This window comes from Lytechinus pictus, chromosome 6 (genome assembly GCF_037042905.1).
Source record: "Lytechinus pictus isolate F3 Inbred chromosome 6, Lp3.0, whole genome shotgun sequence".
NCBI lineage: Eukaryota > Metazoa > Echinodermata > Echinoidea > Temnopleuroida > Toxopneustidae > Lytechinus > Lytechinus pictus.
Genome location: NC_087250.1, coordinates 6,841,432 through 6,952,983, shown reverse-complemented (window position 1 = coordinate 6,952,983; position 111,552 = coordinate 6,841,432). Strand labels below are relative to the sequence as shown.

The window sequence follows — 111,552 nt, the reverse complement described above, 5'->3', positions numbered from 1 at the left end:
CATCTTCAATTTTGTTCTCTATAATATTTCCTAACATTTGTACTAAACATTTATGAAACTTCGCTTGTAAATTTTTCCAAATGACTTTCTAAAACTGATCGTCCGGACACACAACCTGTCCGGACACACAACAACTGGGTATACACCACGACATCTCCTTATGCCTTTATTAAAGAGCAATTATTTTCTAAATTGCTTACAAAGTGAAATTATCCCTTTAAGGCATAAGGAGGTATCGTGGTTCAGTCACTTGACTCTTAAACCAAGGGTCGAGGGTTCGAATCCCACCCGGCGCTAAAGTGTTAAATGGGTACCCGGTAGGATTGTGAACGTCAATGTGATTGATTGTCACGTATAGGCCCGAATTCACAAAGGTGGTTTTGAAAACCCACGGTTGAGTCCATGGTTTATGCAGATGTCCTGTATAAATTACGCTTAATTTAGCGCGTATCGGACATGTATAAAACATTTCCAATGCTGATGCGCGCATTTGTCACAAATTGACGCCTGTTATCATGGTTAGATACGCTATTTTATTCATGAGTCCACTCTTCAAACAGTGGACTCATGAATAAAATAGCGTATCTAACCATGGTAACAGGCGTCAATTTGGCGAACTGTGACAAATGCGCGCATCAGCATTGGACATGTTTTATACTCGCGCCCGATACGCGCTATATTTAGCGTAATTTATACAGGAAATCTGCATAAACCATGGACTCAACCGTGGGTTTTCAAAACCACCTTTGTGAATTCGAGCCGTAGAGTTTTGGCATTGGATTCTAAAGTTAGCGGTCGGGAGGAGACCCATGCTTCCTTATTCTTGGAAACACAGGACAATTAAGTATACAGTATACAAAAAATAAGTATCTTTAAATATGATTGACATGATTATAAATGGATGATAAAAAATGTCCAATAATGATGGTGATGGCTACATCACTCATATTACTGTTTTATTGCAGTAATCACATAAGTTTTTTTCCCATTTGTGGCTACTTAATTGCATCGGTAATGTATATATATATATATATATGTATATGTAGGGTAAATATTCCTTGCCACATTCATTCTGTACAAATTATTTCTGACTTGTGTGGTCCGTTTAGGTCTTTTAAAGTGGAACTCCAGGCTGAAAACTGAAAATAACAATAGGCCTATCTGAATGAAATGAATAATATTCAACAAGCAGAAAAAAGAAAAAGGAGAAAAGGCAAAAGCGAAGGGATAAAAGGGAAGAAGGGTATAGCTTCATTGTTTTTCCTTATTTTTCCCATACGAATAAATCTCAATGAGAGGTTTTTCTATCTCTTCGTACAAAATTTGGCTTTTGCGCTCTGATCGGGAAAAATATTGAAATAGCCTTTTCCCTTTTGTTTTTCACATGTTTTTTTCTACTTCGTTTTCCCCCTACATAGCCATGGGACTCGTGTATTTCTTGCCAGAAGTTTTAAAGTTTACGTTAGTGAAAAATATGAAATGTATTTTTTTTAAAAATTGCATTGACACACAACATTCTGCTCTTCTGGTCAGAGCGGGTAAACAGCGAAATTTTGGCAAGCTTCTGCTCAAGGGGGCGGGCATTGAATTCGTGCCGTGCTATATGCAAACGTATATACAGATAAAACTCTATATTAGATAGCCAATAAGACAGATAGCCAAGCGCGATTGGTCAACTGCACGTCACGTGATTTGATCGAAATCAGTGTATTTTTCCAGCCGGTCCACCTTCGATTAATGTATTGACCAGCTTGTCCATGAATATATTTTTCTACGTGTCTGGTGCCCTCCCTTGGATTAGATGTTACCAAAGTGACGGAAAAAACATATGTGGGACTAAAGTAGCGATTGTTTGCAATCGATCAACACTCGATATTAATATTGCAATAAATCTTCGGGCCGAGTACCGCGTAATTTAAAAGCGGTGTAGTACTTAGTGCAGTGAGTCCGGTCCAGGTCCAGTCCTAGTTTGATTCAACAATACGTCAAAATGGAGCCTAGATTTGTGCTAATGAGCAATGGTGAAATTTGGATCAGCTTTGGGCAATAAGGATTCTAAATCTACGAAAAATGTTGTAAAACAGGCGATAGATATATGCCATTGCTATTGTAGGGCAAAGTCTCTTGACTTTGGAAAAGTGGAGAAGGAATATTCGGAGTAAGAGTTTTATGCGAGTGCATTCGATCATTCTACGCAGAGGTGCGGAGGGGAAATGGCCAATGTTACGCAAAGAGATTCATTATCCCAACACGCTATGCCGGTCTCCTGAGGCACTTTCTAAAAACAAATTAAGGCAATGGACATTGTGAGCAGCGTTGAATTTTGACGTGCAAACGAAATGTTTGCTGCAGTCCTCCACAAAACGAAAGCTGAAGGAAAAGGTTCAATAACACACAAGGATCCTATAAATACGACTTAAAAAATAATGACTTCGCGAGCCTTAGACCGTTCTACTCCTAGAGATCTCCAGAATGCTGTGCTTGTTAATCTAATGTTACACCTGTGTAACAGAAGCAGGGAGAATCTTAGGGATCTATATAAGGACAGACGACTTGCTACAGATTCGAGCAACAGGAGACCTGTTTATCTCGCGAAGGATAAGCTTACTATAAATTACAAAGGAGACAAAGATGATGACTCAAGGAGCCAACATGGTCGGATGTATGAGACGAAGGATGAAAATTGTCCCGTCAAGTCGTTTTATGAATAGGTTTTGCATCTTAATCGTGATTTTCCGTATTTTTGGCAACGACCAAATTCAAGTGCGCCCCAAGAAAATGTCAAACTTGGAAGCGGTCCAGGGCCAGTACATCCAAGACCAACAAAATGTGCCATGGTATGATCATCAGGTTGTTGGTAAGAATGCTTGGGGAACAAAATGAAAAGCATTAGCATGAAGCTAACACGTCAAGGCCTACACGAACCACTGCATTTGAGCCACAACTAAAAAGTATCACTACGTTAGATGAAAAAGGATTTGAGTCCAGGCGTATCATGACGGTTTTAGGACATAAAAGTGAGAGCAGACATTACTCTCGAGTCGACGAAGGACACAAACAACAAATGAGCTTATGCTTGTCACGGAAATGTCAGTCGAAGGTTTATGCTTTCTAGTCAAAATAGTACAAAGTCTAAAGTTAGTGCTAGATTTGGTCCTGCATCTGGATCTGGTTCAGAAAAAGAAAGATCAGGACCACCATGTACGGTCAGCAGGCCATTACCTAGTCGTCCTGTTTCATCTCATCCACAACCAGAATCTGCATCTTATGTTATGGCTCAGCCTCAGGATCTAAGGAGATCCACATTGGGCCCTGGACCAAGTCCTGGTTCGACAACTGAGAGATCAGCCTCAGGAAAACCTTTTAGAATTAGTAGGCCGCCATCTAGTCCTGTTGCATTTTATCCCCAATTTTGCGCATCTGATGTTACGGCTCAGAATCAATATGGATCTCGGTCTGCCCCGTGTCCTGGACCTGAACCGGACTCACAGTCCTCACCTCTCAAATTGTATCAAAGAAATTGGATGTGGACCAGAAAAGGGTCGTACAGGACCACTTCCATCAGTGTACTGTAACATGATAAACAAGTAGAATATTGCATCGTACCCATGCAATGTAGATATGTTGCGTTCGTGTTTGTTGTTTACGTTGAACAGTTGGAACAGTTGGAATTTTATTGGAATGTATAGACTACCACTAGGACTGTTTTCCTCATTTTTGCAAGGAATGGATCTGGTAAGTACATTTTATATTTTGTTAGTTCTAATACCTATGTAGGTCTAGATCTAGTTTAATCTATAGGCCTAGGTCTACTTTCTCTACAAATTAGAGTCTAGATAAATCATTTCAGGCATTAACTGATTGGGTGTGTAAAATAAACTTTCTTTGGAACGCCTAAAGGATTTATATTTTCCCTTAGCGCTGCGCGCTTCGGGAATCCCATCGGAAAAATATAAATCCGGCGGTCCAAAGAATGTTTAGACTACACACCCCATCAGTCAATATCTGTATAATTCTATATCGCTGCACATCCATCTGCTGTCTTGTTTTGTGCCATTAATTTGAAATTATGAATATCACTGAAGTTTCTTATAGGAGAATGAAACTCTTGGAGCAAGTTAGCTTTTGTGAAAGCAGAAAAATCAAAGAATAAGATCAACAAAAGTTTGAGTAAAATAGGACTAGTAATAGAAGAGTTATGAGCATTTGAATGTCGAGATCACTAATGCTATGGAGATCCTCCTGTTGGCAATGCGACCAAGATCTATGATGTCACAGAGGAACAACTCTCCCCTTTTGGACACTGAAAATATACCCCAAAATATTTCTTTTTGCTCATTCTAATCATATGACAAACGATGTTCATCAATGATATAATGTTGTGAACCCTCTGTACTTGTCCTCTCATTAAGAGAACACCTCACCTTGTGATAAACTCTGTAAAAGTGAAAATTTAAGTAAAATAAGTACTAAAGTAATGAGGGAGTTGTACGTGTGTGACATCACAGATCTTGGTCGCATTGTCAATGGGAGGATCTACATGGCATTAATGATCTCAATTTTCAAATGCTCATAACTTTCTTATTATTTATTCAATCTTCCTCAAATTTTCAACAATATGTTTCTTTGATTTTTCTCTTTGATATGGATTCAGCTGGTTTCAAGGGTTTTATTCTCCTTTAATCATAGAAAAGGAAGCGCTTAATATGTGTAAAATTATTTTCTTCCAAAATAAACCAACGAGTTTTCCCTGAATGGCGTAAATGAGAACGGAAAAAAAATCAACTTTCTAGCTTGCATCATTTTGAGCTCTTTTTTCTTCATAATCATGGTAATCGAGGTATGTATAATTTAGAAAATATTAAAATTAGAGCAGGTTAAGGTTTCCTATTAGAAATTTCGAAATTTTAGAGCTTCAGCTTTATTTGCGGGAAGGAATGTTTTTTCCTTGCATACCCGTCTTCTACTTTGTTTTGGTGGTTAAAGGAACGCTTTTGCCATCAAATCTGATCTGACCAATGTAGACCACTTCTGTTCTCAATTTTTATAAAACGTTTTAGCTTCCGCGCTTTGCGCGGGAACAGGATTTTTTTCTTCATATTGCTCAATCTTTTCCCCCTTTTTGGACGTTCATAATTTCTTCTTTCATAACTGTTTTTTTATCATAGCAAGTCGATTTAAGGCGAGTTTATAAGGGTATACTAGAGACGCAAGAGACGTCTTCTTTTGATTTGAATTTGATTAGATATCGCACTTCGCAAAGGGAGAGGATGCAAGACGACTTCCCCCTCCCTGCACCCTCTCCCCTATAGGGAGCGCGCTTCTCTGTAAGTGTTCACTGCCCCCTCCAAAATTAAATCCTTGCTACGCGGTTGATTTAGATGTGATACCCTCATTTTCCATCATATGAAACTTTAATTATGGCTTATTCCCACACCAAAAGTCTCCCATGTTACAAAACAGGTTTCAGCTTCGATGATCTTGAACACATTAAATGAAGCAGTAGTTGATTTTGTTTTTACACTTTTTGAGGAAAGAAATTGGTCAAACATTATGTCAAATTATAAAATACGAAAGAATAAAGGGGATATGACAACATGGGCTTCCTCAATGCACAATCATGAAGACAGTGGCGTAGTGAGCCAACGATCTGGAGAGGGTCAGATATGGCATATCGGGCAAAATTGATAAAATGCTTCACGCAAGCTAAGCGATCAAGAATTTGTTTTCAAAATTCTTATTACAAAAATCCAATTTCGTGATAGATTTTTACATAATATTCATAAAATAATATCATACAAGCCTCTTCTCCATCTGCATGAAGATCTGCACACAAAATCATCAAAAGTAATTAAAATATTTTAGAAAGTCATAACTTTGTAATTCAAAGTCTGATTTCGATGAATTTCAGAGTTTGGTTTGTATGATTCTAATCAATCTGTTCAAATCTTATTGTATTCATCCTAAAGTATTCCATGATAATATCTTTTGCATAATTCTTCTGAACTATACACTCTAAAAAATATTGAGTAAAAGTGCTCCATGAGGGTAATTATGTGTCCACCGAACATTGGGCATTTTTTTTGAGCATTTTCATTCATCCAGTGTGATGAAAATTTTGCCCATTCTAAAGTAATAGCTGTTTATTCTTTCAACATTACTGGACAATATGCTATCCGCATAGGGTAAAATACTGCCAGAAATTGGTTGGACACATAATTACCCCAGTGGTGGTAAAAAATTGATCCAATAGGCCCCCTATTTTTATTTTAAAAAAAATATTTTAGAGTGTATGCATTTAAAATCAACATGTTTTGATATATCATTGCCATTAATTATCTTGTTTGACCCATCACATAGGGCTTTTCAGTAGGATGCATTTGTTTATGTCTTACGAGTTCAGGCGAGCGTTTCCTAAACATTTTTGTCCGACAAGTTGTCTGATCTGACCCTTTTTCTTGACGTTTTAATTGGCTGAGGGGCGCAGTTCCTGTGGTAACTGTCGAATACGGTCAAGGTTGTATCATAACCCTGTACCTTGACCCGATGGCCCTCATCCTACATACAATGATTGTCGTCTGTTAAAACTGTCTCTATGTTTGGTGAAATGGGGTAGGCTACTTCGGCATATTTCCGGTCCTTGGGGATAAATGCTTGATTTTTGACACTGTCAAGTTTCAGGGGCGGATCCAGGATTTTTTTTCAAAAGGGGGAGACACATTTTCCGGAGGAAAATTTGACAAGCAAAAAAAAAAAGAGAAAGAGGGAAAGAAAAAAAAATTCCTCGCTTTCAGGGTTGGCACGTTGTAAACGGTGTTTTTTAAACATGTTTTAAAACGTGTTTTAAAACACCCATTAAAAAAAAAAAAAAAAAACCTGTTTCAAAACACCGCATGGGATTGTGTGTTGTAAATTTGCATGGATGTGTTTAATTGATAAATGTTTTTTTTCCATACTTTTATTTTTAAAGTGGTATACTATTTTTTTCTAACTAATGAAAACTCTTTTTCAACACCACTCTTTTTCTCTTCCCCCCTTTATTCTCCCTTTCTCCATTGCTTTGTCATGTTCCTTTTCTCCCTGTTCAATTGTGTACATCAATCCATATTAAGAATATTCTCATTTCAACAAACATATCTAAGAGTTGTCCTCACTTTAATATGGACAGGGAAAGAAACACTATCTAAAATAAGCTTAAATACATAATAGTACTTGAATAAAATGACATTGTTGCACAAGCATATTAATATTCTACAAACCGCCACCTTCCTGCATGAGGGCCGTTAGCGCGGAATGCGCGCCGCCTTCCCGCACAAAGACCGTTAACGCGCACTGTTAAATGCACTCGCCTTTCTGCAGGAAGGCGACGTGCAGTGTGCGCTAAAGGCCTTTGTGCGGGCAGGCGACGATTAATAGATTGTAAAACTGACATCGTACTCTTGAGGTACACACAAAAGCAGGTGACTTTGCGCTTTGTAAAGATAAAGAAAAGTACTTTAAACAGTATTAGATAATCAGCTAGCAAACCTAAACCCCAACAGTCCCAGGGGACCTTAATTGCCCTCTCAAAAATTTATATGATAAATCTATAAACATGACAGGGCCACGCCATACCATTCAGACTATATTGGGATACATGCATGGGTATGCGGTTAAGGTACACAACAAGCAAGTGCATGTCAGACCCCAAATTGCTCAAAAACGTAATTCATGTACAAAGCCAATTGTAAATTATTGCCAAAATTTGTATCATTTTTTGTACTTTTTGTTAATTAAAATCATTGCCAATAATTTCCATTTAAAAAAAAAGACTGAAATAAAAAAGATTTTATACTGTTTTTTTATTGTATGCTCTAAATTCCTCAATCGAAAAAAAAAACAGTTTTAAGGGCTTTATTAATAGATTTATTTAAAATTGGCATAATTGATTCAAATGAAATAAAGCATTTTTTAATTTTATGAAATTATGCTTTGAAACGCCATAGATTACAGTATGTCATATTGTTCAATTGTGCAAACTCTTTTCGACCCCCCCCCCTAGATTGGCAAGACTCAAAATGCCCCTGGACTACATATGTACATGTATGAGGGATAAAGTTATAAAATGTCAACTTGAGTGTGGTTTTTTGGCATTCAATTTTCATTATTTATTTATTTTTGGGGAAATATGAACTTTCTGTGGGAAATTCAGTACCAAAAATTATAGTTTTCTCTTACTTACTCCAAAAATGTATTTAACACATCAAGAGCTTAAATCAAACTGTATAATTTAATTGATTTACGGAAAAAATTGCATCATTCGTTGTAAAAAGACGTTTAAAAACGATTTAAACCGTTTTAAAACAATAAAAAACGTTTTGTTTCTTTTGATAAAAAAGTTTTTTATTACAACCCTGCTCGCTTTTAAAGGGGGCGGGACACATTAGCTTAGAAAGGCATATTAACATTACAATTTTTAAATGTGCTCTCAAAGGGGGTTCGGGCCCTGGCCGGCTGTGCCCCCTGGATCTGCTAGTGCTCAGTTTCTACTACAGCTCTTCTTGATATAACTTGGCTCTAAAATAAAGTGAATTCTGTGAACCATTTTTTTCTGAATTAAATATAGAGATTGTTGTGTGACAATCCATACCAACTTTAATTTTCTTTATTAGAGCGCCCCCACAAAAAATATGTTCGAAATTAATGTTTTTTTCTCCTCAATAAATTGTGAATGAACGTAACGGGTCTGCGGTGAAATGAAATTACCAGCAATTATCTCCGATGGTTTTCATAAATCAATAAAAGGCAAATTAGTAATTGCTGATGATTTCTAATGGGGAAAATGGAAGGTGATCCCGACTGAGTCGAGTTGGATGTTATACTTTCTAGGTTTGTGTTATCAAGGAGCTCCTTGGTGTTATGTATCACACGGTAACGATGTTATGGAAAGCATATGAAACGAAAATTTGACCAGCGCAAATCACGGGCGCTTTTTTTAGACGGACAATCAAGGCGAACGTATCATACATTACATGTATCTTCTCGTTCATATACCTTTGTAAATTTCATGTTTTTGACACATATTTTTAAGCGTACGGACGTTTCGTGTTTTGCATTACTTAAACATGTACGCGCATTCTAAAGCTTTCACGCCTTATCGATTTTCGGACCAACCAATCAAGTTTTGTTATCAAACTGCGGACGAATGGCAGCTTGTGTTTATGGTCAACATATTTTAGTTCAACCAATTATTTTATTTCGATGCCTGGCTTGATCGGAACTTTTTCTGTGGAAATATTTTTGTCTTCACTTCTTTTTGTCATCTCGAGGAGCTAATTTCGTGATTAGCTGAATGCACGTGAGATAGTAGCGCATCCTCGTGGTGTTACTCGTGATGTAAACTTCATGGATTTATCCATTTCTGGGATCATTTTATTCGTTCAATGTCATTCGCTTGTTATTTTCAAGTAGAAATTATTTTATGTTTTTTTCGGGATTTGTGCAATAACCTTGGACTTCACATTAGCCTACTAGTAAAGTTCAACTGCGACTTCATTACAGATCGAATTTATTCAAGCTTCGTGTGCGATCCGTATAGCGCCCTCAACAACTCTTCGCTACGTTTGATATTGTGGAATATTTCTCTGATCTGAACTGCAGTGGAGTTTTGTCTTTTGTGAACACATTGTGGACAAAGTTGAAGCCTGGTCGCGGCACCTGTGTCGGTGAGTAAATCAATTAGAAAATTAATTTTCATCTAAGAATACAATAGTATTTCATATCCCAAGGACCTATTTCTATATAGAACTGCATTTTTCTTATCACATTGCACTCTCATCTCATGTCCGAATGTATTCAGTCCGCAGCCTGTGACGACGCCACAAATTTTTCGGGATGCCGTCGTTAATGGTGATAATCCGAACTTTTCGCATTTACATCGTGTAAACTCTATACAACGCACCGATTCCTTTGAAAATGCAAGTAAACGATGGAGAGCTGAGAGGCTTTTGTCGAAAGTTGATTGACCGGGACACAGTGGCGTACCTAGGATTTTCCACAGGGGGAGGGGGGGGGGGGGAGGGCCGTACGCCAAAAAATCGACAAGCACAAAAAGGTCTTCAATCACAAATAAATGATTTCGTACCAGAAAAAAAAAATTGACCAGCAAAAAAAGGTCTTCAAGCTCGTCAGCTAGAGGGGGGGGGGGGGGGGGGGGGGGGGAGGGGGGGGGGGGGCAATAAAGGTCTTCAAGCTCGTCAGGGGGCAGGGATACGTTCTTTGCATGGGTTGTGGCTCGTCAGGGGGGGCAGACTAACCCCCCCCTTCCACCCGTAGGTACGTACGCTAGTGCCGGGACAGCATCGGAATCTCCTGACTCTGGACAACGACATATTTCCAATTTTACAACCGGTGAAATCTTGGGATGATCTGCTGTCTCAGTCATCTGACTTTCGACAAAAGCCCCTCAGCTCTCCTTTGTCATTTAATTTGCATTTTCAAAGGAATCAATGCGTTGTAAAGATTTTCCCAGTAGTAAAAGCGAAGACTCTCCATTCAGGCCCAGTGGCGTAAATCCGTGATGTCATCTCATTCAAATAAGGGGGGGGGGGGTGGAACAGTATTGTTGCTGCAATGCAGGGTAGCAATGGTGTCTGCCAACGTCGTGAAAAACTTTGCCTTTTATTTGCAAAGTCGATCTTAACGTTTGTTGGTCCATCGAAGAATGTTGACCACCAACGATGAGACAACGGAAAAACTTGCCATTGGTTTGACGTTTGTTGGTCTAACGCTTCATTGTCAACCATTTCTTTGACAACCTTAAATTCCTCTAGTCTATGGATCTCCCTGCCTCATATATATGTTACATTTTAATCTCCACACCCTATCTCTCCTAATACCCCAGTCACACTTATTCGGAATCAGCAGGAATCGAGCAGAACCAGCCGGAATGAAGAACTTTCAAAATTCGTGCCACATTTGGGAGGGAATTTGAAATTTTCACTACTTTTACAAAAATGTCGTTCCAATACTTAAAACGTCCTTTGATCCCGCCTTGAATGATTCTTGCACATTACGGGTGTATTGACTGTCGAATGCAGCTCGAATACAGTCGGAACACAGGAAGAATATTAAGAATGCTGTTAGAATGCAGCAAGAATATTTAGAATGCAGTCAGAGAGCAGTCAGAATGCACTTCGAAAGTTCGAATGTCGTTCGATATTTCTCTACATCGAATGCACTTCGAAAGTTTTGAACTTGAGCAAAACATTCGGGCCGGTCACAAGAATGGACCCGAATGTCTGGAATGCACTCAGAATGCAGTCAGAATTTTTAGAATGCGCTTCGAATATCCAGGAATGTACCAAGAATTGTCATTCCGACGGCATTCCGGGTCATTCCGCCTCTAGTGTGACGGGGGTTTTACCTCTTGCCGTCAACTTCATCGCGCTCAAATATGTATCATCTCCCCTTACCTCTCTCACACTCCCTTTTTTTTTATTTATTTCTTATGACTTATCCTTGTCTCTCTCCCTATAGCCCTCTCTTTCATTGACGCCAGATGGCGGCAATTACTGTTCCAAACTTATATTCCGTCATCTCCTTTTTGCTTTCCCCACTCTCATTCTATTTATTTGTGTATACAGATAGGACCCATTCCTCCCTATCTTTATTTTTGTCTCCCATCTTCTTTAGTCATCTCCATCTTTCTCTAGCTTGCTATGTCCTGTTTTTGTCTTTTCTATTTTGTTTCCGATTGCTTTTCGATCTCTATCCATTATATTTTTTGTTTCTTATACCTTGGTCACATTTGATCTACGGCGGCCATACGGCAAGTCGATAACAGCCGTTTTATTTATTTTTATTCAAACCACCTATACATATAGCTGGTACAAAAAAAAATTAAAACGGCTGTTTTCGACTCGCCGTACGGCCGCCGTAGAGCAAATGTGACCAAGCTATTATCTATTTCTTCCCCTCTCTCTTTTTGTCTCTTATATCTTTCCTCCCCTATCTCTCTGTCTCTTATCTCCATCTTCCCTAACTCTCTGTCTTTATTACTGTATCTCTCTACCCTTATCTACCCTCTTTCTCTCTCAAGCTCCTCTATCCTTTTTTCGGGGGGGGGGGGGGGGGGGGGGCTCACTCAGTTTTTCTAGTATCCACTTTCTCTTAATCTTTCTAATCTCCCTCCTCTCGCTCATTTACCTTCTTTTTTCTCCCCTTTATATATTCACATTTTCCTCTTCTGAAGTTAAATGAAGACTAAAGAAAAAACGCCGTAATGAAACATAATCTTCCAACTTCCATTCAACTGATTATAAGACGACAGGTAATGTTAAAATAGATGTCCTGGGCCTAAACATAATAGATGCAAATAAATATATGATTTTTGTATCGAACTGAACAAGCTTCTTCGGATAAGGATTCGCAACAAACAAATAAAATTAATGAATAATAAAATAAATAAATGAAAATTAAATATCTAAATAAAATGAACGAATCTGACTAAACGTAGTAAGTTCAACACTCTTCATTTGAACAATACAGCTTCTCAGGTTTAGATGACAACGCCTCCTTTTTTAGACACATTGTCGTTTTATTCATCATGATTGTTCGCAATCACATAAAGGAATATGATTACAATCATTTATTGATGTTCTGAGGAAATCTGGTATTATTAATGTTATTAGTCTCTACTCGATTCATTCGTACCTCAACAATTCTGTTACCAAGTAACAAAACAAATATTGTTTTTTTTTATCTGACTTGATTTGTTTGACTTCATTTCCATATTTAAATTAACAAAAGTATACACATGAGCATGTAGGCCTATAGCCAGGTTTTATTACATTACTTAACAATAAGCACACATTTTATGACAATGATTAAATTAATATAGCTTCCGATGATGACGCCATTACGATTTGGATTTTTTTTTTCAACAAGGCTCGAAATAGACTGGAATTTCGATTTTGATATATTCAGTTCAGTTTTCACTTTGGTTCATTTTTATATCAACTCAAGTCAATTTAACAGTAAACGAAATCATTACAAAGAAATAAAAGGAATATACAAATATATACAGTATGACAATAAGACATAGATAAATACATATTTGCATTATACACTAAACAATATGATATTAATATTAATCAAGATATTTACAATGAAATAGATAATCATAATAATAACTGTAGACTATTCATGACAAATCATTTTGCATATAATTTCCTTTATTCATCTTTACTAGTTAAATACATGTTGAAGAAATGGAGGGATTCACTAAAAAGCAGGGCTGGTTGAGCGTGGGTCCCTCAAAGAATAACATAAAAGACAGATTTAAAGGTATAAGTATAAATGCAAGAACGAGAAAAAAAAATCCTAGAATGCTATTGTGATGGATGGAGTACGGAAATGATGGATGGAAAGTCAATTTTCGCACCTTTGATCGTTCAGACTTTATAGCTTGAATGGTTTATATAAAATGCATTTATAATTTACTGATCGAAACGGATCGCAAAACTGGATGCAAGACCACTCGGCATTCGGCCACGGCGCCTACATTTAGCACGTATTAACCCACGAAAAACTATTTAAGAAATAGCTAAGAAAATGTAATTTGATGGGGTGTGGTCCATATTTAGCCATTCTGATCAAATTAAAGTATTGCTTTTTAATTCATTTTAGATAATGAACTTTACATAGTTCCTCACCGTGGAAATTGAAAAACACATTTAGAAAAAAAAAATCTGGTTTACTTTTATTAAAGGCAACAATATCAGCATTACATACAGCTGAAATTGAAATTTCATTTGGAAGGATGTAGACATAATCGTGAGCGAGAAAATGATCGCTATCATAAATCAATTCTTTACACAAAAGACAATTCAGCATTAAGTGTATGTTATGAAGAGAAGAGGTATCATTTTTAGGAAACATTTACGTTATTTTACGAAGCACATTCTATTATCATATTTATTCAACATTTTACTCTTATATATTATTCTATATTATATATCTTAGTTTCTATACGAGCATACTATAATACATTGATACATTCAAATATTCATTCAATTTTTAACATTCACGTCCTAATTGGATACATCATGTAAAAACTTGAAATTATGTCTAAATATACATGTATTTGACAGTTTAACTTGTTGCAATAGCCATGTTTATGATCATGACGACCTACACACAATATGTTACAACTTACGATCTGACGTCATTGTAAATAATAGCAAAAAATATACGATAAGATTCATTAACTCTATCGACCAGTCTCGATTTATGAGAGTTTAATTGTTGAAATTACTTTATTGGCGTAAAACATACGGATAAATAGTGCATAAATATAATACTTCTTTACAAAACCTGGCATATCTGACAGCTTATCTATTCTAATTTTTAGCCACTACACATGCATGTAATTTCATCTCTACACTTTTATACATTGGTAGTCGCCACGATAAAACGTATTTACAAATTGCACCATGATAGTTTTAGGAAGTTATTTTCCTTGTTTGGCAAGAAGCATGAGCAGAATGAGCAAGAATAGGCAACATAATAATTGCGATAAAATAAATATTGAGTGGATGACGTGATCGGTTCATTCAGTATGGAACAGGATATTTACATGCCTGTTCCGCGATCACTATCGTAAATGTATAGTAGTTAGTTATGTATTCTGTTAATCATGTTTATTAAGGCCTATACATGTACCATCGATTGCTATTTATTATGTACCTTGTGCACTCTCTAACAACCATATACTGTAGATTGAAAGTCAATCTAACAGATTGTGGTCATTGACCAATCCAATGTTCCTTTTTCTCTACTGATATTCTTTGTATGATGTATTCAACACTAATTCTCCCGTATCTCAATTACGGTGTTCTTGCATGGGGTAATTCTCTTAAAACCAATCTAGAAAGGGTGTACTTGATTCAAAAAAGAGTTTTAAGAATTGTTTGTAATGTTAACTATCGCTCGCATACTACCCCACTTTTTTATGAGCATAGAATTCTAAAATTACAAGATATCTATGATTTTCAACTTGGTACTCTAATGTATGCATACAATGCAGGCATCATGCCACCAGCTCTGGTCACAATGTTCATGAAAAATAGTGACATACATAACTATTATACACGAAATGCTTCTGCATTCCACTTACCCAAGTTACATACAAGTTCTGCTTTTAGGACAGTTGTAAATACAGGACCCAGGTTCTGGAACTCTCTCAATTCAAATATAAAAAAATCGGTAAGCATTTATACTTTTCAGCGTGTACTTAAAGGTTATCTTCTTAATTGTTATTTGTGAGTTGCTCTAGGTTAAGATATGCTTTTATATACTATGTTATTTTTAATTTTGGAGCCTAAAAAACTGTATATAAGACTGGAGAATGTTATGTTATATCAATATATATTTATCTTGTATCTTGTCTAACTGGATTCTTCTGCAGAGGGTCAGCCCATGTTTTTTTCCTTTTGTATTCTTTTCTTGTGTTTCTTTTACCTTTGTCATGTTATGTTTTTTTACTTTACTATTATTATTTATACATACGATCGTCCTCTTTTTTTCATGCCATGTTATCCATACTCATTTCCTCTTCCATCATATATCACTTAATTATATCATATTGTTGTTAGTTTATTAGACTTCATAACTGTACATTCAAGCAATGTATTCTATTAGTGTGTGTTTTTTGTCATTGATTAGTTTTAGTTTGTCTTTTTTGTTTTATTGTTGCATTTTTTTTTCTTTTGTATTTTAAAGATATTACATGTCAACACTGAATACTATTCAGTCATGTACTTGAAACAAAGGAGACCCTAGCCTTACAAGCCTTCCTTTTTCAGGGGTTCTCCTTGTCTTTCTCTCAATACGTTTAGTTATTTTGCAATGTTTCTTTTTTTTCTACTGTAACAATGATTTATGGTTAATTGATTTTTTTCATTTGTAGAATGTGAAATCATACTTGTAAGATAAAATGTATGTGCAGAAAGAAAGACGAATAAATATCTTATCTTATCTTATCTTATCTTATCTATCTATGTTGGATCAAACGTTTCCATCGAATAAGATTGAATTCTAAATCAGATTGGAAACTTCAATTCAACTTTGGATTGTTCCCTGATCGAAATTCCTGTGCACTCTCTAACTTTCGTAGATTGAAAGTCAATCTAACAGTTTGTGGTCAGGGACCAATCCAATGTTGGATGGAACATTTCAATCGAATAAGACTGAATTCTTATTCCACAAGATTGAAAACGTGAATGCAACATTGGATTCGTCCCTGATCCCAATCATTTTATTGTAAGAAAATTAGAGAGTGAAATAAATGCTTTTTAGCCTACAGGCAGCTATGACCACTATTGTGAAACACTATTACAATAACCAATGCTGATATTGCAATCATTACGACATCCATTGCTACTACAAGTACTACTATTACTACCACTGTCATTACTACTACTTCTATACGTTTACTTTGTGTGTTTTGGATTATAATAATGAATATGACAACCCGCTGAATTTGTTTGTAAAATGAACAAACGTTACTTCGAATGAAATGTCTGAAATGTTGCTGTCAGAATTTAAGAGGAAAGTTCAACAAATGAGAAGGCTTAGTTCGCATGAATAATTGTAAAAAAAAACAACAACGAAACATACACACTTCTGGTTGGCGAACACAATTTGACCATGAAAGTAGTCGTATGGGGGCTTTTGGGGGCAACATTACGTTCGACCCCAGACTAGCCAGTGATTTGGGTCACATCTGATCTTATTCATGATCATTTTTTACCCAAAATGGCGTTGCCCTAATAATAAGCGTGGCTTTCTGTCAAGATGCAATGGGAATCACGTGTTTTAATATCATGACATTGCATCCGAGAGGCTGAAGCAAAGTAGCCCTGCTCCTACCATCCATCATTTAGATCCGGGATGAAAACAAAAACAGAATGTAGATTCCACCATAGCGTTTTCATGTTAATTTCAATCCGCTGTAGTGATATTGATGAGTTGTACACATAACGACCTGTAAGATGAGGACTCGCTGTTCTGGCAATTGCTCAATCGACAGTGCGGGGGATGTAATAATGAATTTTGCCACCATCGTCCTAAAATAAAACAATAAATATAAATATAGTCGGATTTTATGAATTGCCTCGATTTCCATGACTACAGTTTTCAACGAATGTGTTTTCATTGGCTACATTTGTTTCGTCTTGTTTACATTTTCTCCAATCATCGTTGATGGATACTAGTTTATCACTTTAAGAAACATTTTTGATGGGTACGTGCTACGATTTAAAGGAGAAATATATTGACTTTGAAAATGGCCTTATTATATATCAGTGGAAAAGTAATGATGTGGGGATTATCATTTGGTCATTCAACAAATATCGAAAATAATACATAATGTGGAAATCGCCAATTAAAATGCCTCTCCGAAATATGCATCGCATCGGTCTCTGAATTGACTAAATTTGATGACGTGCATGAGTGTACGAGAGACGTGGTTGGCTATCCCACGTCAAGCTCCACTTGTATGCAAAACCTGTTGCGAGGGTACTTTTTCTCCACACTGTCACTGAATACTTCGATCAGGAAATAAAGGGAATCCCAGCAGTTTATCTAAATATGGATTTTGAAACTGACGATTTTGAAGACGAAGAGATTGATGAGGAAGTTTCTAGCTCATGTAGCTGGTAACTACACAAAATCCAAATTTACAAGTAAAGCTTAACGTGGGATAGCCATCCACGTCTCTCGTACACTCATGCACGTTATCAAAAATCCCCCATTTCGCGGACGTAATTCAGCGTTTTTGAGAGAGATTTTTAAACTATCAATGAAATGTCTTTTATCGGTCTCCATGATAAATGATGTACACCATCGTGTTCTTCTTATTTTCTCCTTAATCTTGATATGTAATTCTCCATTTGCATTTTATTTCTACTTTAATGTTCACATATTATTTACAGCTATCGAACAACTTACAGTGCATATGAATAAAAGGTTTGCAATTTGAAAACTGTCCCTAGCAGTAAAATGGGAATTATATTTCTACATATTAGTGGGTTACTGTCTCTTTAATGAGATGGCATTTCTTATCATTTACCAAATTTTGCACTTGAGTGAGAACTGCCAACTTTTGGAAAGCTAGCAGAAATTGGTTATCAAGGGAACACTAATTTTTTTGCGTTTTGTAAAGGAAGCAGAAAAACCCCGCATCCACCGTGAAACATTTTTTTTTATAGTTTAGTTGACTTTCTTAGTTCGTGTAAATCAAACAGAGTCATTAAAAGTAGCTGAACTCTTTTGCTACAAAAATCAAACATTATAATTCTAGGTAAACATTCATTTTTATGCCAGCTTGATTTAAGGATATAAACAAAACAATTTTCAATTTCTGATATATCCTGCCTTTGTCATTACCATATTCTGTCCTTTGATGATGGGTAATGTACATTATTTTTATCATTCATTTCATTTTCCCCACAAGTACCTGTTCTAAATCATGACTTCAAAGAAAAACATGCAGAATAAAGTTCCATGCCTTTCACAACTACAGTCATGTGAATACGATTCATCGTCATGGTCTATACAAGCTTATACTAATCACCCGGGTCGCGTGTGAGTGCAAGATCACTCGGGTTTGCGTTGTTTGAAAAACTAAATATAGACAATGGTTAGTGTCTTGGTCGGTGGAAGGAGTATCTTGAACACAGTCATGTTAAGTCATCTAGACGTGGCCTGTCTGTCTATGATGGTTTATATATAAGAAAGGGGGAGGGGCATAAGCTTGTGAGAATGGTAGAAGGGGGAAATGTATGATTAAATTAATCACTTAAAGTGCGTGTGCTCTTCATCATTTACGTCCAATTTCATCTATATTACTATTAATTTTTGAGCAAGACCCTTTTACGAACTTTACCAATGGTGCTCACCCAGGCGAAATTTATGTCGACATTCCCTTAACATGCTAAATGAGACTTGTACCAATACATAATATCTGGAATACCTCTAACAATATTACAGATATTACTGTACAGATATTACTTTATTTCATCGGATTTTACGCAAAGTGTGAACTTTTTTTTAAAAATATGCACTTTATGCATCGTGTATATTTTTACTTTTTAAATATAATTGAGGTAAATAAAGGAGAGATGATAAGCAATAATTCACTGATAAAACACATGGATATCATTTTCGGTACCAAAATTTTCATTTTTTTTCTTCATTAGATTGGAGTTGGGATGTACATTGCTGCAGATTGAATAATAATAATACACTAAAAACCGGCTGTGTTGCTTTAAAAACTGGATAGGATGGTTGCAGTAACACTGTCCAGACGGACACTCCTCCGACCAACTACGTCTGGGTAGTGATGACATATATATATATTTTTTAAATTTTGATCAATGCACAATACAGTTTTACTCCGACTAGGAGCAATCCACATCTGAACAAGGCGTCTATTGCATGTACGAAGTACGTCTTTCAATGAAATCACTGAACGGGGAAGATTTGACTGGAAAGCTGAGCGATATAAAACTTTATTCAACAAATAGCCAACCAATTCGTTTTATTTTTTTATTTTATTTATTTATTCATTATTTTTTTTTTTTTGGGGGGGGGGGGGTTGCTTGACTTGGGGCTCTCATTGGGCCTTAATTGCTATGTTAGGAAAATTTGATTTATATAATTTGAATGCATATAAAATAGTAAAGCTACGCCAAACCAAATAGGCGGGAAATAAAATTTGGCAAAAGCTGTAGAGTGCATCAATGCAAGCTTTTAGAAAATATATGTTTGATATATCCAAGTGAAGAAATTGAAATATATATGTTTGATATATCCAAGTGAAGAAATTGAAATGTGTAATTGGAAGAGAGGAAAAACAAAATCGACCGTGACGTCACCGGACTCAAGACGGTGACGTCATGATTGAATTTGTATCTGCTCCCTCCCCCCTAATTTCGAAGCCCGACAACAGGAGCTATATTTAAGCAAAACAAAACAAAAAACGCATTTACTTTTAGTGCACTTTAAATAAATATAAATTGCACACTAGAAATTCAACCACGTCCCCTTTTCCCCTTTTTTAGCACTTGCTGTTTTTTTTTTTTGGTTGTTCGTCTGCATTGATCTAAGTGTGTGCTGCAGTTCTACGTTGTCATATTATTCAATATCACAAAATCTATGGGAAAATTTATGTATACTAAAGTTAAAAGTGAATAATGTGGATTTATTTCAAAGATGTAGAAATTTACTATAAAACGTATTGGGATCCATTTTCTATATTGTATTGTTAAATTTTAAACTAAATACAATTATACATAGGCCTATAATGTTTTATATTGCATCCTTGTGTTTTCTTTCAATATGAATGACAAACAATAATCTTTCAATAGACTCATACGTCATACGTCTTTTTAAACCCTAAATTCTAGTGTTGGTATGCATTTATGTGACATTGAAAGTAGACAGTGTAGAAGCAGAGCAGTATATCTTACATGGTAAACATACACATCGAAACCGTCGGAAGATCCACAGTGAAGGTGAACGAGGTGAGAATGCAGCCTGCCATTCTTCGTCGTCCCACAGTAAACGAACCTGTAATCATGACAAAACGGAGGCGTGTAAGAAATCATGAGAAGATGGGGAATTTGTATCCAAGTGTTTGCGTGTCTGTATGTTTTGGGTTTAAATGCTAGTAGTATGTAACGCTGTCGTTATGATTGAATACATTTTTGTTTACTCTCCCGAAATGAAAATTTATCTATCATAATATTAAAAACTTTTACAATATCTTTGCTTTGACTTTGAGTATGAAAAATGCAGGATGATAGGTGAGAGTATCAAATAAGTTTGGCTTATCTTCCCCAAAATGTCAGTTATTTTTGCAATTCATTATTACAATAATGTATCTGTGATATATATTGCGGTGGGGATGATTTAAAATTTGAATCAAATTGAAATGCAGGATACATTTTGGGATTTATGATGACCGGGAACGTAATCTTTATAACAAAATATATGACTGAAGTGACATCTATTCAAGTAATAAAAGACAATTAGTACATACGAAATATTGAGAAATATTGAAAAGGACATTTTTAATACAATAGACAAATCGATTATTTCACATCGAGTACGAGTTAGGTATGAAATACTATTGAGAGTAGGCTATTGGAGCTTATACAAGAGTTACAATCGAACTAGCAGTAAAATTCAAATGTGCATGCTGGTGCTATTTTCTAACAGTAACATTTAATGACAGGGTAATGCTATCAAATTTTTAAGTACAAAAAAATGTATTTGAGGACCTGACATATTCATGGCAATTCTAAGAGTACATGTACCTGACACTATTAATGGCTAAAAAAGAATGGAACCGTTTCTTCTCTGGATGTATCCAAATATTTACAGCAAAATATTTTGCATGTAATATGAAAACTGTAGGATTTGAGCCACTGCATTGGAATGATATTTGAAATTGTATCAATGAAATAGTTTTTTTTGATAAGCAAAAACTTACGAAACGTATTGCATCGTCTTCACACGTCTGCAGCAGTCGATAAGGTAAACTAAGTCATTCTCGTCTGTCCACGTCACCCATTTCAGATAGAGCGACACCAGGTTCTGTGTATGTTCTTTGATGACCTGACCCAGTCCTCTCATTGTCTCTCTCGATACACGGCTCCTCTCTGATGAAGGTGATGGCGGACCACATAGATATATGTGTTTGAGTTTCTGCCCTGCTGTCAGACGAAGAACAGCGGAGTAACGAGCAATGTCTCCCTCCGCGTCATCCATCGTGATATCAATACCTTCCAGACCAGGGAGCGATGAGATTAGACCATTATAGCTTTGCGACGTCACTCTCTCGGGTGATAGTTTTGTGACCGATGGTAGCTCAGGAAGTGATGGAGGGAAACTGAGAGATGAGTCTAAGATGGTAAGATGCTTCAGTGAGGTGACAGATCTGAGACATGGCCACATTCTAGAAGTCATCTCAGAAGACAGACAACATTTGATTATCTGAATGAAAATATAAATAGAAAAGACGGATAATTTTGGGACAAGATTATTCTTCACATCTTTCATGCATGTCGTGAAAACATAAATATCCCCCCCCGAAAAAACGCGATAATACATAAATCAAAGGTGATTTTTGTCTCACCTGCATAGCAGAGTGAGACTATAGGCGCCGCTTTTCCGACGGCGGCGGCGACGGCGACGGCGGCGGCGGTGGCGGCGGCGACGGCGGCGGCGGCGTCAACACCAAATCTTAACCTGAGGTTAAGTTTTTGAAATGACAGCATAACTTAGAAAGTATATGGACCTAGTTCATGAAACTTGGCCATAAGGTTAATCAAGTATTACTGAACATCCTGCCTGTGTTTCATGTCACATGACCAAGGTCAAAGGTCATTTAGGGTCAATGAACTTAGACCATGTTGGGGGAATCAACATCAAAATCTTAACCTAAGGTTAAGTTTTTGAAATGTCATCATAACTTAGAAAATATATGGACCTAGTTCATGAAACTTATACATAAGGTTAATCAAGTATCACTGAACATCCTGCATGAGTTTCACGTCACATGACCAAGGTCAAAGGTCATTTAGGGTCAATGAACTTTGGCCGAATTGGGGGTATCTGTTGAATTACCATCATAACTTTGAAAGTTTATGGATCTGATTCATGAAACTTGGACATAATAGTAATCAAGTATTACTGAACATCCTGTGCAAGTTTCAGGTCACATGATCAAGGTCAAAGGTCATTTAGGGTCAATGAACTTTGGCCAAATTGGGGTATTTGTTGAATTACAGCCATAAATTTGAAAGTGTGTTGGTCTAGTTCATAAAACTTGGACATAATAGTAATCAAGTATCACTGAACATCCTGTGCGAGTTTCAGGTCACATGATCAAGGTCAAAGGTCATGTAAGGTCAAAGAACTTTGGCCACGTTGGGGGTATTTGTTGAATTGCCATCATATCTCTATAAGTGTATTGGTCTAGTTCATAAAACGTGGAAATAAGAGTAACCAAGTATCACTGAACATCTTGTGCGAGTTATAGTAGTTTTCAAAATCAGCACTGCTGCTATATTGAATCGCGTGATGCAGGTGAGACGGCCAGAGGCATTCCACTTGTTAATATTAGATATTATTTAGACATTTAAAGAAAATGTATTAATTCAGAGGATTAGTTTTGAACAAATACCGAGTGATAATTTTTTTAAATAAAAGAAACAATTAAAATGGAAGCGTATCTCTAGTTTAGCTAAATCCCCCTCCCCCCAAATAGCATTTCTCCGGCCTCGCCCCCTATTTGTTGGCAACCAAAAAAAGGTGTGCTTTTTAATTTGAGAGAAACGCTGAAAAAAAAACAGAGAAAAAAATACGAAAATGACGAAAGGGGTATTATATCTATGTTTAATTTACGGCCATGTAATGACCGGCCTGACCCCCATAGACTTGCAGTGGCACCGCATTCTGTTAGTTCATCTATACGCAAACCACGCTACCGCAACTGAGTGCGCATCAACAAAGGCATTCTACTGCACATGGGTTTCTTGCACTCAGGGTCCATCAACGGCCGAGTAGCTCTGCACATGTTGCTTACCATATGTGCATAAATAGGCCTTAAAAACAATATTTAAAAAAGTAATGCTTAAAATATCCGATCTTCAGGACTTAATATCAACAGATAAGAAACATGAGAAAGATAACAGTTTCATGAATTACTAATAATGAAATTGTCTCTCTTTGCAGAATGGAATATCGACAAGTTTCATCTCTCGGTTAGGAAGAGTAATAAGGAAGATAGTCATATTCATACGATAGCAAAATGTCCTTACAATTTCCCAGGAGGATAATTAAAAATATCGGCTAGCATTTCGCTCTTGTATCGTTTGTTAAGTATGATCCATATCCACTTCACAATTCTCCTACGATGCTTGAAATAGTGCTTAATTTGGCCCTTTTTCAGATCGTGATATCATTTTTTATCAGCTCGCGCTCGTGCATTATTGAATTTCATATTAAAAGAAATGTATTTAGAATGCCCAGATTTAACCCCCCCACCCCTCAAAAAAGCGCGCACACTTGTTTATTGAGATATGTAGTTTGTTCTTTATTCAAAACATGCTTAAATTATCCAGATTCATATCAGAATATACAAACAATCTCGCGCTTCCCGTTCGCATTATTCATGTAGGAAGACACCCAAATAGTTATCCTTTTCCTGGTTTACAAAGCATGAATAGCGTGTCCCTTTTCTAGGTCTAAAAATCTCTTTATGTGGCTACCGGTTCGCGCTCGCATTATTTATTCATATATTTTATTCATGATTAGATAAAAGTGCTTTAGAATGTCATTTTTTTTAATATCAGAATGCATTTCTTTATTGTTGAAATGTGTATCGTTTTCATGGGTAACTGCAAGCAGTCAATAACTTGTCCCTTTCCAATAAAAAGAAATCTGCTCGGAGTGATTATTTAGTTAAATACACATCTTGTTCACGATCACAATCATTGTTCAGAATGTTCAATTTTCAGGATCATAGTTCCTTAAAAAAATCAGATCGTTCTTCGCCCTCGTACTTTTCAATTAGGGCTTTTACGAGATTATTATTTATCTATTTTTGTGAGAATAAATGTAAGAAGTGACTGTTAGGACTACCCCTTCAATTAAACAAATGCAAGTCATTTTTGAGAGGCCAATCGGGGAAAACATGGGTATTTTTTTCGACCCCCCCCCCATTTTGGCGAATACTGGATCCACCCCTGGTCACTGTCCCAATTGATTACGATATCTTATCAATCGAAGTGCCCCCAACATGCTAGTGGTGTGAAGTTTTTAAGATGATAATTTGTTTTAATGAAAAAAAAATTACCCATTTTACATCACACTTTAATGCAAACGGATTCATCCCTTTGTCAAAGTGTATTTTTGTCTTCTTTATATTAAACACATTCTCAAGCATGGGGTTGGCTGAAAATCTTACGATATGATGTTTATAAGTTGTTTTCCAATATCCAATTATGAAATATATAAAGAAGGTACTCTAAAGGCTAATTTTGAATAAACATTAGAACATTACCTAAACTGGGCGCTAGATCTAAATATGGTGATCACAAAAAATGAAAAATTTAAATTCTACCGGGTAAAAATGCATTGAATACCTATTGTGTCTCGTTTTTCAATATATTGTTACGAAACTAGATTAATACAGTTAGTAATCATTCAAAATAATTATAAATGAAATTTTTCTGCCACAGCTTAGTGCACTCAAATATTATTTAGTTAGATACACCTTGATCATGATTAAAAAATTGTTCAGAATATTCAATTACCAGGTCTAAATGCATGAAAAAATGAGTTGACTCCTCGCGCTCGCATTAATAAAGTTAAGATGTACTTAAAAAATCAGTCTTTAGCTATGAATACCCATAAAAGAAACATCAACTTTTAGGGACCGATCGACGAACATGTGGAAGATATCCCCTCCCCCTTGTTTTACCAAATTAACACACAGCGACGTACATGTGTAGTATATATATGCTTACCCTAGCACCTGAGCTGGTATCAAAGTCGAATTGCCATTTATCAAGAGATCTGTGTTGTATAGAAAAGATGCATTCATAATGGAAATGATAATCAATCATGAAACACCTTTAAGATGTGAACTTGGTGCCACGAAAATTATTATAAGCTTTAAAGTTATTTTAATCATAATTATAGGTAACAACAATGTTATTGTGACAAACACTGCAACCAGATGCTCTTGTAATGTTCTAGAATTAAAATTATGACTAAGTAAAAAAGGGAAGAAGAAGAAGAAAAAAATGTGTTGGTTTGGGCGGGTGTCTATCGGCATTTTTTCCCATATATTCGATGATATTGTTTTAGCTCCAGCGCAGTAAAAATAGAAGTTTCTGATACATACACAGTAAAAAAAAATATACAACGCTGTTTACTATATAAACCTTACAGTAATTGTTTAAACAGATTAAACAACTGTTTAAATCTTAAGCAACAAAGTTTAATTTTCAATATCTAATTGTCAATAAATTAAACATGATGTTTTAACGGTTAAACAAATACTGTAAGGTTCATGTACATGTAGTAAACAGCGTTGTGTAATATCTTAAACACCGTTTTTACTGTGTACAGTGTGATGCTTCAGAAAAGATGTATTTGGCGATCAAAATATATTACATCACTGATAGAGTTATCATCGTGATCATAATGATCAGAAATATAATTCGAATCACATTACAAGCAATATGTAACTCGTATCATTATTATAACCATTAACTATAAACCATAAGAGAACAGATATATCTTGAAGAAAGAAAAATCGCCGTTGCCATGGAGGCAATAAACAAAGCAACGTTAGACTTCATTCGAATTGCCCCCCCCCAAAAAAAAAAAAAATAATAATAATAATAGATAAATAAAAAATAAAAATCTGGAAGAATATGGTTCGTTTTTAGTTTAATATCAAATACCATAATTAAATAGTGTTGGGAATAGTCATCTGCAATAATGTGTCATCACGTCATTGCGATATGAATTTAGAATAAGAGAATTAAAGAGAATGTACATACATTGGACTAATGATGATAGAAAACCATTCTGAAAGCATCATCGAATTAACTACTGTTGAACTTAAAATAACGTAAAACAGGCTAATCATTTATTGAGCCCTTGAAGGGTGTTTATATTAAGTTTGGTGTAATAGTAGAGCGGATAAGCCGAACAATTGTGCAAATTATGACTAAAGCCTGAAACTTTCACAAGTGTTAGTATGCTGCAATATTTATTTTAAAGATGGGAGGTAAATTTATAAATGCCATTTTCGGCCGTTGCCATGGTAACGGATTAATTTCTCCAAAATAAAATACATTCCGATGTAAATGGTAAATAAACGTGATATAGACGACGAAAATGATAATTTTCAGGTTCCCAATTGAATTTATATGAAATTAAGAAATATTCAAGATCACCAAGATAGTTCCAATTGGTCCGTTGCCATGACAACGGCTTGTTTTACCCCAGAAAAATAAAAAATATAAAAAAAGAATATGATTTAGCTTTGATTTCCCCTAATTTTCAAGTTCGTAAACAAATGTATTGTGGTTGCTAAAAGTGTAAATAACATCTACAGACATTACCATGGCAACCAAATAACTTCTAATTTACAAAAATAGCATGGTTGACAAGACAATGAACAGGTGGAAAATACAATTGGAATTGACTTAATCCGTATGCTTAAGTTTCGACCCCCTCATTTGAACTAAAATACAGAAAGTGTTCTGCAGGAATATCTTATGAAGATAAAAATTATGTTGCCATGGTAATGCTTGAATTAAATTTAATAACAAACAATGTTGGAAAGCATCATTTTTTATGGTACGCCTTTCAATTCATGCATATAATTATCAGAAAATTGTTACTTTTTTGTAAATAACCATCATTTCTTGAAATTTCCTGAAAATTTCCAAAAATTCAAGAAATTCCCACAAAATTCCCGTTTATTCCCATGGAAAATTCCCGGGAAATTGTGCAACCCTACTCCCCCCTAAATAAATCATTACCAATAAAGAGAAAGTGAAAGAGAGATTGATGAAATATGATTATTTTACGAATATTATACCCAAACTCTTTTACCAAATTTTATTGTTGCATTGAAAAATTTCGAAAGTTGTGCTCTCTCGCTGGACTCGCTGACAACTGTTTCAAAGGATTTTTTCTCGATATCTGGCTCTCATACATGTATCTGGCCCCCTCAAAACGGGTGTCTGGAAAACGAAGACCGAAGACCGAAGACCGGGGACTCATATCACACTCGTGTGAAAGCGTTTGTAGTTCACGCCCGAAGTGTGTACAAAGCATGCAGTGCAAAGTGTGTACAAAACACGTGCGCGGGTTAGAATGGACTTTGGACCTTACCCCGACAAATGTTCTCCCATTGACAATGCACGGGTCCCCGGTCTTCGATCTTCGTTTTCCAAACCCGCTGTTGGGTGTCTGGAAAACGAAGACCGAAGACCGGGGATCGCATTCGTTTAGCTAAGATACCACTTATAAATGTCATTATGAAGGCCTCTATTATTCAGCTCAAATTCAAGAATATTCTGATCTAGAATACATTAATGTCATTAATTGGCTGATAATGAAGTCATGTTAATTGCTTGTGTCAATAATTAGTATAGTTAGACCAGTTGAAGCGGGATAGGTCTCCCAGTTTACACCACTATTCCACTGAGACACGGTAACAAACTCCAGTAATCAATCAGACCAGTTTCAAATTTCCAGATAGGTTAACTCTAGACCAGTAATTTCAGACCAGTTTAATTCTTAACTGGTCCAGTAAAGTGAACTCGACCAGTTAGACCAGTATGCCGTTTTTCCATTTTCCAGAATTACATTCTGTGAACTGGTTTTTCCTTCTTAATTGGCTGACATTAATTTGCAATTTTACTACCATTGACATAACGCATGTCCCCGGTCTTCGGTCTTCGTTTTCCAAACCTGTTGTTGGGTGTCTGGAAAACGAAGACAGAAGACCGGGGATCGCGTCAATTCGTCTAGCTAAGATAGGCCTATAATATTCAGCACCAGTTCAAGAATATTCTGATCTTGGATACGTCATCAGCTATGATTGGCTGCGGATAAGTTATTGTTATTTGTGTGAATATCGTTATCAGCTAGGGCATGATATTAGGGATAACGTACATATTTCACCCAAGGAATTCAGCCATTGCAATTCCGAAAACTGTCATAAAACTGAAAACTTGCATACAATACACCTCATACTGCGCAATCACGTACAGGCAGACTCAACTCAACTGGCGTTTGCAACTATTTTACTACCATTGACATTGTGCATGTCCCCGGTCTTCGGTCTTCGTTTTCCAAACCTGTTGTTGGGTGTCTGGAAAACGAAGACCGGGGATCGCATTCGTTTAGCTAAGATACCACTTATAAATGTCATTATGAAGGCCTCTATTATTCAGCTCAAATTCAAGAATATTCTGATCTAGAATACATTAGTGTCATTAATTGGCTGATAATGAAGTCATGTTAATTGCTTGTGTCAATAATTAGTATAGTTAGACCAGTTGAAGCGGGATAGGTCTCCCAGTTTACACCACTATTCCACTGAGACAAGTAACAAACTCCAGTAATCAATCAGACCAGTTTCAAATTTCCAGATAGGTTAACTCTAGACCAGTAATTTCAGACCAGTTTAATTCTTAACTGGTCCAGTAAAGTGAACTCGACCAGTTAGACCAGTATGCCGTTTTTCCATTTTCCAGAATTACATTCTGTGAACTGGTTTTTCCTTCTTAATTGGCTGACATTAATTTGCAATTTTACTACCATTGACATAACGCATGTCCCCGGTCTTCGGTCTTCGTTTTCCAAACCTGTTGTTGGGTGTCTGGAAAACGAAGACAGAAGACCGGGGATCGCGTCAATTCGTCTAGCTAAGATAGGCCTATAATATTCAGCACCAGTTCAAGAATATTCTGATCTTGGATACGTCATCAGCTATGATTGGCTGCGGATAAGTTATTGTTATTTGTGTGAATATCGTTATCAGCTAGGGCATGATATTAAGGATAACGTAAATATTTCACCCAAGGAATTCAGCCATTGCAATTCCGAAAACTGTCATAAAACTGAAAACTTGCATACAATACACCTCATACTGCGCAATCACGTACAGGCAGACTCAACTCAACTGGCGTTTGCAACTATACTACCTTTGACATTATGCATGTCCCCGGTCTTCGGTCTTCGTTTTCCAAACCTGTTGTTGGGTGTCTGGAAAACGAAGACAGAAGACCGGGGATTGTGTATTCGTCTAGCTAAGATAGGCCTATAATATTCAACTCCAGTTTAAGAATATTCTGATCTTGGATACGTCATCAGCTATGATTGGCTGCGGATAAGTTACGGTTATTTGTGTGAATATCGTTATCAGCTAGGGCATGATATTAAGGATAACGTACATATTTCACCCACGGAATTCAGCCATTGCAATTCTGAAAACTGTCATAAAACTGAAAACTTGCATACAATACACCTCATACTGCGCAATCACGTACAAGCAGACTCAACTCAACTGGCGTTTGCAACTATTTTACTACCATTGACATTACGCATGTCCCCGGTCTTCGGTCTTCGTTTTCCAAACCTGTTGTTGGGTGTCTGGAAAACGAAGACAGAAGACCGGGGATTTCATTCGTCAAGCTAATTACCACATATAGCGTGCTATGGACACGTTTCCGTGCAATTGTACTTCGTTTTCTTCATGCTGGCTGATAAACAGACCTTAAAACAACCGATATACGTGGATACAATATTTCATGAAATTGTCATATCGTTTTTAAAGAAAACAAATTTTCAAACTGAAAAAATGCATGCAATTAATAGATGCTTACATAGAATCAGGGACGTAGCAGCGCTCGGTGGCCAGGGGAGGGGGGGGGGACGAGAGCCAGAAAATTCCCGGTCATTATCATCAGTGGCGTAATTAAGAAAAACGGGAAAAAGAAAAAAGGGAGGGAGAAAGAAAGAAAGGGAAATGGGGAAGGAAATGGGAAAAGGAAAGGAGGAAAAGGAAAGGGAAAATTAAAAAGAAAACGAAGAAAAAAACTTTTTTTTTGAATGGAAAAGAAAGGAAAGCGGGAAAATATACGAAAGAAGAACATTTGAGAAAGAACACATCATTCCGAAATAGGCCTATGTAATGCAATAGCACGGTGGGAAATAATTTAAAAGATAACAAAATGGTATGAAGAGCGGGAAACGAAGGTAGAACGTAATTAATCAAAAGCTAAATTGGAAAAAAATACAAGGGAAAAAGGACAAGAAAAAAATAATAACACGACCGGGCTGCCGATGATTGAAAAGAGCGGGAAGAAAGATGGTCTGCATACAACATTGTGTTATAAGCTTGCTAGATTTTGCTAGGGGGGGGGGGGGTGTTCCACACCCAAGAGGGAAAAAAAGAAATTATAGGAGACAAAGTATAATGAAATGAATGGACAATGAAATGTGTTATTTGCTGAATATAATGGAAAATATATCACATAATTAGAATTTAATTTCAATAGGCAATTTTTTTCCAGCTCACTTTGCACGCTAGCGACTTTTTACAATTTTTTTCCCACGTTGGTATGCTTTGCCCTATAAATATTTGGTTCGTTACGCAACTGGGTTGAATAAATGTGTTGTGTAAAAGCTATAGTCTATGTAGAATGCGATTTGATTAAAATAGCGGCAATCTGCGAGGTTTAAATGGCTTTGATATCAAGAAGTTTTCAGGGGGCTCCGCCCCGGACCCCAACCGCACATCACTGCGTATGGAAGTGTTGGGCCATGGGCCCAAAAAGTTGTACAAACAAAAACGCAAAAAAAGCAGAGGAAAAGTGTAGGATATGATTTTATTTACTGAATATAATGTCAAAAAATAGCTCAAAGTTAGATTCTCATGAAAAGGTGATTTTTTTCTCGCTCGCTTCGCTCGGGACTGATATAAAACAGCTTTCTTTAGCACATGTGGTATACTCCACCCCTGTTTTTTTTTTTTTTTTTACTCTTCACGTTACAGCCGCAAAGAATCCTGTTCACAGTGCGCGTACAGACGACAAAAAAGGAATCCAAAGAGAGAAGAGTGAAATATCATTCTCTGGACATCATGTCAAAATCTATCACAAAATTGTATTTTTGTATTAAAAAGGTCAAAAATTTTGCTCGCTCGCATTTTTTTAAAGATAAATTCTGTCCGATGCACAATATCTGGCCTTCTCAAAATAGTGTCGGCTCATTACGCCTGTTTATACCATATAATGTGACCAGGAAATATTTGGCTCTTGCCCGCCCCCCCCCCGCCCCTGGCCACCGACCCCTGTTACGCCGCTTCATATCATGGTGTGAAGAGCGGTCTGTCCCCTGGATAGGATCATCGGCAGTGGTTGGGCGATATCTTGAAGTTCACTAATTTGTGTCCCCTTATGATTGCGGCTAGTTGCGTGAAATCAAAATAGGCTATTATATACACGTCATACCCACACACCAGCCGAGTCTTTCTTACCGTTCTTTATTTTCAACCTCGGTATCCCGGTTGTGTTCCAGTGGCGTAGCTAGGATTTTTTTCCTGGGGGGCACTGGGGGTCCTTGCTTTGAGTCAGGGGGGCACCATTTTTATCCGGTGTGTACTTGTCACAAGGGCCCGAAATTATCTTCACCTATATTTTTCCCGATCAGTCACTTCTTCGTTATATTCTTATAAAACAGCATAAACATGAAATAATCTCATAAGCATTATAAAAAGTGCGAGCGCGAAGCGCGAGCGATTTTTTTTATTTGTTACTTTCATGTAATATTCTGGGCAATGTTATGTGTGATCCCGATCAAGATTCGTAAGTAACTAGATGGTTACTGCGAACGCCAAGCGCGAGCAGAAATTTTTATTAACTGTTCTAGCATTATCGAAAAGGGACCTGTTAAGTGCACTTATATAGGTACCCACGAAGATGGTAAATATTTCAATAATGCAATTTTTTTGACATTCCGACCTAAAAGAATGGTAATTCTAAGCACTTTTTGTATCAATAAATGGGATAGGTATGTAACGAAACAATGGATGCGAGCGCGAAGCGCGAGAGGAAAAAAATTGAGATTTTAGACCTAAAAGCGGGACACTATTCATATTTTGTAAATCATAAATAGGATATAGTTAATTGGGTATCATTAATTATGCTATCGTAAAGCGCGAGCAGACAATTATTTATATTCTGATGTGAAACTGGATAATTCAAGTAGATTTTAAATAAAGAACATGCATGCTATCGCGCATGTTTTAGATTTAGACCTAGAATCTGGGCATTCTGAATATATTTCTTTAATGGAACATTATGGAATACATGTAGACAATAGGAACTTGGCAAATCAAACAATGTGACCACGCAGCGTGAGCTTTAAAAAAAAATGCTGATATGTGGACAATAAAACGGACATTTTACAGAGCACTTAAATTTGTAAATGAAAAAAATATTGAAAGCTCGATGTCCGAGCTAATTATGTTTTGTATAATGACTTCAAAACTTGCTCCATATCAGCCTATTGAGCAAGATATGAATCTCATCGAACAGTCAATTCTGGCGCGAAGCGCAAGCAAAGATTTTTTATAGTAACATGAAAGAATTGTTTCTTTTTTGGCAAGTCTTCCCCTCACATTATTTCATTCATTCGTCTCCCTCCTCTTATTTTCTTCTTCTTTTTTCTTCTGTCTTTCTTCTTCTTTTTTCTTCTGTCTTTCTTCTTCTTTTTCTTTTCTTCTTTCTCCCTTTTTTTCTGCTCTACCAATTTTTTTCCAGGCGGGGCACCTGATGGGGGCACACCAAATCCCAGCCCCCCCCCCGTAGCTACGCCACTAGCTGTTGTGTTCTTAATTTCTTTCTTTTCCCCTCTTGTTTTTTCTGTTTTCTATTCCGATTTCATGTTAGCATTTTCGCATCCCGTTTATTTTGGCCTCTCTTCCTTCCCTTTCCCGCCTAAAATTTCCGTTCCACTTTGCCATCTCTTTATTTCTAACCCCTTTCTCACTTGTTTATTAGTAGGCCCAATTTCAGGATGATTAGATTTGTTTGATCATTCCAATTATTGGCCCTTTTCCTTTCTCCTTTCTTCCTTCTCTTTCTCATTGTTTGTCTCGCCCGCAAGAGGTGAAGGCGAGACTAAGAGATCCAAATGTCGTCCGCCCGTCGATTCCCAAAGAGGTACGTAAGCCGATTCTGCGGTGCAAGATAGACCAAAAGCCAATTCTTCATCGGCTTTTGGTTCTGAACCAAAAGCCGATGCACGTGCAAACAGGGTAATTTTCTTCCAAACGCGTACTGAATTGTTGCTCTCGAAATGTACGCGTGGGAACGTCTCGGGTTTAACCGCAAAGTAGTATACAAGCGACGCACTTGTGTTTCATGTGCGCCGACCGTATAGAAAACATCGCATACCGGCAACAGCATTCTACAAAGGCACGCTTGCCACCTGTCTTAGGTCGATGACATTGCTTTCTATTACAATTAGGTTTATTTTATACGGAGCCTTTAAAGGGATGGTCCGGGCTGAAAGCATGTATAGCTTAATGAATAGAGTAAAATTCACTGAGCAAAATACCGAAAATTTCATCAAAATCGGATAACAAAGTTATTGAATTTTAAAATTTAGCAATATTTTGTGAATACAGTCGTCATAAATATTCATTAGGTTGGCTGATGATGTCACATCTCCACTTGTTCTTTTGTATTTTATTATATGAAATTAGGTTTATTCAAATGTTTTCATCCAAGAACAAAAATGTAGAAAAATTGGATTGGCAACTGATTTAGTGCATTAAATATTTATTTGCTGCAACTTATTTCATTATAAGGGAGACATATTATTAGCACAAATATGAAATAATGTAAAAATTATGATTATATAAAATAACATAGGGAAACGGAGAGTGGAGATGTGACATCATCAGCCCACCTAATGAATATTCACGACGACTGTTTTAACAATATATTGCTAAACTTTAAACTTCAATAACTGTTTACTTGTTATACGATTGATGAAATTTTCGGCACATTGCTCAGTGAATTCTTCTCTATGTATTAAGGTATAAATATTTTCAGCGAGGACCATCCATTTTACATGTTTTAATTGCCATCGACTTGGCGAGAAACTTAATTATGCCATGTCGACATAATGTCGACATGGCGAGATACGTTATCTCGCCATGTCGACATATATGACCTTTTATAAGTCGACTTGGCGAGATATCGTATCTCGTCATCTTGGATGTGAACGATATTCACACAAATAACCATAACTTTTCGGCAGCCAATCATAGCTGATGACGTATCCAAGATCAGAATATTCTTGAACTGGTGCTGAATATTATAGGCCTATCTTAGCTAGACGAATACGCAATCCCCGGTCTTCTGTCTTCGTTTTCCAGACACCCAACAACAGGTTTGGAAAACGAAGACCGGGGACATGCGTAATGTCAATGGTAGTAAAATAGTTGCAAACGCCAGTTGAGTTGAGTCTGCTTGTACGTGATTGCACAGTATGGGGTGTATTGTATGCAAGTTTTCAGATTTAATGACAGTTTTCAGAATTGCAATGGCTGAATTCCGTGGGTGAAATATGTACATTATAATTGTCTATCCTTATTAATCATGCCCTAGCTAATAACGATATTCACACAAATAACCATAACTTATCCGCAGCCAATCATAGCTGATGACGTATCCAAGATCGGAATATCCTTGTACTGGTGCTGAATATTATAGGCCTATCTTAGCTAGACGAATACGCAATCCCCGGTCTTCTGTCTTCGTTTTCCAGACACCCAACAACAGGTTTGGAAAACGAAGACCGAAGACCGGGGACATGCGTAATGTCAATGGTAGTAAAATAGTTGCAAACGCCAGTTGAGTTGAGTCTGCTTGTACGTGATTGCACAGTATGGGGTGTATTGTATGCAAGTTTTCAGTTTTATGACAGTTTTCAGAATTGCAATGGCTGAAATCCGTGGGTGAAATATGTACATTATAATTGTCTATCCTTATTAATCATGCCCTAGCTGATAACGATATTCACACAAATAACCATAACTTATCCGCAGCCAATCATAGCTGATGACGTATCCAAGATCAGAATATTCTTAAACTGGAGCTGAATATTATAGGCCTATCTTAGCTAGACGAATACGCAATCCCCGGTCTTCTGTCTTCGTTTTCCAGACACCCAACAACAGGTTTGGAAAACGAAGACCGAAGACCGGGGACATGCATAATGTCAATGGTAGTAAAATAATTGCAAACGCCAGTTGAGTTGAGTCTGCTTGTACGTGATTGCGCAGTATGAGGTGTATTGTATGCAGGTTTTCAGTTTTATGACAGTTTTCAGAATTGCAATGGCTGAATTCCGTGGGTGAAATATGTACGTTATCCTTAATATCATGCCCTAGCTGATAACGATAATCACACAAATAACCATAACTTATCCGCAGCCAATCATAGCTGATGACGTATCCAAGATCAGAATATTCTTAAACTGGAGCTGAATATTATAGGCCTATCTTAGCTAGACGAATACGCAATCCCCGGTCTTCTGTCTTCGTTTTCCAGACACCCAACAACAGGTTTGGAAAACGAAGACCGAAGACCGGGGACATGCATAATGTCAATGGTAGTAAAATAATTGCAAACGCCAGTTGAGTTGAGTCTGCTTGTACGTGATTGCGCAGTATGGGGTGTATTGTATGCAAGTTTTCAGTTTTATGACAGTTTTCAGAATTGCAATGGCTGAATTCCTTGGGTGAAATATGTACGTTATCCTTAATATCATGCCCTAGCTGATAACGATATTCACACAAATAACCATAACTTATCCACAGCCAATCATAGCTGATGACGTATCCAAGATCAGAATATTCTTAAACTGGAGCTGAATATTATAGGCCTATCTTAGCTAGACGAATACGCAATCCCCGGTCTTCTGTCTTCGTTTTCCAGACACCCAACAACAGGTTTGGAAAACGAAGACCGAAGACCGGGGACATGCATAATGTCAATGGTAGTAAAATAATTGCAAACGCGAGTTGAGTTGAGTCTGCTTGTACGTGATTGCACAGTATGGGGTGTATTGTATGCAAGTTTTCAGTTTTATGACAGTTTTCAGAATTGCAATGGCTGAATTCCGTGGGTGAAATATGTACGTTATCCTTAATATCATGCCCTAGCTGATAACGATATTCACACAAATAACCATAACTTATCCACAGCCAATCATAGCTGATGACGTATCCAAGATCAGAATATTCTTGAACTGGTGCTGAATATTATAGGCCTATCTTAGCTAGACGAATACGCAATCCCCGGTCTTCTGTCTTCGTTTTCCAGACACCCAACAACAGGTTTGGAAAACGAAGACCGAAGACCGGGGACATGCGTAATGTCAATGGTAGTATAAAATAGTTGCAAACGCCAGTTGAGTTGAGTCTGCTTTACGTGATTGCGCAGTATGAGGTGTATTGTATGCAAGTTTTCAGTTTTATGACAGTTTTCAGAATTGCAATGGCTGAATTCCGTGGGTGAAATATGTACGTTATCCTTAGTAATATCATGCCCTAGCTGATAACGATATTCACACAAATAACCATAACTTATCCGCAGCCAATCATAGCTGATGACGTATCCAAGATCAGAATATTCTTAAACTGGAGCTGAATATTATATAGGCCTATCTTAGCTAGACGAATACGCAATCCCCGGTCTTCTGTCTTCGTTTTCCAGACACCCAACAACAGGTTTGGAAAACGAAGACCGAAGACCGGGGACATGCATAATGTCAATGGTAGTAAAATAATTGCAAACGCGAGTTGAGTTGAGTCTGCTTGTACGTGATTGCGCAGTATGGGGTGTATTGTATGCAAGTTTTCAGTTTTATGACAGTTTTCAGAATTGCAATGGCTGAATTCCGTGGGTGAAATATGTACATTATAATTGTCTATCCTTATTAATCATGCCCTAGCTGATAACGATATTCACACAAATAACCATAACTTATCCGCAGCCAATCATAGCTGATGACGTATCCAAGATCGGAATATCCTTGTACTGGTGCTGAATATTATAGGCCTATCTTAGCTAGACGAATACGCAATCCCCGGTCTTCTGTCTTCGTTTTCCAGACACCAACAACAGGTTTGGAAAACGAAGACCGAAGACCGGGGACATGCGTAATGTCAATGGTAGTAAAATAGTTGCAAACGCCAGTTGAGTTGAGTCTGCTTGTACGTGATTGCACAGTATGGGGTGTATTGTATGCAAGTTTTCAGTTTTATGACAGTTTTCAGAATTGCAATGGCTGAAATCCGTGGGTGAAATATGTACATTATAATTGTCTATCCTTATTAATCATGCCCTAGCTGATAACGATATTCACACAAATAACCATAACTTATCCGCAGCCAATCATAGCTGATGACGTATCCAAGATCAGAATATTCTTAAACTGGAGCTGAATATTATAGGCCTATCTTAGCTAGACGAATACGCAATCCCCGGTCTTCTGTCTTCGTTTTCCAGACACCCAACAACAGGTTTGGAAAACGAAGACCGAAGACCGGGGACATGCATAATGTCAATGGTAGTAAAATAATTGCAAACGCCAGTTGAGTTGAGTCTGCTTGTACGTGATTGCGCAGTATGAGGTGTATTGTATGCAGGTTTTCAGTTTTATGACAGTTTTCAGAATTGCAATGGCTGAATTCCGTGGGTGAAATATGTACGTTATCCTTAATATCATGCCCTAGCTGATAACGATAATCACACAAATAACCATAACTTATCCGCAGCCAATCATAGCTGATGACGTATCCAAGATCAGAATATTCTTAAACTGGAGCTGAATATTATAGGCCTATCTTAGCTAGACGAATACGCAATCCCCGGTCTTCTGTCTTCGTTTTCCAGACACCCAACAACAGGTTTGGAAAACGAAGACCGAAGACCGGGGACATGCATAATGTCAATGGTAGTAAAATAATTGCAAACGCCAGTTGAGTTGAGTCTGCTTGTACGTGATTGCGCAGTATGGGGTGTATTGTATGCAAGTTTTCAGTTTTATGACAGTTTTCAGAATTGCAATGGCTGAATTCCTTGGGTGAAATATGTACGTTATCCTTAATATCATGCCCTAGCTGATAACGATATTCACACAAATAACCATAACTTATCCACAGCCAATCATAGCTGATGACGTATCCAAGATCAGAATATTCTTAAACTGGAGCTGAATATTATAGGCCTATCTTAGCTAGACGAATACGCAATCCCCGGTCTTCTGTCTTCGTTTTCCAGACACCCAACAACAGGTTTGGAAAACGAAGACCGAAGACCGGGGACATGCATAATGTCAATGGTAGTAAAATAATTGCAAACGCGAGTTGAGTTGAGTCTGCTTGTACGTGATTGCGCAGTATGAGGTGTATTGTATGCAAGTTTTCAGTTTTATGACAGTTTTCAGAATTGCAATGGCTGAATTCCGTGGGTGAAATATGTACGTTATCCTTAATATCATGCCCTAGCTGATAACGATATTCACACAAATAACCATAACTTATCCACAGCCAATCATAGCTGATGACGTATCCAAGATCAGAATATTCTTGAACTGGTGCTGAATATTATAGGCCTATCTTAGCTAGACGAATACGCAATCCCCGGTCTTCTGTCTTCGTTTTCCAGACACCCAACAACAGGTTTGGAAAACGAAGACCGAAGACCGGGGACATGCGTAATGTCAATGGTAGTATAAAATAGTTGCAAACGCCAGTTGAGTTGAGTCTGCTTTACGTGATTGCGCAGTATGAGGTGTATTGTATGCAAGTTTTCAGTTTTATGACAGTTTTCAGAATTGCAATGGCTGAATTCCGTGGGTGAAATATGTACGTTATCCTTAGTAATATCATGCCCTAGCTGATAACGATATTCACACAAATAACCATAACTTATCCGCAGCCAATCATAGCTGATGACGTATCCAAGATCAGAATATTCTTAAACTGGAGCTGAATATTATATAGGCCTATCTTAGCTAGACGAATACGCAATCCCCGGTCTTCTGTCTTCGTTTTCCAGACACCCAACAACAGGTTTGGAAAACGAAGACCGAAGACCGGGGACATGCATAATGTCAATGGTAGTAAAATAATTGCAAACGCGAGTTGAGTTGAGTCTGCTTGTACGTGATTGCGCAGTATGGGGTGTATTGTATGCAAGTTTTCAGTTTTATGACAGTTTTCAGAATTGCAATGGCTGAATTCCGTGGGTGAAATATGTACGTTATCCTTAATATCATGCCCTAGCTGATAACGATATTCACACAAATAACCATAACTTATCCACAGCCAATCATAGCTGATGACGTATCCAAGATCAGAATATTCTTGAACTGGTGCTGAATATTATAGGCCTATCTTAGCTAGACGAATACGCAATCCCCGGTCTTCTGTCTTCGTTTTCCAGACACCCAACAACAGGTTTGGAAAACGAAGACCGAAGACCGGGGACATGCGTAATGTCAATGGTAGTATAAAATAGTTGCAAACGCCAGTTGAGTTGAGTCTGCTTTACGTGATTGCGCAGAATGAGGTGTATTGTATGCAAGTTTTCAGTTTTATGACAGTTTTCAGAATTGCAATGGCTGAATTCCATGGGTGAAATATGTACGCTATCCTTAATATCATGCCCTAGCTGATAACGATATTCACACAAATAACAATAACTTATCCGCAGCCAATCATAGCTGATGACGTATCCAAGATCAGAATATTCTTGAACTGGTGCTGAATATTATAGGCCTATCTTAGCTAGACGAATACGCAATCCCCGGTCTTCTGTCTTCGTTTTCCAGACACCCAACAACAGGTTTGGAAAACGAAGACCGAAGACCGGGGACATGCGTAATGTCAATGGTAGTATAAAATAGTTGCAAACGCCAGTTGAGTTGAGTCTGCTTTACGTGATTGCGCAGAATGAGGTGTATTGTATGCAAGTTTTCAGTTTTATGACAGTTTTCAGAATTGCAATGGCTGAATTCCATGGGTGAAATATGTACGCTATCCTTAATATCATGCCCTAGCTGATAACGATATTCACACAAATAACAATAACTTATCCGCAGCCAATCATAGCTGATGACGTATCCAAGATCAGAATATTCTTGAACTGGTGCTGAATATTATAGGCCTATCTTAGCTAGACGAATTGACGCGATCCCCGGTCTTCTGTCTTCGTTTTCCAGACACCCAACAACAGGTTTGGAAAACGAAGACCGAAGACCGGGGACATGTGTTATGTCAATGGTAGTAAAATTGCAAATTAATGTCAGCCAATTAAGAATTAAGGAAAAACCAGTTCACAGAATGTAATTCTGGAAAATGGAAAAACGGCATACTGGTCTAACTGGTCGAGTTCACTTTACTGGACCAGTTAAGAATTAAACTGGTCTGAAATTACTGGTCTAGAGTTAACCTTTAACTGGAAATTTGAAACTGGTCTGATTGATTACTGGAGTTTGTTACTTGTCTCAGTGGAATAGTGGTGAAAACTGGGAGACCTATCCCGCTTCAACTGGTCTAACTATACTAATTATTGACACAATTAGCAATTAACATGACTTCATTATCAGCTAATTAATGACATTAATGTATTCTAGATCAGAATATTCTTGAATTTGAGCTGAATAATAGAGGCCTTCATAATGACATTTATAAGTGGTATCTTAGCTAAACGAATGCGATCCCCGGTCTTCGGTCTTCGTTTTCCAGACACCCAACAGCGGGTTTGGAAAACGAAGATCGAAGACCGGGGACCCGTGCATTGTCAATGGGAGAACATGTGTCGGGTAAGGTCCAAAGTCCATTCTAACCCGCGCACGTGTTTTGTACACACTTTGCACTGCTTTGTACACACTTCGGGCGTGAACTACAAACGCTTTCACACGAGTGTGATATGAGTCCCCGGTCTTCGGTCTTCGGTCTTCGTTTTCCAGACACCCCCCTCAAAACTACACTACTGATTTTGACGAAGAAAATGTTGAAATACCCTGATAATTTTTAAAGTAACATATGAATCTATTCAACATGAAGTGTAATTTATTCACTGGTTATTGTACATGATATGTAGGCCTGTCAATATACGATCGAAAATACCCTTACTGGTTGAAAGGTTAAAAAGAATTTAAGCACTCCAGGGTAACAGGAAAATCAAAGATGGCTGCCGTAGGTTAAAAATCCACAATTCATCCATTACTTGATAAAGTGGCTTTAATTTGGTTTCTATTCATTGGTTTTAAGGAGTAGTACATTAGGCCAAGTTACAGGGATAGCCAGTGGTCTGGAATGTCCAAAAAACCAAGATGGCTTCAAAAAATTGAATCAAAGATGGTTGCTGATACCTAAAGCGGACGTAGCTCATTTCATATTAGCCTGGGGGATGTGATTTTAGTGTCAAAATCATTGGTTTCAAGAGTCTAATAATATTAGGACATTAGGACAAGTTACAACGACAAGTATGTCCGAAAATCCAATATGGTATTCAAAAATGACTCTAAAAATGGGTGCTGATACTTAAAAGTGGAATAGCTCATTTTATAATCTTCTGTGAGATATGATTTTGGTTCTAAACTATGATTTCAAAGACCAATAATACATTAGGACATGCTACACCATATACACGGACAGTCAGTGGTCTAGTATGTCCAAAATTTCAAGATTGCTTCCAAAAAAAGGTGTAAAACAATCTCTAATGTTGCTTGATCAATATCTGTCAGGGGAATATTACTTCAGTGTCTAAACCATAGTTTAAAGGGTGAAGTAATGTATTAGGAAAAGTAACAAGGACAATCAGTGGTCTGGTATGTTAAAAAAACGCAAGATGGCTTACAAAAATTGGGTCTAAAATTGACTGTTGTTACTTAAAAATTTACATAGCTCATTCTATATCCGCCTGTGAGATGTGATTCTGATATTTAAACCATGGTTTCAAGGGTCAAATAATAGATTAGGACATATTTTGTTCAATATCTGTCTGGGAAATATGATTTTGATGCCTAAACCTATGAGGCGCCGAATGTACCAATATTATATAGAACAATTATTTGTTATATAATCATTATTTATTAAATAATAACTATTATTTATATATAATTTACATTTTATTTGTAAATAACTACTATTATATAAAATATCATTTCTAATTATTTATATATAATTCCAAGTAATACTTCATTATTTGTAAATAATAATAGTTCGACATTCCATTATTTATAAATAATGATTATTTGTTTTTCATTATTTATAAATAATGATTATTTGTTTTTCATTATTTATAAATAATGATTATTTGTTTTTCATTATTTACAAATAATGATTATTTGTTTTTCATTATTTATAAATAATGATTATTTGTTTTTCATTATTTATAAATAATGATTATTTGTTTTTCATTATTTACAAATAATGATTATTTGTTTTTCATTATTTATAAATAATGATTATTTGTTTTTCATTATTTATAAATAATGATAATTGGTTTTTCATTATTTATAAATAATGATTATTTGTTTTTCATTATTTACAAATAATGATTATTTGTTTTTCATTATTTATAAATAATGATTATTTGTTTTTCATTATTTATAAATAATTTGTTGAGTTTTCCATTATTTATAAATAATGATTATTTGTTAAATAATGAAAACGTCTACTTCATTATTTATAAATAATTTTTTCGAGTGCACCATTATTCTCATTATTTATAAATAATCATTATTTAATGTTCGAGTTTTCCATTATTTATAAATAAAGATTATTTGTTAAATAATGAAATATCTACTTCATTATTTATAAATAATAATTTTGTTTCAATATCCCATTAATCATTATTTATAAACAATTTTTACAGTTTGCCATTATATACAAATAATCATTATTTATATACAAATAACCATTATTTATTAAATAATGCCATTATTTATTAAATAATGCCATTATTTATTAAATAATGGAAAACTCGCTATAACATGCAAATGTGGGACCGCCCATGATATGAATATTCATGATGCGATTTCCTTTTTCGTAATTTTTCTTCACAAATTTTTGTCCATTTCCTCTTCATAATGACATTTCTTGAAGCAATTTTCTAGGGATATGGTCTGATTGTAATATTCTTCATTTTCTATATAACTTCGTCTTCGTAGAAATATCAAAAAGTGTAATTTTATACGATTTTTCCTACAGTTCACAATCCCCATAGGCGCGCGTGTACGGTAGGGACAACCGGTGAATCGACGGAGTGCTCTTCATCGAAATACTACGTTGGTTGGTCCCCGGAAGTGGCGGGCGGAATTTAGCCCGAATCCTCGATGGAAGTCGATCAAGTGCATATGAGCTGAGAGAGTGAAATATCAGTGTACTTGTACAGGCCCTTCTACTTTTTATAAATATTTCTTGTTGCTTTTTTTGTTAAGTTAATTTTTCCTGGTGTAGAGATAAGTTTCAATTCTAATAATGCACTTCAAATACATTTTGGAGTGTCTGTTTGAGGCGTTTGGGGCGATTTCACCCTGGCCCCAAAATGCTCGCAACGACAATACGCGGGGCATGATGACCCCTAAATTTTTAAAATTCACCAAAAGTGTGCACGAAAGCCTTCGTATTTCACTTTTAAAACTCCAAAAAGTGCCCAAATGACAAGCTTGGTCGCTTCGCTGTGTCGCATTCAACTTGAGAACGTTTACGCGTCTGCTTCGATATATCCCCCCCCCCCTCCTCCGAAAGAAATTCTGTATACGGCCATGCTCTAAAGAGCCCGGCACATGGATTTATGTATACTTTCATTTTCATTATTTTTATCTCATTATCAACATGGCCTTACGCAGAATTTTTTCCAGGGGGGCCGGAGCATGACGCGCGTAAACTTTCTCAAAAAAATCTTGAAAGCGAGACAGCCACGGGACCAAGCCCAAATGACAAGCTTGGTCGCTTCGCTGTCTCGCTTTCAACTTGAGAACGTTTACGCGCGTCTGCCCCCACCCCCCGAAAGAAATTCTGTGAACGGCCATGCTCAAAAGAGCATATGGCACATTGATTTATATGTACTTTTCATTTTCATTATTTTTATCACATTATCATCATGGCCTTACACAGAATTTTTACCGGGGGGGGGGGGGGAGCAGCTAGGACGCGCGTAAAGTTTCTCAAAAAAATCTTGAAAGCGAGACAGCGACGCGACCAAGCTCAAATGACAAGCTTGGTCGCTTCGCTTTTTCAAGATTTTTATAAGAAAGTTTACGCGCGTCCTGCTCCCCCCACCCCCCCCCCCCCGGAAAAAATTCTGCGTAAGGCCATGATGATAATGAGATAAAAATAATGAAAATGAAGTATACATAAATCAATGTGCCAGGCTCTTTAGAGCATGGCCGTATACATAATTTCTTTCGGAGGAGGGGGGGGGAAGCAGACGCGTAAACTTTCTCAAGTTGAAAGCGACACAGCGAAGCGACCAAGCTTGTCATTTGGGCACTTTTTGGAGTTTTAAAAGTGAAATACGAAGGCTTTCGTGCACACTTTTGGTGAATTTTGTGATAATTTTCAATAGAAAAATAAGTTTTTAAAAATTTAGGGGTCATCATGCCCCCGTATTGTCGTTGCGAGCATTTTGGGGCCAGGGTGAAATCGCCCCAAACGCCTCAAACAGACACTCCAAAATGTATTTGAAGTGCATTATTAGAACTGAAACTTATCTCTACACCAGGAAAAATTAACTTAACAAAAAAAGCAACAAGAAATATTTATAAAAAGTAGAAGGGCCTGTACAAGTACACTGATATTTCACTCTCTCAGCTCATATGCACTTGATCGACTTCCATCGAGGATTCGGGCTAAATTCCGCCCGCCACTTCCGGGGACCAACCAACGTAGTATTTCGATGAAGAGCACTCCGTCGATTCACCGGTTGTCCCTACCGTACACGCGCGCCTATGGGGATTGTGAACTGTAGGAAAAATCGTATAAAATTACACTTTTTGATATTTCTACGAAGACGAAGTTATATAGAAAATGAAGAATATTACAATCAGACCATATCCCTAGAAAATTGCTTCAAGAAATGTCATTATGAAGAGGAAATGGACAAAAATTTGTGAAGAAAAATTACGAAAAAGGAAATCGCATCATGAATATTCATATCATGGGCGGTCCCACATTTGCATGTTATAGCGAGTTTTCCATTATTTAATAAATAATGGCATTATTTAATAAATAATGGCATTATTTAATAAATAATGGTTATTTGTATATAAATAATGATTATTTGTATATAATGGCAAACTGTAAAAATTGTTTATAAATAATGATTAATGGGATATTGAAACAAAATTATTATTTATAAATAATGAAGTAGATATTTCATTATTTAACAAATAATCTTTATTTATAAATAATGGAAAACTCGAACATTAAATAATGATTATTTATAAATAATGAGAATAATGGTGCACTCGAAAAAATTATTTATAAATAATGAAGTAGACGTTTTCATTATTTAACAAATAATCATTATTTATAAATAATGGAAAACTCAACAAATTATTTATAAATAATGAAAAACAAATAATCATTATTTATAAATAATGAAAAACAAATAATCATTATTTGTAAATAATGAAAAACAAATAATCATTATTTATAAATAATGAAAAACCAATTATCATTATTTATAAATAATGAAAAACAAATAATCATTATTTATAAATAATGAAAAACAAATAATCATTATTTGTAAATAATGAAAAACAAATAATCATTATTTATAAATAATGAAAAACAAATAATCATTATTTATAAATAATGAAAAACAAATAATCATTATTTGTAAATAATGAAAAACAAATAATCATTATTTATAAATAATGAAAAACAAATAATCATTATTTATAAATAATGAAAAACAAATAATCATTATTTATAAATAATGGAATGTCGAACTATTATTATTTACAAATAATGAAGTATTACTTGGAATTATATATAAATAATTAGAAATGATATTTTATATAATAGTAGTTATTTACAAATAAAATGTAAATTATATATAAATAATAGTTATTATTTAATAAATAATGATTATATAACAAATAATTGTTCTATATAATATTGGTACATTCGGCGCCTCATATAAACCACAATCATAAAACCATGGTTTAATGCATAAGAACAAGTTACAAGGACAGTCAGTGGACTGGTATGTTAAAACATCCAAGATGGCTTCCAAAAAGGGGTCTAAATTGACTGTTGTTACTTCAATATGGACATATAGTTCACTGATAATATACTATTGGGATATGATTGGTGTCTACACTAGTATTCAAAGGGTCAAGTAATATAAACTGTACATTTGGTCAATTTGAAAGGACAGTCAGGTGTCAATTGTGTCGAAAAATTCAAAGATGGCTTGAAAAATGGGTTTTTATAATGTTACTTAAAAGTGGACCTAGTACATTAAAAATAAACCTGGGGATGTTATTTTGGTGTCTACACTAGGATTTCAAGGATCAAATTATACTTTAGGACTGGTTACAATTGTCCATTTTTCCTGAAAATCTAAGATGGCTTCCATAAATGGGTTCTGAAAATGAAGACCATTACTTTGAAGTGGATATAATATCCACCTGTGAGAGATAATTTTGGTGCCTACATTCAAAATGCAAGCAGATAAGAGTTGGTAACAGCACCCATTAGTATGTAATTTTAAAACCTACCTTAGATTTTCGACAAAACTGAAAACTAACCATCATTGTTACTTGTCCTAATGAAAGTGATAGTGATAGAAGTCATTGTACATGCCATTTTGAAAACCCTTTTTGATTTTTAGGCAAAATGGACAACTGGATATCATTGTAACCAGTCTCAACTAATTTTTTTATATTTGAAACCAAAGTGTGAACACCAACATCGTTTTTCCTTGGTGGATTTTAAATAAATTATGTCAATTTTTAAGTAACAGACTCCGATTAGACTGCAATTGTTGGAAGCCATCTTGGATGTTTAGACACACTGGATTACTGACTGTCCATGTAACTTGTTCCAATGTACATGATGTATTTAATGACTTTTAAAACCATGGTTTAGATTCAAAATGATATACCCTTGGCAGATATTACACGAAATATGTCCATTTGTTAGTAACAGGGGCCATTTTATATTCCATATTTGGAGGCCACCTTGGATTTTTGGACATATTTGACCACTGACTGTCTTTGTAATTTGTCCTAATGTATTGTTTGACCCATTTAACCATGGCATAAACATATTCCAGGATATTAATCAAACTACGTGTTTTTTAATGTAGCAACAGCTATTTTTTACTCCATTTTTGGAAGCCATCTTGGATTTTTTGAACAACTGGACAACTGACTGTCCGTTTAATTTGTCATATTGTATTATTTGACTATTGAAACCATGGTCTAAACACCAAAATCATATATCCGAGACGGATATGAAATGAGCTATGTCCATTTATAAACAGTGCGTCCCACAAAAACGAAACCTAGATTTATCGGTGATTTATCATAAATTAATCACAAATACAATCTGACAATAGATAAATGACCTACCATTGTAAGGCTTAGAATATCCTCTATAATCTGATATTACTTAAATTATTCCTCTTTCACGCATGAGTGAGCAAAAAAAAAATTAAGAGGGGATGCCAAACATTTTTTTAACAGGCTGTATCTGGATTTCAAAAATAAAACCACATGTTTCAAAAGTTCAACATCTGCTCTTTTATTTGATACTTTAATCACACAAAAAAATGGTCAAGGAGTAAAAAAGTTATGTTCCAAATTAACGTGTTTTCATGCTATCGCATGGTTAACAAAATATTTAATGCATGGCTGATCATCAACAAAACGGAGTGTCGAGTGAGTTTGAACGCTAGCCTATAAAACCTCTTCATTTTATGAAATTATTGAAATTCAAGCCTTATTTCAAATAACCAGAACCTATTTCTTGACCATTTCTGTCAATTGAGGTATCAGTTTAAAGAACAGATATTGAACTTTTTAGAAATGTGGTTTTCTTTTTGACACCCAGATACAGCCCGCAAAATGAGGGAACATAACTGTTTTACTCGACCATTTTTTTTTAATTAAAGTATCAAATAAAAGAGCAGATATTGAACTTAAACTTTTTGGTATCCCCTCTTCATTTTTTTTTGCTCACTCATGCGCGAAAGAGGAATAATTTAAGTAATATCAGATAAAAGAGGAGACTCCAAGCTTTACATTGGTAGGTCATTTGTCTATTGCATTGTGATTAAGTTATGATGAATCATCGCTTAATCTCGGTTTCGTTTTTTCTGGGACGCACTGTATATCAACAGCCATTTCAAACTTCATTTTTTTGAAGCCGTCTTATAGTAGGGTGGCTAAGGGTCAATTTTTTGGATTACCGTTACAGAGCGGATAAAAGCACCATTTTTGGCACAGAGCTTCCTAATGGACTAACTTTTGATTTTAGAAGGGGAGCCACCCAAACCGGGTTCGTCTTCGACCGTTGCCATGGCAACGGATTAATTTCTCAAAAACCACATATATACCCCTGTAAATGGTAAATAAACATGGTATAAATCATTCAATTTATCAATTTCAAGCTTCCAATTAATTACAAGTGAAATTTACAAATATTTGAGGTCATCAAAACAGTTCCAATTACCCCGTTGCCATGGCAACCACTCATTATTCACCTAGAAAAGACCAAATTTTTATAATAAAATTGTAGATTTTGACTTTTCTTTCATTTACCCTAACTTACCCTAACTTATGGTGCTTAACATATTATAGCAGTGCTCATTTCTATGTATATATATCATCTTAGGCCATTGCCATAGCAACCAAATATCACCTAAATTGCTTTAAAATAACATGATGAAAGAATATGATGACGTAAAATACAAACAAAAATTACCTCATCTACATGCGTAAGGTTTGAAACAGTCATTTAATGTTTGACACATTCTACGTACAGTAAGCATTCCACATGTGTTCATTAGAATGGCAAAACTTGATGTAACCTTGGTAATGCTAGAGTTCAATATTAAATATTTGTGTCAAATTCCCCGTTGCCATGGTAACAGCAATTTTTTTCTCCAGAAAGGTAAAAAATTCTTCAAAAACATGCAAAATCTGATCTTTCTCTCATTTCTGCTAATTTTAGAGTACTATAGTACTTAACAGAGGAGTGGTTGTTTCTTAATATTTAGATATCATCTCAAGCCATTGCCATGGCAACGAAATAACCCCTAATTTGCCTAAAAATATGACACAGTGAGAAAGATGATAGTTGGGGAAAAATGGCCTCATCTACATGTACATACCTCGTTTGACCCACTCATATAATATCTTATGCAAATAACAGTACATGAAAGTTTTCTGCATCGAGTTCATTGGAATGATAAAACTTGATGTTGCATTGGCAACGTTATAGTTAAATAATAAATACTTATGTTTTAAATGCCTCGTTACCATAGTAATGGATCAATTTTCCAAAAAAGTACAAATTTCGATTAAAAAACATGTAGAATCTGCATTTTCTTTCATTTCAACTAATTTTAGGGTGCTTAACAATAGAGTTGCTTGTTGCTACATGTGTAAATTTCGATCATCTTCAGCCATAGCTGTGACAACCAAATAACACCTTACCCCTAAAATAAAATACCAAGGTGAAAAAGTTAATGGTGGAAAAGCAACAAAATTACCGACACTGTAATCTACATGCCTAAAGTTTGAGACACTGATTTAAGATGACTAAATAAACACTCACCGAATACTCTTGGCATTTTGATTCAGGTATTCCTGAAAATAACTTCATTTGCAGAGGGGAGAGCAATTCAAATTTGCACGGGTAAATGTGCAGTTAGAGCAGTTTCCTCTGCATGAACACTTTATCAGTTCCCTGCATGCTTTGGAGACCTCTGGAATTGTCATCCATACTGGAGTCCAAGACCCTGCATTCATGGTCCACCCATAGTCTTCTGGAGATGGTATCGCTTGTTGAGACTGAGTACTTGTTGTCCAGACTCCTGCTTGATATACAGCTCTCCGAATATGCTGAAGGAGTGCATTCTGAGTAGGAGGCAGTTTGTCTATCGTACGATTCATGTGACAGAAGAGATGTTTCCTCACATCATTGACTTGACTCAGACGACTAGACTTGTCATACATAACTACCGTTAGTCTCTCCAGCATTTGGAAAGTCTCAGACTGAGGATCCAGCATTTGGAAAGGATGTTTGGCTAGGAAGGTGAATGCCTCTGTTACCTCTTCAAAGTTCTGCCAAGCTTGCCAAGCTAACTTCTTCCCCTTTCCACGAAATGCCGATGTTGTGTCACATCCTGAATAAGCATGGAATACAGGGAGTCCTTGGCATTTTGATGGACCAAGATTTTGGCAGATGGAATTTATAGTGTAATACCTGTACTTCTTTCCCATTCCAAAAGCCACCCATATTTCTGCTATAGGTCGAATTTTCAGAAGCTCATGGAATTTACCAATAATTATTACCATGACATCAGTGTCTACTGTTCTCACCATTAGTTTCTCTGCTCCTTGTTGAAGTGCGTGAACCATGTGGACGATTATCCTGGTGTCTGCCTCTTCATGGTTGCATTGATCCATTCTATATGAGCCTGAAGATGATACATTTTCCTTTGAAGTTACATTGACACTCTTTTGCTGGCCAGTTGAACCCCTCGATCTTTGCTGTGAGGAAGTCAAACAGCTCTTGCTTGTTTCGTTCATCTCGTAGAAACCCCATCCAGTTACTTGGTAATTTACTTTGCCCAGACACTTTCCTCCGAACATCAGTCCCCCTCTTATCTCGGGTACTCTCTTTCAAACTGCCTGCAATGTACGAGTCCCATACCAGATCTAACCTCTCTGTGTTTCTTAGCTGTTTCTCAAGATATGGCAGGAAGACATCTTCTGCATAGTTGTCAAATGTACAGACACCCATCACAGGAAGAGAATGTGCAAGAACAGCTCCATCCAATATCTTGCAGCAGAATTTTGAAGGTGGATCCTGTTGCTCTGGCTGCTCAATACATTGCAACAAATCTGACTTGGTACCAGGAAGGTAGAGTTTGCCGAATTCGGAAAGGGAAGGAGGGAATGGCTGCACTTCATGAGCGAAGAATTCGTCTAAGTCACCTTGGCGACTCTGCATAGAAATGTACAGTTGACCAAAGAGGGACACATTGTTCTGAAGAACTTTGATTTTCTTCTCCTTCTTCTGGGTTGTCTTCTGTCGACCTTTTCTAAAGAGTGCTAGTGAATTCCTCTTGATTGGGTCATGGATGGATTGAGTCCCCTCAACAAGCACTTTCGTGACAAACTCTTCGTACTGTTTCTTTCCAGTGTCTTCCCACCTTTGCACAGTATTCACAACTGAGTCATCTGCACATATTCGTGTGTCAAGAGTAATGAGGTCATCAAATTCATCCAGAAATTGATTTCCCATGTTTTGGACCGTGTTAGTCAAGTTGGTGACGTTTGGAGTATGTCTTGTTAGCTGAGGGACTTTGATCATGGTGCTTGTGTCCGTTTGGTTGATTGTCTCCTTCTGGTGCGTAATCTTCTTGAAACTCCATGATCATCCTTGCTAGCTCTGGTCCTGAAAACATCCATCTCCTCAAGGCTGCAGGGTTTTCGAAGATCCCTACTGCCCCACCCGAACCTTTCACAGTTTTGTTCTCCTGCTCATGAGCCTGGTCGAATGGAATTGCAGAAAACTTGTTGGATGTCTTGGAAAGAACCCAGTTACCCGCATTCTCAAACTCCTCCTTGATTCCATCTGGCAGTGATTTCATGTCACGTATGTGTACTGGTGTCCATCTGGCGTAATTGGTATGGTCAAAGGCAAAGAAGAGTGGAGTGAGTTCTTCTAAAACTCTGACATACATTTGGAAGTTCCTTTCTCTGTGTGCCCGGATGAAGATGAGAATGAGAATTTCATATCTCCTTATTTGCTCCCAGTACTTGAATGTAGGACTTTGCTTCATCATTTGATCCTTCCAAACTGCAAATGGAGTGTCATCACTTTGGCCTGATCTGAACTGAAAAGCCTCCTCTTGCAACTTATTCAATGCAATGAGAGTGACTTGATGTGCATTGATGTGATCTTGTCTTCATGAGATGTGAAGCTTTCAGACAAGAATCTGCTACTCCAGGAGATGCCACTTGGGCATCGGCTAAAGCTGTTGTCCACCCAGAGCATTCGAGGATATCACCAAGTGTGCTCCAAAGAGCCATCTCTGTGTGCAGCCCACCAAGCATAACCACATGTTTATTTTCACCATGGGTCTCTGGCCATTTCCATTGCACACATTTTGCCAAGGCGAAGAGAGGCTGATCAAATGTAGTCACAGGAATTTGTCCTGGATTGAGATATTCAATAGCATGTTTCTGGACGTCCATTCCATGCTTTATCATAGCTGGTGTTGTAGACTTCTCACAAAACAAAGGGAGAACTGCATGTCTGGCTGGCAGGTTTTCTTTTTGTGACTGCTTTGATGAGTGATAACTAGCCCATGTGATGGTATCATCATGGTCGATTTCATCCTTCTCTAAAAGAGACTCTGCATGCTTTATCCATTCATTTTCTTCTTCAAATGCATCACCTAACGTGGCATCAATGGAATACATGTCGCGTTTTGGTACACTCACTGAGCTTGTCTTGTCTTCAAAGCCACTGCTGGAACAGATGCGTAACTGTCTGGAATATGAGATCTTTTTTTTCCAGTAGGTGGTATCTTGATTGGTGGTCTTCTTTCCCCAGGTTTATCTTCAGATGGCAACTGGAACAAGCTTATTCCTGTCCCATGAAATGAAGTTACAGCAGTGGTTGAACTAGGATTGTGGTCCAGATTGTCTAAGGCCCCAACTGTAAAAATGCCTTTCCGGAGGGATGCAGGAACAACAACACCATCTTCTTCAAAGCGTTCAGAAGCTGCTGTTGCGATCCAGTCTTCGATTTGCAGAACACGCTCATATGAAATGCTGATACCCATGTTGTAAAGCTGTTGGATAAGCTTCTTGCTTCTAGTCTGTGCATGCAAATTGATGCCAATGTAGATGGGGAGTGGCGGCTCACAGTCAGTATCATGTCTCGTATTCTGTGAAGAGGATGTAGGCTACACTATCCTTTCCATCATGTAGCAAAATGAGGTCATCATGATTAGAGGTCAAGCTTAAAACTCCTCATTTCTTTATATATACTTCAGCAAATAAATGTGGTTTGAAAACTCATCAAAGTTCTATATTCTATCTCAACTTTCTTTTTGATAGGCTTTGATATATTTTTGATAGATTTTGATGGTGAAATTTTAATACCAATGGGCATATAGAAAAAAAAGGATTAGGGGGCATGGGCAGGGCCCCTCCCCTAAAATAAGTAATGCAGTCCTAATGTCTAATGATGTGCAGTAATTTATGTATAATAAATGCCTTAGTAACTGAAATGGATAGAGAAGTTATTCAGATGGGCATGAAATGTATTTCCGTACTGTGGATGGGTCACCCCCTCCATGCATGTCTACCCCATTTCCAGTTTTGGTGGCTCCCCTTCTAAATCAAAAGTTAGTCAATTGAGGAAGCTCATTTATTTTTTATTTGTCATGGCAATTCCTACATTCAACAATAAGCATATATGTTTCCACCCTTAATTCAATGGAAATGAAAAAAAAATCAGATTCTACATGCTTATTTTTTTCTTCAAAAATTGAACTTTTCTAGGGAAAAATGAGCCATTGCCATGGCAATGGGACATTTGAAACATTATTAGGGTATTTGTTACTTAACTTTAACAGATGATATATATACATTTAGAAACAAGCACTGCATGTTACCAAGGCAACATGCATGCAGTATTATCATTCTCGTAAAATCAATGAAAAACACTACCATGTACTATTTACATTATAAATTATATGAGGGGGTCAAATGAGGTATGTAGATGAGGCCATTTTTTCCCCAACTATCATCTTTCTCACTGTGTCATATTTTTAGGCAAATTAGGGGTTATTTCGTTGCCATGGCAATGGCTTGAGATGATATCTAAATATTAAGAAACAACCACTCCTCTGTTAAGTACTATAGTACTCTAAAATTAGCAGAAATGAGAGAAAGATCAGATTTTGCATGTTTTTGAAGAATTTTTTACCTTTCTGGAGAAAAAAATAGCTGTTACCATGGCAACGGGGAATTTGACACAAATATTTAATATTGAACTCTAGCATTACCAAGGTTACATCAAGTTTTGCCATTCTAATGAACACATGTGGAATGCTTACTGTACGTAGAATGTGTCAAAAATTAAATGACTGTTTCAAACCTTACGCATGTAGATGAGGTAATTTTTGTTTGCATTTTACGTCATCATATTCTTTCATCATGTTATTTTAAAGCAAATTAGGTGATATTTGGTTGCTATGGCAATGGCCTAAGATGATATATATACATAGAAATGAGCACTGCTATAATATGTTAAGCACCATAAGTTAGGGAAATGAAAGTAAATGAAAGAAAAGTCAAAATCTACAATTTTATTATAAAAATTTGGTCTTTTCTAGGTGAATAATGAGTGGTTGCCATGGCAACGGGGTAATTGGAACTGTTTTGATGACCTCAAATATTTGTAAATTTCACTTGTAATTAATTGGAAGCTTGAAATTGATAAATTGAATGATTTATACCATGTTTATTTACCATTTACAGGGGTATATATGTGGTTTTTGAGAAATTAATCCGTTGCCATGGCAACGGTCGAAGACGAACCCGATTTGGGTGGCTCCCCTTCTAAAATCAAAAGTTAGTCCATAAGGAAGCTCTGTGCCAAAAATGGTGCTTTTATCCGCTCTGTAACGGTAAAACCCCTTAGCCACCCCACTATTAGGGTTCTGGACCCATCAGACCACTGGCTGTCCTTGTAACTAGTCCTAATGTACTACTTCACCCTTAAAACCATTGCATAGAAACCAAATTAGAAAATAAATGGAAAAAATAGAAAATAAATTATCTTGAATTAAGCCACTGAAATGAGTTGTTATTTGGTTGTCATGGCAATGTCTTTAAGTCTTAAGTTATGTGTATATCAACAGCAAACATATATATGCTTTGCCTCCTAAAATTAGTGGAAATTTATGACAAAATGCAGATTCTAAACTGTTTTTCGATCATATTTTGTACCTTTCTTGGGGAAAAAAGGATTCATTGCCATGGCAACGGGCAATATGCTACATTGATATTTATCATTAAATTCAAGCATCACCAAGGCAACCTCAAATTTCATCATTCTAATAAACTAATGGGAAACACTGTATTTTTTTCCAAAATTAAATGACGGGTCAAACCTTGTGTTAACTATTATGAATTGCATTTCCACCTGTCCATTAACGTGTCAACCATATTATTTTTTTGTCAAATTATATAGTATTTGGTTGCCATGACAATGGCTTTAGATGTTATTTGAATGTTAACAGCAAAGCTATACATTCTTACCCTAATAATAGGAGAAATGAAAGAAAAATCAGATTATACAGTCTCTTTTTATCAAAACTGGTACTTTTCTTGGGTAAATGAGCCGTTGCTATGGCAACAGGCGATTTGGAACATTGATATTTATCGTTGAATTCAAATATTACCAAGGCAAAATCAATGTCTCTCATTATATTTAGTTCATGCAGAACACTCACTGTATTAAATTTCCTCTATATTAATTGAGAAAGTTTAACCTTATGCATGTACATTAAGATATTTTCATTGTATTTTTCACCTGTCCATAACCTTGTCATTCATGCTGTTTTTTTAAATAGATGTTATCTGGTTGTCATGGCAATGGCTTAAGATGTTATATTTATAAATTTAGTCACATACATATCTCGATTAGTACCTTAAAATTAGGGAAAATGGAATGATGATCATACATGTATTCTACATTTCTATAAATATTTTTACCTTTCTAGAGGAAAACAAGCTGTTGCCATGGCAACAGGACCTTTGCATGATTGTTGCTTTGTAAATTTAATTCAAGCATTACCAAGGCAACATAATTTTTATCTTCATAAAATATTCCTGCAGAACACTTTCTGTATTTTTTTGTTCAAATGAGGGGGTCAAAACTTAAGCATACAGTTTAAGTCAATTCCAATTGTATTTTCCACCTGTCCATTGTCTTGTCAACCATGCTATTTTTGTAAATTAGAAGTTATTTGGTTGCAATGGCAATTGCTTCAGGTGTAATTTACACATTTGGCAAAGAAAATATATTTGTTTTGCACTGTAACATTAGGGGAAATTAAAGATAAATCATATTCTACAACTTTTTAATCAATTTTTTTTATTTTTCTGGTGAAAAACAAGCCGTTGCCATGCCATGGGTGATCTTGAATATTTCTAAATTTTATGTTTATTCAATTGGGAGCCTGAAAAATTATAATTTTGGTAGTTTATATCATGTTTATTTACCGCTTACATGGGAATGTATGTTATTTTGGAGAAAGTATTTCATTGCCATGGCAACGGCCGAAAATGGCATTTATAAATTCACCTCCCATCTTTAAAATAATTTCTACGGCATATATACTAATATTTGTGAAAGTTTCATGCTTTAGTCAAAATTTGTACAATTGTTGTGTTTTTTGGAGCTTATCCGCTTTACTACATGTATAAGGAGATAAGGGAATATCCCCCGATTTTCTCCATTAAAATTCTCAAAGGATCGTAATTACCTAATTGCTAATTTTATCCAACTTGCTATTATGAACAATGGTATTTTATGTTACAACCGAGTAAAGCGAGAAGGTAAAAAAAAAAGAATATCCACATTATGAGGTCACTATACCTTAAGAAAGATCATTATTACAAACGATCAATATTTGGAATAACATACAAAAATTATTCGTGAAATTGCCAATACCCCTACGTTTAAGAATACCTGAAGTCATATTTCTTTAATGCATGCTTTATTTTGTTTGTATGGTTTATGATTATGTTGTCTTATTATTGTATTCAATGCAAATTCTTGTAAAGCGCTATGGTACAATCGTAAATAGCGTTTCTTAGATACAAGTATTATTATTATTATCATAAATTTGTCAGGCTACCGGCAAAAACGGAATATGACTCTTTTTGGCACTTGACTTTGTAACTCTCCGAACAACCAACATAGTCTCAGGTTTTTACTTTCCACATATACGTATGTGCTGTCATCGGATACAGCTTACGCTGGTACAAATTAAATTTATACATTCGACCATCTCGTTCATTACAATGACGGAATAAATACCTCTACAAATCTGGGCTATATTGAAAAACTCAAAATACATTTTGAACTATAATATAATTCCGTATCTTGATGTACGAGAAAGGGCTGAGCGGGTAAGAAGGACTTTGTGATGTAATAGACGTATAACTTTGCATTAATATACCTTATGGCTCCTATTTCAATTAATAATTTTCAAATAACCAGCTGTCCAGGTGAATTTTAACTATGAGCGAGGAAAATTCTTAAAAGTACCTCAACCACTTTGCTTAACATGTTTGCCGAATATATTTTGCCTCCAGTCTGCACATCCTGTATCGTTATAAATGCGAGCGATGAAAAACGGAATTAGGTTTAATTTGAAATACTTTATACATATTATACTACGTGTAACCTACTACATATTGGGGTCTCATTACAGTTGACTTAAACGTTTTTTTTTTCATCAGTTTGGGATGTTATAATAGGTCAACATATTATATTCAGTGTGATATCCGATTATAAACGACCGTTATAAGGGAATTCAGGGCGGGGCGCTTGACAGTATCGAATTAATATAAGAGCGCTTTGAACACATAATCGGGAGGGGGATTGCATCTGGGCATGGTAAAAATGAAGATCCTCGGCAAATAATGAGTTAAGAACATAGACACTCACTTTATCTGAAGTCGTTGCAATGATGTCAAACGTGTTGAAGACTCGACAAATTCAACAAAGTCATCTGTAGCTGCATTTTGGACATCAATATCTCGCAACCCAGGTAATGACGAGATCAACCCTTGGTAGCATTGTGACGTCAGTTTATTAGCTAGTAGCTTTGTGACGGACGGTAGGTCAGGAGGTGATAGAGAGAAACTGAGCGATGAGTCTGAAATGGTGAGATGGTTCAGTGAGGTGAGGGGTCTCAGACAAGACCACATTCTAGCAGTCATCTCAGAAGACAGATGGCATTTGGTTATCTGAAGGAAAATAGAATAGAAAAGCTGGATAAGAATTACAGCGCAAATAAATGATACATGAACTAATTCTGGGTTCTGACTTTTCTTCACACCTTTCATGCATTTCGTTAAAAGAAACTATATAGTTATTTTAGAAAAAAAAACGATATCCTAGAATTAAACGTGATTTATTTTATTTATTATTTAGACGCTTGAAAATATACGCTAATTTGAAAAAGAAAAACCAAGTAATACACTGTATATACATTTTTTTATAAAATAGATTAAAAAATGGAAGTGTTTAGTTTGGGTAAACTTCCCATCCCCAAATGACATGTCATTATTCCATTTTATTGCCATATCTTTTTAATGCATTTGCACCAAAACGGTTGTGGTGTGAAGTATTAAAGATTAAAAAATTGTTTGATCGACAAATTTACCCATTTTACATCAAACTTTAATACAAAAAAAAAAAGGATGCATAAAATCCCTGCGTAATCTTGTCTTGTCTTTTAAAAGGGTTTCTCAATCATTGGATTAAATTAAAATCTCAGTATTTGATCTATAGGCCTATAAGTTGTCTTCTAATATAGAATTTCTAAATACTTTTTGTCAATAAACATAAGAAAAATACCGAATCTGGGAGCCAGATCTAAATTTGAATCCTAAGTGCCCCAAAATGAAAAAAAAAATTCACGGCGCAAAATTGCTTGAATCAATACAATGAGTATTCAAATTAATTTCATATACCTTTTTTGTATTACTAATGAATAAATATGATATCCTGTTTACTCTTACAAATTATGTTTAGACATTCAATATTCATGACATTGTTTTTCTTTAATACTTGCGCTTCACGCTCGAATGATTTGTTTAGTGAGATCTTCATCCTCTTCGTTGTTTCATTCTGTGCTTAGAATATCCTTTTTGAAGTCAGCTATAGGTCCTCACCGTTTGTGGTTAAGGCCAAAAAAGCGGCAAAAAGAAGGCAAAAAAGAAGGGCGGCGGAGCAAAGAAAAGGAAAGTAGAGCAAAGCCTTTTTGAAGTGATTTCTGATTATGGTAAGATATATTTAGACTTTATTTTTCGCGAGAAAGTGTAACGAGTGAGCGGTTTGGAAAAAAATTAAAAGCTGATGTTGTAAAACTCTTCTTTTTTTTTGGGGGGGGGGGAGGTGGGTCAATTAATGCTAAAAGGGCATCCATGGGAGGTGTTGCGAGCGTGAATTGCATGCTCAAATTCTTGGAAAATTTCAATAAAAAATGAAAATAAAACATGTTGAGTTGTTTTTACAATAATTAAAAAGATGTGCATCTAACTAAATGGTTATGACGAGCGCAAAGCGCGAGCTGAAATATACTGACAAGAAAAGGTTCCTAATTAGGACTGCGTTTAGTTACTTATAACTAAATAGAATGCATCGAATAATGCAAGAGCGAAGCGCGAGCTAAAAAGATATTCCTGCATAAAAGCAAAACACTCTTAGTGTATTTTTTTTCAGATCCTTTCATTGTGTTCGACAAAGATTATTGTGCCTTTTAAACAGTGCCATACAGATGAGCGGAGGCTCGGGAATGATACCCCTCTCCCGCCCCCCCCCCCCCTTCATGAAAAAAAATCATGACCAAGACAAAAGTGGTAAAAATAAAAAGAAAGATAAAATGTAAAATATGATATTATTTTTGAATATTATGTTTAAAATCTACCACAACATTTGATATTGTAATGAAAAAGTGGGAATATTTGCGTGCTCGCTTTGTTCGCTCACAACTTTTTAATACGTTTTTTTCCGATCTACCATATCTAGCTCCTTAAAAAATGACCTAATACACCAATGCCATTGAAATAAATTAATTCCTTCCCGTTTGTCCTGTCGAGCATATAATTGAATTTGGTCAAGGAATCGATAACCTCTTGATTGAAAAATGGATTTCATGTCTTAAAACGATTTGAATAATTACAAGTTTTTTTTATTTATTTATTTATTTGGTATTATTTATACAGGGTAACCCCATCAGTAGTCAAATACTGTTGTACCTGGGGCCCTGTATAACATGATAAAAAAAATACAAGCATATATACAATACAAATGAAAAATACAAATCCTGAACATAAGCAGATGGAAATTTTAAGTATAAATCTAATAACAAAAAATTGTGTGTGAAATTGAGAACAATAATTTAACCCAAAGCTACAAGTAAAAAGTAATAGGGGAACGAAAGATAGAAAGTATGGATGAGTTGAGGTTAAAAAAGAACACAGGAGAGAGCTAAAGCGGGAGAAGAAGGCACATCACCATTTACACTATAATGAAATAATAGTATAGTCTGAAAATATAATTCTTGCTTATATATTAAAATGGGGGTATCTATACCTCCAGTATGACGATGTAAAGGAAGATTTCGACGTGGATTTTTTAACTTCATTAGGAAGTTGGCTCCGCAGGCACGCACCGTGATGGGAGAAGGCTCTTTTACCAGCTTTGGTGCGTGCCCGTGGAACCAAGATTCCACGGTTCAATGCATTTCTTGTATGATGGGAATGGACAGAACTAAATCTCGGGAACAATTCTAAGAGGTAACCTGGGGCTTCGCCCTGCATAGAATTAAACATAGTTGAAACACATTTGAAATCGCCATCGTTCTTCAAGTGGTACCCAATTTAATCTTCCAAACACTACTGCAGTAGGCAGGGGCGGAAATCTCTTCCAAAAAGTAGGGGAAACACAGGGGCGGATCCAGCCTTCGCCGATCTCAATTTTTTTTCAGCCATATTTCCCCCGATCGGCAGCTCGATGAGGATTTTTGTTTGTTTATTTGAAGGGGTAGTCCTCATTAGTCACTTCTTACCTTTATTCTTATAAATTAATATATAATATCATAATCCTTATTTATATGATGCGAGAGCGAAGCGCGAGCAATTTTTTTTTGAAATTTAATGTATTTTTTCCTAAAAATTAAACTGACTCTGGGCAATGTTTGTTATCCTGAAAAAGATGTGTATCCAACTTAATAATTACCATGTTCGCAAAGCGCGAGCAGAATTGAACTCATGGAAAAGATACCTGTTAAAGTAGCATTTAACAATCAAATAATGCGAGTGCGAACTGATTTTTTTTTACAGTTTCTCCTAAAGAATGGAAATCTTAAGCACTTTTTGTAACTCAAACAGAATAGGTATATAAGTATAAGTAAACAATTAATGCGAGCGCGAAGCGCAAGCGGAAAATTTCGAGATTTAGTCCTATAATATTCACTGAACGAGACACTTTATTCATGTTTTGTAAATCCTGAAAAGGATGACTATTAATAATGCAAGCGCAAAGCGCGAGCAGAAATTTTTTATATATGTTTTGAACTAGTACCTTTTGAAAAGGTAGTTGTTAAAGGAAACCAAAACCCAAGAAGAGAAGCAATCTTTTTTGGAAAGAGTAAAATGAGAGGAACAATTTTAAAAAAAGTTTCATCAAAATTGGCTATGAAATAGGCAGGTTATGGACGATCAAAAAGTCTTGTTGTACTTACTATGGGCATCCTCAAATTGGCAAACGTGCTTCAAAATGGCTGATTTTGTGGACAACTCTCCATTTGTTTTGTACACATATTTTCAGATTTCCCCCCTTTATTTTACATATTTCACATTATCTCCGCCTGACCTTGACATATATGGTGTGGATTATATTTTTCCATGACATATGTTGTGCTCAGAAGGAGGAAAGATGCAATTGAAAGATAATGAGGAAAATCTGAAAATTTGTGTACAAAACAAATGGAGAGTTGTCCACAAAATCAGCCATTTTGAAGCACGTTTGCCAATTTGAGGATGCCCATAGAAAGTACAACAAGAGTTTTCAAACTCCCATAACTTGCTTATTTCATAACCGATTTTTATGAAACTTTTTTTGAATTGACCCTCTCATTTTACTCTTTCCAATAATATTACTTCTCTTCTTGGGTTTTGGTTTCCTTTAAGTACTGCGTGCACTTAGCCATGACGGCGTTACATATTTCAGCTATCAAAAAAATGCGAGTGCAAAATTTTTTGAACTTTCTAAAGAAAGAATGGAACATTTTAATCAGTTTTTGTAATCGTGAACAGGATAGCTGTATAAGTCAACGATTGATGCGAGCACGAAACGCAAGCAGAAAAAAAAATCGAGATTTAGACCTAAAAATGGGCCACTCTGTTCATGTTTTGTAAATCATCAAAAGGATGAGTAATATGGGTCTTCCTATATTAATAATGCGAGCACAAAGCGCGAGCAGAAATTTTTTGATATTGTGACCTGAAACTGGAGAATTTATTTAAATTAGAGAACAAGTTGAGTATCTGAATAAACATGCGCGAGCGTGTTTCATATTTAGACCTAGAATCTAGGTATTTTAGGACCGGGACATCTTTACGACATGTCATCATATGAAAATGATGACTATCTTCCTATTCCTCTTGCTAAGCGCGATATGAAACAAAAGGGACAATTTAATTATTAAATTGATATATTTATTAAAGGAAACCAAAACCCAAGAAGAGAAGTAATATTATTGGAAAGAGTAAAATGAGAGGAACAATTCCAAAAAAAGCTTCATTAAAATCGGTTTTGAAATAAGCAAGTTATGGGAGTTTGAAAACTCTTGTTGTACTTTCTATGGGCATCCTCAAATTGGCAAACGTGCTTCAAAATGGCTGATTTTGTGGACAACTCTCCATTTGTTTTGTACACATATTTTCAGATTTTCCCCCTTTATCTTTCAAATTGCATCTTTCCTCCTTCTGAGCACAACATATGTCATGGGAAAATATAATCCACACCATATATGTCAAGGTCAGGCGGAGATAATGTGAAATATGTAAAATAAAGGGGGAAAATCTGAAAATATGTGTACAAAACAAATGGAGAGTTGTCCACAAAATCAGCCATTTTGAAGCACGTTTGTCAATTTGAGGATGCCCATAGTAAGTACAACAAGACTTTTTGATCGTCCATAACTTGCCTATTTCATAGCCGATTTTGATGAAACTTTTTTAAAATTGTTCCTCTCGTTTTACTCTTTCCAATAAGATTGCTTCTCTTCTTGGGTTTTGGTTTCATTTAATGCCTAATGAGGGCGCGAAATCTGATGATATCATGGCATTAAAATTGAACATTTCATTTTTTGTGATTATAAATAGGATGCATCAATTAATTTTTTTTTAACCATCAATACGAGCGCAAATCGCGAGCTAAATTATTTTATTAACTGTCATAAAAAATTATTTATTATTTATTAAAATATCTTTATACAGGATAACAGGCTCAGAATGACTGTTTTTCAGCCTGATCCTGTTAACATAAAAAAACAATATATACATAATAGATAAAAGAGTAACTTCGGTTCTGTACAGCAATGAGTGAATTCAATAACATTTAAAATCAGAATTATCACTAATACCAAATTGTTTAAAGATAAAATACACTACCAGTCACAAATTCCCAGACTCAGCACTACCTGCCTCAGCCAGAGAACAATAGAATCAGTGGACCAAATCCATTGCTCTCCGGCCGAAACAGGCAATAGTGATTCAAAGACCTGTGACTGGTACTGTATTCATTTTTTTTTAATTGACGAAATGGGAAAACTATCCTGTAGACGAAACAATAACTGTGAAAAAGGAGATTTTAAGTAATTTGTTGTATAATTAATATTGAAACATTTATATAACTCGCCAATCAAAATGCGAGCGTGCAGCGCGCTACCCGATACGTCTTGACAATCAGACCTAAAAAGGGATATTTTGAAAACTTTATGGAATACACGAAAATAATTGGTACCTGATAAACCAAAATTTGCGAGCGCGCAGCACAACCAGCAAATGTTAACATTCAGACCATATATCTGACATTTCTACAGAGCACTTTTTAAAAACCATTTTTTAAATTGCACAAAATAATGAAAGTTCGATTTCCGAGGTGAAATATGTTTTGTATGTTGACTTCCAAACTTGATATTAGAACTCCATATCTTGAACAAGATATGTAAATCACCTTAGAGGCAATGCGAGCGCGAAGAGCAAGCGAAAATTTTATATAGTGGCACGAAAGATTCTTTTTATTTTCCAAGACTTCCCCTCATCTTATTTTATGCATTGTCGTCCTTCTCTTCTTTTTTCTTCTCTTTTCCCTCCTTTTTCCTTCTTTCTTTCTCTTTTTTCTTTTTTCGCTCCGCCAAGAGGGGGGAGATGGCGGGTCCCTCGGCCCCCTGGATCCGCCTATGGGAACAAGGGGCGGGAAAATTTGACAAGCAAAAAAAAAGGTTATCATCGCCAAAGTAAGGTAATCTCGTCCGAAAATACTACATGTTTTTATTTCGATTTAGAATGATGTATTTCTTACCATCATAAAAGACCAGAAATAGTAGGGGGGACATTTGATATTGTGTCCCCCTACTATTTTGAGTAGGGGGGGGGGGGACACGTCCCCCTGGGATTTCCGCCCATGGCAGTAGGTGTAATAAAGTCTACCTGCAAGACCAGTCGAACCATTCGTTTGTGCTGTTTTATCAAAGTGTCCTTTAAGTTTTGGTTACAGTTGGTCCAGGCGTTGCAACAGTATTCGAGATGCGGTAAAACTAATGAATTTGCCAATAGTTTAGCACTTGAAACTCTCATGTACTTCCGTAATCTAGCAAAAAGTGCAAGTCTAGACGCAACTTTTTTACTGGTATCGTTTATATGACTTCGCCACGTGAGTTGTTCATCAAAATGTACTCCGAGATATTTAAAATTAGACACTCTTTCAATTCTATGTTGTTCAATGACGATGTTTAGATCACAATTCTTGAGTCTTTGTTGGGTTCCAAAAAGCATGTACTGGGTTTTTGTTAAATTGAGTACCAAATGATTATGCATTAACCAACGATTCACTTTGTGTAGATCTTCATTCATGACAGATTCAATTTCTTGAGTATGTGTACCACTATATATAAGAGCTGCATCATCTGCGTACAACACGATTTCACACTTATCTACAACCTTGGTAATATCGTTTACCATGATTGAGAATAAGAGTGGCCCCAAGATAGACCCTTGGGGAACCCCACTACTCACTTCTATAATTTCAGATTATACCCATTTTACACATGTTCGTTGAGTTCTGCCTTTCAGGTATGAACTGAACCACTCAAGTTCCTTTCCTTAAATACCATGAACAGAAAGTTTATGGTAGGGAATGGAGGATGTGCACACATTGTGTGCGGGAATGACTGATTGAATCCGACGATCGGGGTAATAATATATCTGTAAAGCGCTCAGACACGTCGTTCCGATTGATTAAGCGCTATGTAAAAGCGGATTATTATTATTATTAAAGTTTATCGAGTAATAGATCGTGGTCGACGAAATCAAATGCTTTCCTGAGATTCAGGAAAACTACACCAGTCAGTCGACCACGATCCATCTCTTTGTACAGGCGATCCGTAACATAGGTAAGCACAGTGTGGGTCGAATGATGCTTCCGAAAGCCAGACTGCTCCTTTACTAGTATGTTATTTTCAGTACAGAAATCGTGGAACTGTGTATGGATTACCCTTTCGAACACTTTCATGACTATAGGTAAGACTGATATTGGCCTAAAATTGTTAGGGTCGTGCGTGTCTCCACCTTTGTGTAAGGCAGTAACTTTGGCTTCTTTCCATTCATTTGGTATACAACCAGATTCAATTGAGCTGTTATATATTCTTGCCAAATGAACGTAAATGACTGGTGCAGCCGATTTTTCCAATTAATAACGCAAATCTCCTTGCTTGGATTAACAAAAAGTCTTATTTTCTTACTCATGAAGGAAAATTAAAAGGTAAAAGAGGTTTAAGTGAAAGAAATAATAAGTAAAGTAAATAAATAAATATGTAAATTAAAATGACAGCATAATTCTAAAATTATGGCACAGATAATGAAAAGGTTAAGAGAAAGTCAGCTGATTAGGAAGATGTCTGGTCATTGTTATCATTATATGCCATTTGACGCAAGCCTTCTTTTTAATCCCAGACAAAAACATTCCGTGTTCCCTCAAGCATGAACAAAACTAAATTTTGTTAATGGCATTCGAATGATAAGACCCTAGAGCACATATTAACATCAAAATATAGACATTATAATTGGAAACATTTTTTTATTTTTTATTATTATTATTTTTTTTTTTTGGGGGGGACTTTTCAAATCTGTCCCGGTTTTTGTATACGCGCTTTAGTGCAACAAATGCAATACTAATGCAACCAGTAAGCGTTCAAAATAAATTTCCGTTTTGGTATAGCCTGCCTAGAAGCGAGAGACTATACACTCTTGCTTTAATGAAATAGAGCAATTGAGTATCCCTGAACTTCCTGTGCGAGTTTAAGGTCACATTACCAAGGTCAAATGTCATTTAGGGTAAACGTACTTTGATAATATTGGCGATATTTGTGGAATTGTCATAACTTTAAAAGTTTATGGATCTAGTTCATGAAACTTGAACATAAGAGTAACCATCCATCCATTAAAATCATGTGTATGTTTCAGGTCACATGATTAAGACCAAAGGTAATTTAGGGTCAATAAGCTTAGGCCGTGTTGGGGGTATTTTATGATTGGCATCATAACTTTGAACAACTATGGATCTACACATTAAACATATATATAAGGGTTATCAAGTATGTTTTGAACACGTCTTAGGTCACATGATTTTGGTCAAAGATCATGTTGGGTCAATGGAAATATTAATTTATTATCATACGAAAGCTTTCTTTTGTGAATAATTTTTCAACAGCTGTTTTCAAAGTCAGCACTGTTACAATATCGCAAAATGCATGCCAGACAGCCAAATGCATTCGACTTGTTATTACTTTCTGTTAAAAAAATGCTTAAATATTTAATATTCATAACATATTTTTTATTTACTCATGCTTCACGCTATAATTATTTGTTAAGTGGGATTTTTATCCTCTTTGTGATTTCAAACGGTGCTTTGAATGTCCGATTTTCAAATCAGCTAAAAAAGTGAATAATTATATTGGTGAACATTTCAAAGTAACCACAAATTTCTGGCTGTTTTAAAATTGAGATAGGTGAGGCCATTTAAATTTCGAATCGGCAACTTAGTAAATAAAGTATGACATTTAGAAGGGACAATTTTATGCTTTGCATATCAATGTCACGGATTTTCTTTTCTAAGTACCGATTCCCCCTGGGAAAGTAATGAATATATGAGAAGCAAACGTTGTTTTATTTCATTAAGGAGGAAAACCAAATGATTAAGCTTTTTTTAATAATCACAAATATCCCCCCTTCTATTTGTGAAAGCTAGATCCGCCCCTGATAATGTTACAGTTATATAGCAACAAGCAAGTTACACAAATATTATCCAACCACTTAATACACCTATGCTTACCTGAACACCTTTCGCGGTATCAAAGTCGAATTGCGATCTATCAAGAGTTCTGAATTGTAGAAAAAATAGAAATTCATAACTGGAATGATAGTAAACCATAAAACATCATTCAGATGTGAACTAAGTGCCTTGAAAATTGTTATAAGCTTCAAAGTTATTTGGATAATCATAATGATATTTTCATGATTATAGGTAACGACAATATTATTGTGACAAACATTGTAGAGTTGCTCTTGCGATGTACTAATATTAAAATCATGACCAGTTAAAGAGAGAGAGAGAGAGAGAGAGAGAGAGAGAGAGGGGAGACTTTGTGATGTAATAGACGTATACATTTGTAATGATATACTTTATTGTTCCCTTTTTATATATAATATCCAGCCAAACAGCTGTCCAGATGAATTTTGACTACGATGAATTTTGACTACGAGCGAGGAAAATCCGTTTAAGTACCTCGACCACTTTGCTCAATATATTTGCCGAATAATTCTGTCTCCTGCCAGCACATCCTGTATCGGTATAAATGTGAGCGATGGAAAAAGAATTCAGTTTAAGTGGATCTACTTTTTTTACTACGTGTTGTGATCTCATTACAGTTTACCTAAAATGTTTTTTCAGCAATTTGGGATATTATAATAGGCCGACATACTACATTCAGCGTGATATCCGATTATAAATGACCGTTATAAGGGAAGGGCGCCTGGGAAGCGGGGGTGCTGGGGGTGCTGAAGCACCCCCAGAAATTATCCTGGGGGTGCTGCGTGTATTATTTTCCATAGACAGCACCCCCACGAAATCAGGTTCCCCCTGTATTTTTTTTTAAATATGTTATAATGTACATATTAATTATCACATCCGACAATCGCAAATCATTTACATAGATATTCCAATAACATCCCTCCTATAACGCGACTCAATTAAGCTCCAGCGGGGCAGCACTCCGATACAGACGTGGTCGCACGCAATACATGATAACCATACACACTCTTCAATAGCAGGGAGGGACATGGGGTGCACTTGAAACTTCCAGGTTTTATGTCGAATCAAGTGAGCGCGCGCCCGACCGCCCGTGTATTGTATACAAAAATTACAAGTCAGACAATAGAAATCAAATGTCACAGTCTTTTTCGCCATGGCCCTACGGGCTGGGAAGCGGGGGCCCTGGGGATGAAGTACCCCAAAATTTTTTGGGGTGCTGCGTTTGTTATTTTCCATAGGCAGCGCACCTCCTGGAAATCTAGTGGTAGGTATGATAAATGACAGAAATGTAATGAAAATGAACGACCTTTTGTAGAACCTCCCCCCCCCATTTCAGAATTTTCCGACACATTACTTGAAATAGTGTTTAAATTCACCCTCTTTCAGATCGGAATATCAAATATTTTCTGCTCGCGCTTCGCGCTCGCATTATTGATTTTAATAAAAAATGTATTTAGAATGCCCAGAAACTAGGTCTAACTCTAAACACGCGCACGCATGTGTATTCAGAAACGCAGCTTGATTGGGGGGGGGGGGGGGGGGGGGTACTCCGGGCTGAAAATATTTATTTCAAATACATTTTATAAAAATGAATAAATTTCATCAAAATCTGATAATTCTAAAGTTTAGCAATATTTTATGAAAATGGTGGTATGCATGTCGTCATGGATATTTAATAGGTGGGCTGATGCTGTCACATCCCCACTATCCTAGCTGTTCCTTGTGGAATCAAAATTGTTTCATTTGTTTATACCAGAATGAACGACATGTCTCCCTTATAATGAAATAAGTTGCAGCAAAGAATATCTAATGGACTAAATCAGTTTTAGTCCATTGTTTTGGGTCTTGAAATGAAAATATTGAATAAACCTAATTTTATATAATAAAATACAAAAGAACAAGTGGGGAATAATGCTAATCTTTAAAATGCAATAACTGTGATATTCCTTGTCTGATTTTGATCAAATCTTTATTCTTATGTTCGTCTGAGTTTTCTCAAACCATTTTACATTCAGTGTGGAGTTTCAGATCAGAATATCAAAATTTTTCTGCTCGCGCTTCGCGCTCACATTATTAATTTAAGAATATATCCAATTACCCATCAATTTCTTGATTTACAAAACATGAATAGAATGTCCCGTTTTCAGGTCTGAAATCTCAATTTTGTTTCCGCTCGCATCAATTGTATAGTTATATACCTATATTAGAAAAGTGCATAAGATGTCTCGTTTTTAGGTGTGAAATCTCATTTTTATTTCCGCTCGCGCTTCGCGCTCGCATCAATTGTATAGTTTATACCTATCCTCATCATGATTAGAAAAGTACTTAGAATCTCTCGTTTTTTGGGTCTGAAATCTCAATTTTGTTTCCGTTCGCGCTTTGCGCTCGCATCAATTGTATATATACCTATCCTGTTCATAATTTTAAAACGTGCTTAGAATGTCCAGTATTTAGGTCGGAATGTCAAATTTTCAGCTCGCGCTTCGCGCTCGCATTATTTGATTGTTGATATATGTATCGTCTTCATGGGTAACTGCAAACAGTCCTTATAACACGTCCCTTTCGATCAGGCCAGAGCGTATATAAAAAAAATATCTGCTCGCGCTGATCGCGCTCACAATTATTATTATTTGTTACATACGCATCTTGGACCACAAACATTGCTCATAATGTTCAATTTTCAGGACAAAATACATGAAATTTCTACAAAAAAATAGCTCGCGCTTCGCGCTCGAATTACCTAATTATATATCTATGTTCTTTTATAAGAAGAAAGCTAAGAAGTGACTGTCATATATATGTATATATATATATATATATGTATGTGTGTGTGTGTGAGGGTGGGTGTGTGTGTGTGTGTGGTATGTGTGGTATGTGTGTGTGTGTAATTATGGAAAATTCAATTGTGTCTGTCCCCCCCCCCCCACCTCTGAGGAGAGATTTCAGCACCCCCACTGAAAACATCGTTCCCAGGTCCCTGAAGGGCGGGGCGCTTGACAGTATCGAATTAATATAAGAGCGCTTTGAACACATAATCGGGAGGGGGATTGCATCCGGGCATGGTAAAAATGAACATCCTCGGCAAATAATGAGTTAAGAACATAGACACTCACTTTATCTTAAGTCGTTGCAATGATGTCAAACGTGTTGAAGACTCGACAAATTCAACAAAGTCATCTGTAGCTGCATTTTGGACATCAATATCTCGCAACCCAGGTAATAACGAGATCAACCCTTGGTAGCATTGTGACGTCAGTTTATTAGCTAGTAGCTTTGTGACGGACGGTAGTTCAGGAGGTGATAGAGAGAAACTGAGCGATGAGTCTGAAATGGTGAGATGGTTCAGTGAGGTGAGGGGTCTCAGACAAGACCACATTCTAGCAGTCATCTCAGAAGACAGATGGCATTTGGTTATCTGAAGGAAAATAGAATAGAAAAGCTGGATAAGAATTACAGCGCAAATAAATGATACATGAACTAATTCTGGGTTCTGACTTTTCTTCACACCTTTCATGCATTTCGTCAAAAGAAACTATATAGTTATTTTAGAAAAAAAAACGATATCCTAGAATTAAACGTGATTTCTTTTATTTATTATTTAGACGCTTGAAAATATACGCTAATTTGAAAAAAATCTGAAAGAAAAACCAAGTAATACACTGTATATACATTTTTTTAAAAATAAAATAGATTAAAAAATGGAAGCGTTTAGTTTGGGTAAACTTCCCATCCCCGAATACATGTCACTATTCCATTTGATTGTCTTATTTTTTTAATGCATGTGCACCAAAACGGTTGTCGTGTGAAGTTTTAAAGCTTAAAAAATGTTTGATCGACAAATTTACCCATTTTACATCAAACTTTAATACAAAAAAAAAAACGGATGCATAAAATTCCTGCGTAATCTTGTCTTGTCTTTTAAAAGAGTTTCTCAATTATTGGATTAACTTAAAATCTCAGGATTTGATCTATAGGCCTATACGTTGTCTTCTAATATAAAATTTCTAAATACGTCAAGTAGGTACTCTAACGCGTTTTTTGTCAATAAACATAAGAAAAATAACGAATCTGGGAGCCAGATCTAAATTTGAATCCCAAGTGCCCCAAAATGAAAAAGAAATCACAGCGCAAAATTGCTTGAATAACTATTATGTTTCGTCAGAATATTGTTACGAAACTAGCAAACATCAGCTTTTAGCGGCCGGGGGTGGGGGACACGTGGAAAATATTCCCCTTTCAATTGGTGAAAGCTGGATCTGCCCCTGATATCATTACAGCTATACAGTGCGTCCCAGAAAAAAAAGAAACCGAGATTTAGCGATGATTTATCATAACTTAATCATAAATAACATAGGCAGATGACCTACCAATGTAAAGCTTAGAATCTCTTCTTTCATCTGGTATTACCTAGATTATTCCTCATTCGCGCATGAGTGAGCAAAAACAATTCGAAGCCAAAAACTCATTTGGCGGGGCGTATCTCAATTTAAAAAAAGAAAATCATATAAATAATAAGTTCAATATCCGCTCTTTTATTTGATACCTTAATCACAGAAAATGGTCAAGAAGTAAAAAAGTTATGATCCCTCGAAACAACGCTTGTATTTCCATAACTTCATTAAATAAACGGGTTTTTCACCGTTCTCCCACGCACGGTAACAAAAGACTTAATGCATTGCTGATCGTCAACAAAACGGAGTGTCGATTGAGTTTGAACGCTAGCCTGTAAAACTTCCTCAGTTTATGAAATTATTGAAATTAAAGCCTTTTTTTAAAATAACCAGAACTTTGTTATTTCTTGACCATTTTCTGTAATTGAGGTATCAGATTAAAGAGCAGATATTGAACTTTTTAAAAATGTGGTTTTCTTTTTAAAACCCAAATACGGCAGGCCAAGTGACTTTTTGATATCCCATTTTCAAATTGATTTGCTCACTCATGCGTGAATGAGAAATAATCTAAGTAATTTCAGATGAAAGAAGAGATTCTAAGCTTTAAAATGGTAGGTCATTTGTCTATTGTATTTGTGATTAAGTTATGATAAATCATCGAAAAATATCGGTTTCCTTTTTTCTGGGATGCACTGTATAGTAACCACCAAGTTACACAAATAATATACATCCACCTATGCTCACCTGAACACCTTCCGCGATATCAAAGTCGAAATGCCATTTATCAAGAGTTCTAAATTGTATAGAAAATAGAAATTCATAACGGGAATGAAAATAAACCATAAAACATCATTCAATTGTGAACTAATTGTGAACATTGGAATTGTGACCAGTAAGAGAGAGAGAGAGATGCCAAAAAATATCTGTTGTCGATTCTCTGATGATTATTTTCATATCAAGCGCAGTAAACAAGTCAATATCTCGGTATATACAAAACTGATGCTTGATAAAAGAGGTATTTTGAGATTCATTACTGATCATAGTGATCATCATGATCAGAATGAGAGACTTCATCAGATTACAATTTTTTTACCTCGTATCATTATTATCATAAGCGTAGTCGATAAAACATAAGAGAACATATAATTCATGGAGGAAAAAGAAATTTCCATTGTGATGGAGGTAATTAGACAAGCGACTTCAGAATTCAATGGAATAGACAAAACACGAAAGATATGGTTGATTTTTCAATAGTTAGACATGTTAGATATTGTTATGAAGGTAATATGCAATAATCACTTCAAGCGTCAACACACCGTAGTGAGATAAATCTAGAAAAATCGATTTACAGAGAAGATACAAAAGTCACATCTAGGAGCTATGATGATAGAAAACATTCGGATAGCAGCATCCGACTAGTTACTGGTGAGCTCATATAAGTTACGGAAGACAAGCGAGCCACTTATTTCAAGATTCAAGATTCAAGATTCAAGATTCAAGATTCAAGATTGTTTTATTGGTCAATGAATGCTAAGCATACAGAGAAATTTAGTTTCCAATGGCTTTAAACACATAACATACACACTAAATAAGATATATCATAACAATCTAACTCTACATAAACAATACAACTTAGACTATTGATAACTGCAATAGGTTGATAACCCCTAGAATTCATAATTCGAAATTCATAAAGTATAAGAAATAGGTGATGAGATGTCTGCATGCTGCCAACCCCACCCGCCCCCCCATCCTAGTATGAGGTATGTTATCATCATAAATTGACACTTACAAGATACCCGTTCAAAAGAGTGAAGGATATGAAAGAAATTATGAAAGGAAGCTGGAAGGAAAGGTAAAGTGTAGAAGAAGAAGAAAAGGAAAGGGAAAAGAAAGAACAGGAAAGAAGAAGAAAGGAGAAAAAAAGAAGCAGAAGAACTGAGTAGGAGAAGAGGGAGAGGAAGAAGAAAAAAGAGGAGAAAATGAAAAAGTAAAAGAGGAAGAAGAAAAAAAGAAAAAGGAAAAGAGAAAGATATATCATCGTGTTACTTTTGAGTTATACACATGTATAGAATTAGGAATAAAGGAGTACCGGTAGCGTGAAAGGCGTGTGCGGGGGGGGGGGGGGGACACAGTCGTATTCCTGAACGATTAAAACGGAACCAATCATTGAGGAGGTGAGTCTTGTCTGCCATTATGGTATGTACTTTGGCAAGTATGCGTTCTTCGTAAATTGCTTGGACAGGGGACAAATCCATGCCTATCGTCTTTTGTGCAATTCGTCGAATCCGGTCTATTCTTTGTTTTTGCTCGTTTGACATATTTCCGAAAGTACATACCAGGTTGAAAGTTATTACACTTTTGATGATTGATTGATTGAACAGTTTCAGTATAGTTTTATCGATGTGAAAACTTTTAAGTTTTCGCAAGAAAAACATCCTTTGATTTGTTCTATTTTGTACTGATAGACAATTTTGCTTCCATGAGAGCTTGTCATCAATGATTGTTCCGAGGTATTTGTACTCATGTACCTGCTCAATGACATCTCCGTGAATACGGAGTGGTTCATGAATTTTATCACCCTTCCGAAAATCAATGATAATTTCTTTGGTTTTACTGGTATTCAATATCAGGTAATGATCGTCACACCAACTGACAAAATCATTTATCTGTGAGATATATTCATTAGGATCATTGAACAGGTAGCCTGTTATCACGGTATCGTCGGCATACTTGATTACACTGCAGGATGTCTTCGTACCTATGTAATTACTCGTGTACAACGAGAAAAGAACGGGAGATAATACGCAACCTTGGGGGGCTCCAATTTGCGTCACCAACTCTCTTGACTGACAGTTCCCAGCTTTAACTGATTGAATTCTCGAGCAAAGGAAATTTTGGATACATAGAATAAGTCTGGGGTTTACTTTCATATCTATCAACATTTGTACAAGGCAATGAGGTGCAATCGTATTAAATGCACTCGAGAAGTCAAGAAATAGTGATCGCGTGTACGACTTTGCACGGTCGAGATGCTCATATATCTTATGGAGAAAAACGAGGGTAGCATCTTCTACACTTCTCTTTGACCGATAGGCAAATTGACATGGGTCTATTTGACACTGTGATTCTTTTAACAATTGGACAAGAAAGAGCCTTTCGAAACATTTCATAACATTTGATGTTAGTGCTACCGGTCGGAAATCGTTTGGTTCACGGGCTTTGTTTATCTTAGGGATTGGTATGATTATGGAGGTTTTCCACAATTTCGGGATAACCCCTGTATCCATACACAATTGAAAAATATGACATAGAATTGGAGATAACTGTTGGTTACAGTATTTCAATAATCTATTGCAAATGCCATCCGGGCCGGTTGCTTTGTTTACTTTTACCTTCCCCAGCACCCTCCTAACATTTTCTTCAGAGAACAGAACTCTATTACTGTCACCAAACTGGGAAATCAAATGTTCTAAATGACCTTTCAGAACAATATTTTCCCTATGAAAATCATGTACTTCAAATCTTGAGTAAAAACTATTGAGTTCATCAACAAAGTCTGCGGTAAAGTCCGGAGACTTTTTCTTCCCTTTGTATCCCGTAATTGTTTCCATCGCGCGCCATGCTGCTTGAGTGTTATTTTGAGAGAAACTGCGTTCAAGTTTGCTTTTGTAGGACCGTTTACAAGACTTAATCTCCCGATCAATCTGTTTTTGTACATCTTTTAGCTGACCTCGATCACCACTCTTGAACACCTTCCTTTTTTCATGCAGCAGCTTCTTCAGCGAACTACTGACCCATGGTTTATCGTTAGCAAAGACCTTTTTTCTTTTTCTGGTATAATCGTCTGAGCACAATACCGAATGTAATCAGAAATTACATCGACCGACTGATCCACCGTGTTTTGTGTTTCGAAGAAAAGATTCCAATCCGTTGATTCATAACATGCGCGAAGTTCCTCAATTGCTTCCTCGGTCCAGCACTGGCGAACCTTTTTTACCGGCTTGTTTCTTTTTAGCTTCTGTTGGTAGGACGGTACTAACAAGACATTGTTGTGATCCGATGCACCGAGCTGTGGACAGGCCTTTGTTTTGTATGCCGTGGGAACATTTCCATAGCAACGATCTAGCGTCGCATCGTTACGTGTAGGTTGTGTAACGTACTGTTCGTATGTGGGCAAAACATGTTCTAATGTGCACTGATTGAAATCCCCAGTTACAAATTTCGGGCTGTCAGGCGAAACAGATTCCAAATGGTTTATCCTATCAGCAATTAGCCCATGAACTGCTTTTTCTATTGAGGTCATTGAATGGAGAATTTCTGCTATTTTCTTCAGTAATATTTGCAAAGGAACATTATTAGTTTCTATCCTATTTCATCCAAGTTGCTATTATGAACTGTATTAATGTTAGAACCGAGTAAAGCGAGAAAGTATTATACATGTATATATATATATATATAAGCGTAGCTTAAAGGAGAAATATATTGATTATGAATGTGGTTTAATTATATATCAATGGAAAGGTAATGATTTGGGGATTATCAGTGGGTTATTCAAAAATAACGAAAATAATACAAAAGGTGAAAATCGCCGAATAAAAAACGCTAAAATGCCTATCCGAAATATGCCTCACATCGGTCTCTGAATTGACTCGAATTTGATGATGTCACTTTCTGTACGAGAGGCGTGATTGGCTCTCCCAATTTTAGATAAAATTCTGTTTTTTTTCATTTCGGGATCGAAGTATTCAGTGACAATGTGGAGAAAACGAACCCACGCAACAGGTTTTGCATGCAAGTGGAGCTTCACGTGGGAGAGCCAATCACGCCTCTCGTACAGACAGTGACGTCATAAAAAAATCCCCAATTTCGTGGACGTAATTCTGCGTGTTTGAAGCATTCAGAGAGAGAACTTTCAACTATCAATTAACTGAGTTTCATCAGTCTCCACGATAAATGATGTACACCATCGTGTTCTCCTTACTTTTTCCTTTAATTTGATATATGATTCTTTACTTTTACGATTTTCAATATATTTCTACTTTAAATCAATGTTCCCCAGAGCTATCTACCCTTTGGAAAAAATGGTGATGCCGAAAATATGTCTCTGTCGGAAATCGAAGCCAGGCCCCAAGCTTTGAACACCGGTGCCTTAACCACTAGACCACAGAGACGGGTTAGTGGCTAGGGCGACCCCGATCCAATTGACCGTCAGAGAGCCAGATCTGATTTAAGCTACGCCTACCATTATTACTATTACTACCACTACTACTACTACTACTACTACTACTACTATTGTTAATACTCCCGACATAGATAAGGTCGAGGTATGTAGGTAAACATAATGGTATCGAGATACTCTGAGAACATCCGACTGGCTGCTGTTTATTCAATTTAAAGGATGGATTAAATCATGTGCCAAATCTTTGTAGCCGATCTAACTTAATATTTTTAAGTCAGAGTCGCCTTCATGTTAACATGGATCCTACTGTTACGGAAGCAAATATCCATTAATACATGTACCTGCTTTTTGAACTTCCGTACAGTGGCACTTAAGATTGGCAAGAGTTAAGCATGTATAGATGAATACAAAAACAAACCCGACTCACTCTACATTCAGATGAGCCAATGATGCCAAAGAGGTCGATGACTCGAGCAGTTCAACAAGGTCTTCTTCATTCAAATTAATAACTCCAGACAAACCAATCGACTGCAGGTTCTTGTAATGTTGTCTGATCAGCAGACTCAGTGTTCTCATAGTCTCACGCGATACACGAATCTTCTCTGGTTGGAGTGATGGCGGTGCGTGAAAGTTGATGTTTGTGAGTTTCTGTCCTGTTCGCCTGAGACCAGCAGTGATCTGGGATATGTCTCTATCTGCATTATCAGTGGTGATATCGATCATTACCAAACCAGGGAGCGATGAGATCAGTCCTTCATAGCATTGTGACGTCACTTTCTCAGCTGATAGCGCTGTGACGGATAGCAGTTGAGGGGGTGATGGAGGGAAACTGAGAGATGAGTCTGAGATGCTTAGATGGGTCAGTAGGTTGAAGGATCCCAGACAGTTCCACAACCTGGTAGTCATATCATCATTCATATCATTACCAAGCTCATATTTACTAATCTGAAAAAGAAAATGAAAACGAATTTGTGTGTATGAAAATAAAGCTATATTAAATCAAATGAATATCGAAATGATTTTCAAACGGAACTATTATTTAAAACGTAAAGGAGAAAATCCTAAATGTATTAACAAATATAGTGGTACATATAGCTAAAGTAAATAAACAACAATCATATCTAACATTGAATCTCTAGACATAACTGTTAAAGCAAATTATTAAGAGCAGTCTTTAAAATTCGATGCTATTGAATTATGGCCAAAAATAAAGTAACGTACGATATTTATTGGACAACAATTAATATGAAAAGAACAAAAACAAAGAATTAAATAATATTTTCATTAGATAAAATGCAAATGAAATTGAATGTGGTAACGGTTTTGTTTTTATTTTACATATGTTACTAATGCTATAAGATACAGAATACTGTCATAAGAAATTGCCTTGTCGGATCTTTAGTTAATGGATTAGAGCAATGGTGTGCCTTTTTATGAATATATTAGCATAACGTATTCATATGAAATAAAATATAACACATGTTATACAATGATAAATTTAGTGGAAAGCACCTATGCGACGGTGTAGACTATGTCATCCTCTACCCTGGTCCAAATTTTATTTGACATCGAGCGATCCGCCCCATCCAAGAATTAAAGCTCGCAAATGAGCATAGTTACGTTAGGCTCAAACTTATTTTCTCCCTATTGTCTTTGTGTGGGATATTGACAACCAAATTAAATTGTTATATATCAACTTAAAGCTTATGAAATATTTTTTTCACTTTTGATTGAAGACTGACTATTCATTATTGGCGAAAAACACTCGAATTTGGGCTGGCAGGTTTTTTATTGGGTAAGATTTGAAACAAAAAACTTCATGATAGATATGTTTGATTTTTTTTTCTGGAAATTGGGGAGAAAATTAAATATCTTATTTCGAGGAAATATGCTCTCCATTCAATCATAATCTAGAGACTCCTTTTATTTCTTTCTTAGTTTTGCATTTGGAATTATATAGTACGTCGTACTACTCTTCTAATAAAATATTATAATTTTCTTATCAATATCAGCTTGCTAACTTTTTGTGATTGATGATTTTGCCATTTCGTTAGTTATAGATAGTCTATGTCTGTTTTGTTAGTGTGATGGCTATTCAAAGTGGAAGTTCGCCCTGAAGAAAAGTCTTCTGTAAAAATACCCCCCCCCAAAAAAAAAAAATATCGGTGAAGCTTTGGAGGAAATCCATTAAAGATAAAGAAAGTTATTAAATTTTTTTTATTTGGATTTTTGACGTCATAAACTAGCAGCTACCCATATGTTATGTATATGATATAAAATGCATGAGTTTCATTTTTAATGGTTTCTGATAGCTTATTTTTGTTATATTTGTCATTATTGGGAGTGAAATAATTTGTCTATTGATGTACAAGAGGTAAAGTGAAATCCCTTTTAATTTTTTTCTTGTAAATGATTTTTCATTGATTTTTACCATTTGCTTTGTATAAATGCTGCTCGCATATGGCATTACAAACAACAAAAATGTCAAAATTCGAAAAACTAATTTATTTGATTAATTTATCAAAAACATTCGGCAATATTCTTTGTTTATTTCTTCTACTATTTTACAATAAACAAATTTTCAGGGTAAACTACCCCTTTTAACGCTTGGCACCGAGTACTAATATAAAAACATCATTGCATGTTAATCACTCTTTACAGTGAATGAATCGAAAAATATAAATGAATAAATAAAACAATGTATAAAAATATTACATTATGTATAATAGTTGATGAAAAAAGCGTAGTAGGTATACCTTGATCCCGTATGACATGTGACTTATATATGAGAGAAAGGGTAAATTGTGTGAGGGCAAAGGAAATTCGAGTGATGCTATTGTATATCATTGGGGTATTCCAACCGCATTCACGAGTCTAATTAAAGATAACTACGTTCTTAGAAAATGTTATCTTAAAATATGAACTTCCGAAAAGCTGATACAAAAAAAGTTTTGCGTCAAAAGCAAAGGTCGTGAAGAACGTTCAGAGTAGAATCATACGATAGGTTAGTTTACCATTGGCGGATCTACGGGGGTGGGGGTTGAGATGATTCACACCCCCCCTTGGACTGCCAAGTAAAAAAAAAATGATGACCCACATTTAGGAGCCGACCCCAATTACCTCCATTCTATAGGGATTTTGTTTGTTTACTTGTGAAATGGCCTTCATTTGTTAGTGAAACCATACTTTTTCGATTAGACACAACCCATGCTCACCTCAACACCAAAAGTTGTTTTGAAGTTGAAAGACCAGCCATCGAGAAATCTATAAATTAAAGGGAAATGGCGATTGATGACAACATTATGATGACAGCATCTGCCGTCGGAAACTTAACGATATCCCTATAACGTTTAAAGCCGTTTTAATTGTACTTACGGAATGTCGATCCCCATGTCAAAGAATTACATTTTAAGAGATCCCATAACATGCATAATATGAAGGGAAAAGATGGCCCGTTGACCCTCAAATTCAAACCTCATTAAAACATTGTGGTCAAACGTTTCAATCGTGATGATGACACCGAATGACATAACAATTTTATAATTTGCTTATTCTGAATAGCTGACTAAATGTTAATTTATTCTCCCATTTACTTAAAAATCATTATTCGTTTTCCTACCACCTGGAAATAAGATGGTTGGAATGTACAGCATTAAATTTGGTTGTTTTTATTGTCTTGAAAATAACAACTCACTCTAGTTGTAGATAAGCCAATGATGCCAAAAATGCCAACGACTCGATGAGTTCAACACAACATACTTTATTCATTTCTCCAGATCCGTCCAATTTAAGAATTGTCGTGTCGTCGATGTGTTTTTTGAACAGCAGACCCGGTCTTACCACATTCCGTGTCCGGAGTGGCAGCGGAATGCCGCGAAGAATGATCCGATCGAGTCTCTGTCCTCCTGTTCGACGAAGAACGGCCGTAATCGGATGTATGTCTCCCTCTGCATCATCCATAGTGATATCGATATTTACCAAACCAGGGAGAGATGAGATCAGATCTTTATAGCATCGTGACGTCACTTTCTCAGCTGATAGCTTTGTGACTGATGAAAGCTCAATCGAAGATGAAGGGAAACTGAGAAATGAGTCTGAGATGCATAGACGGCTCAGTGAGTTGAAGGATCTCAGACAGGACCACAACCTGGTAGTCGTCTCTTCAGAAAGCTTATATTTACTTATCTAAAGATGACAAAATGAAAAGGAAAATTATGGAAATGATAGTACAGCTAATATGAAATTAAATGAATAATGAAAGGTATTACACACGTAATTATTATGTACAATTTATTGATGGAAATCCTTCTGGTATTGTCAAAATGAGTGGTACATTTACATATGTTTCTTTTCTCGATCGCTACCCCCCCCCCCCTGTCCCCGTTTAATATTTATATATATATTTGGGCCAGGAGGCCGGGGATTACCTGCTTAGTCACATCAATATGGTATCCACGTACAGGTATGGGGTTAACGATTGACCATCTCCATTTCATTAACCAACATCGACAATTACAGTTCAAGCCTCCAGAAGCCCTACCAAGACTCTGGGTCTATAACCGCCCCCGAGTAGGCCTACACTTTTCACCTTGCCAGATAGCAACAAGGCCCCCATAGTCCTGTCTCAGTACTCCCACCCCTTGTTCATACTTTGGCATTTTAAATAAGACCAACTATAACTTTCTGGTGAGGTGTTTTTGAAATTTTGTTTTCATATGGTTATTAACAGTAACCTTTTGGTGTAGATAGTCTTGGCAGTCAAAGCATACTTACACAACCGACAAGATGCGTTGAAGCAAGTGGGCTATATTAAAAAGGAAAGAAAAACAAAATCATTGGCACTTGTACTTTTGGCAGAGTTTGAAAGCAAAAAGTGAAATAATAAAAAAAAATCACTTGGAAATTTATTATCATGACTAGGTAAAGGGAGGAAGGAAAGGATGTTGAGGATTCGTATTAATATGATTCCTTTATTTGAAAAAAAATACAATATTCTAAAGCCAAAAGCGATAAGCTTTAATAATGCCCCCTCTGCACCAGAGGAAGTACTCGCTACGTTGTTAGAATTCACAAAAACCAAGGACGTGACGCCTAATTCATTTGATTTTCTAGAAAGATGTGGAATTTTCACGTACATGCCACGTCACCGTCACGTTATTTTGAAGTTTCTGCTGCGTGTGCGATATTGATTCTGAGTGCAGAAGCGGCCCATGAGGTATTGAAACAGTTCCCATTACGTTCTGAGTACACTTATCAGATTACGCCACTTGTTGTACCTTCGTCTATTTGGAGGTAGCGCCAACTGATACCCCATTACACCAACGCTACGTCCATGCAGTTTTCGCTGCGTCTAAGAAAAAAAGGCCATGACGTAGTGGAAACTGCTTCAGCGCACTGAGAGCGTAGCGAGTCACTGTTTTTGACCTGGCATAGTCTGCATGATCTCTGGAGACCAAGTTTCCGCCACGTGGACTTTGAACATGTCCAAAGTCAACGTAGCGGGAGCACCATCTGAATGCTCCAATTACGCAGTAAAGACCTACAAACAGCTCGATAGACGTAGCAGACACCGAAAGAACTTGGTAACAACTCTGTCCACGTCTACTGTACTGCCACTTCGCGACCACTACGCGGCCATCACGCACAACCTTTTGGCGTACGCCAAAAAAGACAAAGGTACAGAAATACCGTGTTTACACTTAATCGGCATTTGAATGGCTCGTGGTTCTGAACCGCGAGCCGATGCAGAATCGGCTTTTTACAACGTGTAAACAGAAAGCCGATTCTGCTCCGGCAATTTGTGCGCATTTCAATTACTTTACCATTGTGACGTAATTGTAAGTGCACTGATCCAGCGTTGTCTTTATTATGACGTATATTGTAGGTATGCGTATCATTTTAGGTTTTTCATCGGCTCGCGGTTCTGAACCGCCAGTTGTAACAACGTGTAAACGCAATCCAAATGCCGATTCTGCATTGGCATTTGGTTCAGAACCAAATGCCGATTAAGTGTAAACACGGTAAAAGTCGGGCAATGTAGTCAGAACGTAGCCCGAACCGTTTCGACGCAGCATGGACCGCTACTGCGCGCGTCCTGGTTTTTCTTCTGAATTTCAACATAGTAGGGGAAACTTCATCTTGGGTCAAGGACGGTCCCACTGGACGACGGACACAAAAAGTACTCATAACGGATACAGCGGACAAGAAAAAAATATGGGTGGCTCCATCCGTTTTCGTCCGCTCCAAGTTTCTCCTATTGTTTTTTGGTTTTTTTTCTTTCTTTTTCGGTTAAAAAAATGTTTATTTGTCAAGTAAAAAAAATACATGGTAAAGAATACATCGCAGATGTAAAAATCAAATTGTACTTAAAAAAACGAGTACGCCTGCATGTCCCTTTGTTAGAATTAGATAGCGTACATATACCCTCGACACACACATACTGTTACTATGCAGATTCAGCCAATGTGGAAAGGAAGACATGAGGCGTGTGATCAAAATCCTTCATATTATCCACTGTAAGTCATGGCATGGTCTTGTGTGGTGACTTGAGATTATTATATCAGAAAAAAATGCACTTATAAAAAATGCTGTAACATTATTTTTTGTCATAATGACCGTCCGCGAATTATGGGCACGCGCGGAGTTTTTTGGGACTCACTGCCATACTATACTAACGTTAGAATCACAGTCAATTACTGGTTAGAATTCATAGCCCAACATTACGTCTACTCAGCTCAACTCAGGTTGTCAGAGATTTGATTTCTAACATTCAACAAGGCGAGTTTATCGAGATAAACCCAACTTTTGGTTCAGAATTAGTATTAATAACTCGATTTAAAAAGAAATAGGTTTGCTGACATGGATCTATAATAATGAATACAAACTTGAACAAAGAAAGTTAAAAGAGCTTGTGGACTTGATTGTGAAATGCGAATTTAATAAAAACCCAATTTCATTTGCTTGACACCGAACATAACGTTCTTTTTGTATAAGGGACTACAATTAATCAGTGCACGCTAAAAGTTGGAGCAGCCAGAGGCGATTTCCGATGGAAAATTCACCTTTTTGCGAAAGTCACGTGACGCGGCGAGTGCAAGCTGAACATCGAAAAATACTATTTTTCCGGAAAAAAATCGTTAACTTTGGAGCAGTCTTTCATCATGTTTGTTATTTTTGAGCCGGGACAAGTGGGGTATCACGATTTCCGCCCGAATCTCAACTTTCATATGAAGTGCTTTTTAACGTGACCAAGGCAAGGGTGGAAATGGGTCGCCATGATCCAGCAAAGAAGCAGAGCGTACAAATAATTATATAAACTCGGTTTTATATCATTTATTTTAAAGTAAAATTTGATTTTTGATATCTACAATGTATTCTTTATCATTTTTTTATTCAAAAATTAAACCAAATTTTTTTCAACGAAAATGAACAAGAAAAAGCAAACAAAGCAAAACAAAGCAAAACAAAGATAAACTTGGAGGAGAGTGACATCACTCTCAAGCCCCACCAGTAGTAGGCCTGTCACTGCGCACTTAATTGTAGTCTAAATTGACGAATATTAAGGAAAGGGCGTGGAACCATTATCATATTCATATATCAAATTGAAAAAAACAAAAGTAAAAACAACACAAAGCAATGTTTATATCATTATTCGTAATTGTTTATTTGGTCCTTGCACCATCGACAGTTCTGCTGCAGACAACAACGAAGTGGCTGTCCTTATACGCGACTACATGTACCTCCCATTCCTCAATCGCTTTGGACGAAAAGGTATATAATTCTCTCCGATAACTATTCACACTCACAACAAAGGTGGAGGAGTGTGATATATATACAAATAAATGAAGAGTTTACATGCAAAATGGACTAAATTTAGTTTTGTTAATTGTTCATGAATCATCAGATTTTATTTGGTTTAACTCCTATCCGTCTAATGCCAATTCGTCCAATTGCCAACTCGTCTATTATCATTTGGTCTTCCGTCAGTTCGTCCACTCACCTCATGGTCTACTTTCATTTAGTCTAATGCCATTCCGTCTAATAACCAATTGGTCTAATAGCCATTTAGTCCATATACCATTTGGTCTAATTAAATTACAAGTGTTACATTGTGTAATTGCGCAAAACAAATGAAAATAAACGGGATATTAGACCAACTGGTTATTAGACGAACTAGTAATAGACGATCTGGTGATAAGACAAAGTGATGATTGGACCAAATGGTTATTGGACAAAACAGATGTTAGACGAAATGTTGATGGATGGAATGGCATTAGACTAAATGAGTGTAGAATATGTGGTGAGTGGACGAATTGGCAATTTAACTTTTATTTCACCCAAATCTAAGTTTACTTTCATGAAGCTCTTACACTATGTTCAAGAGTTATAAAAGAATAGGTAACAAAAAGTATCTGTTTTCATATGATTCTTTTATATTCATAATTTTTATGGATTTTGTCCCATTTGCATGAAAACTAATTTCAAGTCCGCCGTCAATTGCTCCGTCGTGATGTGCTCCCATTATACGATAATTGCATGAACATCTTATTTATCAAAGTTGGTCTATGTTAAATGATAAGAAATTTTATCCTGATACAAATTGTTTTGTTGTTGTTTTGTTCTTGTTATTCGTTAATGTTTTATTTATTCTCACTCTCTCCCTATCATCACAGCTTTCTGCTTTCTGCTCAAAAAAATGTTTGTTCTCCCTACCGCTCCCACTTGATAAAGGAGAAGCGGAATAACACATTCCCCATTGAAATTGTGAATCTTGATTTTTGTTCTTATATTATTATCATTGGTTTTACTCCGGTCTTGATTGGGGAGAGAATTTTTTTTTGGAAGGGGGGGGGGGGGGGAGGGGGAGGGGGTGCTGGACACAATATCTCTTCTGCTTTCCAGCAACTTATACACCATACATTCGCGCGGGCTCCTTCTCCCTCTCTCTCTCTCCCTCCCTCTTATTTTGTTCTTTCACACAGTTTGTGTTTATTGGCGACCACTTAATTTATTGTACAATTATTAGTATTTTTTCTTATCAATTTCTATAACGTCTTAGGCCTTATCTACCTTTCCATCTTTTTTCTTTCAATTTGTTTCAAACGAAAGTATGATCATCACTGGCGTACAGATGGAGGAGGGGCGTGCTAGGGGTCACGGATCCCCCATTTTTCCTACCAATGAAAACAAAAAGAATAAAGGAAAGGAAAATAAATGTCATCCTTGTCTGGCCCCCACCATTCTTTATTAGCTCATTACGCTACTGGTGAGTTACTATAAAACTAGACTTCGGTTGTATTTTATTTCTATTTTGTGCAATGGAGACAATATCAACATATTTTAATAAATGAATATAAAAGTATATGTATGTATCTCTCTCATAACGTCTAAACAAATAATGTCATCTTTAAAAGACAATAATATATATAATAATAATAATAATACATAAGATTTACATAGCGCACTTTCCATCCTGATTAGATGCTCAAGGCGCTTTAGAGCAGACCAAAACTATTTACATATAATACATGTCTGAACAATAAGTCAATGTCTATCAAAAAACATTTTTGTACGGGTATGTTTTCAGGTTGCCCTTGAAGGTGGTCACTGAAGTCTGGGTTTTCAAACTATTTGGGAGAGAATTCCACAGGCTAGGCCCTGCATGAGCAAAGGCCCGCTCCCCGCATGATTTCTTAGCAACTGGAATTTGTAAGAGATTAGATGATGAGGATCGTAAATTTCTTGAGGGTTGGTAATGATGCATCAAAGACCTATTGTAACTGGGGGAAGTTCCATTGACTATATGAAAAATCAAAAGAAGGATTTTAAAGACTATGTGTTCCTTCAGGGGCAACCAGTGAAGAGTTTTCAATATAGGGGTGATGTGGCTGCGCTTGCTAGATAGAGTTACAATACGCGCAGCTGCATTTTGCAACCTTTGCAATTTTCCAAGTTGAGAATCTGGTGAGTTGTAAAGGAGGCTATTACCAAAATCGAATCGTGAAGAAATGAGTGAATGCACCGATTTCTCTGTTGCTGAGCTGAGCGAGTGAGATATTTTCTTATGAAACCAGTATTGCGCAATTGATAACGAACTGATCTGCAAATGTTTGTATACTAGTAATAATATAGTTACAAATTCATGAAACCAATTACGCATCTCACTGAATTTATAAAGTGAGCACGAAGCGCGAGCTGTTATTGACCTGGAAAGGGAACATTTATACGCCTTTTTTGTAAACATGAAGGATATCTCGGGGGGGGGGGGGAGGGGGGGGGGGGGGCTCGTAAAATAAATGAGAGTGCGATGCGCTAATTGAATACTTTTGATAAATTTACCAGAAAAGGGAAATTTTGTGATCGTGAACTATTCAAGGAGTTGACCAAGCTTTCGCCAATAGTATGGGGGGTGGAAAAACATTTTCATCCACATTTTCGCCGATCATCCGCTAAAAGTGGATTTTTATTATCATTCATTTACGGTTAGTCCTAACTAACGACAAAAGTTTAAAGTGAAGCGTCGTGGTGTGGTGTAGTGGTTCTGACTCTTCGCTTGTACGTAGATGGTCGTGTTTTTGAATCCCACCGCGGTGTAGCATCCTTTGGCAAGTCGTTAATCCACACTTTGTCAAATTCAACCCAGGTGTTGTAAGATGTGAAAGTCATTGTAGCTTGTCCTGCATTGTGTGCACCTCGTCGGTGACAGGCTGGAATATTCCCCAGGGAGTGGAGGATGTGCATACGTTGTGTGCGGGAATAGCTGATTAGAATGATGACCGGGGTGATAAATATTTAAGCGCTTAGATACATACAATGTCTTAAGCGCATTATAGATAACCAGATGATGATCATTATTATTATTACTACTATTATCATTACTATTTTCATTATTATGATCATTATCATCATCACTGTAGTAGTAGTAGTATTTGTATTATAATTCATTATATTATATTCCTTCCTTTCATTTGTTAAAAATATTTCAAAATATTTTGATATCCGTTCCAGAAATTAATCAAAAGGATACGTATCTCGCCAATTAAATTATGGGGAGCTAAGCTGAAACTTTTTTTCATAGGTTATGAAAACGGAACAACTAAAATTAAAACCAATTATTTACGCTCCGTATCTTACTGAATAGTGCGATAAGCAAGCTGGGATTATTCATAGGCCTACTGGTCTGACGCTCACAATGGCAAAATGAGCCAAAAATGGCAAAAGATGCGAGCGAAGCGAGCGAGCAATTTTTTTGACATTTCTAATACAGAAATCGATTAAAAAAAAAGAGTTCGACATAATATTAAGAAAATAATAGACCATTTTACCCTTATTACGTTTCATTTTCTTTCTTGTTTTTTTTTTCTTGGTCGTGAAACATCGGGGCGCGCATGACCCCCAAGCCGCCCCCATCTATACGCCAGTGGACGCCCATGATATTCTCGGAACTTGGGGTGCCCCACTGCGATTTAAAAAAAAAAGGAAAATCGAGGAACGTACGATTTGATATTCATGTAGGCATGCGTGTTAGACTGCGTTGCTAGGGAGGAGGAGTCATTTTCATGTCCTTTTCATTACACAGCGTGTACGTCTTACGTGAATGCGGTGGTACAGTGTACATAGACAATGGAAATAATCGAAAACATCAGAGGGGGGGGGGGGGTTCAAACTCGGACATGAAGGGTTTCTTTACGTAAAAAAGCCTACAAACAGGACAAATTCGCTGGCACTGCGAAATGCCACGGAGTTCCCATTGTAGTGGAGCAATAACCACAGATCTACCCCAGGAAAAGTTGATTTTGACTAAATAGAAAAAATCAAACAAGAAAAACATTGAAAAATTCATCAAAATCTGATAAAAATTAAGAAAGTTACATGGCATTTTTAAGTTTCGCTTCTTTTTCATATAACAGTTATATGCACAACTCAGTGATATGCAAATGAGAGAGTTAATGATGTCACTCACCATTTTTGTATTGTTGGAATTATACACTATTTCCATTTTCACAGATTTGACACTAGGACCCTCTTGGTTGAACCACAAATGTTAAGAAATGGTAATTCCACATGATCAGGACATAATAAAAGTTTGTTTCTTATGACAATGAGGAGAAAATGGAAATATTTCATATTTTATGTGATAAAATACAAAGAAATAGTGAGCAAATGATGTCATCAGTCCCCTCATTTGCATACCGACCAGGATGTTTTGTAAACTTAATCTCAACCTTAAAATATTATATCTTTCTTATTTTAAACATCCGACTTTGATGAAATTTTCAGTGTTAAGCATGTTTGATATTTCTCTTTTTATTCAAAGCAACTTTTTTGGGGGCTCGACTCAGCCGTTATATATTTGTCTAATTGCTCCCAAACGTTCAATGATCTTATTATCTGATTTTTCAGTTTTAATACAAGTTTACTTGATCAAAGGGGATCCTTTAAGAACGTTCCACAGTTAAAATGAAGTCCATGTCATTTTCACAAAATTTTGCAGAAAGTAACGTTGGTATCTACGCATTATGAAAATGCAAAAAAATAATTAAGGTTCATGTGCTTAATTTTTTTTCTATGGGTCTTCAAAGTCGCTGTATTTGAATGATATGTAATCTTGCGCAATCAAGAGAATCATGCCTCTCTTAGACCTCACGAATTCACCAAGTGAGTTTAAATCATCTTTACTCAGTGGATACCGCATCGAACTCCATCAATTTTTCAAGATATATACATGTAACAAAGTAAAAGAAAGTCTTTTAATTGGCAAAACTCGGGATAAAACTATATGAATTTGGAGTCAGCAGCGCCCTCATTTTGCAAGAATGATGCAAAAACTAGGAAAAATCAAATCTTCAAAGACGTGAATGTCATCAAAAATTAAAAAGTGTTTTGTAAGCTGCCTTATTTTCAAAATCCATGCCATTTTCTTCAAATTCGGCTAAATTGTAAAGGAATGCATGAACATATCGAAAACTTGCATACAGTCATGACAGTGTACCGGACATGTAAAAACATAGCAGACGACGTTTGCAGACTTCGCGATCATCGTATGACTAGTGGTGTAGAATGTTCCATTGTGGCTTTATGGGGGAGATAGCATTACAGAGGGATAAAATGTATACACAAATACTGTTTCAGCGTTGATTCGCTATATTTTGTGTCAATTTCATAAATTATCGTCGTTTGAACGGTTAAAACATCATTATGAAGTGAAAGGATTAAGCAAAACTTTATTTTCAGACTCACCTATGCAGTGGTAAGCTAGGATGTACCCCTCGTATACATAATGGACCCGTCACGAGTGTAGGTTTGCTCTTCGGATATCACTATCACATAGAAAATCTCCTCTGATTTGATGATAAAAGTGCACTATTTCCTTATTAACCAATCTCCATGGTTCTTTCATGAGTATTTGCCTTACAACGTGCCCTTTATTATAATCTGGGCGGAAATTCTTGATACCATCACCCGCCGATGTGACGACGGATATAATCCAACCGGGTACTATAAAAATGCCCCCCAAACCCATTATCCCAATACATATTCCTAACTATGGATGGTTTTGAGTGATTTTAATGTAATAAAGTGCCATATTTCCCACCAGTTGAATTACAAAAATATTATAATCATCTGATTCTATATGACTCAACGCTTGTCCTTGATACACATTTGTTTGTGAAAAAAGGGTATGATGCAAGGGAATTCTGCGTGTTATAAGGGTGCGCGCGTGCAGCGAGGACATTCTGTCCGCTAGTTTTCCATATGGTGTAGGGAAGTTAAAAATGTGATGCGAGTTGGCATGAAAGTCGCCGAAAATGCGCCCAAAACGTGCAAAAGTCTAATAATACCGTCTAAAAAGCGGATGGTTCCGTAATTTTGCCCCCAAACATTCAACATCCATATTATTTTCATAATACTCTTTAGATTTATAGAAAAATATGCATTAAAATATAAAAAAAATATTGGGTCCATGTGTTCGTCTTTAAAATATTGGTGTCCCAAGTGTTGGAAGTTGGCTTGAAAATCACAGAAAATGCGCCTAAAGGTGCAAAAGTCGAATAATACCGTCTAAAATGCGAATGGTTTCGTAGTTTTGCTCCCTAACATTCAAAACCCATGTAATTTTTATTATACTCTCTCTAGATTTGTAGAGGAATATATTTAAGAGGCATTAACATATTAAAAATATGCCCCCTGTTCAGACTGTCCCCCGTCACCCGGGACATCCCAGGAAATGGACAGGCTGGACGGTCTGGAGGATTGTCCCCCGTCTCCCGATTCTATCCCACGGGTATTTTCGAAGGAAGGGCGTCCTTGTCTCGTAATCCGAGATCGCGCACTTGTTTTAATCATAAGTGCGCAGGCGCGAAATGTGGTGTCAAGAGAACTGCTTCCGCTCAGTATTGTGCTAGTGCTCGGGTAGCTAGCTGCAAGTAATTGCATTTCCCGCGCTATCATGTGCAGGTGCGCCTTACGTAACCATGCCAATGACCTAGCCCAATCATCCCCAGTGCCATTGGGGATATATTGACGGTCGGTCGTAAAGAGATGAGATTTCTCTCCCCCTTCCCCCGGACGCGCGTTTCCGTTTTACACCCTGGCGAAGGCAATCTCCGCAAAAATAGCTACAAAGCGACTAGTGAAGAGTCTAAACACGTCACTGGTTTCTCCCCACACCACAACGGCCACGGCACTGTCATGAATTAAATCCGAACATGCTTTTGCAGTGGCGTTTGTACTCACCAGGAGGTGAAAACCTACAATTCGGGCAATACCCCCGGGGCAATACCCAAAATTAATTCAGTGTTATTATTCTTGTCTTATCATCATTACTGCTTGTCTTATCATATAATGATAAGACAATATCAATACAAAACGAGCAGGAGAATCTCCGAGAATCTACAGCATGTATTTATCCACTTATATAATTGTTTCATGATTCTAAACAATGAATTAAAATATACTATTTAGTAGTACAGTAGTATCGGTGGTAGTAGGAGTAGCCGAACTAGTATATTTTAATCGTTTAGAATCCCTGGTTAGAATCATTATGAAACAATTAAGTGGAAACAATGACTGGACTTCTACATGCTGTAGATTCTCCTTCGTTTTGTACCATTGTTATTATTCTTGTCTTATCATTATTATTACTGCTTATACATGCTCTTGTCCGAATTCTAGATTTTTCTCCTCCTTGTATGTACAAACGCCACTATAGCTGCAAAAGCTTCATGACTGTTCTGATCTCTGTACATGAAGAGCTGTGGGCGTGTACGTGTAGCCACTGAACTCTGTGCTGGAGTTCAGTGGCTATGTTGTGTGCGATGGTGATGTATATAGACTCTTCACTAGTCGCTTTGTAGCTATTTTTGCGAAGATTGCCTTCGCCAGTGTGTAAAACGGAAACGCGCCCCCCGGACAGTATGAATGGCGTGATGGGGTCCATGTGCTCGTTTTTAAACTATCTGTGTCTAAACTGTTGCGCTCTGGCTTGAAACAGCCCCCAAATGCGCCGAATATACAAATGGTTTCGCAGTTCTGCTCCCAACCATTCAAAATCCATGTCATTTTCATCGTAATCTCTAGATTTGCAGAGGAATATATTCTTATGATGTTTAAATAAAAAAATAAAAAAAACATGGGGTCCATATCCTCGTTATCAAACTATCAGTGTTTAAAGTGTTGCAAGTTGGCTTAAATTAGTCTAGAATGCACCTAAAACGAGTGAAAGTCTAATACCGTCCAAAAGGTCTAAAATACGAATGTTCGTTAGTCCTGCTCCAAAACATTCACAATCCATGTAATTTTCATCATACTCTCTAGATTTTATACAGGAATATATTCTGAAGAAGTCAAGACATTTAAACTATGGAGTCCATGTGCTTGTTTTCAAATTATCAGTGTCCAAACCATTGCGAGTTGGCTTGAAACAGCCCAATATGCGCCGAAAACGAGCAAAAGTCTGTTAATACCGTCTAAAGTGCGAATAGTTCTGTAGTCTTGCTCCCAAATATTGCAAATCCATGTCATTTTCATCATAATTTGCACATATATCATTTAGCACCTGAATATTCCAAATATATAAATATTAGTATGGGTCCATGTGCTTGATTTTTGGCTACAGAGCTTCAAAGTTAACCCAAAATGGATGATGTTATTAAGAATTGCGCATCCAAAAGAATTTGGCATTTTTTAGAACTCACGAGATCACAACAATGAGTTTAAAGCTCTATTACTTAGTCAAAATCCATGAAAATTTCATCACATGTTGCAGTATGATTAATAATTGTATCCGTAAGATGGATAATCTATTTATATTGCTGTCAAATGTTTGCTCATTTAAGTCTAACAACACTCTCAGTCCTTACAAATTGCGGGAAAGATACTCAACCTCAAAAATTTCAAATTTCAATAACATACTTGAGAAGTAAAAGAAATGATGCACTTTATTCAAAGCCCATGTCATTTTCACCAAACTTTGCAAAGTTGTATAGGAAGGTTTACCTACGTGTAAGAAGTGCAAGCATAAAAAAATGGGTTAATGTGCTTGTTTTCAAACTATCAGCACTCGCATTAGAGCAAATTTGGTTCTTAAAACACCCGAAAACGCGTCAAAAGCTTTATTTAGGTGAAGAAAATTCCGAACAACTTTTCCATTTATTCAAATTCGGGGTCATATTCAAAATACTTTGCAGCAATCTATTTTGAAACTGTAGAGGAATAAAAAAAATGGTCCATGGAATAATTCCAATTTATAAGCTTCATAAAACAACACACCAGGGGAGCGTTTCATGAAAGTACTTGTCGGACGTTTTATCCGACAAGTCCCATTTTATCCGACAGTTACTATAGTAACAGTGCCTCTCAGAATCAAGGAAAGATGTCAGATCTGACAACTTGTCAGACAAAAATGTTGATGAAACGGTCCCCGGATCTGCAGTTAGTGCAGATAAGGAGAAAATCAGCTCACATTACCTAAAACAGCTGATTAATCACCAGTTCATCCATTGTGACGTCAGTGTAAAATATGCGCAGATCATGATGCGCACAAACATAACTCTGGAACGTCCTTAAGCGGCCAAGAATCTGATGATTATTCAAATAACGAACCAAAAAGCTTAAGGATAAACTACAATGCCTGTCTTTTGGTGATGAGATATAAACACAACGGGAATCCCTTCATTATATAGCACGATAAAGACAAGCAATATTGCATTGTCTCCATGTGCATTTGGTATAGTGGGGATATCGGATATCAAGAGAGGTGGGGGAATTTAACATCTAGGGAAACTAAAAGTTCGTAGGTTCAGGAGCCGCTGAGCAGGTTTCAAAGTAGGGGAATGGGGTGGGGCTTTAGCCAAAAGGGAAGAGGGCTAGCCATGTAAAAGATCACAATCATATGGTAATTTTTACGTTTTTGTACACGGATTTGGAAAAAAGTTGGGGTGGGCTTCAGCCCCCAGCTCCCCCCCCCCACCGCTTCCATTGCCCCTTAAAGGGATGGTCCGGGCTGAAAGTATTCATAGTTTATAGTGAGTAGAATTCACTCGGCAAAATACCGAAAATTGCATCAAAATCGGATAACAAATAACAAATGTATTGAATTTTACAATTTAGCTATATTTTGTGAAAACAGTCATAAATATTCATTAGGTGGGCTGAATATGTCACATCCCCACTTGTTCTTTTGTATTTTATTATATGAAAATAGGTTTATTCGAATTTCTTCCTCCAAGAACTAGAAAAATTGGATTGACAACTAATTAAGTGCATTAGATATTTATTGCTGCAACTTATTTCATTATAAGGGAGATATATTATTCACACAAGTATGAAAAAATGAAAACAAAAAATTATTTTATGTAATAACATAAGAAAACGGAAAAAGGGATGTAACATTATCAGCCCACCTAATGAATATTCACGACGACTGTGTTCACAAAATATTGCTATACCTTAAACTTCAATAACTTCATTAATTGTTATTCGATTTTGATGAGATTTTCGGCATTTTGCTCAGTGAATTCTACTCTATGTATTAAGATATAAATATTTTCAGCCTGGACCATCCTTTTAAGTTGGTTAACCACAAATAGGTCATGCCGTGTCAAAATGTTATATCTAGGACATGTGCGCTAAGAAGCTAACCCCAATGAGCGTTCTTTCAACCCCTTTCACATCAAGTGATAATGCTATTATTTGCAACGATGCACATGATTAAAACGAACACTGCAAACAGTTCCCCTCTCCCCCCTGAGGCGGGGTACCGTTCGCCAGAGCGATTTTGACGCTAAGAGTGGTGTATATCTAAGTTTTTTTAAAATATTTTAATCACCAGGCACGTAATAGAACTTACATAAGTGCTCCTCCCCCCATTAATAAGAATTAAGAATACCTATCCCTCCTTTGTACTCATCCCTTCTTTTCTAATTATTTATATGTTATGTATAAGGGGCCGCGGAACGGGGGGGGGGGGGACTGGGGGCTTCAGCCGCCCTTTTTTCCAAAAACTTAAAAATGACCATATGATTGTGTTTTTTTAGCATTGGCAGCCCCCCCCCTTTGAAAACCGTTCCGCGGCCCATGTGTATGTCATGTTATATATCATGCAAGCATAGTTTAAGTTTACTTTGCAATATATTGTAATATACAAATATGTAAATTGACGCATTCAGCCTGTGCTGCATTTGTTATGCGCATGAAAGTACGAATAAATAAATAAACAGCTGTCGCATTATCAGCAATTTACGGCGGAGCCATTTTCGGCGGCGCAAATATTGACGGAGCAATTGCCGTATAATCGGAGCAGATGTCGGCGGGGCAATTTTCGGCGGAGCAGATCTCGGCGGAGCAAATATCGCCAGAGCAAATATCGGCGGAGCAAATGTCGACGGAGCAAATTTCGACGGAGCAAGTGTCAACGGAGCAACTTTTTGGTGGAGCAATTGTCCAGATCAATTATCGGCGGATCAATTGCCGGCAGAGCAGATGTCGTCGGAGCATTTGTCGGGTCACCGAGATTGGAATTGTTATATTAATGTTTAACTTCCTGTAGACCTATTACCATATAGGACTTTTCATCAAAAAATATATAAAAAATCATATAAAATAAAAGCAGTCTGCAGGATTTTTTAACTGGTATGTTTTATACGTATCTTGATGATTTTTAAGAAAAAAAAATCTGAAAGGAAACATTGATGTAGGTGAAAAAAAGCTTTTTATGAAGATTGAGCAAAGTCAGATTTAGTCCCTTTTGCATGAAAACGTAGATTTCACGTTCGTGATTAATCAAATTCTTGAAAATTTCGGAGTTGGACTATGGTCAGTTTTATGCACATGGTGAATGCCCATTTAAACATGCAAGAAAATGCCAAATGATAAAACTGGATTTAGTCCCTTTTGCATGTTAGCTCTTATAATTTTATTGGAATGATAAAACAACGACTTTCTCAAAGACATGTAGATACCTGTTTTTAAAACAAAAAAAACGAGAAGGAATATATGACTGAACAAAGCAAATTAAGATATATATATAATGAGAGTCCATGACACCCAGCAAAGCTTCCTCACTGTCTTGCAAAACCTTGGCTACATATCATGGAGTAAATTACGATCTAAATTAAACACCAAAATGTGGATCAGTGAGGGGGGGGGGGGGGGTAGGAAGTTGATCTGGTTTTGTTAATGAGAGAAAAAGTACTTACGGAGAATTCAAGTAGGTAAGTTGTGTCGTCTTGACAAACAGGTCAACCAGGGTTTCTCCGTATCTGCCCATATCACCAGAAACAGATAGTAGGTGCTGATTCCGAGATTGTTCTCCAAATAGAAGGGCAAGACCTCCAGATTTCAATCCCAAATTGACTTCACCCACTGACTGTGACACACATTGTTGAAGTGTCACTTTGATAGTTTGAAGATCGGGTGGACTATGTACAATTTGATTCATACGGTTAGTATCGGTTTTCATCTCGAAAGTGTTGCTCGTATTTTCAATTACGATGGATACATCGAGCTCCCTTGCATGAGGTAGAGATAAGAGTACGCTTGTGTAACAGCTAGGCGTAATTCTCTTGGCTAACAGACGAGTAACTGATGGGAGCTCTGGAAGAAATGATGGAACACTTACAGAAGTGTCTCTGATGCTGATGGTATGTAAGTTAGGAAATGATTTGAGACAGGACCACATTCGTCTGGCCACGTCAGCCGTAAGCACAGACTCCACGAACCTCATTGTTTTTACCTAGTATCAGGGGAGAGTGAGAAGAACATACATGATGAACATGGTAGTATTAACACTGCGCGCCCTGATGCTGGAATCTTGCACATTCGTATAATTAAATTCAACAATCGCAATGATTAGTTTTCTCCCCTACTTTCAAATTAGATGAGCTAATAAAAGGCAATACTTCTTTAATAATTGCATAATATCTATATGATAATATACAAATATACCATGTTTTGAGTAAGTATAGCGGGAATTATTCATCCGAGGTTGGACTGGCATTACTATTTTTCCCGAGGGGCGAAGCCCCAATGGAAAAAATAGTGATTATGCCAGCAACCGAGGATAAATAATTCCCTCTATACTTTCCAAATAAAGGCCTGGTATATTTGTTTTATATCCTACTTTAATAAGTTATAGAAATAGATCTTGATAATCTAGTTCTTGTACTCTTAGATCATCCTTTTTTAATCTGAATCAAACCAGCTGCGCTGACTGACTTACTTTTCCTGAAGCGCTTAGCTACGCGCTTAGTGCGCAGAACGCGTATTAGTGCTTACGCTTTCATGATCTGTGACGTCAATTATGGAATAGTCGACTATTCCATCATTGACGTCACGGAATAACACTTTTTCTTCGGTGGGCGTTTCATTTTCGACATCATCGCAAAAAAGTGAGAATATGCTTGATCACATGATGCTATTTAAACCAATTAGCATACAGGATTAAATTTATGTAGGATATAATAATAACTATCAATGGTGCAATATGAAAATTTTAAATTAAAGAAAATAACATGGAAACAATTTCATTTTCATTCCCCCAAAATCATATTCAGCATACAAAGAGTTAATGGAAATGGAAATGTGAAATTAAATGACATTCAGATTTGTTTTTCTTTGTTGAAAAGAGGAATGTACATTTTGGCTTTAGATACCTCACGTTGCAGTGGCTTGGGAAGATTTTGCAGCCCAACGACAGTATACATAGTTGGTGACTTAAGAATCATACTCTGTGCAGTGACACATCTTTGAACCAACGAAGACATGTTTCCTCCACTATCCTTGGACTCTGATGAACAGTCAAGTAGAATGCGGTACCGTTCGTTCTCTTCCAAATGCTCGTTTGCAAGGAGTGCCTCCATTATTCGTATTCCTAGGTGCCTGTCTGTGCCAGCAGCAAATCGGATGAGTTGCTCATAGTCTCCGATGTTTGAATTAATCTTCCACAATATTCGGTCCAACTTAGATACTCTTAACCGGAATAGTATGCGCCATGTTTCACTGGCGATGAATTTACCCGCCGAATGTTCTTGTGCTAATTTGTGATAAAATTCAATTTGAGTGGAAGTGGTCTCGTCGGACTGAGGAAGGTTTGTGATTGGCACTGTCGTCTTTGATACTATTCCGATCTCGCATGCTTTATCGAGGATACAAGGAACTCTTCGGAAATCTCGGAGCGTGAAGATTAGTTTTTTGGCATCATCGAGTAGACCGTAGAGCGCAACTCTGCCAATTTCGTTGACGATCCCATTTAAGTTTTTGTGAGTGAATGTTAAACCTGAGCGAGCATTTGCATGGTGCATTAAAAATGTATTTACACTGTCAAACAAATCTGTTTGGGTACTGACATCACTTCCTAGTTGATCTTCACTCCACAGGTGACAGATCATAAGACAAAAGAGGGGTGTTTTTACAAGTTCATCGATGAGTGGTTGGTCGTTGAGGTATTCTTTCAGCTTATCCCTCTTTTCATCGCTCGAAGACAGTGTGAAGAATCTATCGATGTACTCTCTGGAACTCTCCATTGAAAATCCTTCGATCCACATTTTAGTGTATACCCTCGGAAGGTCATCATGATTGAAGTAGCTTTCTAGATGAGGGCGTGTTGTTATAAGCACGCGACATTGTGGAAACTCGTCACATCGAATGACGCTGACAATATTGTTCAGTGAAGAAATACCGGCATATTCATCCAGTCCGTCAAGTATGATGTGACAGATCTCTTGATTTTCACGGATAAAACTCTCTATATCGTCCGGTTTGAGATCATGGACGTCGCTTAAAAGCTGAGCTTTGATGGCTTCCCCAATCGATGTCATGTGGCCTGTGTTACGAAATCTAACAGCAAAAAGAAGTGGCAACTGCTCCAATGCCGATTCTTTTTTTTCTTGAGCCCAGTCGTACGCTATCTTTGCAACAGCTGTTGTCTTCCCTACTCCAGCTGGAGCTGATATAAGGATTCGAGATGGCAGTCTCCCGTTTACTTTGGTAGAGAATATCTTATCAACAGAGCCCTCCAATTCTTCTTTCTTTTTGGTATTTTTTCCACTCGAGTCTTTTCTCATCATTGTTACGACCGTATGCAAATCTTTGAGCTCAGCGTAATTTGATTTATCCCAGGGCCTCAGTTGAATTTTGCACAATTTATCGAGGTACCTGTGTCTCAGCTTCTCACGACATTGTCCCACAGTCAATGATTCTGAGATCTTCTTGCCGAATATATCTGAAAGAAAATACAAAGTAACGCGTGATATGTTAATAAACAGAACACGTCAGGTAAGTACACATGTAATATTGGAGCTTGTCTGCAATGGACATACATTAATTTATATTTTACCCCGGCGTAACGCTGTTGGGCAAACAAACGTTAATGTTATCATTTAGCCAATTAGCAAGCTAATGAAGATATCCATGATAATAATAGCAACGTACACTCAGGGCCGTAGCTAGAGGGGGTATGAGGATGTGACACCCCCCCCCCCCCAATATTCATGGCAGTCGGCAAAATCATGTACCAGTTGGCAAAATGGTGGATAGGGGAGAAAAATAAAGAGGGGAAGAAAGAAAAAAAGGCAGAAGGAAGGAAGGAAATAAAGAAAGAAAGAAAGAAAGAAAGAAAGAAAGAAAGAAAGAAAGAAAGAAAGAAAGAAAGAAAGAAAAAAAAGAAAGAAAGAAAGAAAGAAAGAAAGAAAGAAAGAGAAAGAAAGAAAAAAAAAGGAAAGAAAAATAGGGGTACTAACTTAGAAGAAGGTTACGACTTATAGAGTAAAGACAACCAGTTGGCAAATCCAGGTCTATGTAGCCAGGCTTAGAGCCCTACTAGTCAGCAAAATACAAAGGACAAAACAGATGGAGCTATAATAACACACAAAGTAAGCCCCTGGTCCTCCCCCAATATAAACAAGCTTGTGAGTTTGCAAATTATACCACAATTATTGACGATTTAACAAACACATTAGTTTTGTAAAATTAGAGGCAAGACTAGGTAAAGAAATATGGGATGGGATGAATTTCCAAGGTTTAAGTTGAATAATAAAAGCCAAAGTATAGTTGGCAAATCATAAAGTGGGCCTATTAAAGTGGCAGAACACTAAACGCAAAGTGATGTACAAGTACTGCCCCGTATCAGATCTAAAAAGAACAGAACAAAAGACTTACAAAAACTGGTAACTCTGCAGTTGGCAAATTCATGAAGACAAGTATACAACTTGTAGACTTGTCTACAAGTTTGCAGTTGGGAAAAAAAAAGTTCTAAGTTATTTTTAATAAATTCTGTCGCCGAAGATATATTTTTTTATTTATGGTGTCAGAATGTGCTTGAGGTGGGGATGGGTGGGAGTGGGGGCAGGTTGGGGATGCAGTCAATACTGCAATTCAAGGAGAAAATGCAGCCAACACTTGACAAAGTGAAGCCAATGTCACGTTTGCTCTTGCCTCTAACGCCAGCAACTCCAACGATGGCAGATGTTGTTGAATTTAATTTGTAAACTCTTTCCAAAAGAAGTAGATCACGAGGCATTGAAAGTGGAACTAGAATGCTTCCATGACATGGCAGTGGCAAGAGATCTGCAAAGTGTTGCTGACGCAGCCATTTTGTCATTTGACAAGTCAAGAAGTCTATTCTTCCTCTCACTTGGAATGCTTACTTGCTTCTCATGACAGCACCAATAAGTGTTGCAAAGGATGAACGCACCTTCAGCCATATGAAGTTTATCAAGAACTTTTATAGATCAACCAATGTAGTGACATATGCTTTTTTCATGACTATATACTTGCTTACGTTCGCATTGGTGTGGACCTGTATATACACAACAAAAAAAGTAAGTCCCCCCTAAATCAAATTGCTGTAACTTTTGAACAGAATTATTTTGAGATATGATATTCCGTAGGTGGTTTTCTACACTCATTAAGCAACTCCTGGGGAAAAATAAGATTGATCGGTTGAGTCATGCATGAGTAATTAAAGATTGAATTAAAAATGATCATTTTTGAAAGTCACAAGAGTCGTTTTTCAGATTGTGCAAATACAAAGTTGGGCAAATGTTGTCTTTAGGTGAATTTTATGGTATTATGCTGTTTTACTATCCATCATTTAGCCACTCCACACACAATTTTGATATCAATGTTCATGGTTGAGTGAGCACAATGTATTGCAGGGGCCGCGGTAGCGGGGCGGGGGGCGAAATTATTTTTCCCACCGAGTTCTGGACCAACATATGAATATTCATGACTTGCGTCTTCGGATTAAGAGTACGCATGCGCGTGGACTTTGCCTCGACCAGTGACGGTCGTAAGAATTCACGTTGCTCAGAATGAATTAGCATCGTCAAATTACCGGTACCCTTACGTAGGCCTTATAGGCTTAGATCTATATATATATATATATATATATATATATATATATCAAATTCTTAAACACTAATCAAACTAGCTGCCATTAATGGCAAGACATGTGCTAGGCTAGGGCTAGCTTAGGCTAGCGCATTAACTTTACCTTAAATCTGGACCTGTCTAATGCCTAATACTAATAGTAATAGCCGACTAATGTCATGGTTAACTTCGAACTGGTAAATTCCGAACTTTACGTTTGATTTCATTTACCATGGTTTAATGTCTAGTCCGTATACAGAACCAGTCCTAGATCTAAAAAGAAAAATATCTTAGTTCTAGTCTAGTCTCTAGATCTAGACTCTGATCTACGCTGTATCAGCATGGAACAACTAGTGTACCAAGGAGGGGGGGGGGGCAGACTGCCCCCTGACGATTTACAACTGATCCAGGGGACGCGCTCCCCCCCCCTTTGAGAAGCCAAATTAATAATTTGTAATGCCAAAATGCAAAAAAAAAAAAAAAGACTTATGTCCCCTCTTTTGAACGAGAAGATCTTTTTTTTTTTTGCTTGTCAATTTTTTTTTCAGCTAAGAAATCCTTAATTTGGGATGAAGACGGGGACCAAGATCACTGAAGTAGTGACGTTAGATTACGTTCAATGCACTGCAGTGGCGTAGCTAGGATTTTTTCCTGGGGGGCACTGGGGGTCTTCGCTTTTTAAGGGGGGGGGGGGGCACCGGTCATTTTTTTCCGGTGTGTGCGTATGTGTCACAAGGGCGGATCGGACTTTCGCCAATAGGGAACGGGGCCCGAAATTATCTTCACCTATATTTTCCCCGATCAGTCACTTCTTAGTTTTATTCTTATAAAACAACATAAACATGAAACAATCTCATAAGTCTTATAAAAAGTGTGAGCGCGAAGCGTGAGCGATTAAACAAAAAAATATTATGGGCAATGGTATGTGTGATCCTGAACAAGATTCGTATGTAACTAGATGGTTACTGCAAACGCCAAGCAAGGGGCAGAAATTTGTATTAACTGTTCTAGCTTTATCGAAAAGGGACCTGTTAAGGACTGCTTTCAGTTACTTACGAAGACGGTATATATTTCAATAATGCGAGCGCGAAGCGCGAGCAATTTTTGACATTCCGACCTAAAAAATGGTCATTCTAAGCACTTTTTGTATTAATAAATGGGATAGGTATGTAACTAAACAATTGATGCGAACGCGAAGCGCGAGAGGAAGAAAATTGAGTTTTTAGACCTAAAAGCAGGACACTCTATTCATTTTTTGTAATCATAAATAGGATATATTAATTGGGTATCATTAATAATGCGATCGTGAAGCGTGAGCAGACAATTATTGATATTCTGATGTGAAACTGGATAATTTAAGTACATTTAAAATAAAGAACATGCAGGCTATCGCCCATGTTTTAGATTTAGACCTAGAATCTGGGCATTCTGAATACATTCGTTTAATGGAACATTATGGAATACACGTAGACATTATGAACTTGGCAAATCAAACAATGTGACCACGCAGCGTGAGCTTAAAATGCTGATATGTAGACCATAAAACGGATATTTTACAGAGCTAAAATATGTTTTGTATATTGACTTCAAAACTTGCTCCATATCAGCCTATTGAGCAAGATATGAATCTCATCGAACAGGCAATTCTGGCGCGAAGCGCAAGCCAAAATTTTATATAGTAACATGAAAGATTTTTATTTCAAGTCTTCCCCTCACATTATTTCATTCACTCGCCTTCCCCCGAGGCTTATTTTCCTCTTTTTTTTTTTTTCTTCTGTCTTTATTCTTCTTTTTCCTTTTTCTTTTTTTCTTCCTCCCCCCTTTTTTTTTTGCTCTGCCAATTTTTTTTCTGGGGGGGGGGGCACCTGGGGGCACACCAAATCTCGGGGGGGGGGGGGGGGCACGTGCCCCCCAGCTCCCCCCCCCGTAGCTACGCCACTGATGCACTGGCGTACCTAGGATTTTCCAAAAGCGGGGCAAATTTTTGGAGGATATTTCGTCCGCGAAAAAATGTGACAAGCCCCCCCCCCCCCCGAAAAAAAAAAAAAAGATCTCTACGTTCAAAAGAGGGGACATACGTCTTTTTCATTGCATTTTTACATTACAAATAATTATTAATTTGGCTTCTCAATGCGCTAGCCTAAGCGAGCCCTAGCCTAGCACATGGCAGCTAGTTTGATAAGTGTTCAAGAATTGGATATATATATATATATATATATATATATATATATAGATCTAAGCCTGTAAGGCCTATGTAACTATGTAAGGGTACCGGTAATTTGACGATGCTAATTCATTCTGAGCAACTGAACGTTAATGCTTACGACCGGCACTGGTCGAGGCACTGGTCCACGCGCATGCGTACTCTTAATCCGAAGACGCAAGTCATGAATATTCATATGTTGGTCCAGAACTCGGTGGGAAAAATAATTTCGCGGGCGGGGGATGGGCGGGGAGCTTCAGTCCCCCCCCCCACTTTTTTCCAAAAGCATGTAACAAATGTAAAAATAACCATACGATTGTGATTTTTTGCATGGTCAGCCCCCCCCCCACTTTGAAAACCCTTCCCCGGCCCCTGTATTGTGACGTATCATCATAGGGGTTTATGGTAGTATCCTCTGCAACTTGTTAGATCATGTTAGAATTTGAAAATGTTGGTGGCTCCCCCGATTATAAGCCCGTCCCCCATTTTAAAATTCTGGACCCACCACTGATTTGTCCATAAATTAAACTGATCATGAGAAATTGTTAGGAAAAGAATACATTTATGCAGTATAAAGAGTATTCATTCCTAAGTTTTCGAATGTGCTCGCTCAACCATGAAAATGTTTAAAGTTCGGAAAGTGTGTGGTGATAGAAATGATGGATGATAAAAACAATAGCAATTAAAGTCTTATTTGAAACCGAATTTGCCCCCAATATTCACTTTATTACCCTTTAAAATGAGTCTGTGACATTGAAAATACAAATTTTCCCACTTTGATGCGTGCTCACTCATCCATAAATAAACAAATCGATTTCATTTTTGCACAGAATTCCGCCCATAGATTGATAAACATTACTGCCAAATGACATTGCTAAAGACAGCCGTGAAAAAAAGTTCCACCATATTGAATAAGGGGTTACTTATTCTTAAACATGTGCACCCATAATGTACACAAGTCTATGAGAGACGAAGTCAAAATTTTAACAAATATGAAATGAGGGTTCGTTTCATGGACGGTTTTTGTTAGTTCTGCCAATAGTTATTTCATAAAACTTCGTACATGGCTTCAGAGTAACACTATCCAAAAGGCACGCACACCAAAATAACCATTCGATACTACACAGAGTGGGGCCAAGGCCGTGAACTTTCTTCTCATTTGCATAATTTTCGAATATTGTGTGCTCAATGATGCATTAAACATCGGGATTTTCATAAAAATCAAATCAAATGAACTATGCAAGGAGGTTTGTGACAGATATCCATAGTAACAAATTGCATTGTTTCCAATAACGTAAAAAAATAGCTAATCGCATTCCACATGTTCATTCAAGCGTGGATATTTAATTAAACGCCTTTGAATCATTGAAGCATGTTAATTGGTCATGAACATAACGAAAAAGTTGAGAAAAGATCATTTTCAGTTCCCAAAGTGAACCAATACTTGCCTATTATATTTGAAAATCGTATTTTTTGTTTTCAATAAATGTTCATTGAACCGTGAAACGATGAATATTGTTGAAGAAACTCTTCCAAAAATAACTGTCATCATATTATATCATTTTTATTGATATAAATGTGTAAAAAAATCCAATTATAGCAAATTTGGACTTGTGTTTATTCAACCGTGAAATTTAGCCAAACAAGTTGTATCGTCTTTTAGAGAGTACCCTTTACAAGCCTTCTGACTATTTTTTATGATGAGAATGTGGAATGAGTTCCAATAAAATGGAATCAAAGTCATGATATTTGGCTTGTGACTTTTGACAAGTGACATTATTGCCTTCTGACGGTGCTCACTGAAGCATGAAGTGAAATACGTCCATAACGTTTACTCAGAGGGTAGCTTATAAAATTACCTACAGGCTCATGTAAAAATATATTAAAAACTCGCAGTGGTTCGGAAATTATTGATGTTTGTTTAAGGGGGGGCTTACTTTTTTTGTTGTGTATAGATACCGGGCTGGTGTTAAATCAACACCGGCGTTTTTGAAGTGCACGAATTCTTAAAGACAGTCCTTAAAATTTTCTGATCTAATTATAACAAATACTCAGTTCGCGCTTCGCGCTCTCATCACTTGATTAGTGAAATAATAAATTCCTACAAACAAGCCATAGAATGCCCCTCTTCAGGTCTGAATTTCAAAAATTGTCAGCTCCCGCTTTTCGGCTGCAATATTACATTAGTGAAATACATATCATGTTCATGATTACAATGACCACAAAAAGTGCTTCAGGTGCTAAGGTGTAATTCTAACAAAATAAGCAAGCGCTTGGCGCTCGCATTGGATGACTATGATGAGATACGTACGCAATTCCAAAAGATGTAAAATGTCCCTTTTTAGGGTCAAGTTATACAACAAATTTCAGCTCGCGCTTCGCGCTCACATTGTTTGTTTTGTGAGACAGGTATGTATCATGATTACAAAACTTTTCTAATAATGTCCCTTTTTAAGACTGAATATCAAAATGTTTTAGCTCGCGCTTCGCGCTCGCATTATTTGATCACTAAGATACATATCTATTGAATGGCACAGTCCTTAAAATGTCTCAATTAGGTCAGTATACCTGGCAATTAAGCGCGCTTCGCGCGCCCACTTAATGACTCAATTTTTTTTTTCTGATGCCCCCCATTGCCGTGACCCACGTTACGCCTCTGTTAGCAGTAGCACTCTTGAAATTTTAGTTGAGACTTCTTGCACAGAAAGGCTATTAAAAATTAACAAATCTTTGATTTTGATATTATTAATGCATAGGGTATATCATTATACTGCAAGTTAGCATCTACGGCACACTAGTCTTTCTATTTTGATCCAAAATGTTTATTTTTACAGTGCAAATATCTTTGTATAATTTACCTTAAAGTATTCACCAAATGCCACTAATTCAATTCTAAAAATGCTAAATCTTTTAGCATGTGATTATTGTAGGGAGGGCACATCCCCCATCAGACTCCCCCTGTGCTCACGTTGGTGCTGTCACGCCAAATTTAGTTGGCAAATTCAGCTAGTACACCCCCCCCCAACAAAATGCTTCTGGCTACGGCCCTGCGTACACTTTGTAAATAAGGCAAATAAGTATAATGTTCTATATAGCATCATGCATATTAATACAGCAGAACCTGCATTGTCGTAGTCAGAGGCCTAGTATGATGGTTCAAATATTGGACATGCACATGAGAATAGAAGAAATAGAAGAGGGAGTACAGAAAAAAAAAGAAAATAAAAAAGAGAGGTTTGTGTCTTGCAATTCCCTGTTACGCATAAAACCATTTGAGGGAGAGAAACAACAATTGTATGTAGGTCGACTAGCCCCCTCAAAGCCGTTAATACTCCAGGCGCTGCTTGCGTGTAATGAAAGTCGCACATTATTTCATACTATTGTCATGTTCATCATGACTTCCTTCCCTTTAGATGTACTTATGCATTTTAAAAATTCAAAACTTTACCACTGGACGAACGTAAGTATTCACTGCGTTGACATTTACTTCCAGTCAACCATTGGGCCTACTACGTCCCCCCCCCCGGGCAAATTACATGTATATCTTGATACCTATGTGCCGCACCAAAAACGAAAATAGGGGGCTCTGGAACTAAACTTTGGTTTTAAAATGGGATCTCCAAAACTGCTCTAGGGCCAACGATTGCTAAAAATGCAATGCTCTGGAGTGGCACGAAATTAATGATTCGGAGCGTTGCAATGATATGCATGAAATTGGTCATGATGTTTCTGCGCGATGAATCCATCAGCGGTATCCGAATCGTGTGCAGAGCTTCAGCTGTCTGTTGAACCATGGACCTATGAAAAGATGGACGATTAACGCGAGCATTTCTTTGACCCAATGATAGTCACCGTCACCTGGTTATGCGCATCTTAATGAGAACATACAGGTGTTGTAACAATAGCAATTACCATGACTACCAAGGGTATCTGATCACTCAAAGACGGAACAGTTTCCCGGTCTTGATTTTTGTTGGCTGATCCCCTGTTTCAGTATGTGCCTTTCAGTCAATATGCTTCATATATGGATCAGCAAACTTGAGAAGCAGACGATTTTTATGATATAAAATATGATATTATTCGATCCGCTAACTACCGCTAACACATAAGGACCTCAATAACATTGAAATATACACGATCTACACATGTTATGTGCCACGTATATCTGGAATATTATGGAGAAACTTGGGAAAATTGAATTTTAAATAGTAAACAATCAATCACGATATTGCCTCTATATTAAAATATGCAGACATTTCCCCAAATAAAACACATGGAACTAAGATTAACAAAGGTAAACAAAAACTGCACATCGATTATCCATTATTTCATTGATTTTCTATCAACTGCGCATATAATTTGTGAAATATAAATGTCCAATCACGAACTAATTCAGTCCCTTCTCACGGTGACGATCATAGGACCAAAGAAGACTAGTATGAAGAGAATGTTATTCAGATGACAATTACCGTCACCTGTTAGTGAATTCATTATCTAAGCGATGAATGTCCATCTCTTCATAGGTCCATGGTTGAACGCAGTCAGTGGCAATTTGTCAATGTGCACTGGAACAAAAACCCCCAAATTTTAGGGTCTCTGGAACGGGGAAATGGGACCTTCTTTAGCGTTCTTAAACGGTGGTCTCGGCCGATACACATAGTATTATCAAATATCTATACTAAAATAATTCCTGGATATGCTGGATTAGATCCGATGATATGCTAATTGGATATATGCTTATTGGATATATGTAGCTGTGTCGATAAAAGGAAGGTATGGAAACAGTTCCAATGATATATATGTACCTGGAGTACTTGAAACCCCTTCGAGATGAGTTTTAGCAAGCATGACTAGATGAGCATCAATGAGAGCTTGTTTCAGCCTGGAATGCTGAAATGCTGGCTCCACGGTCTGTCTCCAGTCAAACAGCATGTCACGTGTTCCCTTACAGGTGGCCCGGTCTCCCTTGTTGTTGGTCTCTGTGTATCTATTGACAGCTGCATGTTTGAATCCAAGTGATCGTCCTAAGCCCTCCATCTGTTCACCCGTCTCGATGTCTTCAGCCAACTTGGAGAGAAGATCATCGGTAGTTCCACTATGAGTCGCCATCATCCCTATGATAATATATACATTTCAATTATTCAATCTGTCATTGATACACTACAAGACTTATATATCTACTCAGGGAGAAACAAAATTGGCTTCTGGTTAAACAAAAAGAAAATGGGATATCATACTTCTGAATACACATTCCTATCTATAATTTTCTGCATGACAAGCAAAAGGAGCATAAAGAAATAAATTATAAAGAAAATGCTGGAAAAACGGAAATACAAATTAAGCGTTCCCGTAAGGAATTTTAAATTCATTATTGAATATCCCCAACTAAAACGTTTTATGATTGCCAATTTATGTTATGATATATGATTTTTAAATAACAGGACAATTCCAAACAATGCGTTTTAACTGCTTGATTCAATTATCACAAAAGGGGCGTTTTCATTGCTCTCCAAATGTACATGTCAATACCCCAAGGTATGGGAAATTTCAATGCATGCAAAATGAAATAACAGATTAACAGGGGTCGTAGGTTGTTATTTTATTAACAACCTACGACCCCTGTTAATCTGTATTTGTATTTAGTATCAAAACCCCGTTGCAGAAAAATAACCAAAGGTTACTACCATGGTAACGCTGATCATCAACCAATCAAAATCAAGGATTTACATTGGATGGCAAAAATATCATAATTGTATAAACCTGTATGCAACAGGGAGCGGGACAACACCCCACATTCGTTTAGGACATTAATTGTATATATATAAATCATCTTTATTTCATAATCAAATAGAGAAGTTACAATAAACCCAGGTCCTCTGCCAGTGATGATGGGACAAACTCCCCTTCACTGGCAATAGGCAGGGTGATGATACATGATATTGATTGAAAAGGTACAATTCATAAGGTACAATACATAAGAGTTAACACATAATTTACATTACATACGAAAGCTGAATATATACTTGACTAAATGGAATAACGTAGAGTATGCAGAAAGTGATAAGCATGTTAAATGAAAAAAGAAAGGTGACAGTCTCAATGAAAGAGAGATTAAGAGGGGGCCAGACAGTAGGAAAGTACAAAATTGAAACCATCACTTTGTGATGAAGATATATATACATTCATAATACAGGTACGCATCGCCACAACTAAAACAGTGTTACGTATACTTATTCAAATTCATGGAATCTTGTTATGATAAATATTTCCATTATGTGAACTATTGCAATTATGATATTTTAAAATATGACAGACTAATAAATGTAAAAAGAAAAAGTTCAAGTTGTTTATCCTGATTGACATTTGGAAGTTATACATATTTACAGATAATCCATTGATTTAATTAAATATATTGTTTTAATGATTCACATTCTATGTATGTTATTATTAGACGGTAAGTATACATGTGATTGTTTCATCAACGTCTCTTGATAAAGATTATAATTTAGAGATCACAATACCTATATTTTGAGAAAAAAAAGTGGAGTTACTTATTTTTTATAAGGGTCAAAATCATCAAGCAGATAAAGTAGACTAGCTTTGGTTGTTTTCCGGGACACTGAGC

General features: G+C 36.7%; 2 protein-coding genes across 4 annotated transcripts; both read right to left on the bottom strand.

Annotated features, from left to right (window-relative positions):
* Positions 1-14,813: 14,813 nt before the first annotated feature.
* LOC129263010 (uncharacterized) lies at positions 14,814-82,655 on the bottom strand. 3 transcript variants are annotated; one of them, XM_064100783.1, is made up of 12 exons: positions 82,631-82,655; positions 81,552-82,042; positions 81,073-81,121; positions 78,285-78,802; positions 73,420-73,468; positions 71,398-71,699; positions 68,306-68,354; positions 58,628-58,929; positions 25,581-25,629; positions 21,539-22,041; positions 20,514-20,613; positions 14,814-17,108 (listed from the first exon to the last, which is right to left on the bottom strand). In XM_064100783.1, the coding sequence occupies exons 2-12, from the start codon at positions 81,815-81,817 to the stop codon at positions 17,061-17,063; spliced, it is 2,235 nt and encodes a 744-aa protein (XP_063956853.1). In that variant the 5' UTR covers positions 81,818-82,042; positions 82,631-82,655; the 3' UTR covers positions 14,814-17,060. The 3 variants fall into 3 exon arrangements, with proteins under 3 accessions (XP_063956853.1, XP_063956852.1, XP_063956854.1); XM_064100782.1 differs by lacking the exon at positions 14,814-17,108 and having other exon boundaries at positions 19,627-20,613; XM_064100784.1 differs by lacking the exons at positions 14,814-17,108; positions 81,073-81,121; positions 82,631-82,655 and having other exon boundaries at positions 19,627-20,613; positions 81,552-81,805.
* A 14,517-nt stretch (positions 82,656-97,172) lies between these two features.
* On the bottom strand, positions 97,173-110,366 carry LOC129263504 (uncharacterized). Its single transcript, XM_064100785.1, has 3 exons — positions 109,733-110,366; positions 99,010-100,577; positions 97,173-98,090 (listed from the first exon to the last, which is right to left on the bottom strand). Exons 1-3 carry the CDS (start codon positions 110,037-110,039, stop codon positions 97,551-97,553), a joined length of 2,415 nt encoding a protein of 804 aa, XP_063956855.1. The 5' UTR covers positions 110,040-110,366; the 3' UTR covers positions 97,173-97,550.
* Between the last annotated feature and the right edge of the window lie 1,186 nt (positions 110,367-111,552).

What these genes read in the sequence shown, in the direction of transcription:
- LOC129263010 (XM_064100782.1), bottom strand. Translation starts at nt 81,817, where the DNA reads ATGGATGATGCAGAGGGAGACATACATCCGATTACGGCCGTTCTTCGT. An exon ending in TTGGCTTATCTACAACTAGA is followed by an intron (nt 81,122 to 81,551) that starts GTGAGTTGTTAT and finishes TTTAATTTATAG; the next exon opens with ATTTCTCGATGGCTGGTCTT. An exon ending in ATATCGCGGAAGGTGTTCAG is followed by an intron (nt 71,700 to 73,419) that starts GTGAGCATAGGT and finishes ATTTTCCTTCAG; the next exon opens with ATAACCAAATGCCATCTGTC.
- LOC129263504 (XM_064100785.1), bottom strand. Translation starts at nt 110,039, where the DNA reads ATGATGGCGACTCATAGTGGAACTACCGATGATCTTCTCTCCAAGTTG. An exon ending in AGGGGTTTCAAGTACTCCAG is followed by an intron (nt 100,578 to 109,732) that starts GTACATATATAT and finishes ATTTTCTTTCAG; the next exon opens with ATATATTCGGCAAGAAGATC. An exon ending in CCAAGCCACTGCAACGTGAG is followed by an intron (nt 98,091 to 99,009) that starts GTATCTAAAGCC and finishes CCCTGATACTAG; the next exon opens with GTAAAAACAATGAGGTTCGT.